The following is a 113,422-nucleotide window of genomic DNA, read 5'->3' as shown; positions in this document are numbered from 1 at the left end:
TCAGCCTTCCATCCTTCCGAGGTGGGTAAAATGACCCAGATTGCTGGGGGCAATATGCTGACTGTAACCGCATAGAGAGGGCTGTAAAGCACTGTGAAGCGATATATATGTCTAAGTGTTAAGTGCTATTGCAGTACTAATCACTCTGTCAGATCTAAACAACAATACTAATATATTTTGCATAAACCTTATTATAGTTCCATTATTTTTTGCAATTGCTTTATGTGTATATTCATATGTGCTGTTATTAGACACACATTAAAATGCATCTTCAAAATACTATTGAAAATTTGTGGACTAATGGTTTAACTACATGATTGAAATTATGTATGTATGTATGTATACATATATATATATATGTATATATTTATATGTATGTATGTATATATATATGTATGTATATATATATATATGCTTTCTCATATATTATTTCCCCACTAAATTACTGTAATAAATATTTCACTGCAATAAATATTTCAATTAAATTCTTATAAATCACAAGACACAGGTTTGTACTTCAAGGTGTTTTAATTAAAAAAAATCTGTCCAATAGTTATTTAGACATTTAAAAAAAAATACAACCTTTCTCATGATTAGCGATCACTTAAATTTCCACAAACTTGATTACAAACGCTTGACTGTTTACAAAGAAAGTAAAATACTTGTATTTATGGGGAATAACCCTCAATAAATGACAAATGATTTTCACTTGCAGTCAGGAATAACGAATAAGACATTTTTAAACTTATTCCTCAGATGGCTTTACTCTTGCACTGGTTTTCTTTTTTGCTGATGAAACAATATTGCTTTCCAAATATTTATTTTCAGCTTAAAGGTTCTGTTTCAGGTTTTTTTCGTTTTCGCGTCAATTTGAATTTATAATTTAGAACATCTCCACGCCCACTTGCTTTCATTTGCTGTTCCCATGATCTCATTTCATTTTCGTAGCGAATCTTATCATCTTCTGCAAGCTGGGTGTAGACCTGTAAAATAGTATATGAGCTAGTCACATGTATTAAGTCACAATCTTTAACCGCATTTTGATTAATCCCAAATTGAAAGCAATTCATATGAATTGTGCAAAGGTATAAACCACAATTTATAAACCTTTATAAATCTTTATACAGGCTTGGCCTGCATAACACTCTAAACCAAAATCAAATGAACCTCATTATGGTTTAGCTTCATATATGAAACAGTTACAATGAAATGGGATTCCAAAACTAGTGAATTTCCCTGCACAAACTGTCACACAACAAATGAAGCATTTCTCTGCAAAACCTCAGCCATCTGTAAAGTTTCGCAGGATTTAACATTATATAGGAGCTGTTTATACAAATCATGCAAATTCCTATGAATGGGGAGGGAATCAGAGCTTGGTTAGCTATGATCCTTTTTCTGTTTTAAACAGACAAGATAAGCCTTCATATCTGGCAAATGGCAGTATGCTTTAATCAGTATCTTAAGGTGAAAATAACAAACCTTAAGGCAAATTTGCTCATATTATTAACCTAAAATTTATATACCGGAACTGAGATGTTAAAACTACAAATATTGTTTCAGCTTTTCAATATTATTGAATTTTGCAATGTCTATCATTAAAATACTGCTTGTATTTTAAAAAGTACTGTATGTATGCACAAAGCAGGCACTGGTGAAGAATTTGTTGATGAATTTAATGGTCACATAAGAGCTCCTTTTAAATACCTACGTGTATTATTTAATAATCAGTAAAACGAGGCCTTATAATTGTATTTTTTAAGTAATAGGAAAATCTGATTCCCTTCAGTCTCAGGTCTCAGCCTGAAATTATTGAACCCGCTTCTCCAGTTATTTGGAGGAAAACTAAAGTCTGCGGTACAAGTAGTACACAACTTACAAAGGCAAGCGAAACTGGAATTTCCATCGCTAAGTGAAGTGGTTGTAAACTGAACCCAATGATTGTTAGGTAAGACAACTTCTTGCTGGCTTTCCACAGCCAAAGTCAGTGGGGAAGTTGGCAGGAAGTGGCAAGCCCCATGTCAGCAGGCAGGTAACTGGTTGATGTCGGGCGAGGGAGGGAGGGAGGAAGAGCGCAGGAGTGTGCATAAGAGGCCACAGTTCACCCAAAGCACAGAGGGGCCGAGAAAAGGTGTACAGGGTAGGGAGACTTATCTCAGCAACTTGTGACCTTCTATGCTAGTTTGCCCACTGATTTTCTAGGGAAGGTTGCAAACGGTAATCATGTGATTACTGCAACCAATCATAAGTCATAATCAAAATCATGTTACTGTGGGGGTGCTGGATGGCTGGAACTCTGATGATCAGTCCTAACTACCATTCGTTCAATGGTGTTGTAACTTAGAATGATTGCAGGTTGAGAACGACATATGCTGAATTTCAAACCGGGTATCCAACCATACCTGCGCACTAGTATACATATATAATTTGGTTCAGAGGAGAGAAGAAATTAGAGTTCTCTATGAATTGTAGTAGGACAGCCATGTTACTCTTAGGACAGCCAAGAGTCTGGTATACCTTTTTCAAATAACAAATTTTATGGAATGGCATAACTTTCATGAGATATAGCTTATTTCATCTCATGCAAGGAGCTGCTTTATGAATGAGCAAATTTAAGCATTTTACTAATACATTCTTCCTGATCTTTTTTCACCTGATAAACAAATCATAATTCAGACATAATAAATCAATATCCCTAGGTTCATACACACATCTGTTTCCAATAATTAGAGCTATGAAATAGACAATAACTCCTTTCACAATAGGGCATTCAATTATCAAAGTTCTAAAACGCTTGGCTGCAGAATTAAATATGATAGATTCCTAATTTAGATATCAGGTTAAACTTGGCATCAATACCAATTTTATGATAGTACCTGCTTTTGAGGACTGGGCAGGTTTTTCCATTCTTCACATAAAGCTTTAAACCTTTCCTATGTGAAAAGAAAAAAAAAGAATAATTTACTAAAATTATGTGGAAATCCCTTAGTCACTTTATTTGTTCTGTACTTATATTGGACAATATGTATTACTCTAAAATGAGACTACCAAATGATCCAAGATAAATAAATTATAATTCATTTTATATTGCTCTTCAATCAATTTATGGTACTTGTGAGAATCTACAAGTATAGCTATAAATAATAAGTGATTCACAATTAATAAAATTACAAAGTCAGCAAAATTAATTTTTGTTGACTTATGGATGAAGCAAGAATGAAAAGTGAAATGGCAAAAGAAGAGTTGATAAATTATAAAGAACTTTCCTTAATTCTTATTTGCTAGCTAATTTAATGACTAAAAGACCCTAACATTTTGAAACATGCGGTTTCTTCTCTGCAGATTTCCAAAACCAGAGAATAACCTATTGTTGAAACTGGAAATAATCTCTAAAACTTTAAACTAGCTGCTAAAAAAAGAGGAAAATTAGCAAGAAAATTTTTCAGATAAAATTGTCACTATGACACTGTCTGAAAACCAATTCAAGATGCAGTTAGAATATAAAAAGGTCTTATTAATTTCCTGAGCATAATCTAGTTCTTAATGCATTATGTCATGTATTGGGCCTAACTGTTGTAGGTTTATGTGGAAAGTACGACTTTCAAAACTTAATCAAGGATAGACCTCAGAAAGAAGTCTTTGGTGAATAGACTTATTTTTTGAGACCTTCCCACGGTTAGGTTTCGTTATTAAGGGTCATTATTGACATGACCATCTGGGAATTTTAAACATTATAGTTCATGCAATGCACATAAAGATGCTGTGCCCAATCTATTAAGCTTCAAGGAAAAGCCAAAACCTCCAGAGGTATAGAGAACTTTTCTGTTCAGCACTTAACATTTCTGCCAACTTATTAGCCCTTAATGATAGGAATCAATCAAAATTCACACTTCAATTAGAACAGTTAATATACAAGACAGAATTTATGATGAATTACATGAAAAAATTACTGTTTTGTATCTAGCAAAATAGAATCATTATAAGTACAAATGGGAAGCTGTAAACTAATGATTTGCCTACTTGGCTTTGCATGAAGTCCAAAGTAAGAAATTTCTTTTACAACCAAAATTGGAAGATCTTCTGTATCTTAGAATTCATACTGAAATTTAATCTTGTGTTATCAGAAATGGGCAACAACCAGTTTTGTTTTAGATCTCATATCTAGATATAATCAGTGTAAAAAATAGGTCCACAGAACATTTCACTTTGAAATGTGTCAAGTAAGACCATGATTTCAGCTTAAAGTTGGCTATTTTGAACATTATAGAAATCCTTGAATTTGAAACACTTCCAAAGTTATTTTAAAATGACCTATTTTAAACTTAGACCAGCAGTTTTGTGAAATTTCATGTTTAAAATGTTATAAAATAAAATCTTTTCTATCCCCCATATAATGTCAAGGATTCTCAAACTATAGGACATGAAGGAACCTGGCAAAAAGTATCATCTTAAAAAAAAATCTAAAGGTTTTAAAACTGGATCATGCAAAGCTCGAGTTCTATCAAAACTCATTCTGGGGTTTGGTCCCTTCTTTGACTGCACAAGTCCACACAGTCCAGGTACCCCTAGGGTAACAAAATCAAAACTCAGTCATTAAAATTATATGATAAAATTAGGTAGTCCCCAACTTACAACAGTTCATTTAATGACCGTTTGAAGTTACAATGGAACTGAAAAAAGGGACTTATGACTATTTTTCGCACAACTGTTGTAGCATCCCCATAGTTACATGATCAAAATTTAGAGGCTTGGCAACTGGTTCATATTTATAACAGTTGCAGTGATCTGAGGTCATGTGATCAGTTTTTGTGATCTTCTGACAAAGTCAATAGGGAAGCCAGATTCACTTAACAACCATGTTACTAACTTAACAAATACAATGATTCATTTAACAACTGTGGCAAGAAAAGTTGTAAAATAGGGCAAACTCACTTAACAAATGTTTCACTTAGCAACATAAATTTGTGAGCTCAATTGTGTTCGTAACTTGAGGATTACCTGTATATTATTTTTTGTCACCATTAATTTTATTCATTGGGGGAGTAGAGGGGGTTACAGTATAACAATTCATTTCAGCAATTTGGAGTAATACAAAGTTTAACACTCATTATATTAGTTGCCATCTCATTTTGTTTACCTTATTTGAGAGGCCTTCGGTTTCTTGGAAATGTTCAGAAACAAAAATATTGAAGGAACTCCGACTTCGTTTTGGTTTTCCAAATGCTGTTAATTCCTACAGTAACAAATGGACAGGACCTTTGTAAAACAAATGTGTTTACTGATATGAAACACATTCAAGGAAAGTAAGAGACAATTTAGAAGCATCCTGTATCTCAGAGCCTGCTTTGAATTCCAGTCCTTACTAAAGACACAAGTTTTACTAGTACAGCATTCCATTATGAGGCACTTTAATCACATTATTTAAAAGACATTTTATTATAAAGACTCAGAAGATTGTAAAGGAGAACAGAAAGGAATAATCTGAATATAAGCAAACTGGCTTTATAGTTAATTGAGACAAAAACCAATTATTTTTTATTACTGGCTTTGACAAAAGTTACTATCAGTCAATTGTAAAAGACAGTTTTACTTGGAACAGTAAATACCATCAAGCATCAACATCTGCCTATTCCAGGTCCTTGGGAAGGACTGAACAGGTGAATAAAAATGCTAAATTCAATCTGAGCATCAAGTTGACTGTGCAACGAATCATCATCATCATCATCATCATCATCATCATCATCATCATCATCTTGGAAATTGGGAAGGTCCATCAATTTGATCCTGAGTTTTCATATGGTTAAATAGGGCTTGTCTTTTGGTACCATTATTTTATTGTTATTTGTTTGGTTTTTAATCCTATATTCACAGCCCAGAGTCACAATTGTGAATGAGCAACTATATAATTTGAGTTAGAAATTAACACCGATATTAGTATGTGAAATATATCCTTTGATGACATATATTTTGATCAAAAGGTGTGACCCATGTCATTTATTGTTAGTGTAAATAAACACAATTTAGAGGTTTCTTTATTAAATAATTGTAAGTATACAAAGTGGGTCACAGCTAACAATATTTTGAAAGGAAAAAAACCTTGCACACAAACAAAATCAAGATCAAATGTATTTGATACTGAGGATTTGCTGGTACAACAACAATGTCCTCAAATATTTGGATAATGAAAATAATAAGCACTAACCTTCTTTATTTTTGCTTGTTTTCTTATTTGCCTCCTTATCTTTTTTTCCTCTTTCAAAGCTGCCTCCTCTACAGGATTTAACTGAGATCTATATTTGGCCATTTGTTCTTTATATACATCCCATTCAGATTTTGCAATTGCTTCATAATGCTAAAAATAAAGAAAACTAAATTTTGCAATAAACATGTACACATATCAGCAACACTGAATTGATACTATATTTCTATGAATACAAGAAGCATTTCTTGTCAGTTCTACAGTTCATGATTCCTAATCTGCATTGCACTTATGTTGGAAGCGATGCTTTTGGATTGAAAGGATTAGCTGGTGACATTGCCCAGTTGGAAGTTCCTTTCACAGGAGCTGGAGCAAAGGATGGAAGATTGTCTTGCTCCAACACAGAACTCAGGGCTTGAACGTGGGCTTGCTAACCTCCAACCCAGCGTCCTAACCACATTAGCCACCGTGCTCCATGATTCCTTATGAGAATAATATTCTATTTCTAAGGAAAAAAATAATACAGAGGACAAAATCATACATACCTGTTTTTCATTATGCGGTAATTCCCTCCAGATACGCCCAACCTCTTTCATGAGCTGCTGATTGTTCAGTTCTAGGTAGTAATAATATGACTATTATAGTAATAATAATCTATAAAGATTTACAATTTACATGACACATATATATCAGAGCAGTGGCAGACTGTTAAACTTTAGTATCCATGCCATTCACAATTACCCCGATTATCTGACAAATCTAAACGAGATTTAGTGAGCAAACTTTATTTCTTTAACTATGAAAACATGACAATCACAGTTGTTTTACATAACAAGAAAAAAGGAATAATAACCTTTTAAGGAGATTGTCCTCTTGGAAAAAAAATCCTAACAGTAGATTCCAATGATGCAATTACTGGAAAAATAAAAAAAGGCAGCAGGTCGTGTGGCGCATTGGGATCGGCTCCCTGCCCCGTGCCTCTGCCTGGCTGCTGGGGCTGCTGCACCTACTGGCTTCACGGGGGCTCTTCGCCCTCCTGGCCACACTACTCTCGGCCACCCTCCTGGACTGCTCCTGTCTGGCATGGCGCAACTCGGCCCAGATCTATGACCTCCGGAGTGCCTTGCTTGCTGTTGTCTTCAGGCTGCGCCACTCCCATCCTGTGCAAGCTCCATGGTGGCCCTGCAGGATGGAGGAGGAGATTGCCCATTCCTCCTTTGAACCCCCAAAACCCCATCTTCCCTGGCCGAGCCCCAGCCTGCACCCCTCTTACTGGAGCAAGATGCACAACTCAATGTTACCTGCAGAGGCCTCCTGATGCAGCTCCTGCCTGTTGAAGCGTGGCTCCACCCCTCCATGGCGGCCCCTCAGCAGGACAGACGGATGGAGGAAGGAGGGGAGATTGCCCCTTCCTCCTTTGCACCCCAAAACCCCATCTTCCTTGGCTGCTGAGCCAGCCCGGGCGGGGGTTGGTTGGCGGAGGCCTCCAGCCTTGCAATCCTGCAGAGGGAAGGTGGAGCTTTGCTCCGGAGCTGCAGCAGTGTTGCACTGGCTGGCCTCCACAAGTAACACTGAGTTGCGTGTCTTGCTCCAGCAAGAAGGGTGCGGGCTTAGGGCTTGGCGGCCAGGGAAGATGGGGTTTTGGGGTGCAAAGGAGAAAGGGGCAATCTCTCCCTCTTTCCCACTGCAGGGCTGCCACGGAGATTGCACAGGACAGGGATCTGGCCTGAGTTGCCCCGCGCCAGGCAAAAGCAGCCCAATAAGACAGCCGAGAGCAACATGGCCAGGAGGGCGAAGAGCCCCTGCGAGGCCAGCAACAGCAGGTGCTGCAGGCCCAGCAACCGGGCAGAGGCATGGGGGGGGCGGCGGGAAAGAGCCGATCCTGATGTGTTGCACGGACATCTCCCCAAAATAAGCCCTAATACTTATTTTTGAGCCAAAAGAAAATAAGACTGGGTCTTATTTTGGGGGAAATATGGTATATGCATAACATATAACAGATTTCTGTGGAATTATTTCTTTTAGTTTACTAACTTAAATATTTTTACAATATTTATAACCTGCCCTGGCAAACTGAATGGATTACTACTAAATTCAATAAAAGTACATTAAACAGATCAAAGGAACTAATTTCTTAACTTTAGACAAACTTACCTGGATATTTTTTCTTGTAAAAGTCACGCTGTTTATTTAGAAAAGTAAGGTATGATGGCAGAGGACGCTTTGGACAACTGTCAGAACTAAAATATTTTGAAAAACATTTCTCCAGTGAAGATGTGACAGTGCATCTATGATAGACAGAAAAAATATATATCAACTATTAATATATCTAAACTGTGTAACAGTAGTATATAAATAATGAGAAACTAGGCATTGTTTAAAAAGACACAAACTGTGTAAGAGAAAGCAGTCACCAATAAAAGAGAATATTTGTAGTTCAGGATTGAAATGAACCCAACTTGGTTGGGTTTTTTTTGCATTTTATCACCCTGGTTATATCATCAGTGCAAAATAAATAAATGAGTCAGTTACAACGATATCCTAATTACAAAATTAAAAATAATGTCTCAAACATTTTTCCTAAGCTTAGAACAAAATCACCAAGGTTTTAAAAGTTGCACCTTAACTTCCTCTAAGGTAGATATGGAATATCGAAATGAAAACAGGAGGGAAACAAACAATAAGAAAGAAATATTACATAGAACACATTTGTCTGAATTCTATAAGAAAGAAAGGAAGGAAGGAAGGAAGGAAGGAAGGAAGGAAGGAAGGAAGGAAGGAAGGAAGGAAGGAAGGAAGGAAGGAAGGAAGGAAGGAAGGAAGGAAGGAAGGAAGGAAGTTTTAAAAATTCAGACTGCACTAAGCCAGCCTTTCCCAATCTGGAAGAGCCCTTTAAACAATTTTCAGATCTTCGGGGGGAACCCTTGCATAAAAATTGCAAGAAAACCCAAAAGCTTCACAGTTCAGTTCAAACCTAGACAATCCACATTTTACAACCCTTAACAACTGCAAAGCAATAAAAAAGGAATTGAAGGAGAATCACGGCAGCTGGAAATTCCTACCACCGCGAGTGCTAATAGTGGGAAGCGCGCAAAATTCAAAAGAGGATCTTTCTCTTTTTCAACCTCTGGCAGAAGCCTAAAGCCCACAAAGTCAACAACGTGCAGGGGATTCATAATACCAGATGACTTATTTCTGTCTTAGCAGTAGGTGCCCATTATAGCAAAAACTTTAGAAGAGTATAAATCACAGTTGGAAAAACGTGGTGTTTTTTTTTGTTGGTTTATGGATTGCAACGGCGCGCGGTGCTTTAGTTTTGTGCGCTTTACTTGATTTAGTTTTAAATCAAGTAAAGCCAAAACACTTAACCTATTCGTACTTTATAAACACAAGTTAAAAAAACAACAATAAGGTGGATACTAAATAGAGATACATCCTTCTCAAATCCCTTAAGTATATTAAAAAAACCAGCACACACCTTCTAATAAAAGCTTTCTTTACGTAAATACCTATTTATAATTCAAAAGAAGGGCAAGGAAGGAAAGCGATGGTGAAGACATTCCCAATGTAAAATAACCCGGGATGAAAAGCCAACGGGGCTCAAAAAAGAAGTCCCGTTAATTTTAGCACATTTTTATCTTAAATAATAGTCATTCTGTATTCAGCAGGGGTCCTTTCTTCTCTGGAGGGCCAGATTGGGAAAAGGCTGAGGGAGGCGAAGTTTGGAATTAACAGGGGGCAGGCAAGCATTATTATTGCCAGAAAGCATAAAATCGCTATTCTGAAAAAGCTCGTGTTTTTTTTATAAACTGCCTCACGCCCCCATTAAGTACAGAATTACTATGTCCCCTTCCCCCCTCAGCTTTCTGAAACAGACGCCTGTGCTTCGGCCCCTCATGCCTTAGCCACACAAAGAGACATCCCCCCCCTCAAAAAAAAGGATAGGAAAATAACGGAGAAAGGTGAAAATGAGGCTGTGGGTAACGAGCTGCTTCTTTATGGACCTCCAAACGGTCGGGGACGTTGGAATCCCAACTGGCCAGGAGGACTCAGGCCTTTTTTAAAGCGGCGTCGAGTTACGACCCTTGCGAAAACCAGCCCGGTCCCCGCCAAACCGAAGGTCAGCGGGACAGAGAAATGTTGGGAGAAGGAAAGCGGGCGTGAACGCCGGGGGTTTGCTTTACCTGAGGACGCCGCGTGGCCCAGACACGGATACCGAGGCTAACAGACGAGCGACCAGCGCTACCGCCATCGCGCTCTTCCCCTCAGGCGACCCTCGCCCTCCCCTCCCCCCCAACCCCGCGCGGCAACCGATGCGGTTCAAGGGCGACCCGGATGTTCCTTCACCGCCGACATAAAGGGAGGCGGGATTCCGCTCGGCGCATGCGCCCAGGCAGCCCAAGAGGTAGGGGGCAGGAGACACACACGTTGGGGTTATGCCAACTTCCGGTTTCTATGCCTGGCCCATAGTAAGTCTACAACAGGAGTGGGCAACTGTGGCCCTTTTACAACCTGTGGACTTCAACTCCCAGAATTCCTGAGCCAGCTTAGCTGGCTCAGGAATTCTGGGAGTTGAAGTCCACAGGTTGTAAAAGGGCCACAGTTGCCCACCCCTGGTCTACAATATAGAAAGGAAAGAGGAGGTGGGGGGGTTATTATTATTATTATTATTATTTAGGCCACCGACAAAGAAGTAGCTTTTGTTGCCGTTATCCCGGATAATATTGGGAGCCAGCCGTGACCCCGCCCCCGAATGCCCTTTGGTGATACACGTGCACTTGATCGTTTTGGCGGGAAATCAATTTTCTACGGCAAAACCAATCAGGGAACAGGGAGACTTTATTCCCGCCCACGCCGGGAAAAGAAGGAATAGGTGAGGTAAAAATGGAGGCGGGGCTCAATGAGCCACGTGCCTGTCAAATTCTCCCAGAGACGGGATGAGAAACGAAAGGATGGCGCATGCGTGCGACAGTAGGGAAAATGAAATCTTGGGATCGGTGGGTGGGTAGAAGGCTGTGGGTCCCAAGAGGCCGCCCTGAGCCTTTCGAGGACCAAAGGGTATATGCATTTGACAAATGAAACTCTGCATAGTAGACGGTGGTGTGTTTCGACAGCTTATGCTCTTTCGTTTCTGGAGAATTTTTTTTCATTTGGGCTCCCTTTTAAAATTTACTGTTTTTTTTTTTTTAAAATAATATTGTCTAAGAAAGCAGCATAAATTGATTAATTTTGCTCAAGATCATGAACTCTGAAGAGGGCTTTTGCTTGTTTTGCTAATGGTGAATTAACAATGGAATATTAAGTTTGCCTCTTTATCTTTCTGTTTTTAGTTCTTTAACTCAAGGGCGTAAATATCTTTATTTCTGTGAATCATGTTCAAGAAGAGGACACAGGATTCTTTCAGTATTTCTGCCGATTATAGGAGCCTTTATATCCCCTTTTGGGAGAATACTTTGCTCAAAGCAGCTCTACTGGATTTGTGTAATACAATAACCAACCTTATAGTTTCATTCATAGCATCAAGGTGACATTTGAACAGAACTATCACTGCTGCTTTTTTTTAATTCATAAAGGTGAAACTGCTGGGTTAAAAATACAACTTTACAAATTCCAAGTTCAAATCAAAATTTTATTTTCATTCAAGCCTCAGCTGACATCTTCAGGCAGAAAAATACCACATCAGAAGTAGCTAGAAAGCACGCCTTAGTTAACATTAACTAGAATGACTAAAGATTACATTTTAAGAATTTCACTGATACAGAGATCCTTTGCTTTAGTCATACCAATAATGCCAAGTGAGGATTATACAGAAAATGGGATGGCTCAGTTAGTGCCCTCGCTAAGGCACTGTACAGTATAAACTGGCATTTGGTGGAGGGACTGAAGTTCAGACACATTTATGCCACCATAATGGATGCACCAGGACTGAGCAAATATTGAGATGGGGGTGGGTGGGTGATAAAACCAACCATCATGATTCACTTAAAAACAAAATGATCAATTTCCAGAAAATGCAAAAAAAAAAAAAAAATTACAGAGAATTCTTAACACCTTTTAGTTAACTGAATCTCTGGTCCAGATGTCTGCTTAAAGATCTGTTATTAAGGTTAGTCTGGAAGTTCAGTTGGTGAAACCAGTCTCTGAACTTGTTTTAAATGTCAATTGAAGACATTTCTATTACTTAAACGATACTTCATAGAACCCCATGAAGAATAAGCAGCAACCTCATTTGCACCTTTTGCTCAGCCTGAAGATTTTGCATTATGGTTAGTAAATTCCTCCGATTAAGTATACTTCAAAGCATAACAACATCTAAATAATTTCAAACCATCTTCCATATAATTTCAGTAAAGCAGATTAAACACTCTTTCACTTAACAGCCATGCAAATCAAACTACCAAATTTCACAGAGCCTATTATAAGAAGAGATATGGGATATTCTGGGACGAACCTATTTTAAACATTTAATACAGATAAATGTGGAAAGTGAGGATCTTTTACCACCATTTTTAAATGCTGATGACAGAATATTAATAGCTTCACAAGCAATGGCATCCCTTTTTTTTCAAGTATAGCGAAGGATTCATTTACTGCATGGAAACATATATTGGCTATTTGCAGAGATGGCCTGTTTCACAGTAAGCAATGACACTAATGCAATGAAGTTTCAGTGCTATCTTATAAAGCTTCCATCTTTAGATTGTACTGAGGTAAAACAAACGAACAAAAAACCCTCTCTAAACCCTAGCTGATTATTATGCATAAATTGCTCAGTAAAGACTTTTTCATAGGCAGTTAGCATGATGCAAAAATGTGGAAATTAAAATGCTAAAAAGGTTATGAGTAAAGCCAAGAAAACAGAAAAATAGCCTCTGGGATGTTTGCCACATTTTGATGCATTCCAATTATGGGTTTTTGTTTGAATACTTTTTGGATCGCAAAGCACTAAGATAATAAAGGGTTAACTTTTATCTATGGCAGCAAAATCTTCTAGCTAAATTGTTTTTTAGAATTATTTCAGCTACAAATTAAAATGCATTTCAGACTGCTTTAGTACCACAAAATCTACATTAAAAAAATAATGCACTTATCTGTAAGGAACCAAAGGCTGTTTTTCCCCAAACATGCAGTATACATATACTGGCTTTAGCATTAGTTTGTGTGTAGAAATATCAGATCAAAATATTGTTATACAGCTGGGAGAAGAAGCGCTTGTGATTTTCTAAAATCAACTGTTTTCATCATAAGCACATTTTCCCAACTACTTTGCAAGCTTGAAGGTACATTATTTATACTGGATAAAAGATCGATCCACTTCGATCAATAGAATATAATGAATAAGTAATTTGTTTAAAAGCTACAATAATGCTCTCAGGAGCATTTTCAAGCACATAGGTCAGTTATTCCCAATGGTACTTTATATATTGAACAATATTTTGATCTTTTCAAAGCATGCACATGTAAAGAATGTGCTAGATTTAAAGAACAGCCAAGACAAGTAGTAAAAAACATGTTTTATTTATACGGAAAAGCTTCAAGTCAATTTTGTTAACATGTCAGAGATTATATTGCCCATATGGGATAAAAAGTCAGCTGTGAATAGAACAAAATTAGTTACATTTCTTTCTACAGAGCAGTGCAATTAGTTCACATTGCAATAAAAGTATGCAACAAAATCAAAACCATCTGTTTCCCCATAATCAGCATACTGAAGATTAGAGTGCAAAGTTTGTTTTTAGAAGTCTATCAGTTTATAGAATATTCCTTTGGGAAGGAATAGTTCACTCATTTAGTAGCAGTTGTATTTTTCAATACTGTGCAGAAAGTCTAAAATGAGTTGAAATATATGGTAAATAAAATATAGTCTATACAGTAAAAAAATACAAATTATACAATGAACTAACAAAGAATGACATTCAAACAGACTTACAAGACTGACATCTCAAAGACACAGAATATTTATTATGTACCACCTAGTTTTCAGCAAAAATAGTTTGGTTGCTCTACAACTGCGCTATGAATCTTGTAGGCTGGAGATGCAGATGTCCAAGTATCTTTAAAAAACATAATAAATGTCTTTTGCAAAGCATACAGAAAGGATAAATACTCTCGTCACAGTCTTCAGGTTAATTTTTGTAGTTAATTTCCTTGTTCCAGAAACACACTTATATGGGTAAAAATCAAAAAGGGCTTCATGGTACACTGAAAACAGTAAACTGTGCTCCATTTACTTCTAATTTTGAAAAACCCTAAAATTTACAGTACTCTGGTATATAAGAAAATGTCTTCAAAGTTTACATTGCATATTTCTGTGTCCATTCTCTTGCATGTCTGTTATATCTGTCCAAGAAAAAAAAAAGCGAAAATATACAAGCTTATGATTCACAGCTGTGTTATCACATTTCAAATACAATCAACTACAAGATACAAGTGCTTAGAAAAGCCTTCTTCAGTCCTATTGCAACATCCAGAATTCCCATGAAAAGAATCATGCTGAAAGATTCTGGGAGCTGCGATTCTAACACACATTGAAGGCACACAACTGGGAAAGCTGGCTTAAAATAGTCATGATCTTCTATTCTACTGGAAAAAAACATATCTGTTTGGTACTGTAGAAATTTAGAGCACAAGATTGGTTTGTACCAACCTATCTGGTCATTATGGAATAAAAAATCCAGTGTTTTGGAGGAACCATTTTAACTGGATTGATTGGAATACAAAACGTGTTGATGATTTCCAGGGACAAACAGAATTGGATGAAAAAAAACCCAGACTCATAATGATGATCTCAAGGGGGAGGAAACCCAGATATAAATTGCTGGCTCAGATATAAAACATGGGTTAAATAGATTAAATATTTGTACAGCAACTTTTTCTGATAAAGCTGGAGTTTTACAGGCACACATCAGTAAGCATGTGGTACCACACTGATACATGGTCAACACTTCAAGAAATACATAAGGTTCACTCCTGTAATGACTAAAGGATGACAATGCCATGAAGTACCATTATTGTGTTGTGCTTTCATGTCTTTTCTCCTCTTCTTATCTTAGGACAGTTAAGGAGATGTTTAAAAATAAACCAGCTAGTTTACCATGTGAAACATTTTCCAAGCTTTGTAAATTGAAGGGTACATACAATTTGCTTACTTATCTTTTTTAGATTAAGAATACATATACAATTGTCTCACCACTCCAAAGCATAATAGACAATAGTTTTAAGACAGAGTATCTAGTTTATATTTAAATTTAAAGCCATAGTTCAGAGCAGTATGAGAAATGTATGAGATAAGGCTGTATCCTTTCCCCTTCAACTTACATGCTGAATATATATTAAGGGAAACTGGACTTGAAAAGTCCATGAGTACAGTTTTAAAATAAAACGTAACATGATTGGGAAAAAAATGTCTAGTAAAATAACTGAATCATTTCATCAAGATCTTTGGGGTGCAAGGAGAAAAAAAACCAGAAAAGAACTAAGTAGTGGCTTACAATTTTTGAAATAATATTGATACGTACTTTTCCTTGTCTGACTTGTAGATTTGTGCAATATCTGGTACTAAAGGGTCATCTGGATTAGGGTCACAAAGTAGAGAGCATATGGACAAAAGCACTAGAGGGAAAGTAAAAATAATCAATTAGAGTTTTCATGATGTAAGATACTAATTAGGCCTCAAAAGTAGCTACTCATTTTTCATCTGTTTTATAATTCAATAGTTCCTGTTTTCCAATATTTGAGGTAACTAGTTCTCCTCAGCTTTATTAGCTCCTGCACATTAATATTTGGGTATTCTAACATAATTGCAACTCTGCCCAATTCCAGAGGTGCTTCCTACTTCTGAAAGAAAATTGGCTTCCTTATTTTAATAATCTAAGGGAAAGCACAACATAATTTCAATACATCCCCAGTTGTTACTTTTTAAAGAACTATTACCAAAATAAGCATGCAATATTCTCCTTTTTATCCCACTTCCAAGCTTCAAAACAGCAGGTCCAAGTTAACCCCATCAGAATTCAAGTCCCATATGTAAATGTGCATAAGTAGATACCAACTATTTATATTAGACCACAACATGCTTTAGGGAAACATTTTACTTCTTTTCAATTAAAAAAAATCAAGAGTTTTACCACAAAACTAATTTTGGCAATCCTTTCATTTTTAAGAACAAAACACTAATACAGGAGTTAGTATCTTAAAAAATGCAACTAATTTAAAATAGGCTGTTTCTGTATCTCCTTTTTTTTAGCTTTTTTAGCTAGAGTGCCTCCCTTTCCCAAATATTTTAAAAACTGCTAAACCATAGCAGTTTGAGAAATATAAAAGACATTATACTTCTAGTGATACCAGTTCCCCTCTTCTGAGTTGATTTTTTTTTTTTAAAGTATGTATCTGGCCATTAGGAAGTATTTTTTAATATTTTAAGTATTTAAGATGCTTTTACTTTAATACTTACAATACTTTAAGTATTTATTTAAGAATAAGTGAGGCATCTAAAATCCATGGTACTGAAGTTGGGAAAAAAGTTCTACACAGTATATGAGTGGTAACTTGAAGTTAGGTTTCCATAGGCAAAGGATAATTAAATTGGAGGCAGCCTTGTCTAAATTCTTTCCATGCGCTCACTATACAACACAGAGCTCTTATCTGAGAGGCTCATCTTGGAAAGTTGTGCAGATTTTAAATAACTCTGGAATTGCTCCATTCAGTTAAGTTGTGTTTCTTTTGTATATAAAGAATATGGGTAAGTTTTGATTCAAAACAATGTGAGAGTTATAGAGGAATAAAACAAAATTGTCAAGAATTCTATTATTTTTCATTCTTAATACCGGAGATTTCAGTCTACATTATTTAATAAAACCTTAAACTACTGCCACCAAAATAACTCCACTGTACCTTCTAGAAACTCAGTAATTTGGTTCTTAAGCATGCAGCTGACATCATCACTAGAGAATAGTTCAAAAAAATGAGTAAAATTAAGATTGAGTAAAGTGTTGCTTTTCAGATGATTGTTGTTTAACATGTAGTTTTTAGTTACAATATAAATTTATATTTATAACATAGCAGGGTTTTCCCCAGCTATGTAAACTGTCATAGCTTATGGCTTTGTCTCACAGTTAGATCTTCCTAATGTTTATTCCAACTAATCCCTCAGAACCTAGAACAAATGACATGGAGTAACATTCCTCTATCTCCAGTTTTTCCTATTGCTTCTGGCATCAAAAATGATTTGGAAATTTCAGAAAATATATGTTAAAGACTCCTTTTATTTATTATTATTATTTTTTATTATTATTATTATTATTATTATTATTATTATTATTATTATTATTATTATATCTTTAGTGAGATTCACAGCCTTTGAGGCTGGTTAGTAGCTCAGCAGCTCGAGTCCTAACAAAGGACCTAGGAACTGTTAAGGTATCGTCGGAGGATGTAAGCTGTTCCAAGTAAGGTGGTTTTTTGTAGAGTCAAAATGTTCAAGTCTGGTAAATTTAGAATTTCTAAATAGTGAGATAGCCCTTTGGGTATTCCTCCAAGGGCTCCAATTACAATCGGGACAACACACAATTTCTTTTTCCACAGTTGCTCAACTTCAATTTGCAAGTATCGGTACTTCATGATTTTTTCTTGCTGCTTATCTTCAATCCGTGCATCACCAGGTATTGCAATGTCAATGAACCATACTTTTTTCTTTTCAACTATTGTTATGTCAGGTGTGTTATGGACCAAGTGCCTGTCAGTCTGAATCCTAAAGTCCCACAAGATCTTGAGTTTCTCATTCTCTAAAACTTTCTCAACCTGATGTTCCCAGTGGTTTTTGCTGTACTCAAATCCAAACTTCTGGCACAATTTCCAGTGAATGATCTTAGCAACGCGGTCATGGCATTGTAGGTAGTCAATTCGTGAAATTTTGCTGCACCCACTGATCAGGTGGTCGACTGTCTCATCTTTCTCATTACAGAGGTGGCATTTGCTGTTGGTGGTAACATGTTGAATTTTTGCCTTCATGCAGTTTGTGGCTAGGGCTTGTTCTTGAGCTGCCAAAATAAAGCTTTCTATTTCTTTTTTCAGTACTCCTGATCTTAACCAGTTCCAAGTTAGTTTCTGGTCAGCTTTGTCTTCAATACTTTTCAAGTATTGGCCATGCAGAGCTTTGCTTTTCCAATTTTCAGCTCGCTGCTCAATTACTTCTTTCTTATATTCTGCTTTTGTGTTAGTTGTCTTTAAAAGGCCTCCTTTATTTACTTCCTTAAGCATTGGTTCTTCACTTTTCTGGATGTAATCATTCAAGCTGCGTTTTTCTTCTTCCACAGTCTGCTTTACTTGTAGGAGTCCTCGACCACCCTCTGCTCTTGGTAAATATAATCGGTCAACATCACTTTTAGGGTGTAAGGCATGATTCATTGTCATAAGCTTCCTTGTTTTTCTGATGATTATTATTATTATTATTATTATTATTATTATTATTATTATTATTATTTGCTTAATATATCTAATACTGAATTTTGCTGCAAAGAAAATATCAGGAATCTGGTCCAACCAACAAATTTTATTAAAAGACACAAGTGTTTGTGAGCTGTGTGCAGATTAAAAAATGTCAAGCAAAAATATGCAATCAAACTGATTTTTTAAATTACTATACACTCAATCTTTTTACAATGAGTTTTGCTGTCTAAATGAAGTTTTGTAATTACTGTATAATGGTCTCCTGATTTCCAGATCTTTTTCCAGAAGAGCTCTCTCAAACTATGCAAGCTTCCTTCCTCTGAAGGTTCTAATCTGATCGCTACAGTCACCAATTTAGATCATAGTTTAAAATCTCCACCCAAGTCAATAGCAATGGTCTTATGCCCAATACATAGTAACAAATTCAGGCGTGGCTATTTAATTATCTCACTTAGGGGATCCTCACAGAATATAAACTTTATACAATATGCACATAAAGCAGTATGTTGTTGGTTTGCTTCACAAATAGAATTACCTTTAGATACAGTCAGTGCTGGTGACCACTGTGACCTCAGGATATCAAGACAAATACTTCCATTGCTATTTATGTTTGGATGGTATATTTTTGTAGTGAATGCAATCTGCAACGCAACAGTGCAAAATAAAATTCAATTGCTTGTACCACATATACTAGATAACTTCATCAGACATTTTTAAAAGAAAAATCTCTTTATGAATGAGCAGTAAAGAGCCAAATGAACAAATAAGACTATTTGTTGGATGGGGTTTTTAGAAAGTTTGTCAATCATTATATATGCTAAGTAATATCTAATAGCTCAACTTCTCTTTGGAAGGACAGAGCTATCCTCATGCTCAAATCTGATCACCGTCGTGTTTCCATAAAACACATACTCATTCATTTTCCAGACCCTAAGATATCATAAGTGGTGAAATGTATTAATTTAAAACATTTATATAGCCACCCACTTTATTACTAACTCTGGTAGCTCCCAATTATCTCTTAGGAGTTATTGGATCTGGCAAAATGACTGAATTGAAGTGTAATGAATTTATTCAAATACACATCTTTACAATGTCTTAAAATTATGTTCTCAGAAGAAATCTGTGTATTAATTTGATTTTGAGATATTAATATTTTAAGTAATATCTTGGATGTCCATATTCTTGTTGCATACTTATTACACTGAAATTCATGGCTGGGCAATTTAGCATTAGAAATATAAATTTATGGCCCTAGTTACTCAATGGACTAAAGACTTGGTGTTAATTGTAATTTATGAATGAGTTGCTTTTAGATGTAGAATATGTATAGCTGATTATAATGAAACAAGGTATTTTATTCATACATTTGGGTAAAATAGTGCCATACTTATATACATCCATAGTACAATCAATTCAATTAAAATCAATAGTCATCTTTTGCCTAAAACACACAATTGAAGCAAAGTGCCCCTTTGAGACTTCATGCAACCCTAATATAAAATATTTATGTAAAAATGTCAAGAAATTCAATTTCTGTGATGTAGGCATTTTATGTTTTTTCCCACCCCTGCTAATTTGGTAGGGAATGAATCTGATACTTTTTCTACACTCTGTTGTTAATGCAACAACAGTTATAACCAAATTATCTGGGTAAAATACACTACCACATAAAATGATTGGAGCTTTAAGCCGTCCCTTGGATCTTTATAAAGCTTTCTGCTAAAGGCATGTTATCAGAGTAATTTCCAAGTCCACGGAAACATTAAAATCACATTATATTAGCAATAGTGCCATGAGATGTAGGTTCAGACCACTGCTCTTGGACAGCCAAAACATTCAGTTCAATACATCAATTCCTGCCTTCCTGCCTGATAGAATTTCTCTGGAAAAAGGAAAAAAAAAAAAAGGATAGATATGATTTCAGAGAGATTTAAAAAATGCCATAAGGGAGAAAGAGCACCACAGCACAGACCCAAGAGGTAGGGTGGTAAGAGGGCATGTGGACTCCACAAAGGCGTCTGAAGCCTTGGAGATCCCAGACTTGGTAGCACCATTGTATATAAAACTCCTATTCTAGATCATATATACAATTCAAGAACCAAGATCTAACTTAACCTTAGGTAACAGATTGACCATTAGGTTTCCTCTAAAATGCATACTGACAAACAAATGTGAGGGTGTCCCAAAGGTGCTTTTTTAGGAGACAACTGGACTTTCTTGGCTTTCTTTTGAAGAGGTTTTGCTTCTCATCCAAGAAGCTTCTTCAGCTCGGACAGGATAGTGGAGAATGGAAGGATTTATATTCCTTGCAGACAGCTGGTAATCTGCATCCTTTTAAGTGTGAGGGTGGAAAAGCAGATCTCAAGCTAGTAAGATCTGTTTCCTATTCTCTAGGACCTCAAATATCCATCAACTTGAGTCTCAGGAATGGCTGAAGTCGCCATATCAAATTTAAAATATTGCAAACTAATTTGTCTTTTGAATTCTTCTGTGTTTGTCTCAAAGTGCTCTGTCCTCTGATCTATTTATTCTATTCTTATTTTAATAAAATATCTATGCCCAGCAAATTTCCCCATCAGAACATAAGACCAAGCCCTGATATTAAAATGAACAAACGGCATTTTTAAAATTAAGTGTTTACCTTTGGTGGTTTGAATGGGTAGTCTGTTGGAAAATGGACTGTAAGAAAAAAGACTCCCCCTTGATAAGCGCTGTCAGGCTGGAAAACAAACAAAATAAAAAGATAACGTTTTCCATCGTTTGCATGAAACTACTACTTAATTCGGAGTGCAGATTGTAGGCTGCTGTCATTTTTTTAAAGCCAATTTCATCCAAGCCTGCAGAAAATCTTGATTAAATTTTTCTTCAAATAATACTTGATTATGACCACTATTTTAATCTTTATACCATTTTAGAGAGAAATCATCTAGACAGCATTCTTAGCTTTATGCTGACAGCTAAACTCTAATCTATCTCAGTAAGAAGGCTGGCGAATGGTGATTTTCTTACAGCTTTAAAGTATATGTTAAGGAAAGTGATGGATATATTTCTTGCTGATGGGAAAACATCCATCAATTGCTCTCCCTAAAATGGGGTTAGGTAAGGATAAAAGGAAATTCTGACAGTTGGCTAGACTCATAAATGTAGTGCCTGATCTGTGGGGGTTAGTTTCTGCCTCTTCTGCTTTATCAGAAATTCTGTGGTTGAGTCACATATTATTTTTTTTCTCTCCTTCTCTGTTGTGCTCCCTTGCTCTTACTTGCTGTTTCTCTCATTTTAAAAAAGAGGTTTGATAGGAGGTTGTTGACAGGACTAACAGACAAACTCCCTGCTTCTGCTGCCACCCCTTCCTGCCCTGGTACTATAAGTCATCCACTCTGCTGTTCTTATTCCTACTGCAGAAAAGCAATAAAAAAACACAGAACCAAAAGCAAAACAACACAGGAAGGATTGCATCATTTCAGATTAATGTAATAGCAGTAACAGAATAGCAGCCATAATAGCTAAATGTAGTATAGGCAAAATAAATATATAGCACAATATAAAACATTAGCAATAAAGCAATATAATATAGATTTCCTAATATCAATACAATCAAAATGTAAATTTATATTGAATATGGATAAAGCTCTTCTGACTTCACAAAGATTTTGCTAAAAGCAGTATTGTAAGGTCTTTTAATCTTCAAATAGTGAGATGCCAGACATAATTCAAGAAGGAATCTCTTTCAGAAGGTAAAATCTAGAAAAATCCCTAAGATGTGACATAGTAATTTAATATGAGGAAAAACCAATCAACCTTGATTGCACGATGAAGCTGAGTGTATAACATAAATTATAGTAGTTATTCGGAAAGCAGGATGTAGGATATATGGCCTGTCAGTTAACACCATTCATTTCACCTGCGTACATTCCCAGACTCAGCCAGTATAGAGATTGGCAAAAGAATAATTAAGAATGATTAAGATTGAATTGAGAATTCTATGGCCATACCAACTATATCATTATGGATCTGAACCAGAAGGTGGAGAGCAGAACCATTAAGGTCTGTCAACACAGTAAACAATTAATGAATTCTTCAAATATTTAAAGTGCATTTCTAATCAATAAGAATTGCTCACAATTATCAACAGTCATGCATGTAGAAATAAAAATTACAAATAAAAATAAATATATGATTGAACTAATCTTGTTCTGTTTAGACCCAGTAACAAAGTAGCAAGATGCATTATAAATAAAATAGTGGTTGAAAACAATTATGCAATATCATAAGTCTCTAAAATAATAAATTAATGTAAACAGCATCCCCTTTTGAATTAGTCTGGCCTAAGAGAATATTTCTGGTCCTATGTTATGAAAGATCTTCTTTCTCCAAGGCTGAAGACATACTTAAATTTGGCTGTCCCCACTTCTGATTCAATACTTATTATTATACCTTGCTGTTCCTCGTTTCCTTCTTCCCTGGAACAAATTATCTCTGTTCTATCACCTCTAACCATAAGTAAGGCAGATGAGTATTTGTTTAATCAACCTGTGATAGACAGGTTGACTGAAGAGACTTCAGCTTTTGTTTCCTTTTGCATCTTCTACTCCCATTTCATTTTCACACCTAAGATCTAGAACATCACCTGTTTAGCTTTCCATATTTCCTTTCTACCTTGGGTTAAGGGTAATTACAATTAGTTATTTACTTATGGTACCATGCATAATACTAACACATTTATTATTGTATAAGTGCTCATAGATCAGAGTCCACTTTATCAAATGTATGTAATAAGGCCTGACAAACACATTGCCATTTAATCACCAAATATTGATTTCATTTGGATTTCTCTTCTGTTCATATACTTTCCATTTTGTTAATTGATCAAAATCAACTATTAACACTTCTATGTCTGAAAGCATTAATTTACAGCATTTACAGCATAACTGCCTAACACTTTTGCACAGTACTGTATATTAAATAGCGTCAACGTATAGTTTGTAATCAGGTGATTTTATTGTTTAATCAGTGAGAAATTGTGTTCCTTCTATTTAATTGTTAAAGGTATTTAAGAAGGATTTTATACAATGCAGCTTCTCAAACAGAATATATTACAAGCTACAGAGCAACTTCCTAGAATACAATATTAGTTTGCATTTTCTTATTTGCTGAAATGGATCTCAATAAAACATACCAAGCTGCTCCACTCATTCAGGATCCACATCCTAGATGAATGAGTTTTATTAGAGGCCAACCTAATATTATGCATGTCCAGGACTGCCTAAGGTTTGATAACCAGTAAGTGGCAATGGGGGAGGGGGGACTTGAGTGCAGAATAGATGCAACACCTCATTCCTACACTCTACTATTACTATTTAGAGCCAACCAAGATTTATTCACTGACTTCATTCACACATCACTCTGTGCTAAACCTAAAGAATATACGTTAGAATTTAGGTTGAGATACTTGCAGAAATCAATTATATTAAAACTTAGTTTTATTATTTTATTATTAATGAAGTAAACAAAAGAAATGAACTCAGTTATAAAAATTACATACTTACAGGTCCCATAATAGTTGCTTGCCAATGAAACACTGAAAAACACAAAATATTATTTATCTTACTAAGTATTTAATGATACTGTATATTATAAGTATGTAAACTATTTTGCCATCAACTATAAAGATCTTACAGTCATCTCCAACAGGTCCAGCTGAACAATGTGCAGGTGGATCACGCTGCAGATCACTTAGCTCCTGTAAGAATCATAGAAAACATTTGGAAGGTTATAAACAAACTCAAGATTAATTATCCAAATCTGGATCCAATTTATTGATTTGATTAAGCATATGCAAAATTTACAACTAAAAAGAATCAAAATAAATTTTAGTCAAAATAAAATTCAATGAATGCACAGTGGAATTAAGATAATTAGTATTGAGCACTACTGCGAGATAAGTGATCTCCATACATTTAAGGCATATGTTATATACTTATCATTAATACAATCAGTGACTCCCATGTTATTTCAATTCTAAAGTTGTTAGCCTGTGTGGAAAGACATAAATACAGACTTCCAACAGAGATTAAACAGAGTTAAGGCAAAAGTTGAGCATGATTTAATCTGAGTAGAACTCTGCAATGAATTAAGTCAAAACCCTGCATGGGTCAAGGAAAGAGCCAGTGATAATTCATATCACCATGTTTTGAAGTTATTGTTTTATTAACCATTGCACAATTTCACTAACAAGTATCAAAGAGGTAAAGATAAGATTCTCAGGCATAAAAAATGTATAGGAAGATCCAGTAAGTCTACAAACTTTAATTCTAACAGAGCATACAAATATTAATGTATGTTGTACTTCATTTATTTTTTTAAAGTTTATATTGCAACAGAAATAAACTTCCATATACTATACTAATAAAGTATATTAAAAAGTATTAACATAATAAAGCCCTACCATAATAAAGTCATAACTGCATCAGCTCTCCAACTGCATGAAAAATCGGGCTTCCAGAGGTGCCAAATAATTGGTCCAAAGGGGTTTGTGAAAGAATTTTGTGAGCAATTTACTATTCAATTTTTCATGCCCATCTGCTTCATTTTTGGAAGCAAAGGAGCTCAGTTTATATGGTAGCTACAGATATGGTTTGCATATATTTTAAATAAATACATTAATTCAGCTCAGAATTACGGAGATGTTGTCAGAAAAGCTACAGCTCCAAATGAGCTGATATTGGTGAAGGATGCAAAAATCAATGAATTAATCATCAGAGCTTCCCAAGTTATATTCATAACAAAAGGTAAAGAATCGCCTGCTAAATGAAAATGGCAAAATGCTAACAGGTAACACAGAAAAAGCAGAACCTATTCTTGTAGATGTTCCATTTGGCAAGCGTAAAGAGCAGGGCAAAGGGGCAGGATGAAATGTAGTCATGGAATACCTGCTCAGTTGCAGTGAGATGAAATCTCCAGAATCAGATAAACTAGATTTTACGGTATGAAGGAATATGCTGATTATCAGGCGTGACATAATGTCTTTGACAACTCTTGGAGAAACGATGAAATTCCAGAAAACTGGAGGAGAACAAATATTGTCTTTATCTTCAAGAAGAGAGAAAAAGGTACTTGGGAAGATCCCAGACCATATTGTAAAAGGGATGATCTAAACAACCTTAAAAATATAATTGTGATTACCAGTAGTTATCATGGATTGAGTAGAATTGGGGAATACTATAGACAGAATAGACCTTAATTTAACTGAAGTATTTGACAAAGAACCCAAACTATCCTATTTAGCAAGATTACCAGTTAAAGTAAGACAATGAATACTGCACATAGCTGGTCCAAGAAATGTATCTGAAGCCTGCTCAATAATTCTTCTACCTGAGTGTGATATCAAGTGGAGTGATGAAATGAAATCAGTCCTGAATCTGGTACTCTTCAGTATTTTTTTTTCATGACTCTGATGTGAAGGAAATGCTTCTCAAATTTTCAGGCATAAAATTGGGTAGGTTAATACTGTAGAAAACAGAAATAAAATTCAATATTATCTTGGTAAGTAAGAAAAATAGATTTCTCTAAGTAATCTACCATCTCTCAAGTATTATGTGCAATTCTCAGCATTAAGTAGCAATAATGATTTAGAGAAACGAACAGGTGGGGGAGGGGACACAGGGTGATCTAGAAACTAAGTCCCATGATTAAATATCTGGGAATATTTAGCCAGAAAAAAGAAACTTGAGAGAATATATGACTAAACTCTACATAAATACCTAAAATACCTACAAAGATGTCACAGAAGATGGCTGGGACTTGATCTGATCTCAGGGAGCTTTAAGGTAACAGGAATCAAAATAGATTTAAATTACATAAAGGCAGACCTGAACTGAATCTTAGAAACAAATTTCTAACTGCAACGATAGCTTGACTGTGAATCCAGTTACTGAGGGAAGGCAATTTATTGGATGTGTTCAATTAGAAGTTAGACAACTATCTGTCAAGGATGTTTTAATCTGGATACCTGCATGAAACATGGGGTTAGATTTGAGGGCCCAAATAGTTGGGATATGTGTTGAAATGTATACAGTGTCACAGAAGCAATTTCTTTGAACAGGAATTAATACCTAGCAAAACATATATTATTATTAAAACCAGCTCCAGGACAATCATGAGTTTGATCTATATATTTCAGTTCTGGCCCTAAATTCCAGATAAAGTATACAGTATGCATAATGTATCTCTTTTTATAAAATAAAATTTAAATCCAATATAAAACAAAAGAAGCAATGTCTCTTGGGTGATATACTGTAATCTCTCTTTTTGGCACTAAAAGAAGTTTTTTTGTTTTTCAGTTCAAACTTTATCAATCAACTTGGCTCTTTTAATACATTGTTTATATGTACTGTAAATTTAAGTGGAAATGTTTTAATCTATTGTCTTACTCAACTTGATACAAACTAATTCTAACCACCATAATTAGTGAAGATTCTTTAAAACTTGAATATTAAAAAAATACATGCCCTTAAGTGTAAACCTGTGTGAAGCAAAAAGGCAGAGAAGTCAGAAGTTAAAAAATTATACTCAGATCAGTAATACATTAAAGCCAAATGTTAACACGTTCAAATGCTATTGACACTGGAGAATCTCACAGGAACTAACAGATTTCATATCTTCATCACACCCATCTTTTCTGGAAGTGATTGATGTTATTATTTCAAGAGAATAATCTAACTGAATTCCATAGTCAGAATAGTATTAATTTTTGACTAGATCATAAATACTTTACTAAATTCCTAGCTTCATTATCAAGGGGCTATTCATACTTAATCAACTAATCAGCGTAGAAGAAAAAATATTTTGCAGTAGACTAATTTAATTATAGCTCAGATGTAAAAAAAAAAAAAAGCTGAGATTAATATGCAAAAATATTATTGAAGCAAAACTAGTATTATAATCATAATATTAAGGACTAATAGCAGTTCTTAAACACAATAAGTACTAAATACAATATAGTCATGAATCTTACATAGCCATCCTACTACACATTTTTGAAAAAGAAAGCATCAACTTCAGAAGAAAAAAAATCTTTGGAATTTTTTTCCTTGGTCTTCTTAGAATTTTCCATGTGTTTCTTGGGGAAGCTGAGGGTGTCTAAAATGCTTTCCATTTCTTTTTCTTTGTGAGGCATCCCATCTCTACAGGGTGGCTATTTACAAACATGATGGCAGTTGGATTTCTCACATTGTAGTAATGTAAAACCAGTGGTGGGTTGCTATCAGTTCATCCCGGATTGGGCGAACCGGTAGCGGCAGCAGCAGGAGGCTCCGCCCAACTGCCCAAACATCTCTGTGCATGCGCAGAAGCAACATGTGCACACACCCACGAGCAAACCATTAGCGACAGGATTTGAAATCCACTACTGTGTAAAACGTAGTTTGGAATAGCTAGGCATAATAACCTAGCTATTATGGTTTGTGAATCATGGTTTATGGTTTAATATTAGTATGATTACTAGGCAGGATTATTCAAACAATTTAAATTAGCCACAAACACAGTAGTGCATCTGATTTTTAACCGACCTTCCATTTCTTCACATTAAAATTGTTATAACCAATCAGTATTCATCAACATTCATTTAAATATTAGTCTTTACATTAAAACGAATAGTCATTCTGATACGAAGCCAAATTTTTGTTGTTCCTCACATAATTCCCCTGACCTTCTAGAAAAACTATTAAGGTTATTTGCAATTAATTTTATTCTGTATAACTAGCTGCATGTCACTCTTTAAAGATCATTTAAGTGTGTACTTGTCTAAAGAAACCAATGGCAAAATTTTTCCAAGTACAGGCCTTTTTAAATCCAAGAGCTCTGGTTTCAGGGAGAAGAGAAAATAACTTATTTATGCAAAGTGCTGATACTACCACTCCAAAGGAGAATCCACAAGTGTCCAATTTCCAAGTGTCATGAAAGCTGAATACAGCATAAGGCATATAACAAAGCTACTGAACTGCATGCAGGCAGTTGGGAAACTTGTTCTGAAATAAACATTACTTTTAATTTCATTATTGTCTTTAAGAATTGTTGGTTTTATTGTGATTTTAGAACTTTTCCTTTTGAAAATTTATTTTGGAATTTTTGCCTGAAAAGATTATTACAGAAATAAAATAAATAAGCAACTTGTTTGTTTTCCTATCATGACCAAACAGAAATAGCAGTTAGTCCTTGATTAACAATGGTAATTGGGGGCAAAATTTCCATTGTTTACTGAGGTAGTTGAAAAGCACGCCGTCACATCACTGTGCAGTTTAGCAACAGAAATCCCAGCAGCTCCCATTGCCATCATTAACAGAATCCCACTGGTCATTAGGCAAGGACCAACCTCAATCCAAGCTTTCCCAGCTTGGTCCCTCCCAGGCCCAAACTTTGGTAAGGAAGAGGACTGTCTCTTTTTGAATTCCTACCACCCACCCCAACCCTCCCTGAGGCCATTCTGTACTCTTAGCAATGGTGGGCACCCAGCAGCATCAGAATTGAAGTAGAAACTCCCTGACCTCTATTTCATGCCCCCAGCGCCACTATCAGCATCAAAGAGTGCCAGCTCAAGACCATGGCGAACCACCCCAGCATCACAGCACAAAGCCTCACCAACGTGAGCTCTACTGGCTGTGCTGCACCCAGCTGCCATCTTCCTCCCACTGTGTGCCCGTCCTGGCCCTACGTCAGGAAGCTGCTATCTGCACCATGCCTTTTTCCGAAGGCTGCATGTGCCACTATCATGATGTTTTGGAAGATACTTCTTAGGCCTCCAAAATCTCTTGAGAAGGTCCACCTTTCTCTAAATTGTTGTGTAGCCTTCTCATGAAGTTTCAGACACCTGGAGTTGGCCATGGTTGGCTGACAATACTTAAAGCCCTACTTCAGCAGCACCAGCATTGTCACTGCTGCCAAGGAATGCCACTGGGCAGGGTGGTCAAAAGGGCAGAGTTGGGGAGGGGATAGCAAGTAGAAGTGATTGATGTAAGTGCTGATCACAGCCATGACATTAGGGATTGGGTATAAGTACTATTCATTCAGCATCACTAACTTTGAATTGTTGCTGAGTGAATGGTCTTTAAAGCAAGGACAACCTGTACTTTTAGCCAGTCTCTGTTGGAATTACTTGTGAATTTCTGAGTTAGTGTGTCAGAAATCAGGTCAGCATTAAATTGCAAAAATTCAAGTGCACCACAGTCATCATTTTTAAAAGCAAGTGTATTACTAACACAATAGAACTAATGAAAAGTTCTCAAATGTAACTGCCACATTGGACCCAGCATTAGAGGCCTAAGACTTTTTTTCTTTCTAAGGTAGTAACCAAAAGCAATTTGAATGTTTAAAACTAAATTGATATAATTATCAGCTGGGAACAAAGGGAAGGAATCTTGAAAAAAAGGACACTGCTTCTGGAATGACATGTTATTTTAGGCCACATATTATTTCAACATTTTTGTAATTCCTTGTGAAGCCATAAAATTAATTTTTAATTATTTATTACATTAGAAAACACATTTGTGAGTTGTTTCAGGAGTTCCTATTGGTATTGGTAATTGTTTTATCAATAAAAATTTCTAAGACTGTTCCCTCCTGGCTTCCATATTATGAGCTTATATTATTTAATAATATTTAGTCAGTGAATGACCAGCAAAAAAACCCCAGATAAATAAATGTAATAATATATTAACAATTAGCAAAACAAAGCATAAAATATAACATTTACTTCTCAATACAAAACCAAAACAACAGGTAGTTTTATGGAAGATAGTTATATCCTAATGGATAAAGAAAAAAAAAACCCATAAATTTGAACAAGGAAAGCTGTTGATAACCCATTTCAATAATGTTCCTTTTTCCACCTGACTGCCAGATTTTATTATACCCCATACTATTATCAACACCTGAAGTAAAACAGCAAAGCCCACTGAAATGAATAGGATAGTCAACTAAGTACAAGATGAGATTGCACTGAACAACTTTGTTATCTGTGTATTTCTGGAACTATTACTTTCCAGGCTGAAGGTTTGAAATAGAATATCAGAAAAGGGTTGTCCAGACAAAGCTATGAATGCTGAATGGTGTCAAAGTTGCTGGGCTGGATAGACCATAGGAAACTCTGCCATGGTAAAAATGGGCTGCAATCTCCATATGGGGTTCAAAAATGGAGTCTGGTTTATTGGGATGTCCAAGTCCTGTTGCAGAGTTTCCTAGATATAGCAGATTGTCTGGATCCTTTTGGCCAGCATTCATGCCTCAAGATGGAACAGAAGTTACATCACTTACTCTGATCAATACTATTGACGAGAGCATCTTTTTGGGCCACCTGTGTGGACTAGGAGTAGGGGCATGATTCCTTCCTACGTGGGTCATTCAATTTGGCAGCAGGGCTCACCTGAAGCTTGACTTCACTTTTGCTTTTTAACAGATATCTATATGAAGTTGCTGGGAGAGGAAACTTGCTGCCTGAGATTATATATTATCAATATGCTGATGATATCCTACTGTAAATCTTGTTTTCATACCTAGCTGGGGATGCAGCAGAGTCCTGATCCAAGCTGCAGGACACTGCATGAGGAGAAACTGACTGAAGCAAGATGGACATGTTTATTCATCTAACGAACCAGGTTGTAATCAGCTGTTGTACTGACTCTGGAAGGGATTGAAGTCTTGAAGTCTCCATTAAGAGAAGATCTGTAAGTCAAACTTCTTAGTCTGACAGCTGTTGTTGGATCTTCAGTTAAAGCCACTGCCAGAGATGTCTTCAGCCAGTTTCAGATGAGGCCCCAGAGGGGGCTCTACATGCCTTTAGTGACAGCAACTCATGTCCTTATCACCTTTAGAGTGAGTTGCTGTAACACATTTTACATGAACTGCCCTTGTGGAGAATACAGCAGCCCATCTACTGATAAATGGAAGGTTTTAAACCCACACAGCTCCAATTGTGCAAGTACTGCAAATGTTTCCAGGTTGTTCAAAGTGCTGGTTTTGGGCTAGAAAGCTCTTTATGATTTGACTGTCAGGTATCTCCAGGACTGTCTTGTTAAAGTTCAACTTGCCCTTCTTGTTTGCTTAAACTGGAAGAGGGTATTATGGGTACCTTCCCTCTGAGAGGTTGATGAGAGACAGGATTTTTGGTAATAGCCACTACACTCTGGAATAACCCTATATTTCTTTCTTATTGGAAATGTTAAAGAAAGAGCCATTTTGTAAAGTATTGGATAGCAGGTTAATCTATTGAAACTGGATGTTGTCACTAGAGGTGGTACGGTATTAGCTGTTATGAATTGGTTTTTAACTTTTTTTCCATTTTTACTGAGGATTGTGAATCATCTCAGGATTAATGAAGTGGAGCAGTATGTTCAAAACTACATAAATAAAAATGAGTTGAATTATATGTATATTTGAATAATTAAAAATTCAAATTTCGGTATCTTATTTGACAATAGTGAAAAAATGGATATGGAAGAGAGTAGTAATTAAGAAAAGTGCATAAATTGGCTAGAATTATGAATTAGTATAAAAACTGTATGAATTAAAACCTCTAAATATAAAAAAATATGCAAAGAATTGTCACAATCATACACATATGCACAGCTGGTTTACAACTGAATAATCTCTTCCAACCACAATTACTCAGTAAATGTTGAGGACATAAATTATTCCAAAAAATTTACAGATACTTGCATTTGAAGCCTAGTAAATTGTGGTTTTAATTATATATATATTTAAAAAATAAACTATATGCCATAAGATTTTAAGTAGCTGAGCTATTTAATAGCACAACTCAGGATATGTGTAGCCAACAACGAAGGTTTCACTGTTATAAACTGTTACTTTTTCTTTTCCTGAATGATTTTGTGAGGAGAAAGTGACAAATCTCTCTGACTTAGTATAACACACATCTTCAAATTTCTATAGATAAAAGTAAATAGCCAATCAAGTTATTATAAGCGCATGAATATTCACAAAACTCAGAAATATTGTCTTTGAGATCTGCAGTACAATACCACTTGAATATATAAGCTTCTCAAGTAAATATGTCATTTGTTACATATATTAGATACATTTAGAAGTTTAATTCCTAATTGAAATCTTAACACTGTATTAAAATATTTAACATATTTTAATAACATAAAATATTTAACATATTTTAATTTTATAGAATACTGAAATAGAAATATAATTTAATAAATTTATAAATATTGTTTGCAATATTTGAAACCTAATGCTGCAAATAATCCATCTCATTTGAATTCACAAAATACATATTTAAATGTAAGTTGTATTTTTTCTTAAGCTTCCAACCTCAATATCCCCTCAATGTCAATTAAATATTGAACCTGCCATGATATTTTTTAAAACCTTGGTTCTGTTTCCACTTTAAAGCACCATAGGAGGCAGTTCAAATCCAGAACTCTTGCTCTCTGGACTACCTTGAGACTATTAGAAGCAGAAGTGTTTTCTGTTAAGCTTTTGAATGTTCTGCAAATGTTTGAGAAAGGGGCACTTCTTAAATAGTATTGCTGTTAGCAAAATACTCCTTCTCAAAGCAGCTATAGGTATTCCTCAACGTACAATCTTCATTCAATGACTGTTCAAAGTTATAATGGCACTAAATGACAGATACAACTAGTCTTTGGAGTTTATCCCAACACCTGGTGGTCACATTATTGCAATTTGAATGCTTAGTAACCCTTCACACTTACGATCATTTGCTAAACACCCCATGATCACATGATTGCTATTTGCAACCTTCCATGCCAGCATCCCTAAAAAGTAAAAGGGAAGCTGGCAGGGAAGACTGTAATTTGCTGGGGTACATCTCCCCTACTTATGCTCTCTCCCCCAACCCCTCTGCATTCACACAGGTCACTTGTGCACACTTCTCAATCCATGCTGCATACCCAAGCCTCCTCCCCAAAGTTGTACAGTGCCTCTCAGACACTGTATTTATTTATTGATTGATTGATTGATTGATTGGTTTGATTTATATGCCGCCCTTCTCCGGAGACTCAGGGCGGCTTACGATGCATTAAGCAATAGCCTTCATACTTTTGTATATACCTGCTTAGTAGGGCTTTTAGCCCCCCCTAAGCGGTGTTCTTTTTTTTTTTTTTTTTAAATACAAAGTCATCTTATTGCCCCCACAATCCGGGTCTTCATTTTACCTACCTCGAAAGGATGGAAGGCTGAGTCAACCTTGAGCCGGTGAGATTTGATCTGCTGATCTGCTGAACTAGCAGTCAGCTGAAGTAGCTGCAGTACTGCACTCTAACCACTGCACCACCTCGGCTTTATAATATACTGTACACATCTTCACATCGTCTGTCCGACCTGCATAACACTACCCGCAGAGGCCCACACACCCTCCCCAATCTACACAGCACCTCTTGCATACTCCCTTACTCTCTCCAACCCATGCACTCTTCTCAACCTTCCCCAACCCATGCATCAATCATGTACACATACTGATCAATGCCATACCACTCGCATATCCCCATGCTCCCTTCCCAATTCATAGCATGCCTCTCAAGCATCCCTATGCATTCTCCTTAACCTACTCTGATCAGCAATGCCTCTCCTACTGGCCTCTGCCTTAGCTTTTGAAATCCCAATTGTTTAAATAAAAAACTAAGATTTAAGACAGATTCAGAACATACATGCCGTATGTTCAAACCCAAAACCCAAAAAAGATATGGAAAAACATGATCTTTGAACAGTCAATCAGAATAGAGCTGAAAGGGACTTTGGAGGTCTTCTTGACCAACCCCCTGCTAAAGCAGGAGAATAATACCATTTCAGATAGTTCCAGAAAAGAAACTGGAAGTCAATGTATATGTTTCAATATCTGAGGGGGAATCTCTTTGACAAGCTGCAGGTAACAGGTCAGGTCCAAGGATTAAACAGCTATAGTGCTGGCAGACTCACAAATAAACTGTTTCCACATCTGATACTAGATCTATTAGAAACAGTTTATGCTACAATCCAAAGTCATTTTTCTCATTTACATATATTTATATCTCTTATTGCCTATCACCAGTGTTCCCGTTCACTTGCCATCTATCAACGTAGCTGTTGTCTCTGAAACTGGTATCATGAAGATGATTTCAAAAAGCTGAAATACATATAACTATTGGAAGTTGGAATTTTTTTTAAGATAGAAGAAAAAAAAACTTTGAATGGTTAACCAAAAATATACTGTTTAGCTAGGAACTCCAATATATCCACACCAATTTCAAATATGCTAATCATGATAGTCATGGTATACAAAGATACCTGGCCAAACTGCAGTTACAGTTTTCTGATCATCAAGAAGACTGACATTTGACCAGTCCGTGACTTCCCTCCAAAAAAAGAAAAAGAGAGAAAAGAACTTCAGATATGGGTTAAATACCAATTATCAGAAGGATAATGGGGAAACTGTCTCAGATTTTAATCTCTCTCAGAAACTTCACAAAGTTCTAACCAGCTACATGGAGATTTTTCCATATCAATGAGTGGAAGAAATATTAGTACACTTGCAACAACAATAATACACAATTTAATTATTTTTTATTTACCAATCATTTAGTTGAAGTAAATTGCACAAATCAAGTGGGAGACAAATCAATTGATTCAATATAGCTGAAATTCCTTACAAATATTTTTATCTGCCTTAAAGACACAACTGTTATCCAATTCTTAACTGTTATCTGCTTATTTAACAAAATAATACTGGTACTTGTATATCTATGGTAAGGATAACAAAAATCATAAAACATTTCTAGTTAACCACTCTATATTTTTAAAATCATTTAATCATCAGATTTAAGAACATAATAAAAAATAGGCAATTAAACCAATGATTTCATGATGCTGATTTAAAGTCCCCATTTCTATAAGTTTTTGGATCAATCAGATATTAAATAAATAAGTTTAAATAAGTTGGTTACCCTGGCAAAGTATTTTCTTGCCATGCAACTCTGAACACATCTCGGATATAGGAAACGTTTCCAGAATGGGCCTTTGACTGTTATTTTCTAACCATTTGGTGGACTACTTGAAAAATACAGGTAACTGGGGAAAAAAACTTTTGACACCTACATTTTCAACAAATATGCTACCAATTAGATGGTCACAACATATCTTTAAATAATCTTTTAATATTAAAATATCCCAGTTTCCCCTGAGGGAAAATTAAAAACCTGTCTAGGCTTCATTTTTTTAAAACAAAAAGCACTTTTAATTCCTAATATTCATTCAGAAGTTGCAGTGCTGCTTATCCTTAATTAGAATATACGACAGATGTAAACATGTGTAATCCTTAATACACTTATAATAGGGCTTGTTTAAAGGCACTTAGGATTTCAGCCTTGATATAATTTATAACATATCCTAAGCACTCTATTTTTAAGAAGTAATTTGATTTAAACCTTGCCTTTCTAATTAACTGACTACTCAAGGTGGCTATATAAATTATTCCCATAAAGTGAAGAATTGCAAGAACAAGGTATTGTTAGACCAGCATACTCTTTCCTATGGTAGTCAACTTGCCTCAAAGCTCTCCCTGTGAATTCCAGAAAGAAAAAAAATGACAGGGTGATTTTATGAACAGTGTTCAGAGATTCAAATCTTCACCAAAAAATATCTCCCAACAATTAAAACAAGGAAACTAACTGCCCATGGGTGGAACAAAGTACAGTAATTATAATTTTCTGCAATGTTTCTGCAAATTTGCCTACTTTTGCAAATAAAATTTCATTAAATTACACCCATTGCTAATGTCATCAGTTAATTTTCTTTTTTTGCTAAGACGTTAGGTGTTCCTCCTCATCTTCCCTAATCTAACACCAAAAATAACAAATGACAACATCTGACTCAACCTCTCACATTTTAAAATTAACACTAATCAAGCTTAGTCTTAAAGGATGTCATTTCTTTAAAGACTCAGTTAAAAACAGAAATTTCTCAAGAATTGATACAAGCAAGTCTGCTTGAGAAATAAGGCATTCAGAAGCAAATTATTCCAACTAATTCTGCAGTAAGACAGACTGTCGATCCTTCACCTTTAAGTGGAATACACATAATCACATCCTTTTATTCCAAACCACAATTACACTTGCCCTGCTAGGCAGAGAAAACTGCCAAGTAGGAAAAAAAAAACCCTACCAACTGCTTGCCCATATGCACTTCCAAGAACATCACAAAAGGCTTGAAAAATAATAGCAAAGCAGGAGGCATTCTTATAACACACTTCAACCCAGCCAGGTTTGATATGTACCGTATGTTTACTAAGATGCAATAAAAGCCTGTACAGAAACAACTTTTTTTGTCTCTTACCCAGGAAAAGTGTTAGGAAAAATCTTCCACAATTAAAAATATATCTGGCAGCAATAAACTACAGGTAGTTGTTATGGCCATAATTGAGTCCAAAATTTATGTTGTTAAATGAGACATTTGTTAAATGAATTTTGCCCCATTTTACACCCTTTCTTGGCTCAGTTGTTAAGTGAATCACTGCAGTTGATAAACTTAGTAACCCGGCTGTTAAATGAATCTGGCTTCCCCATTGACTTTGCTCGTTCAGCAGGTGGCAAAAGGGGATCATGTGATCTTGGGACACAGCAACACGGTCCTAAGTATGAGTCAGTTGACAAGCATCTGACTTTTGATCACAGGGATGCTGGAAAGGTCGTTAACTGTGAAGAATGGATTATAAGTCCCTTTTTCCCAGTGTAGTTGTAACTTTGAAAGGTCACTAAGCAAACTGTTGTACGTCGAGGACTACCTGCAATTTTATGTGGGGAGCAGTTGCAGCTTTTTCAAACCACCCAAGAAGGGCAAGACATTTCCTGCAGCAATGGAACATTATAAATAACCCTTGTTAACTAACAGTTCAATTTCTACCACCAAGCATCCTGAACAATATTGCTGGGGGAAAACCCATAGTGGGTCTGGGTGCTTCCAATGTTTTGGCCAGGAGGGAAAATTACCCCCAGCAGAGACTCTATTAAACAAACATTTATTTCTCTTTATTAGACCAATTCCTCCGGTGTCTAATAATCACACCTGGCCCAATAAAAAAGAATTCTATTCCAAATCTCTTCTTCACCTGGCTCGTTTTCTATGGACAAGCTTTCTTTTTTTTTCTTCCCAGGGGTGTGTGGAAAACTGCACACTGGTGCATCCTTTCCTCCCCTTACTTGACCCTTCTACTAACATCTGGAGGGTTTAATAGAAGGGTTGCCTGTCTAAAAGGAGAACGAAGCATTTGAGGGTTTTTTTTTTTCGGGGGCGGGGGGAGAAAGGTTTCTATCATTTGCCAAATTATCCAAATCCTCTGCCTCCCAAAGAGGGGAGTGGGGTTTGAAAGTGGGGAGGGGGGGTTTAGTAGTCATTATTTTAGATGCCCCCCCCCGGTCGCCCTCAAGTCCTTTCGGGTAGGCCCTGGTCCCGGTGTCCCCCCCCTCAGAGAGACGCCTCTTTCCCGAAACGCAAAGCGGTTTCTTTCCCCCCCTCAGGCTTAACTGCCTTCCCTCCCCCCTCCCCTCCCCCTCCCCCCTCCCAAGGCCCCGGGAAGCTCAAGTTCACCCGGTTGGTTCCCAACCGACGAGTAGTGGGGCGGGGGGGGGAGGGCTGTTGCCTGGTCCCGGCCCATTCGGGGCGCGCTCACCTTCTGTATCCGCTTCAGCGCCATGGGCAGCGGAGAATGCGGGCGGACCGTGGTGTGGGGGAAGCTGCGAGGAGGAGGAGGAAGAGGAGGAGGAGGAGGAGGAGAGCGTCGGCTGCTCCAGGAAGGGGGAGGGCGGGCGCTCGCGGGGCGTGTTAAGGCCGGAGCCGAGGTGCCGCTCCGCTCCCAATCGACGGATCTTTTGTTTCCGCTCCTACTCGTAGACGGCAAGCTCCGCCCACCGCCTGCTGCCGCCCCGAGATGCATTCTGGGACGCGTAGTTCCAGCTGGGCGGGCGGCCGTTTCACCATCCTCCGTCTGGAGTTCTCTTCGTGGGTACCGCCAGTTTAGGTTGATGGTTGTTAAGATCCGAAGCGTCGTTGCCAGGGTGGAGAGGATTCCGGTTTTATATGAGCCCGCTGCAGTATGAGAGCAATATATTTATTTATTGGTTCGATTTATATGCCGCCCTTTTCCGGAGACTCAGGGCGGCTTACAATGCGTTAAGCAATAGACTTCATACTTTTGTATATACCTGCTTAGTAGGGCTTTTGGCCCCCCCTAAGCGGTGTTCTTTTTTTATACAAAGTCAGCTTATTGCCCCCACAGACGGGATCCTCATTTTACCTACCTCGAAAGGATGGAAGGCTGACTCAACCTTGAGCTTGGTGAGATTTGAACTTGCAGTAATTGCAGGCAGCTGGGGTTACTTAACAGTGCTTTAGTCTGCGGCGCCACCAAGGCAATCTGGGGGAGGCTTTAACAGTTCTCATTCTTCCCCCCCCCAAGTTTTTTTAGAATAGAATAAAATTTGTTATTGGCCAAGTGGGATTGGACACACATGGAATTTGTCTTTGGTGCATATGCTCTCAGTGTACATAAAAAGACAAAAGATACATTCGTCAAGAATCATAAAGTACAACACTTAATGATAGTCATAGGGAACAAATAAGCAATCAAATCATATTAGGAAGCAGTCAATATAAATCGTAAGGATACCAGCAACAAGGTTAGAGTCATACAGTCATACATATTTTTTTTATTTTTTTACTAATGCGCGAACAGTGTGGCACCTGAGTGTCATACATTTTAAGTACAAATAAAATAATATTCATCATATTTACCACATTTGACAAGCTTATATAGTTCTGGTAATGGTGCGCCTATTTATGTTGAATTATAATCTTTCATTATTTAGTTATTCAATATTTCAATATGTTATGTTTTTATGCCAATCACCATATTCTGAGAGTCATTCCTTTTAATACAAATGTTATTAATCATATTTGTTACATTTGGCAAGCTTATATGGTTCTAATAATACACATATTTATGTTGTTATAATCTTCCTTTATTTAGTTATTCAATATTTCAATGTTATTTTTACGCCAATCACTATATTATTCAAGCATACTTAATACCATCGTTCAAGTTCATTATTATTTCCTCTTATATAAAAATGTGTATTCCATTAATCCCCCTCACTCTAGTTTCCATCCCTATTCCATCCCTATTCTAACTTTTAATTATGCCACTATTATATTTAAAAACATTCCCTTTATATCCTTTTCTCTTGCTTGCTTTAAAGCTTTAATTGTTCGTTTCTTAGCTTGCCTCTCATATTCCTCTCTTGGGGAATTAAGAGTGAGACAGTTCTCACTTTTAATGTTTATTTTAAAAAGGTTGGGTTTTTTGCAAAGTAAAAACAATAGAAATGTAAAGAGAAAAAAATAGAACAGTAAAAAATAGGAAAGAAATGGAAGGAAAAAGAAAAAGAAAGAAGGAAAAAAAAAGAAAGAAGACTTTTAACATTTCTCCATTTAGGGAATCAAGGGTTTGTATTTCTGCAAATTTCAGCATTCCTTCCTGTCAACTGACATTTCAGTTCGTTAAATAAATTTAACTAATTTATTGGTTAAATTGAACCAATAAATAAATAAATAAATTTCTCTCTTTTGGAAGTGGGAGATGCTGTTTTGTCATAGCTGGATGACTCTCCCAACTACCCTTCAAACATTTCAATTTATTTCTGCTACTGTGCGGGGGTCACCTGAGCTAAGGGAAAAGGTGGTTGGGGGATGAGCTTCAACTAAATTGAGTCTGTCAATGCTGTGAGGTTTTTTTTTAGTTTGCAAACTAAAGTGCCATATTAAAATTGGATGGGACTAAAACTTCTGCATTCATTTATCACACGTAGGTGAGCAAGCGCCTCTAGCCCCAGAGCCTTATGGGGACAGTCACATTTATGACTCTGGAAAACCTTTCTGGTCATGGTTAACAGGACAATAGTCCACCATTTTAAAGTAAAAACAGATAAAGCTAAAGATCTTTGTCTAATCCTAAAGGAGAATTGGATTTGGTCTTGGAAAAAGGGAAAAATGGGGCATTATATGTACCTACAGGTAGTTATCTTCAGTCTGAAATTTATTATCATATCAAATTGTTCTTTTATAGAATTACATTAATAAAATCTGCAATATTCTGTAAAATTATGTTTCTCAGCAAAACCCAAATTACTGTGATGAAATAAAACTTTAAAGATGTCCAGTCATTATGTATGGCTTTAATTAATACTTAATTCTTCTAGCCTGAAAGAAGAGAAACTATATTAGCAGATCCCTTCCCTTAAGTACAAATTAGTGTGCATTGCAAATTATTTTGTAGTTTAATTTTGTAAGCAATTTGTTAAAGGACAATGGTTCTAGATTAAATTATGAGTTCCCAATTTGCCTGGGGAATAACTGAGGAAGGCAGAAACTCTGCATGTTTAGCAACTGCCTCATAAATGGAAAATCAACAAGCACAGTATTCCTTCCATAGAATGAGATATTATATTTTCAGAACATTAACCTGCTATGATTTCAAGTAGATCCCCGTACCAGAAAGAGGTGGCAAAGCTGGAACATGCTGTTACAATGAGAAATGAACTTGAGCACTTTCAAACAGCCTTTTGATTATTTTAACTATAGCTGCTGCCATTCCCTATACCTGCACAGCTGGTATTAAAAGACCAATTCAAATGCCTTATGCATTTTGTTTGTGAAAGTTGGAGATTGCCAATTCAATTTCTTATCAGGTTGTTTTAGTAGCATCCTAAAGAATTATGAGAAATTCAACTAGCATTCAGCAAATGTATTTAAATGATAGTTGAAATAAATCAAATGAACCCAATATAACAAATCTGTGCTAAACCCTAGTTATCTCAAAGAGTGCGCCATTGTGAGGATACATACATGGACACAACCCTTCCTGTCCCCCTTTTATAACAAGCTGTGGGTTGATTAGTACTGCTGGGGGCGATTTTGACTCAATTCTGTCCAAACCCAAGTATTACACAACAAACCCAGATATTAGCCCAATATGTGAATCTTTGCTGCATATTCAAGAAGGTATGACTAAAACTATTGTTTAAACCCAGCCTAGGGACTCTTTTCATTTGTGGGATATGCTTAATCAAAGTTTAGCCATACATAGCACAAAGCAATAGTATGTCTTATAATTATCTTATATAAGTGCAGCCATTAGGGGTACTCTAGTGCAGGGGTCTCCAACCTTGGCAACTTTAAGACTTGTGGACTTCAGCTCCCAGAATTCCTCAGCCAGCAAAGCTGGCTGAGGAATTCTGGGAGCTGAAGTCCACAAATCTTAAAGTTGCCAAGGTTGGGAGACCCCTGCTCTAATGAGTCAAAGTTGACCGTTTAATTTGTTTTAAGGCGCTCTGCTAATTGTGGTTTATTCAGGGACCAAACAAACCATAGCTTAGCATCTTAGCCCGAACGTAGCCTACGAGAAGCGCCAGGAAACGAATCCCGTCAGCACCCTTTCCTCTCAAAGCGTGGAGGTGGGGCGGGTGGGGGTTTCCAATTGGTTAGGGCTCAGCTGGCCCTTTAAGAGCAGAGGACCCTCCTTCGTCGCCATGTTCGGGGCCTCCGCGCGCAGGCGCAGCTCGGCCTCTGGGCACAACCTCGCGTGTCCTTTGCTTGGAGAGCAGAGCGCCTGTGGAGCCGGGCGAAGACACGATGGGGCACAACTCGAACTGCTCCGTGAGGGGTAAGAGCGGTAAGTGATGTGTGTCTGTGAGGGGGGGGGGGGCTGTCTCTTCTGTCGTTTTACTAGGGGGGGGACTATTTTTTTTCCCCCGGCGGCAACTCTAGGGCCGCTTTCCCTTTCGTCCCCAAAGGCTGCACCTCGCCCTCGACACGGGCTACACGTGTCTTCTTTCTCGCGCTCATCCCCACGTGCGCGGCTGCCCTCGGAAGACAAAAGCCCGGCTGCAGTCGGACCGAGCGGGAGAACGCCTGCCTGTTTTTTTCCTCTGCGACCTTCACACGATCCTCTTCTCCGTTCCCGGCTTGCGTGTCAAGGGCGCGTCTGAAGATGGTTGTGTTGTGTTGTTTTTTTTTCCCCTCACGTGACATCCCCCCCCCCCCACATTACACTGACACACACCCGGCTCCTTTACCTTCTCAGGAGTTGGGAGTCCTCGCTTTATGACCGCCCCACTTGTTTGCAACCGAGGACGAAGCCCCTCGCCCCCTTTTTGTTCCCCTTGTGGCGCCCTTGCTCCAGATCTTGTTTATCCCCCCCCCGCTATTCTCTCTTGTCGAAACTTTTTATTTTTAAAAAAAAATAATACTCCGAGAACAAAGAAACTAGAATCATGGGATGCTTCCCTCCGAAATAATAGGAGGTTTCCTCAATTAGGATGGGTTTTGTTTTTTCAAAACAGCCTCCAATAGATCGTGTGCTTGAGTGACTCTCTTCCAAACCACCTTTGCCCCCCCCCCATTACTCCTTTTAGCCTCCTTTGAATTTTAACAAGGTTGAGTAATATTGCCCACCTGCTGGGAAACTATGTGGCCCTAGAAATCAGGGGAAAAAAATCAGGTCATAAATCAATGTTTAACCAGCTATGGGTAATTTTTGACTTAGGACCACAATTGAACCTAACGTTTATGTTGCTAAGCAAGGCAGTTAAGCGAGTGGCACTTCATTTTATGACTTTTTCATTTATGATTTTTTTTTTATTTTGCCAGGGTTGTTAAGCGAAGCATTGCAGTAGTTTAAGTGAATCATGTAGTTGTTCAAGAGAATCTGGCTCCCCCCCCCTTTATCAAAAGCTGGCTGGAAAGATAGCGGATCAGGGGTGAAATCCAGCAGGTTCTGACAGGTTCTGGAGAACCGCTAATGGAAATTTTGAGTAGTTCGGAGAACCGGCAAATACCACCTCTGGCTGGCCCCAGAGTGGGGTGGGAATGGAGATTTTGCAGTATCCTTCCCCTGGAGTGGGGTGGGAATGGAGATTTTGCAGTATCCTTCCCCTGCCATGCCCACCAAGCCACGCCCACAGAACCGGTAGTAAAAAAAATTGGATTTCACCACTGGTGTGGATAGTGATCATACGACCTCTGTACGTTGCAACTGTCCTAAATTTAGGAGAAATGTCTTAACAGTGAGAGCAATAAACCAGTGGAACAGCTTGCCTTCAGAAATGGGTGCTCCATTACTGGAGGCTTTTAAGAAGAGACTGGCCAGTCGTTTGTTTGAAATGGTATAGAGTCTCCTGTTTAAGCAAGGGGTTGGACTAGAAGACCTCCAGGGTCCCTTCCAACTCTTATTATGTTAAAATATATGCCTATTGCCAAACACCTGACTTTAGATTACTTGACTAGAGGGATGCTTCAATCATAAGTAGGGGAACTAGTCATAAGTCACTTTTTTGAGTGTGATTGTAACTTTGGTCACTAAATGAATGGCTGTAAGTCAAGGACAACCTGTAGTATGCTATTTTAATGGTGTGTTTTGTCTTTGAGACGATCTTCAGAGCAGTTTTCTTAGAAATACTAATTGTTACAAGAGTATTCTCTATCCCAAATGTATGAGGACTGACAGTTGTGTAAAAGGGATGCTTTGCATGTGCCCTGAGGTTGGCACGCTTGCATATTTAAGTGTTCAAGGGCTGCTTTCCAATTCTGAAATGACTCTGCTCAGGTGGAATACCTTTCCCTAAGGCTGAGCTAGATGTCTGTCAGAGAACATGAACCAAGGGTGCTTTGAACTACAAAGGAACGTCTTGGGCAAAAATTTTTTTTTAAAAAAACCCGCAGGTCTACCTGTGAAGGTTCAAATTAACTGATTGATTGCTAAAAGCCTATGCACAGGAATCTTCTCAACTAATGACCAATGGTTAGATTTAAACAAGGGTAAATGGCACTCAAGGGGGCAGGGGTTGTACTTAGTTTGCTTGTGGCTCCTTAACAACTAAACTGATCCCTCTTTTTATTTCTCTCTGGCTTTGCCAGTCCTTCTCTTGCAAACAGTGAAGCAATAAAAAATAAAGCAAAGCAGAAGAGAAGTTTTCATTGTGTGCTGTTAACAGTTATGAAGATTAAGATGTCATGCTGTAAATAACTTTGGACCTGCCTAAACTATTTTTAGATATAACTAATTGTCTTTGTGCAAAACAACAACAACAAATAAAATGTCCTTGTGATAAGGATGTACGTGAAACAGAAAAACGTACTCCTTTATTTTAAGCTGAGGACAAAACAGTCCTACTCAGAATGTTCCACTGATGTCTGTCTTTAGCAGGAAGAAACAATTCCAGTGTTTTGAGGGGACAAAAAAAATCAAAATATGTTCAGTATTCTGCTATAGCAAAATGAGATTTCTAAACAACCCTTATTTTGGGGTTTCTTTTTGTCATTCAAGCCATACAAGTGTGAGGTAGTGCTCTAGATTAAATATTCTTTGTAACATATTCTACAGAAATATTGCTCAAAGAAATGATGCTTTTAATTTTTTTTTTTTTAAGAATTATTAGAAATAATTAAAGTGCCTTCTGCAGCATAAGAGACATATTAACTCAGCAAAACCACCAGGAATAATCATTTTGAGTGATTTCAGTGCAGCCAAAATACTCTATGGCTATAGGGTTGAGAAAAGCTCAGATGTATATACATGCACTGATCTTTTTTTTTTTTTTTTTTTTTTGCATAGATCTAACATCTGGCATGGTATAAAATTATTTACATACCCTGTTTCCTCCAAAATAAGACATCCCCTGATAATAAGCCCAATCGGGCTTTTTGAGTGCATGACAATAAGGCCAAGCGCTTATTTCAGGGTTCAAAAAATATAAGACAGGGTCTTATTTTCGGGGAAACACAGTAATAACTAGTACAATTGCAGTTTCATTGGCTGAGATTTCCTTTCCTATTTTGTATACCTTCATTGGTTGCCCTTTTACCATTGATCCAACCTGTTGCTAAACGTTTGTTGATTGTCACTACATGGGAGCTTTATTTTTGTGAAGGCTGAAAAGGGGGGAAAAAAACTTCAGTATTTCTGATACTTTGAATAGCTTTTCTTGCTCTTAGTTTGGACCTAAGGTAGTAAAATAGAATGGCTAAACCTAGATATAAAACAACACTCACTTCACTATGTGAAGTATTTGTGAAATAGAAAAGAATAAATCATCTTAGTTTTATGCACACCGTTAAAATGTGTATTTATATTGCATGAATAAAAATTAAAATCAATTTTATATTATGCTGTGTTTATGATATACAAGTACTTACCACTTGATAATAACTAGAAGAAGGTTGGCTGAAATAGTTTTTATTTCTTAAAAAATACCTGGGCTTTGCACCAATTGACTAAAAATATGCAGAAAAAGAATTCCCAATGTTAGAGAACTTGAGCTACTGACAAATTTCTGCTCCAGAAGATGGAGGGAAGAACAGATTGTTGTCCGTCCTTGACTGTACACCCTCCAAAAGAGGACTTAATCAAGAAAGTGAAATTAGCAGGAATATTGGAGGAAAGTCATCAAATCTAAGCTAAGACTGAACTTATTCAGACATATATCTTGAATTTCAAAGTGGATTTTTATACAGTTAGATCAACAATAAGTTAGATTCTATGGCAGGAGAAGCCAAACAGAAAAGGATTGCAAGATGTGTGGGAGTTATTAAAGAAGACATAGTAAAAGCAAAATTGTTCCAATGAATTAAAACAGTACAGGAGAAGAAGTTAATATGGCTGCCTACAAAATCATATGACAATCTCGAACAGAAAAGTATAGAGATAAAAATATATATTTCTACATGTAATGGAAATAGAGACAGTATGCCAAAGAAAACTACATATAAGTAGTCCTTGTGGAAAAAAAACCATGATAGTCTCTGGTGGCAAAAAATCAGGAGTCTGTTAGCACCTTTTTCAATTAATAAATGTTTTCAAAAGATATATGCTTTCATGAAGACAAAGATTCAGAGCATTCAATCTGATAGGATATTCCATTACAGATTTCAGAGTCACTATTTTGGGAAAAAAATTAACTTTAATTCCATAATTAAGCAAGAAGTAGCTGAATTCAAATAAACCCAAAGGTTTCAGGCAATCTTAAGAATGTTTCAACCAACACAATGAGTTTTTAACAAATTGCAATTGTTAATTGATGAGGTATTCGTAACCTATCTCTCATTTAATCAGTATCTACATTATGAACCCTGATCCTTCTGTTGCCTCAGCCCAATTGAAATCCTATATCATTTTAACCATCCTAGACATCTGATGAAGTGAAGCCCACAAGAGCCTTGATAGTACAGGGGTTTAGTGCACCCTGTTATTAACACAGCTGCCTGCAATTTCTGCTGGTTCGAATCTCTCCAAGGCTCAAGGTTGACTCAGCCTTCCATCCTTTCTAAGGTAGGTGAAATGAGGACCCAGTTTGTGGGGGCAATAAGCTGACTTTGTATAAAATATACAAAAGAATGAAGGCTATTGCTTAACGCATTGTAAGCCGCCCTGAGTCTCCGGAGAAGGGCGGCATATAAATCAAATAAAAAAAAAAAAAGCCCACTAAGGTTTTTTTTTTTGAAGAACAGGATCTCCCATTTCTGCACCAGAAGGCCTTGGAATACCCTTCTCCTTGAGATTGGGCTGGCCTCACCTTTTTAACCTTCCAGAAGGGGGTAAAAAACTGGGTCTTCTCCCAAGTGCCAGGATAGGGTAAGATTGGAGTTTGAAGACAGTGGTGCTGGTTGCATCAAAGACGTTTGGTTGTGGCATCAGTTTTTTCTTTTATAACTTTTGTTTTTATCACCATAATAATAGAATTCTTTATTGGCCAAGTGTGATTGGACACACAAGGAATTTGTCTCTGGTGCACAAGCTCTCAGTGTACATACATATATTACTTTGGGATATATTATTACAGTACTTGAATTATGTCTATGGAGATTCTCAGTCATCCAGATCATGGTTGTCCCAAAGGTGCTTTTTCAAGAGGCAACTGGACTTTCTGGTTTTTCTTTGAAGACGTTTCACTTCTCATCCAAGAAGCTTCTTCGACTCTGAGCTGAAGAAGCTTCTTGGATGAGAAGCGAAACGTCTTCAAAGAAAACCAGAAAGTCCAGTTGCCTCTTGAAAAAGCACCTTTGGGAGTACTTGAATTACTTGAGCTGTAGTGGCACAGTGGTTAGAATGCAGTCCTACAGGCTACGTCTGCTGGCTGCCAGCAGTTCAAGTGTCACCTGCTCAAGGTTGACTCAGCCTTCCTCCCTTCCAAGGTCAGTAACATGAGGACCCAGATTGTTGGGGTCAATATACTGACTCTGTAAATCGCTTAGAGAGGGCTGTAAAGTCTTAAGTGCTATTGCTATTGAATATATGTATCATTTGATATTACTTGAATATATGTATTACATATATTACTTGATAATACTTGAATATATGTATTACAACATACATATATTACTTTTATATATTTGGATTTTTACAGCTGTTATGATTGGCCCAGACTTGTATAAATGGCCATATAAGTCTTTTAAATAAATAAGGATGTATTGCCAGCTAAATTGTATTCTTTGTCTGTTTTTCTTAATGTTTTACTTTTCCTTCCCTTTTCTGTTGGACTGCCAAAGAAGCATTTATTCTCCTTATAAACAGCAAGAGAATTTTCAGATACTGGGGGCTTCCATTCTTAAGCCTTTTTCCTTTTAAGCAGCTGCCTCATTGGATCAGACTGCCTGCCAAAGTGATTCTCTCCCCCACTTGGCTAATCAGAAGGCAATAAATGCTCCCCATGCTATCTTAAGGAACAGTAGGGAAGCCAAGTGATTCCCAAACTGGACAGGATGAAGCATCACATCAAAGGACATTGTTTTTTCTGTTTCCCCAGTCCATTGATCAGTGGATCTCAGGACCTGGGAAAGCAATCCCCCCCCCCCCTTTTGCAAACTGTTTGCATGGGAAAGCACCTGGTGTAGTTCTCATCTGGGAGAATCCAAAGAAAAAGAAATGTCATCCTACCCAGCTCTTTCAATGTTTATCAATAGAGATTACCCTCATAACGAGTCAGTAAAAGCACCATCATTTCTTCTGTTGGCCTAGGCTTCCATCTCTAATCAGGTCTCAAGCAAAGGAAATGCATCACTTAGCTCACATGGGCAATTGAGAAGACAGAATGCCTCTTAGGATCCTGGGCGTGGGTTCTCCTGGCACCAGCTCATCTTATAGCTTTCTCTATCCCAGGCTTTTAGATGGGGAATTAAGGAGGGCCATCAAGAAGGTAAGCGTGCAGTGGACTTGGAGGCTGTTTTTATGAAGCACTCCCGGCCACAAACATTTGCTTAAATGTTTGATGTCAAGAGAGCCTAATCTCAGTTATTCACTGATCTGTTTTAGATCCAGAAATGGCTGAAGTGTTCTCTCTGAGCTCTGAGCCAGTAGTAAGAATTCTCAGATGCAGGCTCAGAGTGGGCCTTACCCATTGTAAAAAAAGCTTTCATTATTTCAAAGCTTTTTAGTACACATTCCCAGGTCATTACAGTATTGAATTCTAAAATTTGATGCCTAGGAACCTCCTCAGTTCAATTTCAAAGGCAATCATTTTAAAGATGGAGAGTTGCATGCAGACATCCTATCGATGGGCATAATAACATTCTTTAAACAGGAGGCTACTGGTTCACCACTCAAGCAATGGAAGCCATATCCCTGCTTATCTAATCCAGAGTGCCATGGTCCAAATAATATTTGATCAAACACAAATATAAACAATACAAATACTATCATGCACAGACAACTGTGGCTTAAAATTTGAAATGCAAAGCCAATCTAGTCTTAGTAGTCCAAGTACAATATATGGTTAAAGCTGCATTGAATAAATGTAACAAATAATGTACAGAACCTAAAAGAAGAAAAGAGCACTTTGAGCCATCTACCAGAACAATAGGTGATTTACTAGAGCCCAGACGTGCTCAAATATTTTTCAGCCAGTCTGATAAGTACTAGGAGTCATTTGGAAGGCAGTGCTGGATTTGCTGGTAGTTTGCAAAGTTTCTGCCTCATGTAGAGTGCTGTAAATAAAAATGACATACCAAGATCCACCAGTAGAAGGCAGTGTTGCTTCTCCATCATCAGAGTCACTTGGGTGTTTTGTACAGTTGGTCCTAGCTGCATCATAGAACTGGAAGAGCTAACCTTAACCACTGATTCATATTGTCTTCCAGGTGGCCATGGCAAACGCTGGTGATCCAGGCCATTCAATCATCTGTTTGCCTTGGTTTAATCAGAAAAATTCTCAGTTCTTTTCAAGATATGCAAAGAGAATAGGAATTGGGGAGAATTCTGGATCTCAGAAGGGTCAGCTGACATATGTGATGTGACATGTTCTGTATAGAAAATCTGAAACCCATAACTGGTTTTCCACAGAGGGCACCTTGGTTGAAACATCAAATGGTTCAAAGGGGAAAGCAGAAGTTATTTTGGCAATCTGAGTCTTCAGCAGTTCTTTTCTATCAGACATGACCTTCTCTGCCTGTTTTATAAACTATATTTGCAGGTCATGTCTACTTTCCACAAGGCATAGGGAATATGTCTGCCATTTTTTTTTTTTTTGCCAGCCAGCTCTTTTGAAATGTAAGGCGAGGAACTACACGTGTAAAAAGCTATCATATGTCAATTGTAGAAGACCAAGGATTGGAATTGGTTAGCTTATGTCTTTGTTTCTTTCCAGCAATCTTGGCCTCAAGCCATTCTGCATAGGCACCAGGTGGATTAAATCCTATATAGCCTCTTGCTACAAGGGACAGCCTGTTTCTGCCCTGGCAGGTATGATGGCCCACTTTACTAGAATCACAGCTACATTGGTTACAGAAAATTTATGACCAGAATTGCTATCGCTAAGCGATGCAGTTATTAGATGAGTTGTGCCCAATTTTATGACTCTTATACCACAGTCATTAAATGAATCCTGCTTCCCCCATTGACTTCGCTTATTAGAAGTCCTGGAAAGGTTGCAGATTATGATCACATGATCCCTGGGATGTTGCAACCAGTGTAAATACATGTTGATTGTCAAGTGCCTGATTTTAGATCATGTGACTGCAGGGTCACTGCAACAATCGTAAATTTAAGGATTAGTAATAACTTTTTTCAGGATTGTCATAATTTCAAGTGGTGGTTAAACGGTCATAAGTGAAGAATTACCTTTACTTTCTGTACAACTGTCCAGTGGAGTAAAGTATGCAGGATAGCAACACAGTCCTTTGAGAGGCACTATGAGCGTAGTTGGTTTATGTAAAACTTTCTTTGGCAGTTGAATCTTGCAACAGGTTATTGTTAAAGCTCTCCAGCAAATAGATCCATCTCTTGGGAACTATTCCAGCTAGTGATAAAGATATTCTACAATTGGTAAAATTAAACACTGGACTTCACTATGAAGTACCTTTTTCTACTATAGAAAAACAGTGTCCAGGCCCATACTCCTTAGTTGAAGACAGGTTTTTCACTGTAAACATTTGTATTTACATCTCTTTTTCTTCTTTCTTATTTATGGAGCTTTTTCAGTTCTTTAACTAGGTTGGGAGGGGTGTTATTCTTTACTGCCACCTAGGGACTACAGAAGACTATTTGATCCTGTTTAAAGGGAACCACCCACCCACTTAATAAAGAAATTTCATGGTAAATCCAACAATCTATCCCACTTCATGCTCTATCAGTTAGACTCTACCTCAAGTGGTGTTTCCATTTGAATATTTAAGAATTGCTGAGAAAGGCAACAATGATATTCAAAAAATAAGTACTGTGAAACAAGACTGAAAGAATTGGGAATGTCTATTTTGGGGAAGAAAAGGATTCTTTAAATATCTGAAAGGTAACTGCTCAGAAGGTAAAACTCCTAGAGCACAAGGCAATCATAGATTTAAGCTTCAGAAAGGCAGATTCTGATTAAATGTTTGAAAAAGACTTTTTCACCGTCAGAAGGAAACTATTCAGTCGCTGAATAAGGTTGGATTCCAAGTAGGATTGATTGCCTAAATGACCTATTTCAATTCTACAAATATATTGCTGTATAAATCCTGCTAAGAATTTCAGTATTTTTCAATATCCAGTTCCCTATTGTATTTTTTGTGAAACAGCACAATGTTAATTACATACGTAAACATATTTTACAGTTTGTATCCTAGAAAAAGTATTTTAATTTTTTGAATTGAAATTGGCATCATATATATATACATTTATATATATACATACTGTTTAATTTATTTCCAGTTTAAGAGATTTTGGGAAATTAAAGGTTTGCAAGAATTCAGAAAAATCTCAACTGTATTCTTCATGTTACTTGATTATTTGATATCTCGAGTATTTTTTTTCCACTTGTTGCAAGAGAGAGAGAAATCTGAGAAGCAAAACAAATAAAAGCAACCTAAAGATGGTACAAATTGCAAACACATTATGTTTGATGGGTTGTTATCAGATGCCTCAAGATGCCTTCTAATCTGCAACAATGGAACGTGCTTTGGCAACATTTCCTATTGTTTATTTATTAGATGCATTTATGCCCAGCTCTGCAATGTGAAATCCTAGGGAAATTGGCAGAATAAACAATAAGAGCAAAGTAGTCTGTAACGGTTATTTATTAAATGTCTGTGCCATCTTATCAGAGATGGTAGATCTGTTATAGAATTCTTTGTTCTCGAGAGGCAGATAATAGTCACTCTAAGGATCAGTGGATTTTTTATTTTGCTTAGTACTTTTTTGACTCGTTTGTTTAAACTAGATGTATACAGCATTGATCGAAGTTAAATTAGATTTTAAAAAACATTTTTAATGTTTTGTGTAAAAAATGTATAGAAAAGTATAATAACCTAACTTTATTTTACCTGCTGATATAAAGATGAGAGATAAAGGAACAGCCCTGGTAACAAAGCAAAGACAAAAGAATCAGAAATGTTGAGGTGATGAAGAAGAATCTAAATAGAAATACAGGGAGAGAAATAAATAGTGAATCAAAAAAATGCAAAACATGTTCTTGCAAGCAAGAAGCCTTGCAAAATGATTTTCTGGTCTGGAGTGTACCTTTTATTGATTAAAACCTAATTATGAAAGCCCACTGTAAAAGGAAACCCTTTGAGAAGTATATTAATTAAGCTCTTCAGATCATCAATCTCTTTTTTAGAGAAAGCTAGCCAGTCCAAATGAAGATATTAGTATAATTAAAAACTGGTGATAGCTCTAGTATATCTTGATATCAATATACTCCAAACATCCATCACATTTGATTAAACTGGCTGTAATCCATATCCTGATGGTTTCACAAGTATGTACCTTCTTATTAGGTACTAAAATCATTGCAGTTTATGAATAAAATTTGTTTGAAACAATTCAAAATAATATATTTATGTACCTTCTAAAAATCAAAGTGACATGTGGGATCTGAAGAGTACGTTTAGTACAAAAACAATCCATGTCATTTTTATTAGAAATAAGCATGTTACAGAATTTTTTACTAGTTAATAAATACTGCTTTAGATTATGATTTAGAGCAGTGATGGCTTTTGCCCTCCCTTGTCAAAAGCGGGGGAGTGTGGGGTGGGTGGGTGTTGTGTGGCCACACCTATAATTCAATGCCTCCCGCCCCTTTGAGCATGCACGCGCGCCCCCCCGGCACTCCCTCCGCTTTTGGCAGGTGACGGCAAAAAGGTTACCGGTGGGCCCGGTAGGCCCTTTTTTCACCCTCCCCAGGCTCCAGAGGCTTTCTTGGAGCCTGGGGAGGGCGAAAATGGCCTCCCAGAACCCCCACGCAAGCCCTGTACTTTATCTGGCATCCAAAACAGGCCACGTGGAGACCCCTGGAAGGGGCGGCGTGGGCGGGGCCAGCTGAAAATCAACTGGCCAGCACGCGCATGCGCACTGGAACTGAGCTAGGACAATGGCTCGCATGCCCACAGATATGCTCCGCGTGCCACCTGTGGCACACGTGCCATAGGTTCGCTATCACGGATTTAGAGTATTGGTGTCAAGCTCGCCATGTCACCGTCACATTGATGTTTCATGACATTTTTCCCCTTTGTGGAGCTGGGGTGGGTGTGGCCGCCAGTTTGACATCCCTGATTTAGAGCAAATCTACCACTCCTTGTGTCTAACCAAAAACATGGGCAAAGTTGGATACTTCTAAAAAAAGTTATGCATTGGATAGTAGTTTAAGGAAGGGCAGTCTAGCTGATCTTGTTCGTCAGTAGAGTTTGGTGGGATCAGAAAACTGCAGTTAGAAATAAGAAATAAAATTAATTCCAAAGCAAACATGTTTTAACATTGCTAATTGGGGCTTATTTTCATGTTTAAAAACACAGAGTCGATTTTTGAAGTTACAGATTTATCACAGGTAGAATTATAATACTTCGTACTTTAGATTCTGTCATTGACTTCTGAATGGTATATTTGCAACAACCGACTTGATTTTGAGGTATACAGTAAAGATATATATATATACAATGCATCTTAATGCAACACAGTTCTACATATAATCTAGTATCTTGTTCTGGTAATGGGCGGAGTGTTTGTTTGGTTTTGTTTTGTTTTTTGGATGCTTTCAAGCCATTGTTGACTCCTGGAAAACGCCTGGACCAGTCCATGCAGTTTTCTTGGCAAGAGTTCAGAAGCCATTGTCTTCTTTCTATGGCTGAAAGGATGTGGTTGACCCAAGGTCACGCAGCTGGCTTTGTGCCTAAGGCAATACTAAATCTCACAGTCTCCTGGTTTCTAGTCTAGCAGTCCTGTATCCTTTGTATGTGATGCTCTTTCTAATAATAATTCCCAAAATTAAATAGGTTCTTTTCCTGTGCGCTGCTCCCACTATCCATGCATGGGTTAATCCTTCAGTGCTTGGCAAACAACTGAGTGAAAACAAAAGACTTTTCCTCCCCTTTCCGGCTCCCAAGCCACGCCTCTGGTCCCATGATCCCCCAGTCTTCACTCAGTTGCTGGCAAACACTGTAGTGATTTTTGGAGCTCCACAGGTTTCTTAAAGGTACAGTAGTCTGTGGGGTTTTCCTCCTTTTTTTCTTTATTCCTCTTCCAATTTCTTTCTTCCCTTTCCTTAGGGCGATTACGCTTTTTTGTTAATTTTGAATAGATTCCCTTTCGCGGTTTACTTTGCTCTCGGAGTGAATAGCAATCACCAGCTGGAAGGGGGGGGAGCAGAGCATCGCGCCCACGCCGCTCGCTTGGCCACCTCCTGAATTTTAAACTGGCATATCTTCCCGCGGCGCTGCTGCAGCGATCGAGCTGCGCCCCTCCAGCTGGCCGGCGGGCTTTGAGCAACCCGCCTATTTCAAACTGCTCGGCTCGCCTAAACAACACCCCCCCCCACCCAGGAGCGATTTCGCCGCACCGGCTTCGGGACATCAACGCAAGGCGCAGCGGAGCGCCAGAGAGCTCGGCAGCCCCCCCCTGCGCTAGGAAGGGCAAATTCCAGGAACGAGCTCCCACCAAGGCAGTCGCGCGGCGTTTGGTCGGACCCTCGGGCCGCCATTGTAAGTCCGTTGCCTGAGTCGGGCACAGGCCTCCTCACGTGCCAGCGCCATATTGGGGGACCTTTGGGCCGCCAGATTGGCCAGACTCATCAGCCTACGCCCCCATCGGCCATCAGGGGGCGGCCGCAGACTCCACCCCACGCCCGCAGGGGGCAATCAATCCACCTTGCCCCCACCTTCTGAGGAGTGGTTCTGGCCTAGCTCGAGGCTCTTTTTGAAGAGATTACCCCTCGGCTTGTGGAGCTACAGGGCAAGGGGCCTGCCCGAAGAACCTAGCGGCTGCAGTTATGTCTCGCTCCCCTCCATCCTCAGATATGGAGCTAGAGCTCACCCCCCCCCCCGCGCAAGGAGTCAAAAGGGGGGGGGAAGAAATCAAAGAAGAGGCATGAGAGCTCTGCCAGCAGGACGGCTTCAGAGGGCTCCCTACCGTTCCAGAATAGAGACGCCCTAAGGAGACACAATGCTCTGGAACGACAGTGGGAGAAGGCGCACAAGGCAGCCTCAGAGTCCTCATCCAGAGAGCCTGCGCCTTTGGAGGCCACACACGCCCCTCCGAGAGAGGCAGAGCCAGGAGTTACAAGTGTGTCAGACATTGCAGTGACCCCAAGAACTCCTGAATTCCCCAGGGCGGGCCTCATCACACCCCGCTTCGAGGCAGGCTCAGGGGCCGGACCAGAGACTCCAAGGGGCCCCTCACCAGCTCATCATCATCGGGCCATTGAAGCAAGTTCAACGCCATCAAGGGCAGACCCTTGGCTTCAGGGGGGGCCAGGAATAGCAGCCCCAATGGACTTTCAGGCCATGTTCTCGGCTGCACTATCGTCATTCTTCTCTGCAACCCTGCAGCAGGCAACTCAGACACCTGGACAGGCCGCACCTGCCCAGGCACGGCAACACCAGCTCCAGTCCCATCCTCTCCCAGTACAGGGCCAAGAATCCTCGTCTGAGGAATCAGACCAAGCGGAGGAGGCCCCTGAGGAGATGGAGTTATCAGAGGATGAGGGCCTAGCACCGGACACACCGGCATTCACAGGCCTCTTTCGCCCGGCCCTATTCAAGTCCCTACTCCACAAGGCTAGACTTACAACCAACCTGGGAGTGCCAGGGGACATCACAGCCGCTACCCCCTCAATGGTGGGCCCTCACGACGCGCTCTTCTAATCCTCAAAACCGCAAAAGGACTACATTCCTTGCCCTCAGCTGTTTGCGGATGTGATCCAGAATCCCTGGGGCCAGCCGGCCTCGCTGGCAACACCTAGCAACCTAGATAAAAAACTCTACTGCTCGGCCCCAGAGTTAGAGGACCTTCTGGCGCTCCCTTCAGTAGACCAGCCCGTGGCAGCGTTAGCCTCCAGCTCGCTGATCTCCACTGACCCTCTGGACACGCTTAAGGCGGAGGAGAAGAGAATGGAGTGGGCCTTCCGCAAAGCACATCAGGCTGCAGGCTGGGCGATCAGATCGGCAACGGCAACTTCCTTCTTCAACAGAGCGTCACTCATTTGGCTCCGGCATCTACAGGACAGGCTTCCCCCTGAGGACACCAGACTGCATCAAGATCTAAATAAGATAATAGCTGCTACAGAATACACAGCCGACGGTTCTTTGAACGCAGCCAAATTTGCCTCAAGAGCTCTGGCTTCAACCCTGACAGCTAGGAGGCTCTTCTGGCTCCGGCCCTGGAAGGCCGACTTCAAAGCCAAGTGGAAGTTGGCAGCCGCGCCATACAAGGCACCAGAGCTGTTCGGAGCCGCGCTGGAGCCCATGCTGATCGAGGGGAAGGACAAGAGGAAGATCCTCCCCTCAACGTATCGGCCCCAGGAACGCAGATACACACCTTACCCGCTCCAGCAGCCCTTTCGTGCCGGCGCCAGACCCAGGGGGTCCTCCTCTCATCGCTCCCAATACCAGGGAGGAGACAGATTTCACGACAGGCAGCAGTTCCGAGACCGAGGACGACAACAGCAGCCTAAGCGCAACTTCCGTGGAGCCGGCCCTAAGCCCGCCAGAAGCGGAAAATGACTCCAGGCCCACGGGACCCATAGGGGGAAGGCTCACCCTCTTCCATCTACAATGGGCCAGCTCGACTTTGGACTCTTGGGTAAGGCGTACGATCTCTTCAGGATTATCCATCGAATTTTCCGGTCAGCCGCCCCACCGGTTCGTCCGTTGCCCAACCCCTCGATCCTCGGAGCTTCAGGACCTAATGTCACAGGAGATTGCCCACCTCCTGGAGGTCGAAGCCATAGAGCCGGTCCCGCACAGCCAGCGGGGCTCAGGTTTCTACTCAACCCTCTTCTTGGTACCCAAGAACTCCGGGGGCTGGAGGGCTATACTCAATCTAAAGCGTCTGAACCTGTCCGTTCAATACCGCAGGTTCAAAATGCACTCCCTCAAGTCCATCTTAGCGGGGGTGAGACAGGGCGACTTCCTTCAGTCGGTCGACCTCCAGGAGGCTTATCTGCACGTGCCCATTCACCCGCATCACAGTCGGTACCTGAGGTTCGAGTATGCGGGCCGGCATTACCAATACCGTGCGATGCCATTTGGACTCTTGTCGCCCTCCCGCACCTTTACCAAGCTGGTAGCGGTGGTGGCGGCCAGGCTCCGAGCCATCCCGATCCGGGTGCTCTGTTACCTGGACGACATTCTGGTCCTGTCGTCCACACCCGACCAGGCCTCCAGAGACATGAAGATGGTGATGAAGATCTTCCAGGATCATGGTTTCACCATAAACCTTGCAAAGAGTCAACTTCAGCCCACCACCAGGCTTCTTCACCTAGGGGCGGTGATAGATTCGTCCAGCGGCCAAGTATTCTTATCACCGGACAGAGTCCAGAGCATCCGAACTCTGATCCTGCAGATCCTGACGAGGAGGAGAGTTGCCCTGATCCATCTCTCAAGCCTCCTCGGGAAGATGGTATCCTGCTTCGGCATCGTACCGTGGGCACGCAGACATTCGAGACCCCTGCAGTGGTTCCTCCTTCCCTTCCAGCGAACGGGAAGGGCCAACTCCCAAAAGGAAGTTCACCTCACTCTCCAGGTCCGCCGGTCCCTCAGGTGGTGGACATCGCCAGCGCTCCTCAAGGGGTCCAGCTTCCTAGAGCCGGACCGTTTGATACTCACCACCGACGCCAGCCTTCGGGGGTGGGGAGCCCATCTCCACAACCTAGTCACGCAAGGACAGTGGTCGCTTCAAGAACGGCAATGCAGCATTAATCTCGTAGAGCTTCGGGCGATCAGACTGGCACTGCGCAACTTCCAGCCGACGGTGCAGGGGCATCACATCTTAATCCTGACCGACAACATCTCGGCCAAGGCGCACGTCAACAGGGAGGGGGGCACAAGGTCCCGTGCCCTGATGCGGGAGGCTGCGGAGTTGTTCAGCTGGGCAGAGAGACACCTTCTCTCTATCAGAGCAGACCACATTTCGGGGGCAACCAATGTGAGGGCGGACTGGCTCAGCCGCGAAACAATAGATCAAGCGGAATGGCAGCTCCACCCTCAGCTGTTTTGAGAACTCGCTTCGCGCTTCGGAAACCCGGTGGTAGACCTCTTCGCAACCCCGGCCAACGCTCAACTCCCCCGCTTCATATCTCGCTACCCGACACCGCAAGCGGAGGACCACGATGCGCTGCGCTGCAGGTGGCCCGAGGGTCTCCTGTACGCATTCCCGCCAGTCCCGCAGCTCCCGCGTCTCATCCGAAAGCTACTGGCAGAAAAAGCAGACCTACTCCTGGTAGCCCCGAACTGGCCCCGGAGACCATGGTTCGCCGACCTGGTGGCACTGTCCGTGGAACAGCCATGGGTGATCCCACCACAGCAGCTCGTTCTGTGCCAAGGAGCAGTCACGCATCCAGAGCCCCAGTGGCTGCAATTAGCCATTTGGCATTTGAACGGGTCATCCTGAGGAAGGATAACCTGCCAGACGAGGTAGTTGCCACTATCCAGGTGGCTAGGCGTTCGTCTACGACCCGCATCTACGAGTCATCATGGCAGGCGTTCTGTCGCTGGAGCGCCCACCAGCATATCGACCCCACGTCAGCTACTATTCGGGACATTCTGCGGTTCCTACAAGCTGGCCTAGACAAAGGCCTGGCCCCGGCAACCCTACGAAGACAGACAGCGGCATTGTCAACAGTCATCGCATGCGCTCCGTACCAATCCCTCGCGCACCACCCGCGCATCAAGGAGTTTCTGCATGGGGCCACCAACCTGCGACCCCCCACAGTACACCGTTACCCTTCATGGGATCTACCTCTTGTTTTACAGGCGCTGACCGGGGCCCCCATTCGAGCCCCCAAACTCGAACTCTCTTAAGTACCTATCATTTAAGGTGACCTTCCTGCTGGCGATCACCTCGGCGAGGAGAGTCTCAGAGCTAGCGGCCCTTTCAGTCCGCAAAGATTTGTGTATTTTCCACGACTCCACCGTGACACTACGCCTGGATCCTGCCTTTATCCCGAAGGTCAACTCGTGGTTCCACCGAGCCCAGGAGCTCATTCTGCCAGATTTCTGCCCCTCACCTCATGACCCCAGAGAAAAGAGGTGGCACACCCTAGACGTTCGACGCGCCATCCGCACTTACATCCGACGGACCGCTCCCTTCCGCCGTACTGAGGGTCTCCTGGTCTCCTTCAACCTGAAGTCCAGGGGTCAGAAGATATCAGCAGCTACGGTCAGCAGATGGATCAAGGCCTGCATCGCCCTGGCATATGACCTGAACTCCAAACCGGGCCCCGGCAGGATTCTACCGCACTCGACTCGCAGCGCGGCCACCACGGCGGCCTGGGCCATCCAAGCCTCGGTCGTGGACATCTGCAGAGCTGCGACGTGGTCGTCCCTCACACCGTTCATCCGCCACTACAAGATCGATGTGTTCAACTCGGCTGAGGCATCGTTTGGCCGCAGAGTACTGCAGAAAGTGTTGACGGAGGAGGACTCTGGAGGCAGTCAGCTTCCCACCCAGGGAGTTTAAGCTTGGGTATATCCCATGCATGGATAGTGGGAGCAGCGCACAGGAAAATGGACGTTGTCTTACCTGAACGTCCCTTTTCTGGGCGCTGCGTACACTATCCATATCCCGCCCGTCAGGGCTGCCTGCCCCCTGTTTATGACTGAGACTAGTTTCTTTTTCCATTACGTTAATTTGAGTTAATAAAGTTGAGTTTATAAGTTACTCATAGTGTGGATTCTTGTCTGCTGCGCCTTCGTTCAGACTGGGGGATCATGGGACCAGAGGCGTGGCTTGGGAGCCGGAAAGGAGAGGAAAAGTCTTTTGTTTTCACTCAGTTGTTTGCCAAGCACTGAAGGATTAACCCATGCATGGATAGTGTACGCAGCGCCCAGAAAAGGGACGTTCAGGTAAGACAACGTCCATTCCCCTGAAGTGGTCGTCTAATGTATGATCCTTGAAATCATTGATGCAGTATAATTAATATATATAACTAACATTCTACCATTAGAACACATATTAAGATGCAGTCCTTTGCCACTTACTGAGGAGTAAGCCCCGTTGGTTTGGCTGGAATTTAATTCTGAATAGTCATGTACAGGACTGCATTTCATAGCTTCTGTTCTGAACAAACTTTAACAATAAGAGATAATGCATGTTCAGAGGGGGGTGGGGAGCATGCAGAGAATTGGAAAGGTTTTGGAGGGAAAAGGGAAAATCTATTAAAAAACAGACGACAATCCACTAAGCATATCTAAGGAAACCAACAGAAAATACCTTGCAATTCTTGATTTTCAAGGTCAGGTTGTATCAATGAAAATTTTGACTGGTTTTCTATTTATCTCTTTCAGTTGAATGGATTGCTGCAGTCGCTTTTGCTGCAGGAACAGCAGCTGTTGGGTATCTCGCTTACAAAAAGTTTTTTAGCAAGGGCAAAGGTTGTAACGGAATGGTGAACCTCCATATTCAGAAAGATAATCCCAAAGTAGTTCATGCATTTGATATGGAAGATTTGGGAGAGAAAGCAGTATACTGCCGATGTTGGAGATCTAAAACGGTGAGAGAACAGCATGCTCAAATCTCTTGTAAATTTTTATTGTGAATGTATTTGTTGAATTTCCAAAACAAAATAATGTGGGGTGGGGTGGGGGTTTAAACAGGAAGCTGTTACTAGAGAACTACTTTTTCATTGATCCTTGAAGTAATGATCAAAGAGTATTTGAAACAGAGAAATCATGATGATGTGACGAGAGAGATGTGAAGGCTCACAAAAATTGGGAGACGGAAAAACATTCCAAAAGGTTTCTGCAAGAACTCTGTAAAGAATTGGCATATCCTTTATTTATAAATCAATGGCTAAGAGTTCCACAGAATATTAAGTAAGTTTGTTATGGTCTTAAATTAAGACTAATTCAACAAGATACACTTTTTCATGTTTGTTGGGTGTGTCAGAGATTGTTTCAGAAAGACTGGCTTTCAACACAAATACAATGGATCAGGGAATATTTATTCATATGATATTGGTTTGTCCTTCTATTGACTTGTTTTGTTTCAATAGCCATATTTTAGTTAAGATGAGATCAGTATGGTTTAAAACAGGAGTCCCCAACCCCCAGGTGGTGACCCACTATCGGGCCTTGAACTCTTCGAAACTGGGCCGCAGAAGTGGCAGGCAAACAGCACATACATCGCCACTTGCACTAGCAGTGGGCGGGTGCGGGCGCCCACTACTCACACAAATGGAGTTGCGCATATGTGCTTGCCTGCAGCTTGTGTGGAACCATTCCCCCTCCACCCCCACCCCGGCCGGTCCGCAAACCCAGAAAGATTGAGGAACTCTGATTTAAAGAACTGAATCTACTTTTGAGTTATATAACTAAAACTTGGGATCGATTAAGAATTATAAATTTCTTGGACAATAGAACAACAAAAGAATTATTCTTCAATGGAAAAAATGCAGTTCTAAGACTAATTCAAATTCTTTATGTTTATGGAATGGAGATCAATTGACAAAATCAAAAGGCTAATTCACAAGTTCAGGATTCAATTGTTTGCTTAAAAACTGTCCTGAATACTCTTATATAGGAAGTTTTTTTTATATTAAAGCGAAGAAAATAAAGGATGAAAAAATCCTTTATCTTGTTTTTCTCACAAAACAAATTAAACATGAAATATTTTTTAAAAATATTTTCATTTTAAATGGTAGGGAAAGGGAAAGAAATTGATCTGTGATTTGATTGCTGATAGCAATAATGCTTCAAATTCAGAATATGAAATCTAATAGTATTTTATGGGACAAAATACATATCCTGTATTTCCCCCTATTTTTTATGAAAGTTAGTGAATTTTGTTAATTCAAACCAAAAAGGCATGATAGATGGAATGATTTATATGACATCTAATCATAATTGCTACTACTCTGCCTAAGCAGAAGTATCACAAAAGCTAATAATACTCTTGATTAATGCATACAAATCCAAATTTTTATATTGATCTGGAAGAGATCCACTTTTATTTACAATGAAAAGAATTGATAGGACTTTCATTCTGGTATAGCAAGATTTATTTGTTACATTTATTTGCTGTCTATCTCGCTGTGAGGCTACTCTAGGTGGCTTACAACAATAAAAATGAATAAATGAAAAGTAGTGTAAACATAACAGTAGCAAAGTAATGAAACAATAGAATAAACAGTGAAAAAGAAAATGAGAATACAGAGATATGAGAATAAAAGATGGGTGGGTGGGGAAGCAGGGAGCAAGTTGGGGTTTGCTATCAAACTATGAAAGCTGCTAGTTGCCACCTCCAATATAGTATTCCCCATTGGGTTCCCAGGCCAACCGGCAGAGCCAAGTCTTCAGGCTGTTACAATGCCAAAGTTAATATCAGTTGATGTCCCAGTGTTGCTTGGAGCAATCAGAAAGTTCTTTCACAGATCTAGAGTTAACAGTAAACGCTGTCAGGATTTAGCCCAGACTGCTGGGGAGACGATACATCCTTTCCCTCAGTTTTGGAGGAAAAGACCAAGAAGGTAGACATATTTCTCTGCAGAAAACTTTTGCCTATGGTTGGATAGACTACATTTTCTTTTACCTGCAATTTACTTTGATGCCAACTCTTTATCTTGCTGGAGATGAACATTTGATACGTGTTTTCCTTTCAGTTCCCCTTATGTGATGGGTCTCATACAAAACATAACGATGAAACAGGCGACAACGTGGGACCTCTAATCATCAAGAGGAAAGACGTGTGAACAGCAAACGGTTGAGACACCATCAAAACGATATTGTCGCGATGTTCTCTGCTCACCAGTGATTGGTGTGAAAGAAGAACTTAAATTTCACCGAAGATGTTTAGATGTGGTATGCAATGCACTGCAGCACATGTAGTTCATGTTGCTTGCTTAAAACACTACAGTGTATATGTTAGAAACAATACCTGTGACTTGATTTTTTTTGTCTTGTTAAATGCACATTCTCATTAAGTGTAAGAAATAAAAAATCCTTTAGAAGGTACTTGAAACAATGGAGATGATACATTAAATTATTTTCAAATACATTCTGTTCTCCTAAACTCTCCTTGCCAAGAGCCATGAGATTAAACCTATATTTTTGTCAATCTCTAACTAATATATAGCTTTCTGACTTTTTTTTTTTTTAAGAGATCTGCAAACATTGTAGATGGAAATCATATTGCACAACATTGGTAGGCACACATCTTACTGCCTTAACGTATCTCTTCTTTTCTTACATATCTATGGCACGGTAAAGTAGTCTGGCTGGAGGTAAGTGGTTGGATCTGTGCCACGGTCGTGAATTATTTTAGAGAAGGCAGATTACTGCATAAGCCTAAAAACTTATCAGAAAAGAGGAAAATGCTAGAATGCACCTGTTAATTGACACACAACATCTTTTAGGAATGTAAAAGAAAAAGCAGGAAAGGACTTCTATTTCAGATGCTGTAGATATGCTATTGGAGAGGACATCACCTTGTTAATGTGGAGTGAAATAGAAAAACAACCTGAATTCTTTCAATTCTGTCAAAGTTCAGAATTCCAGCCTCTGGGATATGGAAGACCAGGTGGCTTGTGCGAACATGGAAAGGTATGGAGGGTCAACTGGACTGAATATGCAGAACGTCAGATGCTGGACAGTAAAACTTTGTGAATTAAAACCTTTAGTAGGAAGACAGCAAGGAAAAAACTTAAGGGACATTCCAGTGCCACTAACTGGGATAGTGGAAGAAGAAAGCATACTTTATATACGTGTGGATAAGCTGAGAATTTTAGGTTCCAAAATTCACCCCAATAATTGGGCTCAGCTTATGTGTGGATGGGCTTACTTGTGAAAATATAGTGTGTGGTAATGCTTTTTAAAAGTACCCATATTTCCCATATATATTCATAGAGAAGCTCATCCATGGGTAAGCAAACCCAAGTTTTTAACCAAAATATCATGAAAAACATGGATGGCACATTTTTCATGGTATTTTGCTTAAAAATTTGAAAGCCAATTTATCCTTGGATGGCTTATATGCAAATATATGTATTAATGACAAGCAGAAATTGAGGGAAAGAGGAAACAGGAATATTAAGTAAGTTACAGCTTGATTTGTGTGTATTCTATTTTGGATATAGAAAAACATTTGGCTTTGCAAATAATGTTTTCACTTGCGTAAATTACTAGCTCATACTTCATTAGGGTTCAGTACCCAAAATAAAATCCCTCATTTGTTTAACTACCGGCTCTGGGTGTACCTATATTAGCTCCTATCCTGATCCACCCTCTCACAATATTGACTCCTTGAGCAGTAAACCAGTATTCCAGGTCTCAGCTGGCTAGTAGGAACTAGAATGCCTGGATTTTTGTCCTTAATGGTAGTAGTAAACCAATTCTATATTGTTTACTGACCAGTGTATTGTGCTATTTATGAAATAAGGCAGTTCTGTCCAGTTTTTTGGGGGAAGAACATTGGGAGGGAGATGCTTTGGGGCAAGAGATAGCTGGAGTCCTAGATGAAGACCTTGGGCAAAGTGAGTTATTTAGTGGTTAGAATTGCATTAGAATTTTGGTTTTGTTTTGTTCTTTAGTTAGAGTGGCTTTTTTGGTATTTTATCTTTTTAAACTGTTCTGTGTATCCTTTTGGTGCCTTTAATAAAGTTGAATTTTGTTTAAATCCTGGGATTGACTAATTGCCCTCTATTACCCACCTCTGCTTGGCTGAGCTATTGACTCCCACTTTTTTTTATATGGTTTCTCTTTCTGTATTTAGCCACCTGAGGTACCCAGGTGGTGTGGAAGGGGAAAGGGGGGTTGTGGTGAAGGGAGGGGGTAGCAGTACTTTTCTAGTCGCTGTTCACTCACAGGTACTGAAATATCTCAGGAGGGACAGATTCAATCCCAAGGTTGCCTTTTCTCGTTATTACAAGGGATTGGATTGCATATCAAAACATAATTAAGTTTTAAAATTGGTATTCCATATGCAGTTTCTAATACCAGCTATACCTACTGTTTTTCATATTGCAAGTGGCTTTCCTCTGTGGCACTTAGCTAAATTACACTATACAAACTTGAGTACTGGAGGTAATAATGTAATTGAACTCTTTTTTGCACTAAAAAGAATGGAAAAACTTAAGCTACTTGCATGGTTCTAAAATATTACAATCCCTTGCAGATGAGATTTTTATTAGATCACTCTGGGTAATTTGTTGCTTGCGTAATTCATCCTGGGTATGGTAGTATGCATCATCTAATGGCTTGGGATACACATTATTGAGCCACAAATGACTAATTTGGTTCTGGTTTAATATGCTGTGGAAAAACTATGGGGTGTGTGATTCATACGCATACATGCAGTTTGTAGTGTTTCAGAGCTTGGAATGTATTGTTTTGATTTTGAAATACACTGTTCCAATTTCAGAAAGTGTTAATGATCTGTGCTTAATAGAAGGGTTCAGAGCTCAGAAAATTTCTGGTAAAATCAGAACAGTGACAGAATGGTTTCTGTAGGATCAGAATGTTACTTTTCAAACTTAAATATTTTGAAACAACAAAATCCAAATACTTTGGATTTAATTTGGAAATTGAAGGTGAATCTGAATCTACTTCCAGCCTCATCATTATATCATTACACAATGTTGACCTCTCCAACATTTCTTGGGATTCTCTACATTCTGAAGTCCTGCATCTGTAAGAACGTTCTGCTCCTTGCATTTGCTGTGCATGGCAAGACCTTATTTGACAGTGTGGCCCTTTAATTACTTTGGCATCGAGACAATGGGTTGGTTTGCAATTTATTTTTTAAAACCCTAACCTCCTCTGAAGTAAAAGAAAAAGAAAACCCTGTGGCTTATAAGGTTTTTACAGTATTTAGGCAGTCCATGGATTTATATTAAAAATGCATGAAACAAACCAAAAAGATTGGGAAAAATGATGGGAAGCAATTGCGTGCCATTGTCTATTACATCGCACATCAAGCTGAAAGTTTGATTATTAAGAACACATGTTCCATTGCATTATATTGCCCTTTTTGCTTGCTGTTCTTATGTGGCTTTCTGCATTCTCTGAACCTGAAATAACTATGACTTTGTGTCTTCACTCTGACAAGTCTCAATTTCTGCATACCCAATATCGTAATTACAATTTTGGTTAAAGAGCAGACTGTTGATGGGGGTTGATGTAATAGGCCGTTGTGTGCCATACTTACCAATATTTTTAATCTCAGCTTGCCACAGAAAAACTACAGCATTGTACACCAAGTGGCTATATTTCTCTGCATATTTATTTATTGGTTCGATTATGATGGAACAATCTAAAAATAAATATTTTAGTCAATCACGCAGCCAATTTATAATTCAATATATTGTGTGCACCCAACCAACTGGGACAACTGAGTAAATTGCGGTCACGGTTAATTATGAAGCTTTGGCAAAACACATGGTGCTTGTACCAAGAAAACCATATAGAGGTGTGTCCATTCAATCACTAGAAATCCAATTCCCTCTTTTATCTTTTCTTTAACCCCAGGAAAAATGTAATGGGAAACTCCCTCCAAGTGGGTTTAATAACCCAACAGCAAATAAAGAATGGTTTAGACTCAAAAAGAGAGTTGTGTGAATACAGCGTGGTTTATGGCTAAAGGTGCTTTAAAAAAAAAAACTTAAAAAGACAACTCTGATCTTTTAACGCACCACAGTGAATCGAAAGATGCATGAAATATTTAGCCCGGTTGCAGAGCGGAAGCCACGTTCGGAAATAGCAACGAGGAAACGGCGTATAAAACACCGCTTCTCTCCCCATCAGTGACTAAAGGCACCGTGGCCGCCGCCACCGCACGCTTCGGATGGCTTCAACAGGAAACACATTCAGGGCACTCGGAGCCCAAAGGGCGGCTTCAATGGCTACCAGCGCGCAGGCGCAAAGCGCGACGCGCACGCTCAGTTAGTGCCTCGGGAGGTACTCTTCGCCTCGCCAAGCCGAGGAGCGCTTAGCTCCCTGAGGGAGAGAAACGAAGGCGGACGCGCCATGGAGCCGCGGGCCTGGCCGGGTCTACAAACGGACGGCCGGGGCGACGGCGGGCCTTGAGGGTTGAAGCGGGAGGCGTAGCCGTCGCGGCTCTTTTAAAGGACATGGCCACCGAAACGCCTCGCCGTGTGGAGAACCGGGAAGCCGAGCGGTTAGAAGGACTTCCCGGCTCGGCGCCGGCGGGGGCAACGGCAGCGAACGGGGAAGAGGTGGAAGCCACGGCGCGGCTCCTCGAAGGCTGCGTGCCGCTTTCTCACCAAGTGGCGGGGCACATGTTCGGCAAGGATAAGGGCGGTGAGTGGCGGGAGGAAGAGGAGGAGGAGAGGCGAAAGTTTGACCTGTGTGCCTGTCGGCGGGCGGGAGGTAGCGGTCTGGGGGTCTCGGGGTCCCCCTCGCCGGCGGTGTACCTTCCTCCGGTCTGCTGCCGGGAAATCATTTTTGCAATGAGGGCGGCAGGCAACAACGGGAATTCTCGGTTTCCCGACCGGCCACCAGCTCATCTTTCTCCTTGGGTTTCTATCCTCTCTCTCCTCTTTCACTGTTTTTGCATATAGAATGGAATAGGAATAGGGAATAGGATAGGAATAATTAGAAAAGAATGGAATAAGAATAGGAATAGGATAGGAATAATTAGAAAAGAATGGAATAGGGAATGGGAATAATTAGAATAGGAATAATTAGAAAAGAATGGAATAGGGAATGGGAATAATTAGAATAGGAATAATTAGAAAAGAATGGAGTAGGAATAATTAGAATAGGAATAATTAGAAAAGAATGGAATAGGAATAGGAATAATTAGAATAGGAATAATTAGAAAAGAATGGAGTAGGAATAATTAGAAAAGAATGGAATAGGAATAGGAATAATTAGAATAGGAATAATTAGAAAAGAATGGAATAGGAATTGAATTGAATTGAATTCTTTATTGGCCAAGTGTGATTGGACACACAAGGAATTTGTCTTTGGTGCATATGCTCTCAGTGTACATAAGGAGGATAAAATAGATTCGTCGAGAATAAAGATACAACGCTTAGTGATAGTCAAGGTTACTAATAAGCTATCAAATCGTACTAGGAAACAAACAAAAACGATATAAATGGAAAGATACATGGTTGACATGGTTATAGTCATAAGTGGGAAGAAATAGATACTAGTAAGGAAGAAAAGAATAATACAGTCTTAGTAAATTATTTGACTGGTGGGAATTAGTTGTTAAGCAGAGTGATGGTATTCGGGGGAAAAAACTGTCCTTGTGTCTAGTTGTTTTGGTGTGCAGTGCCCTATAACATCTTTTTTTTCAGGGTAGAAGTTGAAACAATTTATGATGCGGGTTGCAAGGTTTCATCGGGGTGGGGGGGAAGAAGAAAGAAAAGAGGACCGGGTGGATGGGGGAATAGCTGCCCCGGAGAGCTGGGTGGCACCCAACCAACCAGTCTTTTATGGCATGTTTGCATCACTATTTTGCGATCCTAAAACAGCTTCAGGGCAGCCTGCGTGTCCTGGACAATCCTGCCAGAGCTGTGGGGATGTGTTGGGCAAAAAGAGTGAGGAAGTCAACAAGGGAGTGATTTTCGTGGGTTTTGTGGTTGAGTCATCCGGTGGAGAAGAAAGAAAGAGGCTTGTCCCAAAGGTTTTTTTACTCCAAGATTCAACTGGACTTTCTGGTTTTTCTTTGAAGTTGTTTCACTTTTCATCCAAGAAGCTTCTTCAGCTCTTGACTGGATGGTGGGTTCCCCAGAGCTGAAGTGAAACATCTTCAAAGAAAAACTTCAAAGAAAAATCTTCAAAGAAAAACCAGAAAGTCTAGTTGACTCTTGAAAAAAAGCATCTTGGAGACAAACGTGACCTGGATGACTGAGAATAAATATCCATAGACAAGAAAAAGGCTTGAAGCAAGATGGTGAGGCAAGCAAGATGGTTGAATAGGGACTTCCAGTTGAATTTCCTTGCTGAATTTCCAATTGAAATTCCAGTTGAATTTCCTTGAGGAACCCCATAGCAGCTTCTCTGACACATTTTATTTTAGCTCACTTCATCGGATGCATAGTGTGGCTAAATGGATGTAGGGTTTAAATTGGGATGAGGGTGAAAAGGAAAAGAAAGAAAAGACCAAGTTGGTTATGTAGATGCCAGGGGGTTACAAATGCATTTAGTCCTCATTATATGACCACAATTGAGCCCGACATTTCTTTTGCTAAGTGAGACAGTTATGTGAGTTTTGGCCCATTTTACCACCTGACTTGCTACGGTTAAGTGGGTCACTTAAGTAAGTAACCTGGTTGCTTAAGTGAATATGGCTTCCATGTTGACTTTGCTTGTCAGAAGGTTGCAAAAGGTGATCACATGGCCCTTGGGACACTGCAACTGTCATAAATATGAACCAGTTGCCAAGCATCTGAATTTTGATCATGTAGCCATAGGGATGCTGCAATGGTTGTAAGTGTGAAAAATAGTCATAAACCATTTTTTTCTTGTAACTTTGAACAGTCACTAAACAAACTGCTGTAAGTCGAGGATTACCTGTATTCTGTATTGAATGAATGTTTTATTAAATTCCACTGTGGGTTCAACAATTTCCACCTCACCATCAACCTTGACAGGTATATATAGAACAGGTAGAAGTACTTGTACTTTGTATTTGATGAATGTCTCATCAAATTCTCTTGATTTCAACAACTTCCATTCCATTCCATCAACCTCAGACTTCACCTATATGCAGACTACATAACTTCCTTGATGTCATCATAAATGCTCATAATCTGACTTGCATGTAACCTGCAACTACATAACTAGCCTGTCTTCTCCTTTCTTCATCCAATCCCAGTTTAAATCCTTCAGTTTAGCTACTCTGTGCATCTAATGAAGTGAGCTAAAGCTCACAAAAGCTTTTTCCTTTTAATAACCGTTGTTAGTTAGAAAGGGTACTCACTTTTTCTGATTTTTTTAGTAGGCTAAGGTGACTGGTTTTCTATTTTCAGGCAGAACTACTTGCATAGTTTTTTGCATGAACCCAATACCAAACCCATGAAATTTATCACAGTAATTGTTTCAGCAAAATTTACAAAGAAAAGTAATTGAAAAGTTATAAGATCTGAAATTCATGTAAACCTGGCTTTTCTTCTAGCCTTTTATCTGTTTATCATGTTATTTATAATATGATAGTTTATGGTAGATATATTTTCATTTTTAATATTTATTAATAGATATAATAGACTGATATGTTTGGTTTCCCAAGAAACAGTTTAATCCCTCATATGATTTCCATACTGTGTTTGCTAGGAAACCTTCTATGCCTGGTCTAAATGGCAGGGAATTTACTTATTTCTCTGTCTCCCACAATGATATTTTTAAAATGGCTTCAAAAGTAATGCTACTAATTCTCCAGGAGAAATTATAAAATTGGTTATTTGGTTAGGAAATATACCTCTTGTAGGTTTCTACAGGAAGCAGAAAAATATAGGATAAGTAAAGTGCTTTTTTTTAAAAGGAAGGATCTATTCATGTGTTAACTGAACCAGGTTGGTTTGTTTTTATCTGGGTGCTTTCTGTCTTACATAAATTTGACATGGGTGGGAGTGACCAAGAGGAAGAATGAAAACAGGGAGTGGGAAGAAGAAAATAATGAGCTATTAAAGAGACAGTCTTAGTTGTTTTTCACAGTCAGTGAACTTCAAAAGGATTGGAAATGTTCTCATAAAACAACAAGTGAAAGAATACTTGCATGCCCATTTAGAAGAATTTTTCAAGCTGTAATTTTTGCTTTGTCCATTTTTCCTAGCCTACTTTTTATAGACTTACAGTGTCTCAGATGGAACACTGTAAAGCAACAATTTAGAAAGAACTTTAATTAGCCAATAAATTGCCACCATTTGAAATACAAACATTTTATTAGCTGCAGTCTCCAGAAGAAATGTTCCTTGCTACTGTTTAAATTAATCCTCATAGATTGGACTCGGTATTTTGTCCAACAGAATATTTGTTTAAATTATCTGCCTGTAGGAAAAGTGACACCATTTTTGTTTAAGAGTAAACATTCCTTCATGTTGACCTCAATTGCTAGGAATTTTATGATAGAAACCATATAAAAGGGTTCCACCATTGCTTTTTTAGGATATGTTTTTCTTCTAGTGTAACCTACAGTTCTGTTGTTTCCTGTTGATCTCTTGCATGTCAACCTTCTTGGCTTTTTGAAATCAGCCAGGATTGTGTGGCTGTAGGTACTACTATAAACCATGAGTAATAAGTTTACATTTGGGGTGCTATGAAAGCCAGTGTATATAGTTTTCATTGTAGAATTAAACTATATTACCAGCTTGGTTTTTAAAAACTTTAAAAATTATGGCATTTGGGATTATGATGATAGGATTAAAAATGCACAGAGAATAGATTCTTAATTCTCAGATGCCAAAGTGATAGGTGGAAAACATTTCTTGGTTAGAGATGGGGCCTGATGCTCTCTATGGTTTTCCCTGCCCGGCAAAAGCAGAGTTATCCTAGTTCTATGATAATGTTAAACTATTGTGTATAAATCTTTTAAAATAAAGTTATGAGAAAGAATAAATGTTAATATTTATATGTACTGCAACAATTATAAATTGAAAAAATACCACAGGTCACTATTGTAACCTGATAATATTGTTACAAAGTTCAGTTATACCTGCAAAATTTAATTTTTATTATGCTCTCTTTAGTTATAGAGTCCAAAGAGTATTTTTAATAATCATAATACATATATTAAAATAAGTGCCTTGGTTATTTTTTAACTATGGGTGTAAAAGTCAAAGAGCCAATTTCGATTAATGATTAAGGTGTTTGGACTAGTGGTAGGAAAACCTGGATTTTAGTGCTGCCTTAGATGGAAACCAAATGGGAGGCTTTGAGACGCTCAGTCTCTCTTAGCTCTAGGAAGAAGGCAATGTAAACTGCTTTTGCAAACACTGCCAAAAAATTGCATGGACTTTTCCATATAGTCACCAGGAAGCAAGACTGACTTGAAGGCACACACATGATGCAAGATCATTGTTATTTTTTTTAAAGAAGAATATGGTTTCAGTTAGGTTTATCTAGCTGCATATTATATGCAATTGTGTGGTAGGATCTGTGTAGTGAAACTGCTGACTAACCTTGAATCACTTGTGGGGAGGAAGTGGCTGAAGAGAGATTCTCCTTAAAACTTTTTTTCAGTATTCATCAAGTAGCTACGTATGTAGGGTGTGCTTTAGTCAGGTGAGATTCCTGTGTATAGGTAAGCAATAATAAAAATATCACTCTGATCAGCTCATTGTGTTGTTTCTGGTTCCTTATGCCTGGTAATTTGTTTGCAACAAGTAGGATTTCTAATGCCTAGTGTTCACAACATCTGGGATAGCGGAGTTCTAATCTATGAAATTTTATATGCCACAATGGCTAAGGTTAACGTTAAGATTACTATTTGGTTACTAAAGTAAATCATGAACATTTATTTTTGCTGTAACAAAACATAACATGCTGTCTCTTTGACAAAATGTGATAATAGAAGAGGCAGGTAGACAAAAAAGGAATGTGGCAGTGGACTTGAAAGTTACATTACAGATGTAAGATTTATGGAAATGAAGGGATGTGCATCACACAGAAATATGTTTCTTCTTTAAGTATGCTGATTAAATGGCCCTCACCTTGGATACAGAGACCCACATCAATTCTACCAGCATTTCAAGATTCAAATGTTGAGGCTGCCACTTAGGAAATTTCTCAGTGAGAGGCAGGAGACCAAGATTTCCAACAGAGAAACTAGGATAAAATAGTACAGTCTACAGAGCACAGCCTATAGTAGTACTGTAGATTGCTTTGAATCAAAGTGGCGCTAACTAATGAACCCATTGGGCTAGGCATAGATCTAACTCAGGGGTGTTAAACTCACGCCGTCATGGCAGTGTCATGTGACATATCGGGACTTTTTTCCCCTTTGCTAAACTGGATGTGGGCATGGCCAGCGTGTGGCGCATCTGGCTCACAGGCTGGGAGTTTGACAGCCCTGATCTAGCTAATGTAATTCTTGTAATATAACTCTTAATGTATAGAATCTGTCCAGAATACAATAGGCTTTAAATATAATTTTTTAGATAAAACAAGCTGCAGTTCAACATCACAGAATATTACCGTTGACACAACTCTTGTTCAGTGCTAAATTTTAACTGAGGTTCTAAAATGTATGGATAGTGGTTTTGATGAAATTAATCATCTGTATACATCTCTATAAAAGGCAGTGCTATGATTTCTCATTGATTATCCAACAAATATTAACAAAAGTTAATATACATTTGTATATTATACGTTAGTATAAAGATACTAAGTATTCAGTATGAGAAAATGAAAGACTGATGTCATAGTTCCTGCTGTTTATAAAAAGTAAGGGGATATTCAAGCTAATCTTAACTAATTTCTGAGCTGCTCGGATCACAAAATCACAATAATATGGAATGTATAAAAGGTTTATAATTAGTAACTTAAGAATTTAATTTGATTTTGAGAAGTCATGACCCAGGTTACCCTAATTTAAATCATGAGATGCACAAAGACGAACAAACTCAATACTTACCAATTTAAACTTTGCCTCTATTACTGAGTTCTCGAAGGCAGCCCCATAAGAGTGCATTACATTAGTCTGAATGGGAGGTGACCAAACCACTGTTAAATCATTGCAGATAAGGCCTTCTGATCCAGAAAATGAGTACAATTGATACACCAGGAAAATGTGTGCAAAGATTCCCCTTGCCATGACTGCTACCAGTTCTTTGAACAAGAAAAACAGGAAAAAATTCCAAATCATTCACCAACTTGGGAAATAGACCCTCACTCAGAATGAAAGATGACATATCTCTGAAATAGGGAGGGGGTGCTCAAAAAACCCACAGCTACTCAGTCTTGCTTGGCTTGAGCTGAAGTTTTCCCTCACCCATACCCAGAGTTTCCAGACCTATTCCTTTTTTTTGGGGGGGGGGAAGAAAGAACCTTAGTGACACCACTTGGTCAGTCTAGGATAGAGTTGCATAGCTGGGTATCATCAGTATATTGATGATACTTTACACTCATATTGATGAATAACCTCACTGCTGCATATAGAAGTAGAAAGGGGCCTTAGACTCAATCTTTCTCTCTCCCTCAACACTGATGAATTGGCCTTGAAAAATGGGGAAAACCACTGCACTATTGCGCCTTCCATTCCCTATCTCCTAAACAAATCCAGGTTACCACAATTGAAAGCCCTGAGAAGTTAAGGAGGGCCGGGATGATTCTACTATCTCCCCCTCCCCGCTTATCAAAGATCATCCACAAGTGCAATCAATGCTGTTTCATTGCTATACCACTAGGGTGTCGAACTCGTGTCGTCATGGCCTCGTCATGTGATGTATCGGGACTTTTTTCCCCTTCGCTAAACCAGGCGGCATGGCCAGTGTGTGACGCATCTGGCCTGCGGGCCGTGAGTTTAACAGCCCTGCTAAACCAGATCTGGATTCAGGCTTGAGTGGATCCAGATAATTAATTTTTTCCAGGGCCTCTGGAACTGTAAGCCAACCCTCTTCTCAACAACTTTCCCAAGAAGGTTGAATATAATCAACAATTTAGGTTATAAAATTGCCATATTTTTGAGATACTTACCACGTGGATTACAGTTAATTCTGTAAGTTATATTAAGTTTCATCAGTAACTTGGATCTGCAGTTTGTAACTAGGTCTGGTGTGTGTCTCTAATCAAGTTGAAAATAATGAGAAACAATGCATCATTTTGTTTTTATGTAGCAGAATTGCATCTTGACAATATTATTGTTCACGAACTCTCAGTGAAGTGAAAGTCCAGAACTAAGGGAGTTTATTAAAGATAAGAAAGGGATTAGTTTAAAAGCATTATTTTACTCAGTATGCGACAGGTTTATTTTGGCCATGGAATGACTGCTAAACTTAAATGCTTCTATCGTAATGCCATGGAATGACTGCTAGACTTAAATGCTTCTATCGTAATGTTGAGTTCTCTCTCTCCCTTACCTTTCTTCTGAGCATTTTGGGTAGTCTCAGAAAACATTTATTCACTATGCTGGAAAAACCAATTCCTATTAAAATTCACAAGTCTGCCTTCCTTGTTTTATTTATTTCAATCAAATAATTAGAAATTATTCTAAATCAGATTTTTTGGGATTTTATGTTAGAAATGCTCTTCTGTGTTTAAATTTCTGTTCATTATGAGGTAAAACTGAAACTATATCGTAGTTTGAAGATCATGAGCATATCGGGCTTTTGTTTTGCTTGTCTCTCAGGCATATTGCAGCATCCAGATGGCACTGTCCTCAAACAATTGCAGCCACCTCCTCGAGGACCCAGAGAACTAGACTTCTACAATAAGGTAAAATAATTCATTTCCTAAAACAACTGGAAGCAATTACATTTTTTGTAGAATCAAACAACCCATTTTGTGTACTATTGGTGTAAACATGTCTTGCATTTTATTTTTGTGCTGCTTTCCGTTTTTATAAATTGTATAATGGTTCTGAAAGCTTTAACTTTTTGGCCTTTTAACTGTTGTATGTCTCTATTCCAAATGTACTTAATCACATTTTTCAATGCTGATTAGAATACCATCTAAACAAATGGTTAGGGAATTTATATGCCATCTTGGGATACTAAAGACTTATGTGTATCATTAAAAGTATTGTTGTTTTGAAACAACTTCTTGAAATTTTTCTCTATTACTTTTGTTGTTTAGAGATTATGGCATTATTTTTTTACTACTCTTCCTTCTGAGAGAACTCAGAATATAGCTCACAATAATACAAAAATCAACCATAGAACTATTAATAAAGACAATAATTAAATCTAAATTAATTTAATATAGTAAATCATTTATCATCAGTAAAATTGTGCTTAGTCTAGTGCTTCTGTTTAGAAAGCATAGATAAGCCTTCTTTATTTAGACAACTATATGTATAGGCTTAACAAGATTTTATATTAATTACACATATAAATTATAGTTACAATTTCCGTGTGTGTCAGAGTTGAACCAATATGTGACATTTAAAATTCATCAAATTTAGTTGTTGAAAACTATTTACAGAATCTGTTATGTATCTGTTATGTATTCCCTATACTAGAGAGTGTTTAGAATGAAAACTTACATTCTGGGAAGAAAAAAAATATTATCAATGATATGAATGATCAATCACATTTCAAAAAATTAAACATTATCAGAAGTATTCATGGCTGTGTCATATGTTTACATAGCAGTTATTCATCAAGATAATTTAATCATGATTTTTTTGTTGGAGTGATTTATAGTGTTCATATCCTTTTATAATAAAATTTAAAAAGGTATATTTAGACATTTGAATGTAAGGTAAAGGTGATACTGTGGTAGAGGCTAGTTTAATTTAGGTTAAATAATCATGTTCACCTATTGCCCCAAAATCATAAAATCTGAGAGACTGTAAGCAACTGTCCTTGAAGTTGTTCGACCCCCGTCTTCCACCCCCAAGTAATATTTAAAATATGAATACTTTTTTTTGGAAAAAATAATGTAAAATCCTTGCTGAGTTGGAGAGGGTACATAATGTGTCTCCCACTGGAATTACCTAGAATAACAGTAGTATGAACTTAGAAAGACCTGTAAACAGTTAAATACTGTAGACGCTCTTGAACAGCTTGCTCTGAAACATTCAGTTCCCTTTTCAAACCAGTTCATGATTCAATTCCCTTTTCAAACAAAAATTAGTCTGCAGCTGACCCATTTAGGATGATTTTCATGCAACGAAGTTTATTTTCTAGGCATGCTGATTAGAATCTGCAATTTCTTTAGTAAAATAATTTGATTCTCAATTTACTTCTGCAGATTGAGAGTTTGGAGAGGAAATTATTTGAAATGAATAAAATAATTATGTTATACAAAGTCTAAAACTTTAACTATTAGGGTTCTAAAATTAACTTGCTAACAAATTTCATCTCTATATCTTAATTTATATAAGAAACTATAAGCCAATCTATATTCTGTCAGCTTTTTATCATCTGATTAGTTACATTTTCTATCAAAAGAACTGAAAACAAGTTTTGTTCAATACTTTTCAGATAGCTTTCTAAGGGTATATGGTTATTGCAATAGAATCTAATTTTTTAGGAGTTTATACAAATTAAAATGTTTAAAGATTCAACTAAACATTTTCCTCATTTTTGTCACATTTAATATTTAGTGGGTCCCCATACTTTATTTGTCCTTACCTCCAGCCAGTTGTAAGGAGCCTATAAAGCTATTTAAACTATTTTGGTTAATTATATTTCAGAAATCTCTCAGGGAATGGTTCTCAACCTGTGGTCCGCTGACCCCTCGGGCCACAATGTTGTCACGAGGGGTCCACAAAGACTTGAAGAAATGTTATGATTTAAATGTTCAGTTAACTCTTGGTGTCAAAACATGGTGTCAAAACTCTTGGTGTTAAAGGGGATCTGTGGTGAAGAAAAGGTTGAGAACCATTGCTCTAGGGAATTGGGCGCTCTGGACTGTGACAAAAACTATGATTTTTTTAATATAATAAAATATGAAATCTGTATTTTTGATAGGAATAGATAGGTTAGCAACTCATTGATTGCCTATAGCTGTATTGTTCATACTGGAGGTAACCCTCATTTTTACTCCTATAAATTTGTTATTTATATAAGGTAAGGTTTAAATTTCCAAAGTTGCTATCATAGCAGAGACCTAGATAAGTTATTACCGGATCCAATGTATTTCACTAACATTTCTTTTATTTCAGGTATTTGCTGATGGATGTGAAGACTCTGTGTTCCTTGAATTACAAAAATACTTGCCAAAATATTATGGAACCTGGTCATTGCCTACTGCACCTAATGGTACTATTGCTATATTCAGTGTGCTAGGCATGAATTTGATGGAAATTTCTGTGGAGGGTTTTAATAATATAAAGAATATTATACATTAAATCCTGTCATATAGAATTTCATGAAAATAATATTTCAGAGCTACTGTACTTAATTAAGTCCATTTCCAATCACCACGATTAAAAAAAGATGCTGAAGCCCTAGAAAGAGTGCAGAGAAGAAGAACAAAGATGATAAGGGGGTCTGGAGACTAAATCATATGATGACCGGCTAAAGGAACTAGTTAAGTTTAGCTAATGAAGAGACGGCTTAGCGGAGACATGATAGTTGAAATACTTGAAAGGCTCTAATAAGGAAGAGGGGGTTGATTTATTCTCCATAGCACCTGAAGGCAGGACAAGAAGAAAGGGGAGAAGCTTGTCAGAGGGAGATACAACCTGGAAATAGAGTAATTTCCTGACAGTGAAAACAATTTATCAATGGAACAGTTTGCCTCCCTGAGTTGTGCATTCTCCATTACTGGAAGGTTTCAAAAAAAGATTGGACAACCATTTGACTGGGATCGTATAAGGACTCTTGCCTTAGGCAGGGGGTTAGATTAGAAAACCTCCAAGGACCCTATGATTCTGTGAGGGGAAGATTGTGTAAATGAAATCCCAGGCTCATGAATCAGTAAGGGTTTCTGGTTTCTCACCATGATTGTAAAACCAGAAGCCCTGCCCACCTTGTTCAGAATTTCTATTAGAAAATAATTTCTATTGTTTCTCAAATTATTTTAATCATTTTTAAATATTATATCTGCAGTGCTATTAGCTGTGGTTAATGTTAAGCAAGATTTGAAATTAGTTGCAAATTTTGGTTAAGAGGAACTATGGCTAGCGACAACTATGGCTAAAATCGATAGAGAAAAGGAGTATGATTGACAGTTAACACTAACAGTTTTCATTCATGAACTGAAGAACTATTGGGCTTTTGGCCTTCCTTTCCAAGATATTGAATTATAGCCTGGTATGATAGCTGTGGTGTATCACATTTTTTTCAGATACTGACAAAGCTGAGGTATCCTTAATTGTTTACAGATTTGTACCTGAAACTGGAAGATGTGACACACAGGTTTAAGAAACCATGCATCATGGACGTAAAGATAGGCCAGAAAAGCTATGATCCATATGCTTCAGAAGAGAAGATAAAGCAACAAATCGGCAAATATCCACTAATGGAAGAGATTGGGTTTTTGGTGCTTGGCATGAGGGTAAGCTGTCTCTTGGATTTTAATTAGAGATGTGAAGAAATGTGTGCAATGTAAGCTCGCTCCAGATGGTTTTCTTTTTTCTTGTGAAGAGAATTAAGGAGTGGTTTGGAGTTCATATATTTTTCTTACATACATAACAGCTTGCACATAGCAGGAAGCATTTCTGTTTTCATCATTACAGATAGTCCTCAAGTTATGACCAAACGTTTAACGACCGCAGTTATGACAGTCTCTTAAAGAATGCTTTACAGCCTGTAAAGCACACCTAGAAAATGTAACTTTCAACATTGAAATAATAAATTTGTGACTTCACTTAGCTGATTGAAAACGTAATGTTACTTTACATTTGTAGTTTTTCTTACACATTGGCTTATACAAGGAATCCTTGTTTAGCTACCACAATTGTGACCAGCAACTCAGTCATTAAGCAAAGTGGTTGCTAAGTAAAAGCACAACTGTGCTTATGATCTTACTTTACTTCCGTTTTCCTTTGCTTTACAGACCTGCAAAGGACCCTCTGTATATGGACAGTTATAAAGTATAATTATCTTTTATTGAAACTGTTGAGTACAGATACACGACAAGACCTTAAATATATAATTTTGTGATTGTTTTGCTGATTATTTAAATGTATTTTGCTGTTTAATTACGAAAATGCATTTTATAAAAGCACAGAATTTAAGCAGGAAATTTCTAGATGTTTTCTAGATTTAAAAAAATGCTACTGCATATGTTATATATGTTTATATTTTTTGTTTATTTTCTGGAAATTTGAATGTAGCAAGTATTCATATTGTTCTCTGAATCAAATTTTGTTTTGTTATGATATTTAGTTAATTTAGATTCCCAATAAAACATAAAGCTATCAATGTTCATAGGGCAACTGATTTGAAGGACTATGTATGACAATTCTTCAATATTGTACACAAAATATTTCATTTGTATTTATTTATTGTTTCTTGGATTCTTCTGTAAATAAAGTATTATGATACTTTTTCAAAAAATACCCTATTCATATGTTTTGCAAAGATCTAACTACCGTATTTTTCGGACTATAAGATGTACCGGAGTATAAGACACACCTTAGTTTTTGGGGAGAAAAATAAGAAAAAAGCTGATTGGGGTGGATTGGCCTCCCAGAATACCCCCAATCAGCTGTTCCCAGAGGTGAACTTTAGCAACAGGTTCGTTGGTTGTGAGCTGTGCGCCTTGCTTTTTTTCCAACCTTTGAAACCTCCGTTTGAGAGGCTGGGTGGGGCTACATTCAGTGGGAAAAAGGTGCATCTTATACTCTGAAAAATATGGTAGGTCTGACTCGTCGAATTCTTTCAGACTTCTGTGGTCTGAAGCGAAATGTTTTAATGTAAGTGTAACATTTAACTAGAATTAAAATGGAAAACAGATTTCAAGAAATGAGTCAGACATTTCTCCTTTCTTTTTAAAGGTTTATCATGTACCTACTGGCAGCTATGAGACACAGAACCAGCACTACGGAAGAGGATTAACAAAGGAAACTATAAAAGATGGTAATCTTTTTATAAAAGCACTGTATTACACATATGGCTTTTTAAAAAGGAACAGCCAGGCTAGAGTTTGTGTTATGGGCTCTGAACCACGTGTGCTTGGTAATTAAGAAAGTAGTTATTAATAGAAAAAATGGAGTTTAATAATGCCAAATGAGACAACGAAGTAGCATGTTTTTTTATTAAAGTTGGGTTGTAAAATATAGTTGGAGACATTTTCCAGTAGTATTTGTAAAAGGGTTTATGCACAAATCTCTTACTGTGACAAGGAGTTAAAAAGACTGGGCATTAATACTGTGCTTTATGTTGAGAAAAGTGTGGTATAGCATTTAACGTGCTGGGATTGGATTGGACAGGCCTATGTTTTAGTCATCCATTAGACATAGAAGTTACAGTTTAGCTGACTTTGGTCCCATCACTTATTCTTAGGACAAGAGTTGCAAAACATCTATATACCAAATCAGTATTGGATTAGCATGAGGCTCCAGAACCTTCAGTGAATTGGGGGGATGCTGCTTCAGAAGGCAGGTGCTGTGGCAGAGAAGGCATGCTTCTGGGATCCCACTAGATGACCTTAGTTGATAGAAGGTGCCCAGAATGCTTCCAATCTGCCTAATCTTGCCAATCTTTTAGCTTTGTTTTGTAAAAAATATATGGACTGCCAGTATATAATGAATCCTGCAGATTGCCTGTCATTTGATGCCAGTGAGAGAAAGTTTTTGAAATCTTTAAAATTAATTGCTCTCTTACAGTGCTGTAACCTGAAATAATTAGAGCTTGCCTTAGGCCCTATTAATAGATACAGAGATTCTGCTTAAACAAAGATCACTCAGAAGAAATTACTATGTCATGTTTATTGCACTCATATTGCACTGTCTTTGAATAAACATGTGAAGTCCTCTAAGATGATGAACTTTTGAACAATAAATGTTGAATCAAATATTCCAATCGATAGATGATAATTAGAAGTGAATTTGAAGGCTTTCTTCCTCCAACACTGAGTTATGGAAGCAAACCATAAACTAATTGAAAGAGATCTCTGCCAAACTCAGAAAAGGGGTTGTTGATACTTAGCAGACTGGAAAGGGCAACAAATCACTGCCAAAAATTTGGCTACTCTCAATTTCTAGTCAGATCGACAGTATATAAATTGAGAAGTACAATACCATTTATACTCTGCCAGGAATGGTTGCCCAACAGAAATCATCCCAAGAACGAGGTCTACAATAATTTGCATTATAAGGAAGACACCCAAAAAGAGTATTATGCATGAGAAGATCTGACGATGGAATCTTCTCCTCTCCAGAAAACATTGCTGTTCATTTCAGGTTTTCTGAAGAATGCCCCAGATGCTGCACTATAGGTGGATAAAATGAAGGGAAATTTATGTTTGGAGAAAAAACATTGAAGGTTTTCAACCTTTAGACCTCATGCTCTAGTTTATGAGAGGCTGTTTTCAAGTGGCTTTAAGATCGCTTGGAAGCTTCAGGTTGTCCAGAACACAGCAGTGCAGGCAATGAAGGGCATACCTTGGTATTCCTATGTGACACCTCTACTCTGTGAGCTGCACTGGTTTGCTCTCTCCTTCTGGGTATGATTCAGTTCTGTTTATTTTCTATAAAGTCCTACATGACAGGGCTAGCTTACCTGAGGAACTGCCTATCTCCCATGGTTTCTATCCATCTTCTACATGTCAAGAGATAGGTCCTTTCAATAATCAGTGTCATCTATTGGGGTCCAGAAAGGTATCTTCTCTGTTGCAACACTTATCCTTTGGATTGAATTTTTCTTGAAATTTTCATGGCTTCCGCCATACTGATGTTTTATCCCAACATGCCAATAAATTAAAGTAGTTCCGTAAGGAGGAATGAGAACCAAGTAGTATCTTTAAACCGTTGTGTGAAGTTGATGAGTTCATACAAGAAACATTTTGCAATCATTGCTGCTAAAGGAACTGCCATCGGTTGCTCAGTCTAAAGCTTCACACACTGTTTCAAGCAATGAGAGTGAACATTAGCTCAATCTATTCAGTAAGAATATATAATAATATTTACCCCAATTTTTTTTTATCTACTAAAACTAAAACTCAGATCACCTTGCAGGACACAAAGCTATAAGGTTGTAGGTAATTCTAAAGAGTTCACGAATTCCTTTGACCATTGTATAAAATTGAGTTGTAGAACCAGAGGTATACATAGTACCATACACTTGGTTATTGTATGAACTTCTGATTATTTCAAGCCTGTCATTTGTCATTTCACCATAAATTTCTGCAATTAATTTTGAAAGTTAAGCATGCAAGTTTAGGGCAGTAATACATATTGCTGAACTTTGTAGTACCAATTTAATCCTGAATTCTGATAGATTAAGATATTTGTCTGCTAATTTGTTTGTTTGTTTGTTTTGTAGGTGTGGCTCAGTTTTTCTATAATGGATTCACCCTGAGAAAAGATGCCATAGCTGTTAGTATTCAAAAGATTAAAGAAATCTTGCACTGGTTTGAGAACCAGAAGCAGCTTAACTTTTATGCAAGTTCTTTACTATTTGTCTACGATGGTTGGTCTCCTTGCTTAAATGATGGCTATCTGGTTGAGAAGAACAAAGTAGCTGAAGACCAAGTGCCAAGTGATAGTACAGATAACACATTGGAATGCAACAACAATATTCATATCATCAATGCCTCAGAAACAGGGGAGGTAGAGACTTCAGATGGCAAAGATTTTTCTAAAACGTATACTTTTCACAACAGGCACCAGAATCAGTTTTTGTTAAGAGACCATCTATGGAAGCGCAGTTCTTGCTTTTCACAAAAACATTTGAATGGAAATGTTATACCTCAGCTGGAAAAAGTTTTCAGCCAAATGCCCACATCTCTTCCAGGAAATGGAGAAGTTGAAGTCCGGATGATAGATTTTGCTCATGTATTCCCTAGCAATGTGCGAGATGAGGGCTACATCTATGGGCTGAAAAACTTAATTACTGTCCTTCAGAATATTTTAGATACCTAAATTTTTGCAGTGATTTTTATTGAGGGCCAAATATAATGAAAAGCAACAACATTTCTGCACTTGTGATCCTTGGTTTATATTGTTCTACATTTTCTTGTCTTTATATTTTTGGTAGAATTACCAGGTATTTTATAATGTTACTCAGGAAAATTACTCTGTAGTTAGTAAAAGAAAAAGCTAATGAGATTTAACTGGTAGTTATAGGAATTTACAGTTAACAAACAAAGCCTATCTGATATTGGATATATCTTGCATTGGTTGAAATGACTGAGTTGTTTTACATTCTTACATATTTTAATTGAAAACTTGTCATGCAGCCATAATGTTGAGCCATATCTCTCATGGAATACTAGAAAATCATTAGAGAATACTAAAATCAGAATTTAATAGACCATTTAGGATGAGGGGGTATCCATTAAATCTAAATTTATATTGCTTTTGTGAATTTACATTGCATAATTACATATTTGACAAATGACGTTATTAGCAGTAAAATAATTTAGCAGAAAAATCCTTCATTTGACCAAAAAAAACCCCTGCATTGGAGTCTGAACAAAAAGTTAGACCATTATTTCAAAACTCCATCTAACGGAAGTCCATTAAACTAAGAGTTTACTGTATTATTCTTGAGTATTTGATATATTTTTAAAACTGGAACTAATAATATTTTTAAGGAGTACATATTTAAAATTTATTCTAATTTAACAGATTTTTTAAATGAGAGATAATCATGTTCTGCATTATTAAACTTGGGTAAAGGTGTTAATCTTTTCATGATCAAATATTCTTACCATGTAATATGTAATATTTCCCCTCTAAATTTATGAAATAGAAATGAGCATAGAGAGAAAAGCTTGCGTTTTGGAGGTTCTATCAGAAAATGAATAATGAAATAGTTAATCAAATGTAGTTTTAGTTGTTGGAAAGGGGGTGCAAAGTGTACTCTAATGCCTGAAGCTACTTTTTAAATAATTTGGTATTCATTATACAGGTTTGGATTTGCAAATGGAATGATTGGATTTGCTTTGTAGAAGAAAGATTAATATTGTAAAAAGCTTTTTTGGAGGAAAGGATAACAGAATAGTGATTTTCATTTCTTTTCCCTATTTCCTTCCTAAACAGTATGGAAAGTGATGCTGGGAATTGTAGAGAAAAGGAGGAATTCGTAAAAAAATGTCCTTACATTTATTTCCTTCAGTTCAATAGAACTTTGTGCTGATATGAATTCAATTTTAAACTGGTGGATAGTAGATGGTAAATAGCAGTAGTTTAAATTTTACATTTATATTTTATATTCCAAATGTGTTATATAAATCTCTATTAAGTAGTTTTGTTATAGGTTATAAAGAAAGCCTTAATAATATCAGATATTTAAAGTTAATATTAATTTAGGAGTGATCACAAGAATTTGGTCTTCTGTCAGTAATTTAAGCCATATTGTTGAAAAATAATTGCTATGCGGAATTGTCCGAATCAGTTTCCTTGATCATTGGTAGGTTATTCTGTTGTAGTTTCTCATTAACGGTTATCAGTTAATTTGGCTACATATGTATACCTGGTGCAGACTGGGAATGTTTCCATTGTAGGCCAGTAAGAGTATATAGTTTTAAACTTTCAGGCAATAACTTCTGTGCTTCATAGTATTTGTAGTGTAATTATTCTTTTGCTAATAGTTCAAGGTTCTGGAATAGTAAGCACTCAACATCTAATTTTCAAGTTTTGTACTTGAGTCATTACAAATATATTTAATGTAAATATGATTTCTTTTGGAAAGTAAACTGCTTTAAATTGGAAGCTAGGGAGACTTGGTTACAGTTACCCAAGTAACCTCTCAATTTTTATCTAATGAAAATCATATTCCAGTTTTTTTTATTGCCTACCAGTTGCAAAATAAACATTTTGCAATTTTCATATGTGACCAAATGAAAAACCTTATCTAGAATAGTTTGGTTTCCTAGACCTTACTGGCTAATTCCATCACTTCCATTTGCTGTTCTTAAGAAACCCTACAGCGTGATGTTCCTTGAATATATAAATGTAAAACTGACCTTTATATTTCATTTTCTGTCCTAATCCTACAATTTATTCCGTATGTTACAACTCTGTGTATAGAGGATACAGATGGAATCTTTTGTAGTCACATTATGGAGGAGTTATCTCAGTCTTATCCATTTAACTGCTTGCTTCTAATTGAAGTGAATTTGAGAGCCTGCATGTTAAGAGTCCTTAAAATAACAATTATTTTGAGCTTCAGATTTAAGTCTGTAGATAGAGCAAGGAGTATTTTAGTATCTGATCTAAACTGTGTTCAAATTAAGTTATATTTTTTGGAAGGAAAATTTCTAAACTCCTTAGGAATAGATATAAATAACAACTAATGACAACTACTTTGTAGCTGTCCCAAACACCCCTGACTTTGACAAGCTTATCCTTACCACTAATGCAGAATCTTAAATATTGCTTCCAATTATGAAGATGCTCCCTTAAAATATATTATATGAAAAATTATGTACAAACTAATATAAGAATTTTAATTCTATAATTTTTTTTTATACCGAACAGTTTCATCCTTGGTATTTTGGATATTTTGCTTCTTGTTGCATAGATCTATTTAAAACTACGGTGTTATGAAATGTTAAAACTATTTTACCTAACTAATTTTACAGAATTATGCAGTTGTGTATAATCATGTTTCACATGAGCATATATTGAGATGGGAATTATTTTTGTTGTACAGGAAAACCGAGCTTTCTGCTTATGTTACCATCCCATAATAGATTATTACATTTTAGGAAGGGAATATTTTCTGTTAATGTGCACCTAATATAAAACTTGGTAGATTACAGTCTTGACTCCATGCATATGTGAAAGTAAATCCCTGAAATATGCAGTAGTCATTATAATATTTAAGCCCCTGTCTGAAATAGTAGAATTAAAGTTTATATAAAAATATGTTATCTTTATCAGAGTGGAAAGGACTGGCCAAGTTTTGAGAAAAAATAAGACATCAGATACTAGTTTAGAAAGTGAAAAGGGCATAACCACTAGTCTTTCATGTAAACCATTTTCGAGTGGTTTATATTACCCTTTTAAAGGACTGCAGCTTGTATAAATAAGTCATTCCTTTTTATCCAAATTATTTTTAAATTAACATTATTTGCAATAACATCCCCTATTGAGTGCCTTCTGCTTCATGTTTGGTACCATTTAAATGATATTATACAGCATCCAGGGTGACAGAATGGAATGCTTTAATTAAAAGCTTGAATATAGTAATATCCCACAATAGTTAGGGAACACTTATAATATTTTATATTTATCCTAAAACCATTTTTGCTGGTAAAAGTTCTATTTCTTTGATTATGAATTGTGTTTACAAAACCCACAAATTAACCGCATATTCAGGAACTAAAACTCTTCATCCTGCCAGTTGTAGGCTCAGGGGATGTTGTGTGGGTCTCTGTTTACAGTACCAGCAGAGGCAATGACATCTGTAGCCATAGCAATTTGGGAGTGGCACATTTGACAGAAGGGAAACTGGGATGTGGAACTGACATATTTCCCCATCTTCTCTTAGCTGGATCTCCCTCATACCTGACCAGGATACTTCAAAACCAGAAATTTAATAACAATCATATGGAACCCTATGGCTTGTTGATACTCAGTTAGAATGAGTTGATTAGAATTTTTGGTAAGAGGGATTTCCATTTTTGTGAGTATGAATAGGCCTTTAGATTTATGAACATAGCTGAATATGAGCCTCCACATCATGCCTGGTAAACAGTTCGAACATAAACAAGTTTGACTTGTAGATTAAATTAAGCAAGATTGTTTTGTAATTCACACTGAATTGAAGACAATTTTTTTTCCTTAAAGTGGAATTCTTGCAAATCATCTCCCTTGAGAAGCTTTATATCATTCCCCCCCCCCCCCCTTGTTTCTGTACTAACAGTTTTTACTGGCAAATCATTGCATTCAGTTGTAGAATGATGGGCCATTCAACTGTGAAATGTTACTCCATTACATATCTACATGCTACATACTGCACACTTATAATGGTGAATTACAGTTCACTGAAGAGCTTATGCACATTTAAAACTTCCATACTATGAATAGTCATATTAATCCTGCCTCTTTTTTTTTAACATAAATTAATTTATTTGTCCTTACTTTTGTAGGAATGGCTTCTTTGTATTTAAAATTGTTCATTATGTTAGATCTTGATGTATAAGTTAGCAACAGGAAAAAGAAAGCAACAGTGATATTGGGAACAAATATATTTTTACACATTGTTAAAGTGGTATGCTTTCGAAACATAATACATATTGGCACTATCCTGGCTGAACTGACATTGAATTAAAACATCCAAATATGATGATATTGCACATCTGCCATGAATAAGTGACATAAGCACTTTAATATTGTGGGAACTGTACTGGAAAATACATGGAAACATATGAAATTGCACCTATAGCTACTGTATATTAATTTTCAGTTTGTGATGGGTGGGTGAAAGGGAGAACTTTACTACTTTATAAGTGTATTGTATCTGAATGAATGTACTTAGTCTGATCTCATTGATTTCTTATTCAAGAAGCTTGGATTGTGTTGTGCATTATTCTTTAATGGGTTGTTTGTAGTATAAATGATAATTTAGTCTGGGGTACTTACAGAATTGCAGAGATATGTTGGTTACTTTATAGTTTAAAAAAAACCTATTACGCTATATAAAACAATCATTTTGTAATTTATGCGATATTTAGGTAATTCTAATAGCTGTATATTTGGCTGACTATTAAAATTTCTTTAATTTATCTTGACATCTTTGTTTTATATGATACTTTTAATATGAGAAAGCATCTTCATATCCTTTCAAGATACAAAAAAGAGAAATACTATCAAGCCTTTCATGGCTTCCTTACTAAATATCAGTATCCTTGATGATAGAATAAATCAGGTCAGATGGAATTCCTGAGAAATTTAGATGAAAGTTGAAGAGGGGTAAAGAGCATATAGCAAAAGGCTAGATAGGGAAAGGGGAAGGATGAGCAAAGATGGCTTCTAATTGTGGAGCTAAATTCCATTGTGTCAAGGACCCACAACTATTGGAAACTCAAATGTCTGACACAATTTGTTTCTATTCCAGGAAATGGGGACATTGGACATCCAATTGCCCAGAGAAAAAATACAATATTCATGCTCCATACCCTCAAAATCTAAGTCAACAAATTCCCAAATCATTAATATGTCAACTTGGCCTCTTGAATATGAAACGCTAGAGGAAAACAAATATTTTTTGTTAGGAACGTTGGGAATCCAATTCTACTAGCAAGGAGGACACTTTTATATCTATTGATTAGTGTGGTACTTTTGTATGTGCATTAATATCCGCCAGAAAGCTTTTTTTAAAAAAATACTCTATTTTATAAGCCTCTTCCTTTCCTGAGCTTCCAGCCTTGGAGAGATCGATAAGGATGGCCAGTTTCTTGATCTCTTTTTAAATTTTTAGGATAACTAATGAGCATGCTTTCTTACTATTCTCTGATTACTTACTGAATTTATGAGGAAAGGATCTTTTATGTGAATTGGATGCTTACATTTTGCAATTAAGGATGACATAGATCAGCCAAGAAGCCAATTAGAATATCTCTGATCCTAGACCATTTTGTGGGCAACCACCTCTCATGATGTAGTGACTCCTGTGAAAATAGACATCACTTCCTCAGGAAAAAAAAACAATCCTTACATTTTTTAAAAAAAATTTGATTTATATGCCGCCCTTCTCCGGAGACTCAGGGCGGCTTACAATGCATTAAGCAATAGCCTTCATACTTTTGTATATTTATACAAAGTCATCTTATTGCCCCCACAAACTGGGTCCTCAATTTACCTACCTTAGAAAGGATGGAAGGCTGAGTCAACCTTGAGCCTGGTGAGATTCGAACTTACAGTCATTGCAGACAGCTGGTGTTAATCACAATGCTATCAGTCTGCTGAGCCACCAGCCACCATTTTGAGACATAAAGCTTCTCCTGAAGCAAAGAAGAGAGTAGCACCACTGATAGCCTATTTTGTGTAAGGGATTTTAGTTCTTATACGATCACCTGTAAGCAGTGGTGGGATTCAAATAATTTAACAACTGGTTCTCTGCCCTAATGACCGGCTGGGTAGGTGTGGCCATGGCGGGCGTCTCGGCCTCCTGGGAGCAAAAATGGGCCATGGGGGGGGGCGTATCCCCTGTGCCCTATTTTGGACCTAGTAGACCTCCCTGCAGCCTGGGAGCAAAAATGGGCCACCGGGGGGCGGGGCTGTGCTGCATCCCCCAGTGCCCCATTTTGGGCCTAGTAGGCCTAGTAGCCCTCCCTGCACTTATCTGGGAGCCAAAATGGGGCATGGGGGGGCTTCGGGGAGGGGAGGGGCCAGCCAGCAATTTAATAACCAGTTCGGCTGAAGTGATGCGAACCGGTTGAATCCCAACACTGCCTGTAAGTACTCCTATCTCCATTCCAAAATCTGGAAGGATGGATGAACAGGGAAGATGTCCAAAACGTTTTGTTTAAGAGCCCTAAAGTCCCACCTGATTCCTCCTCATCCATTTCTCCCCATCTTAATGCAAAAATTGTTTCACCTGCCTATGCCACTTACTTTACTTTTATAGATTTTTTTGCTCTGCCTTTTTCAATGAATCTTTACATCCAGGTTCCCGATATTTTTTGTTTTTAGTTCTCAGGGAAGCCATATACCTGAACATGTTGTTCACCCCAGGGATTTTGGGTACTCTTCAATATTATGTAGAATGACATTTTGAGAAACTGTGCCTAACCTAACTTTTCCTGAAGGAGGGGGAAAAAAACACAACAGCCTAGTGATGGATCCTTCTGAAGATCTATGGTCATTGGTTTTGCTTTTCCATCTAAAAACTAAGGGCCTAAAGTACCTAGAGAAAAATCCAAGAGGTTTCTTATTTGTACATCTGATTTCAGCCAAGGAACGTAAGTTGAAACCCATTCCACAGTCCTCTACATTGGGAATTTTCCTTGGGACCCTAATCAGTTTTGAAAAGCCCTTGTGGTGCAGTGGTTAAAGCGCAGTATTGCAGGCAAACTCTGCCCACAACCTGGAATTCGATCCTGATGGAGCTCAAGGTTGACTTCCATCCTTCTGAAGTTGGTAAAATGAGAACCCAGATTGTTGGGGGCATTATGCAAATAATATTTCTACCTTGTAAATCTCCTGGAGAATGCTATAAAGCACTAAGGGGCAGTATATAAGCCTGAAATGCTAAATGCTGTGCCATTGCTATTCCCATTTTTCCTTTGACAAATCCTCTTAATTTTTTATTATTATTATTATTATTATTATTATTATTATTATTATTATTATTATTTATTTATTTATTAGTTCGATTTATAAGCTGCCCTTCTCTGGAGACTCAGGGCAGCTTACAATGCGTTAAGCAATAGCCTTCATACTTTTGTATATACTTGCTTAGTAGGGCTTTTGGCTCCCCCCAAGCGGTGTTCTTTCTTATACAAAGTCAGCTTATTGCCCCCACAAACCAGATCCTCATTTTACCTACCTTGGAAGGATGGAAGGCTGGTGAGATTTTTTTTTATATATGTAATTTTTATTAATATATTCTATACACCAATACACAAATAAAATATACAATCCTGCCACCATGGTATAATATGATTACATTGTCCATAAGTATAAAGTTATTCCTTTATACATACATATTTGCCATGGTGAGATTTGAACTCGCAGTAATTGCAGGCAGCTGGCAGCTAAGTGCTATTTAACAGCACTTAGTCCACTGCACCACCAGGCTCGCTCTAATTAATGCTCTAACTTCTGTTCTACTCTGTATCTTTTACAATAGAATGCTGTAGCTGAACTTGCTTTTATTTCTCTAAAATAATTGCTTTATACACCCCTGCTTGAGGAAGACTCTATTTTTTAAAAAATAGTCTACTCCATACCACCACAAAGAGAATGGATTTGGTAATGAAGTAATGAGACAGCCATATGCACCCCTTCTTAAACTTCTATCATATTAATTTATAGATTTGATCCTGGCAGGTCTTCTATGCTGTTGGGAGCTGTTGCTAAAATCCTTTATTTTCTCAAAAAATGACAAAAGTTTAGTTAGTTAGTTAGGCAGGTAGGTAGGTAGTTAGATAGATAGCTGAAGCTCACAGTGTGCATACAAACGGCAAGTAATAGGTCATAGGTCATAAATCAGTTGCAATCGTTAATCATCAGTTACAAACAACAACATAACCCAATAGGAGAAGATAGTAGGAAAGATGAGAAGATGAGAAAAGTTAAGAGAGACAGTGCTGTGGGAATTAAGTATTTAGCAAAGTGATGGCACGAGGGAAAGAACTGTATCTAGTTGTTTTGGCATGCAATGCCCTGTAGGACCATCCTGAGGGGAGGAGTTGAAACAGTTTGTGTCCAGGATGTGAGGGGTCTGTAGATATTTTCTCAGCCATCTTTCTGGTTCGGGCAGTATCTAGATCCTCAGCGGAATAATTGGTTGCAATTATTTTTTTCCCCCCTGCAGTCCTAACTATCCATTGAAGTCTGTACCTGTCCTGTTTGGTTGCTGTGCCAAACCAGACAGTTATTGACAGTTATAGACCTTAACAAGTTTTATATTTGTGACATTATTTACATTTGTGGCATGTAAAGACCTGTTCCCAGGATGGATAGGAAAAACTGTGGCTCTGGATCGTATATACCCGTGATGACAAACCTATGGCACGCATGCCGGAAGTGGCACGCAGAGCCATCTCTCCGGGTACACGAGCCATGACTCATTGCTCTTCCAGGTTCTGATGCACCGGCCAGCTGGTCCTCAAACACGTGGGAGCACCGGAAACTGGAAGAGATGCTGCCCGGTGCAAATGCATGCGCCGGAAAGATGATATTCCGGTTTCTGGCGCGCACATGCACACTAGCCAGCTGGTCTTTGTGCGCGCACGCACACCGGAACTGCACATGCCAGAAATCAGGGCACGCGCCCCTGTTTCAGCACTTGGTGCAAAAATGGTTAATCAACACTGGTATATACCAATGTTTCTATAGACTGGGGCCTTTCTTCATACCAGGTTTTGAATTTAGTTTGGCCTATAGGACACAGAAAGGAAATTCTGCAAGGGTTCCTATTCAGAAATTTAAGAAACTGGGACTTTTATGGGACTTTTTTTTTTTTTTGGTTTTAATCCACAAGTTTGGGCATTGCAAAAATTGAGAGGGTTTTTTTTTTTTTTAAATCAGCAAAGTCGGAGATTGTTTTTAACATAATCCTGGATTCCATCAAAACTTTGTAGATGAAATATCCTTCTTATAACAGTTAATCCCATAGAATAGAAGAACCTTAAGATTTATTAACTGCAATCCAGGGGAGAGATTAGGCTTTATTTCAGAGGTGATATTTTTATGTTGATAAGAATGGAAAGATTGGAGAAAACGCTAAAGTTCTGAAAAATGCTATCATGTTTTTTCCATAAAGAGGCAAATACACCCCTCTCCCCCAAGATAGCTTCTGGAGTTTGTCACGGTTAACTTTATTTTTTCCCAAAATTAAGTCCTTGAGAAGAAACTGCCCTAAATTTGATAATAATCCCATTTTACTCACGTCTCTTAATATTTTTGGGGGGGCGGAGGGAGAATTAATTCTGGTAAATAGCTAATAAGGTTGCTTTGTCTTAAATTTAAAATGAATAAACACGTTTCCGAAAGAGAGGACTGAGTTTTATACAATCAAAAAATTGGTATATGAGCACCAAATAAGCTTCAGGAAGGAAGCAGAGAGGTTGTGTTTTATTGCCACCTTGAAGCCTAATATTTTCCGTAAAGCAGAAGCTTTGCATGAGAATAATGTGGCAAGCCCATAATTGCCCATGCCATTACATTCTGGATCACTTGTGGCTTCTAAGTTGTTAGAAGGACGGCCTTATTTCACATTGCAATAGTTGCACACTCAATATTGCACTTTGTGATAGTCTAAATCAAGGGTGTCAAACTTGATTTCATTGAGGGCCACATCAGGGATGTGTTTGACCTCGGAGGGCCAGGGGGGTAGGGATGGCCAGAGTTGGGGGTGGCCCTTGTGGGGGTGGCCCATTTTCAGCCTACAGACTCTTGAAGCATTCTCCTGGCCGAAAACGGACCAGGTGGCGGCCCCGAGAGGTCCCCATGCAGCCTGTTTTTGGCCTCCAGGGCTTCCTGCAGCACTTTGTGGGTTGAAAACGGGCCATGGGGTGGAGCCACGTGCATTTTAGCCAGCAGAGGCACTGTGGGCCAGTCCTTTGATATTTCAAGGCTGGCCCCGTGGGCCAGATCCAAGCATCTCATGGGCTGCATCCGGCCTGTAGGCCTTGAGTTTGACACCCCTGGTCTAAATAGTAGGCAACCAAGTCTACCTGCCTTCTTTAAGGATTTCTTGGCCCAGATAAGGGTGCAATTGGAAGAAAACTCTCAAATTGCACAACAGTTCAAAGGGTGGAAATGCAATCCCATTTAGGAGTAGAGAGAGAACAAGACCAGACCTGGGTAATCCACTCACTGCCACTTGGTCTTGTCAGGATTAATCCTGAGCTTTGTCCTGCCCATTCCCACACAGCCTCCAGTCACTGAGGTGACCCCAAGTCTCCTCTCGCTAGCCCTAGTTAATGATCTGGGTTTAGCCAATCACCTTGGGATATTGATTTCTTTTTTGCCTATTCTAAAACTTTCCATTTTAGCTGTTTTTTTAAAAATTGAGGGGATGTAGTTAATTGTCATTGGTAGCCAGCTAAAACAGCACTTCCCAAACCCTCAATTACTGCTAAAAAGGACAAGGGACAAGGGTTTTTTTGATAAAAAATAACAAGGATCTATTTACAAATAATTATGTATTGATTTATACTGTATATATACACTCAAGTTTGAAAAGAGACACAATATTGTAAAAAAAAAAAAGAAACAGCTCATTATAAAAAAATTGTGATAAAAATAAAATCAAAATGTTATTGTTCTAGTATTTATTTCACTAATCCTAGTGAAATAAGACAGAGGGAAGTAAAATTATATTTATCAATCTATTTTTTATTTGGTCATAGACCAGCAAAGAAAACACAAGTTAAGATAAAAAGAAAAGTATAGTTATTCTAAAATATTTAAATAGAGTTAGAGTTAATACAGAATAGGGTAATAAGACAGTACTTGGCTGTAGTCAAGGAAATAAATCAGATTGATCCACTAACAATGTATTGAGATAAAACAAATCAGAATGACAAGGATATTTAGTAAATTGATTCAGTTCTTCCTTTAACACATGGACACAATCTTTATTTAAAAGGATTGTTTTTGTATTTTCCTTTAGTAATGGCAGTTGGGAAGGCATTGAATCTGACTAAAGACAAGGCCCTACTGAACTTTGGGATTGTTATGCAACTGAGACAGACGGCACAGTTAAGATGCTGGGCTTGTCAACTGGAAAGCTGATAGTCCAGGTTTGAGATCCAAATGCATGCGTGAGCTGGTGAGCTCCTGTCCAAGCCTCAGCTCCTGCCAACCTAGCAGTTCAAAAGCAAGCAATGCAAGTAGATAAATAGGTACCCCTTCTGTGGGAAGGTTCTGTGACATCATGCTAGCCACATGATAGTGGAAATGTTTTTGGATAGCGCTAGTTCAATGGCCTTGAAACTCCCTATAGTCAGCAATGACTACTTGAGTAATCTGCAGGGACTGCTTTACCTTTACTGAGATATTTAGCTGGCTGAAAAAGTTGTGCAGAGAGGCTCAAGAAAATGTCTGCTTGAAGCTCTAAATCAGGCCTGTTAAACTGGCGGCCTACAGGCCAGATGCATCACGCACAGGCCACGTCCATCCTGGCTCCGCAAACGCAAAAAAAGTCTTGATATGTCATGATACATCACGTGACGCGATTGAGTTTGACACCTGTGCTCTAAATCAATGGCCTGCTGTTTGAGAACAGATGGTGCGTAGGCCTAGCCCATCAATTTTATATTTTCTTCTAAAATTAAAATGTGTATATATTACTTAATAGCAGAATAACAGAGTTGGAAGGGATCTTAGAGGTCTTCTAGTCCAACCCTCTGCTCAAACAGGAGACCTTTTACCATTTCAAACAAATAGTTGTCCAATCCCTTCTTAAAAACCTCCAGTGATGGAGCACCTACAACTTCTGGAGGCAAGTCATTCTACTGATTAATTGTTCTCACTGTCAGGAAATTTCTCCTTATTTCTACGTTGGTTTCTTCTTAATTACTTTCCATCCATTGCTTCTTGTCCTGCCTTCAGGACAAGAAGCGGAGAATAGGTTGACCCCTCTTCTTTGTGGCAGCCCCTGAGATATTGGAAGACTGCTATCATGTCTCCCCTAGTCTTTCTTTTCATTAAACTAGACATACCCAGTTCCTGCAACCGTTCTTCATATGTTTTAGCCTCCAGTCCCCTAATTATGACATAACTTACATATAAAATCTATATCTGTCCAATATTTCTATTACTATGATCAATTTTAGCAATGGATTTGGCTAGCTTATTAACACAGATGCAGATGAACATGGTGGCTTATAAAAAAGAAGCACACAAGAACTGGGTATATTCTGTAAACCACCTTCAGTTGCCAGGGGTGAATAGGCAGCAATATAAAACCAATAAAGAAATAAATAAACTGAGCTGGAGCTTACTGGAATAGTGCTGTCATATCATGCCTAGCCCTTCCTTTCATTAGACTCATACCCAATTCCTGCAACTGTTCATGAGACCCTCGAATTAGGACCACAATTGGATTCAGAATTTCCATTGCTAGGCAAGATGGTTCTTAAGTGTGTCATGCCTAAGTTTACAGGGGTTGTTTTTTTTTGCCACAGTTGTTAATTGAATCACTGCCATTGTTAAATGAATCATATGGTCATTAAGCAAATTTGGCTTCTCCCCATTAACTTTGTTCGTTGAAAGCCAGATGGGAAAGTCACAAATAGAAATCATGTGACTCCAGGATGCTGCAATTGTTGTAAATACATGCTGGTTACCAAGCTGATCACATAACGATGGAGAACTGCAACAGTTGTAAGTGTGAAGACTGGTCATAATTCACTTTTTAAGTACCTTTGTAATTTTAGACAAATATTTGCAAATTGCATAGGTTTGGGCTGTTATAATTTGGAAACATATAACGGTAGATATTTCAATAGAAATAGCAATCGCACTGAGACTTATATACCGCTTTATAGTGCTTTTACAGCCCTCTCTAAGCAGTTTACAGAGTCAGTGTATTGCCCCCAGCAATCTGGATCCTCATTTTATTCACCTCGGAAGGATGGAAGACTGAATCAAAAATGAGCCGCTCAGGATTGAACTGCTGGCAGTCAGCAGAGTTAGCCCTGCATTTCTGCATTCTAACCACTGCGGCCACCACAGCTCTATTTCTATTTACTATTTATTCAAGATGGAGAAAGTTAAAATTGTCTTGGTTAGGAAGAACTGCAGCCATAAAAAGAAATACTCTACCAAAGCTTGATTTTCTTTTTCCAACTAATTCCAATAAAAATTGGAAATGAGGGACTAAATGATTGGTAGAGACAAGTATCACATATAATCCAAAGACTGAATTTAAGACACGGTAGAGTTGAAAAGAACAAAGCAGTCTAACAGCTCTGAATTTCATAGTGAATTTGTAACTCTACAAGCAAGTTGGTTGTTTTAACTTGGATCACAGATTGGGTTGCCTCTGTTTATGGTTTGGCTACCTCTATTGAGAGAGCAGGATTTCCAGATGATTTATACAGATATGTTTGAACTAATACAAACAGAAGTAAACAACTCATAATGACAACTCATATTAATAGCTTGGAGAAAATTATGTCCAGGTATTAATTTTCATGCTGAGAAAAGCACAAAGATATTTGTTCAGTGGAGAGTCAACAAATTGTATAGACTGCAATATTTGATTATGAGTAACTCTCTCTTGAGAATTCCTCTTTGGTTAGCCCAAGCCATCAAACTTGAATTTATTTTGAAATTGTTAATGAAATAGGATTTGGAAAGTGAATTACTTACAGATTCTATGATTAAATGGATGCAGAATTTAGATACAGTAATTGACATGCAACAGTGGGAATTCCAGAGGAAGAGAAATATTAAACTTACAATGAGTATAATACTCAGACAAAACTAATATGTTTTACTGCTGATACATTATTTCAGTACTGATTGCTAAAATGGACAGTTCGTTCTCTAAATATTGTTAGAAATGTGTTAACCAGGTTGAATTTTTTAAAAAATGTATTTGGTGGCATTGTTGTAAGGCTCGATAATTTGGAATTCTTCAATACAGTAGTTAAATAAAACAATAATAGAAAAATAAAAAGCAAAAGGAACAAAACAAAAAAACATTATTGTAAAAAGTAATGTAAATATAAAATAAAAATATAAATATAAAGCTTAAAGAGATCATTGTTGATTTCAGAAAAGACAGGCACACCTCTGTGTATTAATGATTCACCTGTGGAAGTGGTTAGCAGCATCACCTTTCGGAGCATGCAGTTAATGAGTAGCTAACTTGGTCCCTCAACAAGATGAGATATTGGTAAAGTGGACACAGAAGTGCCTACATTTTCTGCATCACATGAGAACAGTACACCTTCCTTCCCTTGTCCTTGCCACTTTCTATAGAGGGACAATCAAGAGCATCCTGAGTCATATTGCATTACTGTATGGTTTGGAAGCATTACTGCTTCAGATAGGAAGGCGGTGCAGAGTGGTGAGGATAGTAGAAAAGATTATTGGTAGTTCACTTCCTTCTATCCAGGACATAGCACATAAACAATGCTTGAGCAGGATCCTACATATCCTCTTCATAAGCTGTTTCCTTGTTACCTTCTGGGAAGGGGCTTCGTGGTATCTGAAGCAGAACATCTAGATTAAGTCACAGCTTTGTCCAAATAGCATCAACCTTGTAAACTCTCAAGTTTCCTCTTTCTGCTATCTATCCATCCATCTATCTATCTATCTATCTATCTATCTATCTATCATCTATCTATCTATCTATCTATCTATCTATCTATCTATCTATCATCTATCTATCTATCTATCTATCACTTTTAAATATTACTAAACTTTAGTATTGTACATCATCCAAGGACATTCTATATTTCCTAATGGAAATGACTATGGAGATTCTCAGTCATCTGAATAAGCTTCTTGGACGAGAAGTGAAGTATCTTCAAGGAAAAACAAAGAAAGTCCAGTTGTCCTTTGAAAAAGCACCTTTAGGACTTCCTATTGGAAAGTATGTACAATTACCTCTGCGGAAGTATGGCTAATTAAGTTATAGGCGTGTGCCTTGGTGTACAAAATAATGAATAGGGACCACATATAAGCAGCCAAGAAGGTAACCGTGTTCTGTGCTTCGCCATATGTTCTGTGCTGCAGTATGATGTCATGCTGGCCACATGTCGGTGGAAATATCTCCAATACTGGCTCTTTGGCCTAAGAAACAGAGATGAACACCACTCACTAAAACCAGTCACGGCTAGCCAGGTAAAATCTGCAGGGACACTTTTACCTTTATAGCCAAAGAAGAACTGGATGGCCACAAACTAAGCACATTTTGTTGTGACCTAGGCTCCCCGAGTTATTAAAACACACGAGTAGTCCCCAAAACCTCTTTTATTGCAACAGCTGTGAATTACATTCATTCACAGCTAAGTCCCAATTAGTTGCAAGAACTCCTTCGGGAGAAGTCCTTCGGGATAATCACCAACCTTTATCTCCCTTGACACTCTGCCAAAAACCTACTTGGCAAAGTCACACGGATTCCAGAATCAAACAGAGATGCCGACTGGGAACAGAATTAACAATGTTGCTTTCCTGCAAAGTGCCCACGTGCCTTTGCTCCTCTTTTAAGCCTTATGGGAGGGGCCAATAATCTCCAGGCCTTACTCCCGAGTCGTCCCTTTTGTTTTAACTTTCATGCCTTTTGGCAGCTTTGCACATGCGTGCACTAGGAACAGGCTCCTCCTGTTCCTCTGCCTCTTTGCTGTCCGACTCTGGAGGCTCCGGAGTCCGCACATCACTCCCAGATGGCCCTGGCTCCATCTCTGCCTCTGCCTCTGATGCAGAGCTCTCGCCTTCCACAGACTCCAGGACTGGCCCATGTTCCTCCCCAGCCTCCTCACTGTCCGACTCCACTGCCAGGTCCGCAGGCTGCTGGCAGACCACAACACACTTGCTACAACTTGCTAAATCCCATTACTTACCCTTCTGTCAGGCTTTCTGATATCTGTCTGCAAAGAAAAATAATTATTTCACAAGCATGTTGCCCACAGGATGTCTCTAACGAGATTTATTGAGAAGAAAGGATAGGGTTGAAAACTATTTCCTATTTAGAAATCAATATATACACCGGAACAGAGACGTCTTTATCTTTTTCCTAACTCCTTTAAAGTAAATGAATGAAGTGGCAGGTCTGTCCATTGATAATAAAGAATTCTTCCTCTGGTTATTTGTGTAACATCATCTTTATAAGTCTGAGAACTAACCCTTAGAACTTCATTTGGGCTAAGTAATTTCTCTAGAAGAAAGCAAACATAAATCACTTCAACGTTAATGTTACAAATGCCAACAGGTGCCCATTAAGTTAACAGGAATTGACTTTGATGTAGGAAGTAAAAAGTTTTGCTCTTTTTACAGGTAATTTTCAGGTACCTCCCAACTTTGAATTACTACGGCTTCCCTGATGTAGGAGCTGCTGATAAATGAAGGGTTGTTTTTCTTAAAATTAACAAAAGGCTATGAATAATTTTTGGAATAAAACTTTTTATAATGATCCTGTTCAGGGTAGGTCAGAGATATTGCTTTACAATTAAATTGTTCCCATTTCTGATGGAAAGGGAAGAATATATGTTTTGCTGCAGGCAACCCAACTGATACAATCCTATATTGCTTTTTCAAAACTCATTTATTGCTGTCTGACAAAATAAGATTTTCTAGTGATGGGAACAGACGTCTTAGCTGTTGCTGAGTGACAATCAACATAGTAGTAATGTTAAATTTTGATGGAGTATGGAGCCCATTATGAGATTGCTGTCATGGTCATACTTTTGAATGTACCTAGTGCTGCATTCAAAAAGTAATTCATTTACAATTTGTGTAGTTCTCATTAAACATACAGCCAGTGTACTCATTTGGCATTTTAAGCAAACTCACTAAGACTCATTGGATTGCATTGTTTGCTCTTGAATATTCTTACACATGATGCTCTTGTTTGGTGTAGATTATGTTCGCAGGAAATGGGTATGTCTAGTCTAATGAAGAGGAAAACTAAAGATGACTTGATAGCAGAGTTCTAATCAGGGGTGGTATTCACTTAACTTTGCTACTGGTTTGCAAATGTGAGCATGCGTACGCACGCACTCGCTCTGCTCGCCCACATCACCTCCGCACATTCGCAGGACCTTCCACGCATGAGCAGAGGATCAAAAATGAGATGTGAGGACATCTGGGTAGGTGGGCGTAGCCTCCCGCTGCCGTCGCCCCTACCGGTTCTCCCGAACCATATAGAACCGGCTGATTACCACCAGGGGTCCCAATATTTGAGGGGCTGCCACAGAGAAGACGGGGATCAACCTATTCTCCAAAGCACCTGAGGGCAGGACAAGAAGCAACGTTGGAAGCTTATCAAACAGAGATCTAACCTGGAATTTAAGTAGACAGTGAGCACAATTAATCAATGAAATGGCTTGTTTTCAGAAATTGTGGGTGCTCCATCACAGATGGTTTTTAAAATTGGGTAGCCATTTATGGTATAGGATCTCCTGCTTGATGCAGGGGGTTGGACTAGAAGACCTCTAAGGTTCCTTCCAACTCTGTTTCTGTTACTACATGAACATGTATAAGGTGTCCAGCCAATGACAGTCAATGACAGCTCAACAGTAAATAGGCAAATTGTGAAAAAGCCAAGCTGTAACTCATAACTGAACTTTAGTGTCAAAGAACATCTGATCAACTTACAATTATATTTAGACGTTGTAATCCCTGGTTCAGAATACTATGAAACTCTTAATTTTGTCAGTAGTTCAATAAGGATATATCTGAGAGTTGTATTCTGCTTTTGCTCTTAACATTTATAAGCTTAAAAGAAAGGAGAAAATGATGAAGGAAGGTTTCTTATTGCCTGTATATCGTCTTTTTTTTTTTTTTTCCCAGAGTTAGGTTTTTCTCCAGCACCACACTTTTTATCCTGAAAGAGGATAAGCTAATAGATATTTTGGACATGTAATGTGGGGGGAATTCACTGGAGAAAGCAATTAAGTTTGGAAGAGATAGCAGTAACAGGAAACCAGGCCACTGAAGTACACAATGGCTGGACACCATCATACCTGACACAAGCCAGAGGATAGAAAAACTCAAAGAAGTAGTGCAAGATCGGAATATGTGGAGAGACCTGACCTATAGAATTGCCAAGAGTCAGACACAACTGAAAGGGTAACATCATCATCATCATCATCATCATCATCATCATCATCATCATCATCATCATCCAGTAAGATTTACGAGGTTTGGATATATGAACCAATCCTAATTCAAAATCCAGTGGCTAACTTGCAATGGCAGAATCAGTTTGCATATTTGAAGTGCCAAAGGGAAAAAGAAATTATATAAGTAACTGTGCATTATTATGTAAAAACACCCCAAGGAACTTTTTTTAAAATAAAAAATAAAATAAAATAAAATAAGACCCCAATGATATTCTGACTGAAATATGGACAAATGCTTTCCAAATATGGTGTCCTTCTCAATCAGCATGACCATACTGCTACTGTTCTGCCCCAGCTATGGACCCCAAAGAACACAGCACACACAAAGTCTGTATAAAACTTAAATTTACTAAAATAACCCAATCTTTTCTAAACAAAGGCTGTTAATAAACTTTCTTAACCTACAAGAAACCAAAAATACAGTAACCACAATCTTACTATTGTTGGCAGAAAGCCCAGAAGCAATTTGCAGAGAATCCAGACATGAAGGAGAATGAACTAAAATTGTTCCCTACAAATTGCTTCAGTCGGCGTTCCTGCTTAAATAGGCTAAGGGAATGGCCAATTAGCCCCAAGGCTTACTTTCGAGGAGACCTCCTCCTGAGGAGCCACTCCTGCCTTTTGGCAGCTCTGCGCGGCCATGCATCGAGAAGAGGTTCCTCCTCTTCGTCTTCTTCACTTAAAGGAGCTTCTGGAGGTTCTGAAGGCCCTGGCTGAATCCCTGCCTCTGGCACCACATCTTCTCCAGCCTCCTCATTGTCTGACTCGAGTGCCAGCTGCACAGGCTGCTGGTGCAGCACCACACCAGTCTCCTCGCTGTCAGAATCAGCTACAATCCGCATAGGCCGCTGATGGGCCACAACAGCTACAGGGAACTTTATGTTGAACAAAACAATATTTTGATGTCCAAAATCCCAAAAACAATGGGTCGTTTTTATCAATGGGGTAGAGTGAACCAGCTGTGTAAAATGGTACAAGTTAAAAAAGTTAAAAATGGTACAAGTTACAAATTTAAAAAACTCACAGGCTCCTAATCATTAGACCAGGGGTGTCAAACTCGATTTCATTGAAGGCCATGTCAGGGTTGTGTTTTACCTCAGGGGTTGGGTGGGCATGGCCAGATTGACATCACTCATGTTGGGGGCACCTGTGGTGGCCCAGATGGGGCTGGAGGGTTTCCATTGTCCTCCCGGGCTCTGTTTTCAGCTGCAACGGCCTCTTCCAGCCCTTTGCCAGCAAAAATGGAGCCCGGGAGGGCCACATGCACCCCCTCAAGCTCCGTTTTCATTGGCAGAGGCACCGTGAGCCAGTTCTTTGCTGTTTCCAGGGTAGCCCAACAGGCCAGTTCTAAGCACCTCATGGCCCTTGAGTTTGACACCCCTGCATTTAGACACTTCTGGCTGAGAAGCTTGCTGGGGATTGATTCAGTTTATAATGAAGACATAAATGCCCAGTTCAATCTCTGTGATTCCGCATCCTAGTATCTTCTGGCCATTTGCACATCTGCACTGATAACTTTCACATCTGCACTGATAAGATTCTCAGAGGAACTTTTTGATGACTTCAAGAAGATTTTCTTTCAGATGGTTGAAAAAAATCATTATTCAAGAGCAGATTTTCACTAGTGCTGTCTATTATACACACATTGATGTTGATGTAAGCATTCTCAACATTAATCTGTTTGCACATCCCCCCCCCCCCAGCTACTTTCTCTGGGTATGAATAAAAATACTGATAGAGACGAATAAAAATACTTCGGCATGTGCTATTTATTTCTTTTAAACAAGGCACCACCAGATGGTGCTATGCTCAAATATTTGGTGCTTAAGTTGTTTGGTGAGTTTGTGCATTCTTATTAAAGACTGGTAGTTTTCAGGAATCTTTCTACACAACCGATGTGTTGCTTCTTCAAGTCTTATTCCAGTGTGATCTTTTATTTAATCATCAGAATATTCTGCATCCACCTAACCTGCAGGACAGCTCATTAAGCCTGTCCTAGATGGGTTTACTGCTGTAGGCATTCTGTTTATAAATATAAGATAGACCCAACACAAGTACTTTAAAACTGCAAAAAGTTCCCATGTTGTAGGGAGTTGTGATGAACCAGATAGCACTGAAATATTAATAGTGAGAAAGGCTGTGTTTTCCAACTCCTCTATGTGTGTCTTTGTAGCCATTACACACAGTTTAACATTTCAACAAATTGGGTACACAGTAACTGGCCATTTTAAATCAATTCCACCACAAATATCTCTATCAAGATATTCTGGTCTTTCTACTGAGGGGTTGTTGGCATGGGATTGAAAGTTTACTTTTAAGGAGTGGATAGCAGGGTTGATTGGCATTAAATATTCAAAAAGTTTCACCCAGCACATTCCCCCCCCCTTTACTTAATCACAACAAATTAAGGACAACAGAGAAAAATTTTTATATCTAAGTGTCAGCACTTCAAGCTGCATTTTATTCTAGTGATGACATAAGAAGGAGAAGCGGAGGCATCTGGAAAGGGACATTTGACTTTTCACCTACTTATTTTCCCTGGAGATAATATCCCTTAGGAGATGGGATGGGAGGGGGGAAATTCCTTTGAGCTGGAGCAGTAGATTAGGGGTAGAGTGACTTGGAAGATGGCCAATGAGTGCAGGGGAGTGGGGAACGGAAAGGGAGGGTTTGGGGTCTGGAAATCAGTGTTGGCAGCGATGGAGTCGGAGTAGAATGTCGTGCTTAATAAATGGGAGTTTTTTTTTTCATCAAAGACTTTGTTTGAAATGCAATTTATTTGAGATGACCTCGAAACCTGACACTAAGTTTTGTGTTAGAGCAAATGAGGGGAATTTAAAACTGTTTGCTGTTGCTAAACTAATTTTCTGAGTTACCACTTCCTTTGGCCATTCTGTCTGGGGCTATTTAGACCTGAAACATAACCAGGATAGTGGCTGTTCCTATGCAATCAAAGCTTTATGTCTGAAATGGTGTAGGTAGGGTTTCCTGCTTGAGAAGGGGGTTGGTCTAGACATCCTCCAACGTTCCTTCAAACTCTGCTATTCTGAGATCACATTGCATTTTCATCATCTTCACTTTTTGAATGCCAAAACCAACTGGAGAGCTAATTTTGTACTCCTGCTTTAAAACAAATTGATAGTTCCACTGCATATTAATCCTCCATGATTGTCCATTTAGAAAGGAGCTTTTTAGCTAAGAGATCCTAAGCTTTGAATAGTGGAGGGTAGTAGCCTATGGCAAAAGTAGGAATATATGAGTGGTATTATCTTATTTTTTGCAGGAAGTAGAAACATGGTTTGTGTTGATCCTATTTTGGCTTACTTCAAGATTAATATAGGCAGAAGCTCAAGAATCCAAAAGAGATGATACCAGTGGTGAAATGTAAAATTGGTTACTACCGGTTCTGTGGACGTGGCTTGGGTGGGTGGGTGGGGGGTAAAATGTGACTGGGCATGGCCAACTTTTTTTTTTAACTTTTAAAAGCATTTTTTCTACAACCTCTTCGGCTGAAGAAGTTGTGGAAAAAATGCGTTTAAATTATTTTTAAAAAGCCTCTGATGATCGCGTGGCTGAGCAGGGATTTTTGCTACCTGTTCTCTGAACCACCCGCCACCATTGCTACCGGATCGGGCGATCCGGTCCAAACTGGGAGCATTTCACCCCTGGATTATACCCCCATGCTCTGATAGCATGTTGAGTGAATATTTCCCAACATGCTACCAGTGCTCAAAGAGAACCTGGGCATCTGTGGGGAAAGGGCAGTCAAGCTGGGTGAGATGGTGGAGGGAGTATGATGATGCAAGTCTTGCCTCATTTATTTATTTATTTATTTATTTATTTATTTATTTATTCGATTTATATGCCGCCCTTCTCCGGAGACCCAGGCGGCTTACAATACGTTAAGCAATAGCCTTCATACTTTTGTATATATCTGCTTAGTAGGGCTTTTTGGCCCTCCCTAAGTGGTGTTCTATTTTATACAAAGTCAGCTTATTGCCCCCACAAACTGGGTCCTCATTTTACCTACCTCAGAAGGATGGAAGGCTGAGTCAACCTTGAGCCTGGTGAGAATTGAACTCGCAGTAATTGCAGGCAGCTGGCAGCTAAGTGCTACTGAACATGAGAGCAACCTCACTCCCTAGCACTGATGATGTTACCTAGTTTGGTAATAAAATATCTGCAAGAAAACAACCAAGCTCAGAGAGCAACAAGATCCCCTCTTTTGAACATGCATGAAATAGATTCAGAGGATTAGAAGGAACCCTGGAAGTCTTATAATCCAATTCCCTGCCCAGTGCAGGAATCTTCATACCCCCCTTGACAAATGTCTGTCCAATCCTTTCTTGAAAATGCTCCATTAATGGAGCATCCATGGCTTCAGGAGCCTGCTCCGTTGATTAATAGTAGTCACAGACGGGAAATTCCTCCATATTCCAAGTTTGGATCACTCAGTGTTGAGCCTCCACTCACTTCCACTGGATCACTGTTGAGCTTCCACTGTTGAGGTTCCATTGCTTGGGGTGCAATCCTCGGATTCTTTAGAGCAGGGGTGTCAAACTCGATTTCATTGAGGGCCGCATCAGGGTTGTGTTTGACCTCGGGGGTGGGGCATGGCCAGAGTGGGTGTGGCCAGATCAACATCACTCCTGTTGGGGGCGCCTGTGGCGGGCCGAGCACTCTGCTAGCGAAAACGGGCTCCTAAACTCCGTTTGTGGCTGTCATGGCCTCCTGCAACCCTTTGCCAGTGAAAATGGAGCTTGGATGAGCTCCGTTTTCACTGGCCGAGTGTTGCAGTGGTAGCCAAAAACGGAGCTCAGGAGCCTGTTTTTGCTGGCAGAAGCACTGCAAGCCGGTCCTTCGCTGTTTCCAGGGTGGCCCCGTGAGCCAGATCTAAGTACCTCACAGGCCAGATTGGGCCCCCGGGCCTTGAGTTTGACATCCCTGCTTTAGAGAATAAATCCATGTCCTGTCATCCTTTCCTGTATTGGAAGACTGCCATCATGTCTCTCCTTAGCCCTCTCTTCTTTAGGACTTAGCTTAGTGGCTAAGACGCTGAGCTTGTCGATCGAAAGGTCAGCAGTTCAGTGGTTCGAATCCCTAGCGCCATGTAACGGGGTGAGCTCCAGTTACTTGTCCCAGCTTCTGCCAACCTAGCAGTTCGAAAGCACATAAAAAATGCAAGTAGAAAAATAGGGACCACCTTTGGTGGGAAGGTAACAGCGTTCTGTGTGCCTTTGGCATTTAGTCATGCCAGTCAAATGACCACGGAGATGTCTTCGGACAGTGCTGGCTCTTCGGCTTAGAAACAGAGATGAGCACCACGCCCTAGAGTTGGGAACGACTAGCACATATGTGCGAGGGGAACCTTTACTTTAGTTAGCATCTGGGTAGTCATCTGAGGAAACTGAGGCAAATTCACCGGGGCTGCTACTAGAATGAGATGCAATATTATATGAGAATTATGGTTTTTATACATTTCTTTGTTTCAGTACAAATCAGCTGATGGGACACTGAACAGTTCTGTATTTGAAAAAACAACAACTGTGTTTTATAGCCACTCTAACAGAAGGAGCTATCTCAAATTAAGGGTGTTTTTAAAATGTTGGTCACTGTGGCTTCTTATAAATGTTTCATCACTGAGATTTTGGAGGGTAGAGGTCATCACGGAAGCCTTGCCTGAAGTATTAACTGCTGGATCCTTGTATTACTGTTTTCTACTTTGCCCTAAGAAAAGAAGTTCTGCTGAATGTGAAGCCTATTAAGGTTTTTAAGTAAGACATAGCACCCAAATACCACTCTCTTTTATTTTGCCTACAGCTCAGATAAACACTTAAAGAGATAATGCCTTGAACAAAGAACAATATGCACTAGGATTATTAGATTCCAATGCCTGCAATTTAGCTCTGCAGCAACACTCTGTTCTGTAGCTTTGGTTGCTATTAAACAGGAAAGGAAGATTAAAATTTGGCTTTTTCAAACGATGCTTACTCTTTTTGATTTTTTTTTAATTATAAGTTTTATAATGAGCATAAGCGCTAACACAAACTAACCAAGAGTAAAAGCAAGAAGCTAATAGTTATGCAGATAGGTGCTTTAGTCTGGCAAGATTCCTGTCTGTAGCAGAGGTGGGTTTCAGCAGGTTCTGACCAGTTCTGGAGAACCGGTAGTGGACATTTTGAGTAGTTCGGAGAACCGGTAAATACCACCTCTGGCTGTCCCCAACCCCATCTATTCTCTGCCTCCCAAGTCCCAGCTGATCGGGAAGAAATGGGGATTTTGCAGTAACCTTCCCCTGGAGTGGGGAGAGAATGGAGATTTTACAGTATCCTTCCCCTGCCACACCCACCAAGCCACACCTACCACGCCATGCCACGCCTACCATGCCATGCCATGCCCACCAAGCCACACCCAAAGAACTGGTAGTAAAAAAATTTGAAACCCACCACTAGTCTGTAGGCAATCAACTATAAAGAAACTACTATGAGAAACTCCTTGGGTCCTTCTTGGTTCCTGGCCCCGACACTATGTCAGGCAAAGCCAAGACAGAAAATGAAAAAACATTGAGCTCCAGTGCTAATGAGAGTTGTTACTCTCCCTAGTTGTTACTAGTGTCACAGTGCTACACTAATGTCATCTGGGATATTCACATGGAATTAAAAAAGTAAAGCTGGCAGCTGGATTTGAAGCTCCTCTTCTATTTTATATGAATCACAGACACCCCTAAATGTTAAGTCTAATTATTTATTGCTTTAGTAAATCATATAAGGTTTCCTTCCTTCCTTCCTTCCTTCCTTCCTTCCTTCCTTCCTTCCTTCCTTCCTTCCTTCCTTCCTTCCTAACTTACTTACTTACTTACTTACTTACCTACCCATCCATCTCACCTAGGTCACCCTGGGTAGTTTACAACAGCCTAATAAAATCATATAAACACATGGCTAAAAGTATATCTTAAAAACAGAATTAAAAAGTTAAAACCTGTGAAGCTTTCCTTATTATTTAGCATTTTTTATCTACATTAATTTAGCTTCCTTGCAATTTGTCTTAGGGATAACCAAGTCATGGTTACACCAAAACCAAACAAAATAACTAACAAAAAGAACTCTTTATTCAAAGAACCTTCTCCATTTAACTATATATAATGATTCTGAGCTAGCTTTTCATTTTACAGTTATTCTCTCCTGTAACATTTCCAGAAAGAAATGCCACTACATTGCCACTACATTGCAAAGAAACCATCTGGTATGGAGATTTATTCCACTTTAGTTTCTGTAATTAACTTATTAAGTTAATTTGTTGATCTGTAAATTTGATAAGCTGTGTTGCATTTAATTATTCTTCAATCCATTAACTCACATAATGAACAAGATTTGACAACATCAGACCTTTCCTCCTTCATGATAAGAAACTTTTATTTCTTTGATTTATAAAAGAGGAATCACCAGAATTACACAGACTTATTTCATTATTGAATATAGAGTATGGTTTTTATGGCAATACTTACAAACAGATTAAATGGCTTTTTAACTGAATTAATATATACTGATCGAACTGGATTTGTTCCAAAGATATACATCATAGACAATATTGTATATATTTTGTACTTGTATTGTATTTTCCTACAGTTTCTTATGTCATTTTTTTTAAAAAAATCACAGGATGGTAGTCTAGAAATTATAATCACAGAAGCAACATAACCACTTAATTCAAAATTGAATTAAGTGGTGTTACTGGTTTTTCCAGCCTGTTGAGTCCCAACTACCAGTTCTTGCTGCTAAAATTTAGAAATCAATTGCTAAATTCTGTTTTTAAGATTTCCTGCTGCTTTTAAGCAGGAAACAAATAAAAAACAAAAATACAGTTTTTTAAAAAAAAACCCAATTTTTTTTAAAACAATAGTTTGGGATTTGCTTAGCTTAAAAACAACATGGACCCTACTTCGGTAGTTTTGTGTGTCTTTGTGGTTTTGTTTTTTTTTTGTCTCAATTATGGTAGAAAGTTATATTACCAAATTTCAGAGTAATGATCAAAAGATGATTTAGGACCTGCAAAAAATTAAGCTGGGGTTGAAGCATTGTTTGGAGATCTCCAATGAAGGACAGTAGATCTGGCAAGTTCAGATACAGCTAATTATTGGTGTCTTTCTATTCTGTGGATTTCAATTCCAAGAACTGATTAGGAAACTGAATTCCCTAAATCTGAAGAACCCCAGTTTGGAGAAGATTGTCCTAGTTAATTGACTGTATGTGAGATGAGGTAGACAAAACAATCTAATGAGGAAGCTTAACTAAGGTGCCAGACTTTTAATGTTTCTAGCTTTAATAGCGGTGGTGAAATTCAATTTTTTTTTACTACTGGTTCTGTGGGCGTGGCTTGGTGGGCCTGGTGTTGCTTGGTGGGCATGGCAGGGGAAGGATACTGCAAAATCTCCATTCCCACCCCACTCTGGGGCCAGCCAGAGGTGGCATTTGCTGGTTCTCCGAACTATTCAAAATTTCCACTACCGGTTCTCCAGAACCTGTCAGAACCTGCTGGATTTCACCCCTGTTTAATAGGTATGTATTATGTTGTTTTAGTATTGATATTTTAATTGTTGATTGGGAGCTGTCCAGAGTTCCTTATAAGATGAGTGACTATGTAAATATTATAAATAAATAAATCAAGTATTGTTGAATTGTCTTTAATATTGTACTTTACTCTGGTACATTGAATACTGCCCACCAGATACAGGTGAACATTTTTAAAAAATGAAGTAGTTTTTTTTTAAAAAAAATGTGAGTTGTGGGAGAACAATGTATTTACCGCCTTACCATAAATTTATGATTGTGTTTGAGCCGGGAATTATGGTTGCAGATCCATGAAGGTTGTGAAGCGTGTCACCATGTGATCATGCCTGATCTCATAAGCTTTTTTTGCAATGGATTTAAGAGAACCACTGTGGTCATTAAGTGGAGATTGTAGTTGTTAAGCAAACCCCACAGTTGTTAAACAAATCCATTTCTACGATGGGCTTTTTTTTTGGCAGGAACTGGAAGTACATGCTGTTTTTTTTTGGCAAAAGACATCGTAAATTACGGTCATGTGATTGTGGGATGAGGCAGATGGCTACAAGTGTAGGCTAAGTGACTGGTTGTAAGTCAAGGACTATCTATATCTCTGCTTTAACTTTGTCCCCCTTCATCTAAGGGTCATAAAAGAAATCAGCCATTGAGCATTTTGAGTGTGATTAGGTGGGAAGAAATAAAATCATTACATTTGTGGGAAACGATTGGAATCTTGCTTGCATGTTTATTCTTTTCTGACATTTCTCTGTTTATAAAAAGCTTTTATTGAGATGGCAATTTATAAAGAAAGATTTCCATGGCCTCTTAACGCTGTTATTTCCTGTGTTTGTTTGTTTTTTAAACATAAAATTAGTTCTTTAGATTTCCCACTGAAAAGCCAACAAATCTGATTAGAGCTGAGGGAGAGGGATGTTATTTGACCTCCAGGTAACACGGACTTTAGTGTTCTGGAAAGTTCCAGGCACTGAAAGGCAGAATATCTAAAGGGCACTGGGGTTCAGAAAGGTTATCATAGAAGTCCTTTGTACTAAATTGGGTTTACCAAGCTGTAGATCTGCATTGATCTCTTACTGTAGCAGTTATAGCTTTTGCTGCATCTTAATTTGACACCAAAGGAAAGAGAGGCCATTCTGCTTTCCTTATTGTCTTCATATCTGCTTTGTATGATTTTTGACAACATCGCAAATGAATAAAGTTGGGTCCCAAGGTAACAATTTGCTGAATAGCTACACATGAAAAAGAATGGGTCATTTAAAGGAATAAAAATAACCTATCTTGCTAAATCAATAGAGGGATATTTGAAGTTTGTCAGATTTAGCTGTACCATTCCATGAAAGCCCACCAAAACTTGTTATATTTCAGGGAGGCTAGTCAATAAGATTATTATTTTTAAAAATGTGACGGCTGTTAGAGCAAAATACCAACTTTGAGTACTGTATGCTAGAGCTACATTGATTTTGTTGATTTTGTTAGGTTTTTTGGTCTCAGAATGAAGATGTGCTTACCTTATCAGACAGTGTGTTGTTGAAAGCCTGCCTAACAATAAGCTGAAGGACAAACTGTGTTAGCAGTCAACATATTTGATCAGGTTTGTGAGAAATGTCCTGTGTGATAAATCTAAATACTCTGCAATACTTTATCTCACGATTATTTAAAGTCTCAGATTTCTTCCTCTTCTTTTCTTTTTTTTTTTCTTTTTGGCTAAACTTATAAAACCTAATAGTCTTAAAATATTAACTGAAATGTGTCTTGCCAGGATAGAGAAATTACTATGGATACAGTAAATTAAAGTGCCCTTACTGGTCATAAATGGACGTTTAGAAACTAGGCACTAGATCAAGTCTAAATTTGTCTCTGAGCCCACTTGTTCTGCCCCAGCTACAGATCCCAAAGAACACAGCACACACAAACTCTGAACAAAACTTAATTTACTCCAATAACACAGTTTTAGCAAATGCCGGCTGTTAATAAGCATTCTTAACAGCCTGCCAGAATTCCACAGATAAGATAGTCAGAGTCTTACTGGAATTGGCAGAAAGCC

At 38.4% G+C, this 113,422-nt stretch overlaps 4 protein-coding genes across 6 annotated transcripts; 2 read left to right on the top strand and 2 right to left on the bottom strand.

The window, feature by feature from the left end:
• Window positions 1-509: 509 nt before the first annotated feature.
• TFAM (transcription factor A, mitochondrial) lies at window positions 510-10,511 on the bottom strand. The gene is made up of 7 exons (XM_070945539.1): window positions 10,384-10,511; window positions 8,354-8,487; window positions 6,745-6,815; window positions 6,203-6,352; window positions 5,138-5,233; window positions 2,877-2,933; window positions 510-983 (listed from the first exon to the last, which is right to left on the bottom strand). Exons 1-7 carry the CDS (start codon window positions 10,449-10,451, stop codon window positions 825-827), a joined length of 735 nt encoding a protein of 244 aa, XP_070801640.1. The 5' UTR covers window positions 10,452-10,511; the 3' UTR covers window positions 510-824.
• Window positions 10,512-11,807: 1,296 nt separating this feature from the next.
• On the bottom strand, window positions 11,808-38,487 carry UBE2D1 (ubiquitin conjugating enzyme E2 D1). 2 transcript variants are annotated; one of them, XM_070945845.1, is made up of 8 exons: window positions 38,325-38,487; window positions 26,021-26,155; window positions 24,326-24,389; window positions 24,196-24,227; window positions 21,291-21,368; window positions 19,182-19,287; window positions 15,718-15,811; window positions 11,808-14,539 (listed from the first exon to the last, which is right to left on the bottom strand). In XM_070945845.1, the coding sequence occupies exons 4-8, from the start codon at window positions 24,202-24,204 to the stop codon at window positions 14,494-14,496; spliced, it is 333 nt and encodes a 110-aa protein (XP_070801946.1). In that variant the 5' UTR covers window positions 24,205-24,227; window positions 24,326-24,389; window positions 26,021-26,155; window positions 38,325-38,487; the 3' UTR covers window positions 11,808-14,493. The 2 variants fall into 2 exon arrangements, with proteins under 2 accessions (XP_070801946.1, XP_070801945.1); XM_070945844.1 differs by lacking the exon at window positions 26,021-26,155.
• Window positions 38,488-42,271: 3,784 nt separating this feature from the next.
• CISD1 (CDGSH iron sulfur domain 1) lies at window positions 42,272-65,274 on the top strand. 2 transcript variants are annotated; one of them, XM_070946026.1, is made up of 3 exons: window positions 42,272-42,371; window positions 60,947-61,152; window positions 63,259-65,274. In XM_070946026.1, the coding sequence occupies exons 1-3, from the start codon at window positions 42,341-42,343 to the stop codon at window positions 63,346-63,348; spliced, it is 327 nt and encodes a 108-aa protein (XP_070802127.1). In that variant the 5' UTR covers window positions 42,272-42,340; the 3' UTR covers window positions 63,349-65,274. The 2 variants fall into 2 exon arrangements, with proteins under 2 accessions (XP_070802127.1, XP_070802126.1); XM_070946025.1 differs by having other exon boundaries at window positions 42,272-42,380.
• Window positions 65,275-67,608: 2,334 nt separating this feature from the next.
• Window positions 67,609-84,275, top strand: IPMK (inositol polyphosphate multikinase). Its single transcript, XM_070945857.1, has 6 exons — window positions 67,609-67,912; window positions 75,909-75,994; window positions 78,390-78,486; window positions 79,554-79,726; window positions 81,171-81,252; window positions 83,659-84,275. The coding sequence occupies exons 1-6, from the start codon at window positions 67,723-67,725 to the stop codon at window positions 84,255-84,257; spliced, it is 1,227 nt and encodes a 408-aa protein (XP_070801958.1). The 5' UTR covers window positions 67,609-67,722; the 3' UTR covers window positions 84,258-84,275.
• The last annotated feature ends 29,147 nt before the right edge of the window (window positions 84,276-113,422 follow it).

The sequence above is a fragment of the Pituophis catenifer genome, unplaced genomic scaffold, assembly GCF_029215685.1.
Source record: "Pituophis catenifer annectens isolate HBS135680 unplaced genomic scaffold, rPitCat1.0.hap2 SCAF_6, whole genome shotgun sequence".
Lineage (NCBI taxonomy): Eukaryota > Metazoa > Chordata > Lepidosauria > Squamata > Colubridae > Pituophis > Pituophis catenifer.
This window is presented reverse-complemented; position numbering and strand designations above follow the sequence as displayed.

Bases quoted from the DNA above. Each gene is read 5' to 3' on its own strand.
- UBE2D1 (XM_070945844.1), bottom strand. From the start codon at position 38,348: ATGGCGCTGAAGCGGATACAGAAG. The intron at 21,369-24,195 runs GTAAGTATGTAA...TTTGTTTTCCAG, and splicing joins AAGCAACTATTATGGGACCT to CCTGACAGCGCTTATCAAGG. The intron at 19,288-21,290 runs GTAAACACTTAA...GTTGCGTTGCAG, and splicing joins ACCCATTCAAACCACCAAAG to ATTGCATTCACTACAAAAAT.
- TFAM (XM_070945539.1), bottom strand. From the start codon at position 10,451: ATGGCGGTAGCGCTGGTCGCTCGTCTGTTAGCCTCGGTATCCGTGTCT. The intron at 2,934-5,137 runs GTAAACAAAATG...CTTTTCACATAG, and splicing joins CCGAAGGCCTCTCAAATAAG to GAAAGGTTTAAAGCTTTATG. The intron at 984-2,876 runs GTACTATCATAA...ACTATTTTACAG, and splicing joins TGCCCAGTCCTCAAAAGCAG to GTCTACACCCAGCTTGCAGA.
- IPMK (XM_070945857.1), top strand. From the start codon at position 67,723: ATGGCCACCGAAACGCCTCGCCGTGTGGAGAACCGGGAAGCCGAGCGG. The intron at 79,727-81,170 runs GTAAGCTGTCTC...TTCTTTTTAAAG, and splicing joins TTTTGGTGCTTGGCATGAGG to GTTTATCATGTACCTACTGG. The intron at 81,253-83,658 runs GTAATCTTTTTA...TTTGTTTTGTAG, and splicing joins AAAGGAAACTATAAAAGATG to GTGTGGCTCAGTTTTTCTAT.
- CISD1 (XM_070946025.1), top strand. From the start codon at position 42,341: ATGGGGCACAACTCGAACTGCTCCGTGAGGGGTAAGAGCG. The intron at 42,381-60,946 runs GTAAGTGATGTG...TATCTCTTTCAG, and splicing joins CTCCGTGAGGGGTAAGAGCG to TTGAATGGATTGCTGCAGTC. The intron at 61,153-63,258 runs GTGAGAGAACAG...TTTTCCTTTCAG, and splicing joins GATGTTGGAGATCTAAAACG to TTCCCCTTATGTGATGGGTC.